General features: G+C 36.4%; 2 protein-coding genes across 9 annotated transcripts in view; both read left to right on the top strand.

Moving 5' to 3' along the window:
• Positions 1-2,721, top strand: part of LOC308191757 (uncharacterized protein) — a 109,773-nt gene extending 107,052 nt beyond the window's left edge. The window contains exon 6 of the mRNA XM_080584568.1: positions 2,666-2,721. Within this exon, the coding sequence (XP_080440694.1) occupies positions 2,666-2,682 (17 nt within the window). The 3' untranslated portion in view covers positions 2,683-2,721. The remainder of the gene's footprint in view (positions 1-2,665) is intronic.
• A 43,468-nt stretch (positions 2,722-46,189) lies between these two features.
• Positions 46,190-96,567, top strand: LOC308191758 (uncharacterized protein). 8 transcript variants are annotated; one of them, XR_013948255.1, is made up of 4 exons: positions 46,190-46,675; positions 47,803-47,824; positions 91,213-91,324; positions 91,411-96,567. XR_013948255.1 is itself a non-coding variant. In XM_080584569.1 (3 exons), the coding sequence occupies exons 1-3, from the start codon at positions 46,418-46,420 to the stop codon at positions 91,443-91,445; spliced, it is 411 nt and encodes a 136-aa protein (XP_080440695.1). In that variant the 5' UTR covers positions 46,190-46,417; the 3' UTR covers positions 91,446-96,567. The 8 variants fall into 8 exon arrangements, 4 of the variants coding, with proteins under 4 accessions (XP_080440695.1, XP_080440696.1, XP_080440697.1 ...); XR_013948256.1 differs by lacking the exon at positions 91,213-91,324 and adding an exon at positions 62,499-62,589; XR_013948254.1 differs by lacking the exon at positions 47,803-47,824.
• The last annotated feature ends 47,612 nt before the right edge of the window (positions 96,568-144,179 follow it).

Raw genomic sequence — 144,179 nt, 5'->3', positions numbered from 1 at the left:
TTCATTTCCTAAATTTTCACTGGTGTAGAATTACAGCTTAATCGTTTAATAAGACACAAATATATTAATTTTTCAAATAATGAAATAGGTCTGATGAAGGAAATTAGCACTCTTCTATAGATAAGAGAGAAAGATCTGCAGAGTGCAAGTTATAAGCAAGCTCTAGAAGGTTTTACAATGTCAGAGTGTAAGTTTTATTTATCAATTGTTTTCATTTAAATTATTGTCTTGTCTCAGCTTAATTTTGATTACAGTTGAATAATAAAATTACGAGCAAGAGATCATTAAAGCTAAAATCTGAAACTGATATGTTTGGCTTCAACAAATCTTTAACAAAAGAAGCAGCAGAGCCTCATTAATCTAATATTTGCATATTCTTTATGCTAAAACAATAGGGGGGCCATAAGCATCAATTCAAACTTCTTGCTTTAATTCATTACTTATTGGCCTTTTGCTCAAATCAAACATGGAATGCAAAATATCTCGGAGAAAAATGTGGGTCAGAACTTACCAACTCTATGTAATTTGTCTTGCTTCAGATTTGTGGGCTGACCTGTGATGAAAATAAATAAATAAATAAAAATTTGTAGGCAATTTCAGTCTTAAAATTTAAGTTTAATTTTTATTTTAAGCGAGTCTTATTAGAGAGAGAAAAATGTCTTTCTATCAGTTGATAAGGTTCATTTTAGTTATGAACACCTAGGTAATTTTCCATTTACTTTAGCATTAGAAACTGAAACCAGAGGAATTTTTCATTTGCAAAGTCATGAAAGTATTTATAACATCGCTTTTCAACATTTCAAAATTGAAACACAATTTAAAGAAAATTCTCTTGGCAAAAACTGCTAACATTTTCTACAATTCTAATCTGTAACTTTCATGGGGAAAAAAAAAAACAAAAAAAAAAGGTTTGCAATATCTGTAAACTTCTCTTGACAGTGTATTAGTAACTGTGGAAGAACCAGCAGTAACAGTCACAACACAGTTGCTATTTCATTTAAACGTACTCCTTGGAAAACAAATGTTTCTACAGCTCTACCAGTAGTTTGTTCCATCCAGTTGTAGCTAAGCAACAAGCATTTTGTCAAGATTCTGCTGCCACCATTAATGTCCCCAAACATATGGTTTTCCAAAGCTATAATTACAATTTAACAGTAGTAAAACAAGATGGCAACTATCATGGGACACAGCCTTACAGATCTTCATGCTACAAATTAAGCCAGCGGTAATTACATTAACATTGCCAGAAGCAGCAAATCCATTTTCTTACATAAAATCAAATGTTGAACTATTTAGTCTTAGGGTAACAATTTTAACAGTTATTTGCATACTGTATAACGAATTATATCGTTTTCATAGCACTCCTAATAAAGCATTGTAGAAATAATAACATAAAAGTGAAAATTAAGTATCATTTGAACACAGCAATCCTAATGTCTGTCAGTTGTTTTTGTTTGTTTGTTTGTCTGCTTTTTTGTTTTGATCTTTTTTTTTTTTTTCAAATCAGTACCAAACATGGGTTGGTCCTGTTCTATGTTCAAAGCAGGGATCTGTGAGATGTACTTCACAGCACCTACTATGTTTGCAAGAAGTCCCAAGTAGGCCCATTGATCTTTCTTACCAGCAGGCCTATCCTAACACTTAATATAGTCATATTGTAAAACACCTGATCTGTGATTATGATTACTCCTTCTATATGAAAAGTCTTTTGCCTACAACCATAGTTATGTTATTGTTGTAGTCAGATTTGCTAGACAACAGGTGATGAACTACTCCATTCTGAAAAACAGCACTTGAACTTCATCCAGATATATGTTCAATGGAATTGAGTGGAGCTGAGCATATTCATATACAGTTCACATATATTTTCATTACAAGATTTTTATTTTAAAAGGACATTATCATAGAGCTGCAGGTTTTCAAGAACTTATATTGAAGCATATAATAAATTCCAGTGACTTCAAAACATGCAACAGCAACAAAAAAGAATCACTATCATGTTCAACTTCTAATACACTTTCTAAAGAAAAAATAGTCTTGTAAGTTTCCATATTGATGATAAAAAGTACATTTGTTTTTCATTTGTTTTTATCAAGAATGTGATATCTACTTCAAGTAGTTTAGTTTTATAATTTCACAAAAAGTATTCTGCAGTTCTGCCTCTTCGAATATCATTTAAAAATGAATTTAAAAAACAAAAATTGTGTCAAATCTTTATGTATTAGTTTTGCCATAACATCAAATAATATGCTAACTTTATGGATGCTAAAGAGTTTGTACCTAGGTTCCAGGCCTTATGTCTGTTTCTAAATTCCTAGTGAATGTTTTGCACTTATTAATCACATTTACGTTACATGGAACAATATTACATTTCCATTTTTCCAAATTCCTATGAAAATATTATCTGATAACAGATTTTCATTATTTTTATTATATTTTGATCTGTACCCTTGTTCTACCTTCAATGTGAAAAACTGGTTTTATATTCTCTCGCACTATGCCATGTTTTGCAACTGTTTACTAAGGTTTGTTATTTAGAATGTAGTAGCATAATATGGGAAATGGAGAAACCATAACTTCCATTGACTTACGTAGATGTTTAAGAACAGTGTACTTATCTAACTCTCCCCTCTCACACTTTTTTTTCTTCTCTTCTTGTTCACAGGGAAAGGCAAAAAATAAAGAAGGGAAAAACCTTAACATTTATGTTAAGTCTTTTAGGCTAAAAAGACATTTAAATTTACATTAAAATAAAGTTGATATTTGAAATTGAAAAGGGTGTTTTTTTGTTTCTTTTTCAAAATGTAATTTCTGTTTGAAAGGTGAATAAATCAAATTATATTAAGTATTATATCCAGAGAATAAAAACTTACAAAACCATGTATGGGAGAAAACTGTCCCTATGGCAGAGAGTTAAGTAGAGCATTTTACAAGCATTAATATAGAACATTGTCCAATTCTCTGTTATTGTTCCAATAAAGGGCAAATCTCATATCAGACTGGAGTATGAATTGGATTAAACATGTATTATCATTAACAATTATGATTCTATCATGATGAACTCCATTTGGCCTCAGTTATTGCTGAATGCATCAAGTGGTACCTTGCAGCTATCTTAAAAATCAGGCAGACAGAGGAGAGCAAAAGGAAAAGCAGTAGGAGAGAGCTGCCCAAATAAGAAACTACCACTGTATGTTTCTTTGCACCTCTGTGCAACTTCCTTGATACTCTTATTACTTGAACAAATAAAAAAGTGTTTCCAAAGAGATGGGAAAGATTTAGGAAAAAGAAACTGCTAATGGAAGAAGTGGAGTAACTGAGACATCTGTATCACTTAACACATTCACAGCTGTGGGAGAGTTCTGTAATACTCCTATACTCTGTAGTATGTACTACAGTTCAGGGAGATAATCATCTTACATTATTTAGCTAACAGTTTGGTCTCAAGACAGATACCTTCTGTTAAGGAAGATAAATAGTGGCAGTGGAAAATGCAAACAATCCAAAAATAGCTATCTAAGATGGGTGCTACGAAAGACCCCGGTAGAGACCATCAGCATTGTCTACAGAAGAATTTAGTACCTAGTTTATAACAGATGTTTAACATTTCAGAGACTGAAGACAAGTGAGATGTATCCTACTCATACTATACTTACTGCATCAACATATTATTCATGGTTAAAATGCTGAAAAAAATATACAGTTGATTGTTATAAATTCTAGGTGTATATTTGACTCAAATCAACAAAAGACTGACCTCTGTGTGCCTGTTGACACCTGTGAGATTCAGCATATTCACACATAATGAAAAAAAAACATGCTGAATCAGGAACTTCACCTTGTTTTCTCTTTCTTTTAGGAAGTCAGAAAACACAAAAAAAGTGTATACAGTTCTGAAAAAGTCATAGTTCTTAGGAACGTTAAGAAAAATGTAGGAAGAGACGTGGTTTCAACGTATCTAGGCCATATCATAAGATCATTTTGCAATTGCAGACTAGGAGCTACACTTTAAACTTATTTTAAACCTCTATATTTTAGACCTATAACCAAAGTGTGGAGCTACTTACACACAAAAAAAAAAAATAACTTGCATATATTTTCTATGTGTTGGATTAAAAGAATACTTACTCCTGTTTCCTAAGCCCATCTCACCACTGCTCAGTGTGTAGGTACCACACTGTGATCTAAGTGTTTATTTAAACAGCTACAACTGAGGCTTAATTCACCACAGACACAGCTGTTAAAAACAAACATTTAGATGTGAAAACAGCTCAGTGGACTGCACGGTGCTAGTGCGATGAACAGGAGGAGGTAGCTGCAGAACGCCTGTGTCTCTTTGAAGTGCAGCCATTAGCAAATATTATTGTGAAAACATTGGCTGAACTTGTAAAAAGAAAATAACTCATGCTCCTGCTCTGGTCTGGCAGTGACCACTGAAGTTTTACTTTCCCTTACGCATTACAGGAAAAATGCTGAGGAACACCAAATCTTTACTTGGGATTTAGCCAAAGTACTAACTGCTCAAAAGAGAATGGTTGAAAATAGGTAATAATCACTATTCACACATCTGTTGCATCTGTTACTGCGTTTCCGAGCTTAGTGTGTAGTTCAGGAGCTCTTGGCTCTGTTTATTTTTTAACTGGCCACATCTAGAGTAAATTAGACATATAGTTTAGACTTCTGTCCTTCTTATGTCTAGATTTCAGTGGAATTATTCTGTGTTGCCAGTCTAGATAGACAAATGCTGCAGATTTACCAGTTGTAAATGCTCATAACTCATTCTAAGGTTAGTGTTTATTTTGAATCATTACTATTACTTTGTAATACGATTTTTTTCAAGACCTAAGTATAAATTGTTATTAGATATTAGAGTTTTATGGCACACTGACATCAATTAGTTCATTTTGACGGAAGAGAATAAACATAAAATTGCAAACAGGTATATTTTACTGTATTTTTATCTCTCTGAGAAAAAAAAAAAAAGAAAAAAGAAAAAAAAAGTATAGCTTAATTATCTTATAAACACATACCTAAAATAAATAAATAAATGAATGAAAAATGAAAATCTGAAGCCTGTAAATTGTGTATGTGACAAAACAATGTCCTAGGGACCTTGATGATTATCTTGGAGATAAAAACTACATATATTTATGGGATTTTAAAAATCTAAGAATTTTCTAGTTAAAGATTGTGATTAAATTTATATGCTGATGAAAATCCTGGCAGTTTGTGGAAAAATCTTTTAGTTATGAAGAGAGAAAAATTGCTGATGTGAGAAAGGAAAATAATGGTATATTCTTTTAAAGTTGAACATATAGGTTAGTGCTGAAAGATAAAACTTTAAAATATTGAAAATGAAATAATCTGAACCAAAATTCGGGAGATATTTTTGCTCAAAAAAAAATAGCTATGAACCTCATTTTGTAAAAAGATATTGAATGAAAATATCTTTGATATTTAAACATATAATTTGTCTATAAATTTATATCTACTATTCAGCTGACAAAATCCTCTAGTGTCCAGAGAAGAACGATAGACTATTTCTTAGAGCAACTAAGCCTGAAATCAGTTTTCTCTATAGTTTCATCTGAGATGAAGTAAACTTTATGAAGACCTCAATATGAAACATTAAAGTTTCCTAGGCTACTTATTTTTTTTTCCTACACATGTGCAAGCCCCCGTTTTATTTTATTTATTTATTTATATATTTATTGACAGTGATCCTCAGCAGAGTGATTAAAACCAATAAAGATTTCCAATACAGAATTCACTCACCTGTGTCTCCCCAGAGGGCTTTTCTGCAAGGGTTTTCTGGAACATGTCTTGCCAATTTGTCACCACAGTACTTGCTGGTGATCACAGACACTTCCTGTGACACAAGCCTCGTGAAGGCTTGTGCCACAATTTGTCATTCATTTAATAGCTCAGTAATTAAAGCACTCATCCAAGAGAAAGAAAAAACACATTCAATTATTCTCCTGGCATGATGAGACTGAAATGTAGCCCACACTTCCTTTTACCTTGAGAACAGCACTGCATGATAACCTCCATGCCTTCTTTAGCAGCTGTTTGTGTGTTCCTGAAAGAAATGCAGAATAAGGATTGATTGGGTAAGCAGGCAGAATTCTTTATTAGAATTTGTGTGCCTTGGGAGTATGAATCCCTGAGAGAAAAGGCAAATATTTTCCAACTCACAGACCAGAGCCTCTGCCCTGCCACCTCAGGAAAGTGTATTGCTGCACCATCCCATGAATGGTGTCATTTAGACTGGGGTTGCATCTGCTCACAGTGAGGATGGGCACCCTAGGGCAGATATGTTGTATGTCCCCATTGTCATAACCCTTCAATTCTAGAGGGGATTTTGGATACTGAGTAGAATGTATTTCTCCATACTTCTGTATAACATCTCAGATGAAGAGAGAGATGTAATTTATTGGGTAATCTTGTCTTTAGTGCTCCCCCAGGGTTTTTAAACAATTCCCTTTTCAATGAGCTACTCTTTCTGGATACTTATGGGAAGACTAAAACAAGATTATAATAAACCACTGTACAAAGAGTACAGGTACTTAATTTTGAATTCTTTTACATAACTAGATCTTAAAAATGAGGCATATCACACTATTGGGATACAACTTTCTTTTTAGATCTGTCTCTTCAAGCTTGTTTAGTTGTTTCAACTGAGAACCCAATAGAAGGATAAGATATTCAGAGGAGTACCTAAAATGAAAAAGTGCTAAGAAGTAGCAAGGTGATTATTTAAAGATAATTCAGCAAAGGCTGAAAGAAAATTTATAGTAATTAAAGCAACTACTACAGCAGACTTAAAAAAAAACAAACAAACAACAACAACAACAACAAAAAAACACTCCTCCAAAAAAACAGTCATTTTTTTCTAAGTAAAAGCACCCTGTGGTTTCAGTAAACAGCAGTAAACAGCAAAGTAAAGGAAGCTATTAAACGTACAAAGACATCCTTTAAAATATTGAAGTCATATCACATTGAAAAAAATACAAAAAGGGATGCAAACACTGATGAGTTAAATCTAAAAACACAATACAATGGGTCAAAATAGGTTTTGTCAAAAAGATTTACGGAAGGCATAAAAACTGATATTAAACCATTTTCAAACAGATCAGAAAGAGGAAGTTTGCTAGACAATATGTAGGGTCAACAGGTGATCAAAGTGTAAAAGGATGGTAAAGAAGATAAGAATTTAGCAGAAAAGCTAAGTAACTTCTTTGCATCTACATTCACAATAGAGGAGGTACCCAGGCCAGAAGCCTTCATCGTGAGAAACTTACTGAAGGATCAGTCTCAAACTTTATTCTATCTAGTTGTGCCAGGAGAGGTTTAGATCAAACATTAGGAAGAATTTCTTCATGGAGAGGGTGGTTAAGGAGTGGAATGGGCTGTTCAGGGCAGTGGTGGAATCCCCATTCCCAGAGGTATTTAAGAAATGGCACCAAGAAATGTGGTTCAGTGATGGGACTCGGTAGGTTAGGTTGATGGTTGGAGTTGATAATCTTGAAGTTCTTTTCCAATACAGTTGATTCTATGATTCTAAACTGAAGTGTCATTAGGAAAGATTCTAGAATAAACTAGAGAAATGAATGGTAATGACTTGACAGACCCAAATGGCATTCCTCAAAGTATAAAATAGGTGACCCATTTAGCTGTGATGTGTCTGCTGTCTGTTAAAATTGCTTCAGCAGAGGGGGAATGGAGGGTGACAAATATAAAGAAGAAAAAAAAAATAAAAATTAAGAAATCCCCCAAACCTGAAAAGTAAGAAATCTGATTTCTATACTGAAACAAAAGAAAATGAAGAGAAGAAAAAACAAAACCGGTGGAAAGTTTAATAGAGAATAGATAGTGCACAGATACATATACATAATCACAGCAACATGTGACATGCTGGGAAAGAAAGAACCACTGGCTTTTGAAGAAATGAGCTATGCTTCAGAAATTTGTTAGCATTCTTTAAAGGAGTCATTGTGTGCAAGAACAAGAGTCATCAAGTCGCTATAGGCTATTCCAGTCTCCAAAAAACTTTTGACAAATCTTTTGGCAAAAACTCTCAAGAAAACTGGGTTGGCACTGAATAAAAGGTAAGTTCATAAAAAAAATAAACTGTTTAAAGGAGTAAAATTAAAAAGTAAGAATAACTGTTTGGTAAGAATAGATGACTAAAGCCACTATTAGAATCCTATAGCAATTAAAGCTAGAATCTGCCATATCAATCAGTGATTGATAAAATTATGTGAATGAGAACACATGGGTTGTTAAATTATTTGGGGTAGTGAAGCTGAATATTGAACAACAACATGTCACAAATGAATCATGATACTATGTGGCTGAGATAGAAAATGGCAGCTGAAATTCAAAGTGTATTAAAATAAAATGGTTTGTATGGGGGAAACACATCTTAATTTCAAATACACAATGATAGGATAGTGAAAGAAGTTTCACAAGTGAAATCAATAATTTTTATACAAACATCAGCTCAGTACCCAGTAGTTATAAAAGAAACAAGTAAAATATTAAAAATTAATTGGAAATGAATACCTGGAAGAACAAGAATCTTCATTACACCATTATACAATCCACAGTATGATCACATCTTGATAATTGTTCTGGCCAGACCATTTCAAAAAGGATATGGTTGAACTGCCGAAGATGAAGAAAAGAGTGAATTAACTTCTATATGAGGGACAAGTAAGTAAGTGAGGAATTTTATGCTGAAAAAAAAAAGATGTTAAAGAGGTCTTTAAGACTGTGCAACAGTAAAGTTAATAGAAATTAAATATTCCTTAACCCCCATGTTATGAGAATATTTTATGATACCCTACTGTTAATAAAAATTTAATGAAATTATGAAGTAACAGGTTTAAAACTAGCAAAAGGTGATTACATTATGTCCTTTCTTATATTCTCCTTAGACATCTGTATGGGTCCCAGTTCTGACTGGTTTCTTATTTAATGTAGCAGAGCTGTTTCTATTTTGTTGCATTCTTATGTCGTTTGATAATCAGAAGCTGTTTCTTTCTTAAATATTACATGAACATAATAAAAAGATTAAAGGGTTAAAAAAAAAGAGAAAATAAAAAAAAGTCAGGTAGTGCAACAAATTATACACCATTACATCGATTTATAAATACTTTCAAAATTGACTACTTCGATGATTCATTCTGAGTTAGCTTCTAGTTTCTAAGAGCTGAAAACAAACAATGCAATCCCTTCAATATTTCAAAGTGGTCCTTCTCAAGTAGGATACTTTTAAAAACATATTTCATCCCATATCTATTTTTCCCCTCTGTAGATTTCTTTTCATGTTCAGGAGCTTCATGGGCAATGTTCAAATAGTTATTGAAGTTCTTTTGATTTTGCTGCTCCTTTTTTTTTTTTTATTCTTTTGCCATTCCCAATATTACCTTTACAATTGCCAAATAAATTTTCAATCAATATTTAAGTATAGATTCCACACAGCTCTAGGAAACAACAGATTAAGAATGTTCTTTTCTAGCAGGTAAACAAAATACATTGTTTCTCTACATGCATTGAATTTATAACATCCTTTTTTATATTAACATTATTTATAACATAATAAAAGCCTGATTTTTAAGCTTGTGGGTTGTTTTCTAATAACACATTTCTGTATCGAGAAAGTAATCAAGGTCTTGTGAGTGTCTGAACTGGGTCTTCTGAAGCTCAAGTCATATCAATATCTCTGTCTGCATCTGATTCACGAAAATGCAGCTTCAGTTCATAGCTCATTCCTTTTACACCGTCTGCATCAGATTTCACTTGTACCTGGATATGACATTGGCTGAACTAACATCCTCTCTTCAGCTTACTTCTTGTTACTTAATGTCAAATACTATTATTGCAAAAGTAACAGCTGGAAACTGGGGGAAGGGATGAAGTGGTTTCCAAATGAAGATTTCAGATCACAACAGAGACAAACGAAGTTTTCATATTCAGGATGTTTTGACATAAAAGCCAGGCATTACAGGCAATCAACTCAGGGCAAGAGTTAATTAATTTAATTCTCCATTTCATGGAGTTCATGTGTTTGAAATTTCCTAAGCATTCTGAGTTATGTTGGTAGAGAAATAAAACTCATACTGTCTAACATGACAGATTCCACCCTTCCTTTGGCAATTTTGAGCTCTTATCTGGAATTTATTGCACTACAAAGATGGAGTTCTATTTTTAAGATGTGTTATGCTGACACAATAATTAGTAATAGCACTATATTCTCAAGTGTCCAGGCATGAATGGATAGAAGTTGTCCATTTCTTTTCTATTCAGCTTCCACATATAGCAGGATAATGTCATTTATTTACTGTGTATAGCCACATGTCTTTTAACTACTTTTCAGTGAAAGATTATCAGCTCTCTGCCACTTGGGTTTTCAATTATAATGTGGAAGGTGCCTGACTTAGTTCGTGTTTGCAGGGAGCTTTGAAAATAAAGAATGCTTTAGATATGCTACTTTGATCAATAATATCTGTTTTTGACTAGAATCTTCAAATCTAACCCACTGAGGGCCTCCAGCATAGGCATGAATATAAATCAGGCACTGAGGAAATCTGCATAGGCAAAAATGGCACCTTCATTAGATGCATACTCTGGCAGGATTTCAGTACCTGGTTTAGTGACTAAACTTTATGATGGAGATCACTTCACCTAATTTAAGTATTACTTTGCCTAAGGGCGAGCCCTGTAGTACTTTCCTCCTAACATAAGAAACTAAATTTAGTCCCTGGGGCAACAGAAAGGGCTTTAAAGATCCAGTCTTCTACAAAGTACAGATCCTTAACTGGAAAATTAAAGGCTATAAGGATGAGTGGATTCCACTGCAAGTGAGCTGGTCTGAAGACAGTCATACAATAATGCTGTAATGTTTTTTAATTTATTTATTTTTAATTACATTGATTAAATTATTATTGGCTCATAAGAAGAAAGTGTCACTAATTCCTTCCCTGGCATGTTTAGGAGACAGTTTAGCTTACAGTCTGACTCCTCCTTACTCTTAAGGCTGATCAGGCTTTTTCAGAGAACTTCATTTTAGTTACAGGCTATACACTTAAACCTGCATTAATAGGAAGCTCAAGACCTGTAATAGGCACTTCTGAACAAGCATGTGTAACTAAGTTTAGTTTCATACAATGCTGTCAGCTAATTAAGGAAGAACCTAATTATTTTTGTACTAAAATGGTGATAATGAAATAGGCAGACTGGATTGCCATGTAGTTATCAGATGCCTAAATTACAATTTAGGGGAATTTGGGGTAGATTACATTCTTCTTTCATATGTGTGTGAACCATTAATCAAGTGAGCAGATTTGTGTATTTCTCAAGTGGACTTAGGTGCTTAAAATTAATTTGAAGCATCCAAGACTAATTTCATGGTTATCATAATGTGATCAGAAGAGCAATAAAAACGTTAGGGAACCTGGTAGGAATTCAGAAAGTGTCTGTTGTACTGAAACCCCAGTATCCTGTTATGTTCAGGCAGTTGCACTCTGAGAAATACTGGGAGCGAGATATAAAGTAACCTGGGCAAGAATAATCAGTGACACAAACACAGAAATGTGAGCAAGAAGGTGTTTGGTAGATAGAAAGAGCACTGCATGTTATGAAGCTGAACATTAGCATTTCAATTTTTGCCTTGTTGTGAAACATTTTGCACTATTGCAAAGAAGACACACACCATGTGTGATTATATAAAAAGAACTGCAACTTGTCAGACCTGTGAAGTCTGCTCAACCAAAAATGGAAAAGCTCTAGCTGGCATAGTGCTTCCAGTTTTGCAAAAGGCATTTCCAGAATGAGTTGGACCTTCTGAAAAGTCTTGAGTAGAGTTATGAGTATGACCAGCAGTCCAGAAAATAAAATCTATAAGGAAATATTGAACAAATTAGAATTATTTAGCCCAGAGAATAAAAGCTTTTGGGAGATAATAGTCCTCAAGGCTAGGATACCAAGGAAGAAACTATTCTGCTTTGTTCATTGATTATGAATGACAGAAAGAGCAGGGGTCTTAATTTGCAGCAAGAAAGATTAAATTTTAGGAGAAACTTTTAATAACAATATTGAAGCACAGGAAAAGTGAAGAAAGTGAAATGTTTCCAGTACTGGAAGTCTTCATGTAGAGACTTGAAGAAACAAGAAAACAAGAAACAAGAAAATCCTTCATAGAGTAAAAGTTCAGTTAGAACAGCATTTAAGGCCATTATTCCCATTATCCCTAAACAAATTGAATTCGATTATCTAATTTATTATTTTTATTTATTTCCAGTAAATTTATAGACACCCTATTGCTCTTAACTGCATATATTGAATAGCTGTTTTTGATGGTTTGATTCACAGATTTTTAAAAGACTTTAGAAAGTCTAACAGAAATTTTTATTAACTGTGGGTGTGTCAGTCTGTAAAAAAAGAGTTATATGAGGAGATACTGTGTGGATAGTAAATAAAGCTGAGTTATACGGTTAATAAAGAAGTATGCTGGCAGCCTAACTACCTCTAGCAAACAAAATGCTGTCTTTTGTCACCAGAGTGTCCAACACAGGCCATTGCAGTTTTCATATTTTCCAATACTTTATTCACCAGGTTTCCCCTTATCTATCTTATTGTTTACAGTTGTTCATCATTTCAGTGTATTTGGCTATGTTTTTGAACACCAAACCAAGGCAGAAAATATCTGTGCAGGATGGTTACTTCACCTGAACTTTTTTTTAAGTAACCACATCCAAGAATGTGATAGAGAAAAAACATTGCTTTAGGTTAAAACATTCAGACAGAATCTTCTTCAAGAAACCATAGAGTGGGGAAAGGAGTTTTTCTTTTTTTTTTTCTTTTCTTTTTTTTTTTTTTTTTTTTTTTCCTGTTCTTCTAATATCCAGCAAGGTCTGATCTAGCTGTAAGTCTCTGAATAGCAATGTTGCACACATGCTCAGATTTGCTAAAAAATTGGTAGCTAAATTCTCCATATAGTCCTGTGCCTTGGCCTTCCTCTTACATCTCTAAGGACTTTTTCTGAAATTGTCACTCTGGGCTGCTATAGATCATGTATAGGTGGGTACCTAAAATGAGCAGATACTGAATGTTCTCAGCAATTCCTCCAGGATTTGTGAAAGAAGAATCTGTCTGACAAAAATTCAGATAGACTAATATAAATTCAGACAGCCTCATTAAAGCGTATGTGTTGAAGGAAGTGTTCTGGTTCCAGGAAACTTGGAATAGGACTATAGGAACTGATGGTTAATTTTGGGGAGGGAAACATGTATGGAATTGGTATTTGTTAACAGTCTTGAAAGATGACTAGGAATTGTGATTTGAGGAGAGAAATTGGAGACCTGAGATTCAGTGGAATTACTCGTCATCTGTTGCTACATTTTAGTCCTTCCTGCTGGTTTTACAATGGGTACATGTAGATACTCTTCAGGTTATTTCACCATCTGTCTGAAATGTCATTGGAGGAATCATACAAAAGATAACTTTGTAAATATCTCTTCTTGCCTCAGAAATTACTCCCTTTCTGATGGGACCCAGCAAATACCCCTCTGTATATTTAGTCATTTCATCTCTGCCTGAGAAGCAGAGCATGCTGGTGGCTGTCAAAGTGGATATAGAAAAGAAGCCCCAAAAGTCATCCTATGTTTTTGGTAAGAAATTTTGACTTTAAAATAGTTTTGTTTTTATCATTTCAGAGAATGAGGTACTCTCAAAACTCAACATACATGAGCTTTAAAATAAACTGAAGGAGAAGAGCAGATCTAAATTAAGACACAACCATTTGGATCTCTGCTTGCATTTTTTTTTTCTCTAAGTCTTCTGGACTTGGCTGAATTTTCCTTTTTTTTTTTTTTTTTTTTAGTTAACATTATACTATTATTTATACATATTTAAAGCAGTACAACATAAAGTACAGAGTACATATTCTCTCTATTCTGTATTCAGTGGCCAGAGATTTTCCATTTCATCTGCCTTTTACAACTATACCAATGTCTGTGCAGCATATGCATCAACCCTTACTCCAGCAATCTCTAAAGGTTTGTGTGTGTGTGTGTGTGTGTGTGTGTGTATTTGAGATATGCTAGGAACAAAACTCTATATCACAAACAATTTTTTTTACTTCAAATAGTTTTACTGTTTAAAGCAAGCTTTGGTAAAAAGACATAGAATTTACAGCTCTATTAGAGATTTTTTTTCTTTCCTGATGAATGCAGGGGAAATGGGAAATGGAATTTTAATGATCTGCAGCACCTGCATGTTTTGTATACAATAAGGCTATCACTCCTTAGCATTGTGGAATCTGATTTTGTAGATTTTGTAGGCATGGGAATATTAGATAGAAACATATTTTGAATGGTAAAGATAAGTTTATATTATTTTAGAGAAAAATCTGCAAATATTATGAAGAAAACTTTTACCATGAGAATATCCCAAGCCAAATCCAAACCAAAACCATAAAATACTCCCTATTTTAAGAAGACCCTCAGGTTTTTAATCCAATGCCAGGATTCTGACTCACTATTTTAGTTATCAATGCTGAAAACAACAGAATTTCATCTCATAATAATAAAAAAAATACTTCAAGCATAATTTAATAGCTGTGTAATGGGATCATTTTTATACTGTTTATGCTAGTCTGCAAAGTTAAAGCCTGGACACTTAGATAATACAGTCTAATCTCTTGTATTCCATCTGGAAGACTCTTAGTTCTGTTCCCTGTTATAGGTAAAGTGACCTTCATTCACAACTTTCTTTCACAATGGTTTTTATCCCCTGTCATTATAGGAGAAGGTAATCTTTGCTCTTGTTTATGGATTTTTTTTTTCCTGGTATTTATCTGATAAAACATTAGGAAAGTCCCTGCTTACCTAATATGAAAGTAATGTTAACTTTAATCTGAAGGAAAGCTACTAGTAATTCTCCTATTGGCCTCACAAATAATAAAATACATTAGCAGAATAAAGGCAAAGCCTGTAGGACAAAAACTGTAGACAAAATAATATTTTTTAAAGTTTTAAAGGAAAGTATAATTCAGCTTCATACTTCTAATTTCCATAGTACTCCACTGACTTTCACCCACAAAAGAACTCCTCTAACTTTGGCATGAACATAATAGCATATCCTTTGAAGCAAAATCATAAGGTTATAAGCCTCCATTTAAGGTAATATAATTTCTAGTACAACTGCTTTTAGAAAGGTGTTGAAATGCACTAAGGAGGGGATTAACCACTAAAGTTTGAAAGTTTTTTTTTAAAAAGTCACTACTTGAACTAATATGGTAACCTGTTCTTTCTGTTTAAAATGAATAAATAAATAAATGTTTTTAGGATCAAATTTTAAAATCACAATTAAAATCATTAATTGTGTAATCACACACAAAGGAATAACTAGGCCTGTTCTTACCTCATTTTATGCCCCAAATGAAATTTTAATGTTTTTTTTTTCAAGCAAACAAAAATAATCCACAGTTGCTTCATGGAAGGTGATTGATGATTTGGTCCTAACAGAGAGATGCATTGTTTAGATCAAAATAGTTTTAGAGCCTCATAGTAAGATGGTTACACGCCTGTGACACAAAACAGTGATCCTGACCCATGGCTGTGTCTCTCTCACCAAGATAAGCAGGTGCCATGAGTAAAAACCTGCAGGTATTATTGTAGGTAGGTATATATTTCTCTGTGTGCAGTCCCAAATCAAATTTAAGTTTGTCTTCCTTGCAAAATGCTTGTAATCAGACCAAAGAAGTGCCATTGATTTACATGCATTTTTGTAAAAAGATACCACCTTTCTTTGGGCCAGTAGATGCATGCCAGGTTAGATCAGTATAGCTCTGCTTGTGTTAACTAGAAAATCAGCAGAAGTAGAAAACTGCATTGTTTTCCTCTGATTGACTATGGAAGCATAGTATGACAAATCAGCACTTCTGATGGAAATTATTAGATAAATAGCTAAAATGAAAAGGAACTTCAGTTTTTCCCACAAGTTTCACTGTGCAGACAGCTTTATTTTCTGAGGACAGCAATGTTTTATAAGTTTTGTCACATGATACTACGGCATAGGGACTAAGTCTAATCTTTCTGCGTATTTATCAAATATTAAAGGTTACTGTGTTCTGCTTGTGCAGTTTTAGAGTGAACTTGTGCAAGCTGCAGTGACTTTCAGAATTACACACTTAAAAAAAGAATTTCAACTGGTTTCAGAGTTTACTGGACTGTATTCATATAATCAAGCAGTTAACCATATGTTTGCAGTGGTGGACAAGATACAGGAACCTGCTGGTCATTGCCTATGTTCTACTTTGAGCAGGTGTGGAAGAGTGGCAGCTTCCTGTTACTTGCCCATACCAAACCTCTTCTCAACATTCCTCACACTCTGTCTTCAGTCATTAACCTTTTCTTCCACTTCAGAGAATTTATTGGAGTCATCACTCTGGTCACAACCAAACTCTGCTCTGTGATTCACATCATCCCTCCCTCCATGAAACGCTTGTATCCCTTCCATTTACATGGTTTGCTACCTGGGCATGATAGTCCCTGAGCACCACCAATCAGAGCCAACATATTACTTCTGACCCTGCTGACCCTGCTGCTTGTCCCTTCTTGTTCTAATGGGCCAGCAGGAAAGACCAGAGATGGATGGCGGAACTGGCTTTCTGACTGACTTACTTGCCAAAGGCAGAAGAAATTTTGCTCATGGAGTTGGAGAACACTTATTTCTACCTCCAGTGAGTAATGCTGCAGGAGGAGAGCCTTTTCAGGGCTCCTATGAATAAGTGTAACAGGCATTATATATTTTTTATTGTCAGAACATTCAGACAATAGACTAGACTGGTCCTTATTGAAACATCAACCAGATATTTTTTTTTTTCAGTTATTTTTAATCTGGCATTTCAGTATATATTTAATTGAATACATAGACTGAAATATTATGTTTGCTGGAATTGTAAATTCTGGTGTTAACATCTTTATGACTTCAACTGACAGTCATTACAACTGGCCTTCCTGGACCTTAACAAGACTTGCATTTTTTTTCTTTTGTCAGAGACATCCTGATATCACAAAATATTAAGCTGAATAATATTATTGTGATAAGAGCTAAGAACTGTTTTCTTGTTTGGAGATTATACAGTCACGAAATTTTTATAGAGTACTCATAATTGTTGCAGATGAAAGACCATCATCCAATGCATGACATACACATTGATAACACACACTTTTAGTTTACAGAAACACAGTCTCACTAACTTGTACTTCAAGACCAGACAGACATGTACCAACAGAAGTAAGAACATTCTGTTCTTAAAATCTAGATATTGCCTTGCCCTTTATAGGACATCACAGGGACTGAGCTAAATTTGGTTCTCATAAAAAGTGTCGGGGTTCTCTATAAATAGAACTTGCCTTTCCCCTCTTCATTGATTTTCAACTAGATGGCAAAATGGGCTAGAATGTAGCAAAATTTTAATGTTCACAGCAGGAAACGAAATAAGCATTATGTATTATGTCAGTAACTCAGGCCGTCTGTTTTTGTTGGTATAGAGTACAGTGTATTTCTTTCATGCTGTAGTAATGTTAAAACACATCAATAACATCCTTGTCTTTTGGAAGAATATGTGCAAAATAATAAAAATATTATAAAGCAAATAAATAATATAAAGAAAATAATATAAAATAATATAAAGCAAATAATTCAGATAAACTAACATCAAATAGCTCAAAAGAAAAAAAAAATCAGTATTGGATGTCTCTGGAGCTGGAAAGCACTAGTAAAGTGAAACAAAATTCGCAATGGAGAAAACAGGTTATTAATGGAGACATTGTCAAATTGATAAGGATTGTTTTCCTTGTCTTGATTTCTGTGAAAGATGAAAGCTAATTTGTCATTGCTTTACTGTATTCTCTGTGAAACAGAAATTAAAAGAAATTGTTAAGATAATGCACTTTGTCTCTATGAAAAGAGACACTGAGTTCAGATGATAATTGTAATGCTATCTCTTGAAGGCAGATTTTCAGGTCAGTCACCACAAAACAGTTATTGCCCCACCCTGATTAACTGCTGTTGTCTTGTGTCAATCACAACTCACTAAAACGTATTTTGAACTAATCTAATTTATATGAATCATGAATCTTTGTCATTTCATGGGTTATTATAACATAAAATGTTAAGAAGATGAGAAGACATCTTATATTGTAATATCATCATTAAAGCTGTAGTCTCATGACAAACCTGTCTCAAGGCAAGGCTCTCACTCTGTCACTCTTTGCTCTGCCTTCATGATGAGCCAGATGTGCTCCAGAAGCTAACGTAATGACCATTATCAGTCATGCTAAACAAAAGCTAACATGGTTACTCCTGGGGAAGGCTTAGCCTGGGCTCACAGCAGGCAGAGCTAACTCACTTACTAGCTGTCAGATAAGTTTGCTTATCATTGGGTATCTTGGGAAACGGGTGGAGTGAAGAACTATTTACACTCTTAATTGTATGTGAGCCCCATGTTAATAAGCTGTCCAAATGGCAAAAGTGTACGCAACATTTCACTGTTCTCTGCAAATGACTAAAATTTTCTGACACATTTTAATCTTTATTTTAAATAAATCTATGTTTAAATTAGAAATGACATACTTGATTTTTAATATAAAAATAATAATAATAATAATAAAAAAATAATAATAAAAATTCCCATGTCATGAATATAGTATGGATTTTTCAAGGGACACAAGGAATTTATGCAGTTTTCCTCTTCAACAGCTTTAGATTTTCCAGGAAGCTATGTGGTTACATGCCAACAATTTTCAACAAGTTTGTTATTTACACTAGAGTTAGATCAAAGAAAGCACTTTGGTATTTCTAAGTAAGAAACCAAAATACTGGAACGTCGGTGCAAATCAGGAATCAGGCAAACAACAACTCCATATAACACTTTTCCTTCTTTTCATATCATTCCTTTGAAAGAATTGGTTCATTGTTTTGTCTTTTTGTCTGTCTCTGTCTGTCTGTCTGTCTCTGTCTCTCTGTCTCTCTCGCTCTCTTTTTTTTTTTTCCTTAGGACATGTCTGGGAATGACTGTTTGTTTTTAAGAGCAGCAACATGGGTTCATCTCAGCCTAAATCTAAATGGAAAACTTCTCTGATCCGAAAAGCACTTTAATTACTAGGGTCTAGAATAAGTTGAAAGGATGAAACCTCATTTCTTCTGCTGCAACAGTATGGCAGTCCAGAAATGAATCACAAGGTTCATAAGGAGGAGATGGTGTAAAAGAGAAAAATCCAGAAATAAGTCTTCTTGAGTCTTTTCTGGGACGTCTCTATAGAATCCAGCCTTTAGTGCTTCAGCCTGCCTCACTAAGTTCATCCCAGTTTTGATGTGACTGAGATTTTACTGAGAGTAGGATAAATCCTAAGTGCAACTGGAATGTGGTGTTTTTAAAATGTAAAGCCCCAATGCCTTCACTACAAAAACATTATGTTATGTATTTGCCTGAGCAGTCTTTCTAACCACAAATGCCAGGGGAAAAGGATTGCTGATTTGCAACTGTTAGCATTGGTCACTACAAATCGTCATACCTGGATTTCCTCATAACTTCAAAAATAAATGTTGCCTTCTTACTTTTTCATGTGTGTTAATCTAAACATGGATAAAACGAGCATGGTATATCCTGTATATTGGTACAGACATTATGTAAAACTTCTGATTAGATGTATGTATGAATTACCTTTTGATATTAAAAGTTTGCCTTAGGTAACTTTAATGTTTATATAGTTACTTTTCATTTGTACTTCTTTTTGCAGATGTATCAAATCAATCTTAACAGAAGGTGGGCTGCCAAATGCATCTATCATAAATCAGATTCACCGTGCATGTGTCATATCTTTCTCTATGTATGAGGCAATAGTTTCTTGAATCTATCATAATTTCAATTAGATTTTTGCTTTTATTTTGCATTCAACATTTCTCTCTAAATCTAAATGGTAATAAAAATAATTGGTGAAGGTTAACATCAAAACCAGAAAAAATTATTATCTCTTGTATGAGCAGCTAATGAAAAATTCATGCATAAATTTCTAACATGCTATGAATGAGGTTATAATGAAAGATTCCATATAACAGACTGTTGTACCAGTTATACTAATGTAAAAGTGTAAGTTCGGTTTGACTGGACTACTGAGTACACACAAAAAATGCTTTGGCTGTTTTTAAAATTAGAGATTTTACCTATCATATTTCAGAATTTTTGATATTCTTGAAATAACAAATTTATAATGGAAATTTGTTGTACTCCTACATGCTGTATGTTGACATACTTTCTGTGTGGTGCTGCTATGCATACTACAGAAATATTTGGCTCTTTTTGATTCAAGGTTCTATGAAACATTCTTAGAATCTAGAGAATACAGAAGCACCATGGTATTGACCAAAAATAGCAACTGAGTTCCTGAAATCTGACTATATTGGGTTCCAAGTTCTGAAATCCATAAAACCTATCCACAGCACGTCTGTTCTGATGCTTCATGGAGAAGCAGCTCATAGTGCAACATGAATCCTTGTCTCTCGCAGCTCACAACATAGTGAAACATGAAGAAGCTGCCTCTACACAGTTTGTTTTCCTTCCTAAGTTAGATCCTGGCCAGATATGCAACTATAGACAAGAACCATGGAACTTCATACAAAATGCATGTCCCGTTCACTAATTCACTGACACCACTGATACAATTCCTTGGTCTGGTGAAAAAATAATAGTGCTATCCACATATAAAGGTACCATCAAGACCTTTCAAGATGCAAAAAACAGGTTGCCTGTTCTCAAAATTGAAATGCCTCTCCTCAAGATACAATCTACTAGGTGTGTTCCAAGCATATGTAACAAACAGCAACAGACCTGAGCTGCTTGAAGCACAATGCACAGTATTCATTGTAATTTTCATTCAGAAAGGTTCTCATTGCCTTGGTGGCCACATTCTTTTATTCTTACTAAATTAGAAGTTCATGTAATTTCCTACAAAGTAAGATACCAGGGTTCTGTTGCTTTATGACTGACTCTGTGACCTACTAATTATCCCATCAGCCCACAGCAGTTAAAAAAGGGGCAACAGTGGATTTCTGCATTTAAAATTACATAGTCATTTTATAAAAGCAGTCGTGTTTCTACATACAGATTATGGGGTTGTGAATCCTATTCTCTTCATTGTACATGTAGGGACTCTAAGTGACTAATAGAGCATTGTAAATCTGCTTTTCAGTCATGCATGCCTGAGCTATACTATACCTTTTCACAATTTGTTTGTTGACTGTCATAGTAAGAGATAATTCCTGTTGTGTTGAGCATTCTAATTCCAAACGCAAAGTATTCATTATAGAACGAAGTATATAAAGTTCTTGCCATTTTGTCATGTTAACCCCCCATCACTTGATTTGCAGAACTAACTATGAAATAAGAACCTACACAAGGACATTATACAAAATTTCTTGGAATCATAGAATCACAGAATGGTTTGTGTCGGAAGAAACTTTAAAGATCACCCAGTTCCAACCCCCCTGCCCTGGTCAGGGACACCTTCCACTAGACCAGTGGAAGCCCCACCCAACCTGGCCTTGAACAATTCCAGGGATGCAGCATCCACAGCTTCTCTGGGCAATTTATTAGCTTCCTATACTCAAGACCATGGTAACTTCTGTTTTGTGTTTATTTATTTTTTTTATTTATTTACTGGGTGGGGGGGGTTAAGAACCCCCAAAATGAACCAGCCTGCCACACTGTTAAGTATGGCAGAAACCCAAGGAAAAAAACGTCTTCTGTCCCAAAGACTTTATAATCCAAGTGCAAGAGAAAAGGTGACATGCTGGCAGATGGAACTGATGAGACACATAAGCTGTCTTCTTACAACATCAGTTTAATCAGTGAGAATCATAGCTGGAGAAATAGTCTCCAGCTATTGAACAAGATTAGAAATATGGGCATATTACATGAAATCTCAACTAACAGATTTTACTATTTGATTGACTTCTGGACAACTACCTACCTGGACCAGTTCCAACACAACTGGGCAGAGCCGAGGAAACATTTAACCACAACAGCTTTATATACTTCATGTTGCCACACCAAACTGAGAGGAATAAATGAGAGAAAAGAAGAGAGAAGAATCTAAAATCTCTGGAGTCCTTTCAGTAAATCTATATCCCAGTCAAGCAAATATTTCCTTTTTATTGTCTGCAATTAGTATACAACAAATCCAACAGAGACCAGGATCAATAAGTAATTGGTAAAGTAATGACTGAAAGTGAAGCTTTGCAACCTTCTTTGTGTTTCAAATATTTAATTCTTGTCAGTTCCCAAATTCACTAGGTTTAAGGATGTGCTTCCCAAACTCCAAATACCGTAGTCAGTTTTGTAATAATGCATTGACTCAGATTCACTGAGGAGGCAGGTGAATATATTGTTTCATGATATTATGGTGCAGATGCACACAATAAAAATTAAAAGAACTCTTAATGGTGGCTTTAAAGAAAGTCAAGATTGATTTCATCCTAAGTAATTAAAACACAGAAAGCAGAAATTAAAAAGAAGCACACATACAAACATAGAGACTGAAAAGACTTGCCGAAGTAGCTTTCATCAGGGACAACAAAAAATGTTTCACTTCTAGGGAAAATGAAGAGAAACTTACAGAGAGATATGGTTCAACAGAACAGGTGAAAATGAACCACCCATTTATGCTTAAGACTTTGTAGGTAATCATTACATCTTCTAAGGGTAGGTTAACTTATGCAAGAGGTCACCCATGTGCATATAAAGCACAAAAAAGTGTGATATCACATTTTGACATGTATTCAGATATTATATATAGAAAATGTTGAATAGGAATGACAGTTCCCAGGAATTGTTCCTTCCCTTGCCACTAAAATGTAATGTGAATTGGGGCAAGTCCTTTACCTTAAACAATGCTATTTTTCCATTTCTAACATACAATTCTTAGCAGGATTATTCTGTCTGAAATTTTAGTTAGTGCTTCTAAAGCTTTCTGGTATTCTTTAATGAAAAACAAGGCATTAAAAAATTCAGATATCAGTAAACCCAACAAATAGATGACATCTAACATGAAAAAAATATATATTGTAGGCACATTTAAATATTTATTTAAGTGCTTGCCTGAATTGGTTCACATTTATTTTAACATTCTGCATTTTAAGATACTGTTATTTGGAAGTTGTGGGAGATATGTAATATTTAGGAAAACACATTAGCATATTTTTCTAGATTTATTTTCCTGGAAAAGACACTGGAAAAGCCTTTTGGCAGGTAGGTAGATAGTCTATGAAATACTTGTACATAGAACAAAATAGACCTTAGCAAAGATTTTTTTTCTGGCTAAAATTTTCATTTTTTTTCTTTCTTTTTTATCTTTCTAATCATTCAAAGCTTATGAGAAAGCATCCACAATTTTGGTTATCTTTAACACAAAGGCTTTAAATAAAAGCTAAAATCCCAAATAAGCCCAAATCACCCCATATTCTTCCTGCCCAAAATACCAGACAAATTGCTATGCATTTTTGTGCATATTGCACAAGAGTATTACAACCTGTATGGATAACTTCATGGTATCTACAGAATAAAGAATTAATAAGAACAGAAAAATTGCCTTTGTTGTTTTTTTGTTTTATTTTAAAGTTCTCTCATCTGCTACAGCCCACAGACATAGACTCTGTGCCCTAACGTTCTTTGAAAACTCATTCTGTATTTGAGACTAAGAAAAATGAATATTTTAAAAATAGTAAAAATAACAGAAAAAAATAATGTATTGCATAGTCCATAATCTTTGTCACCAAGATCCTAACAGTGAACTAACTGTTCGAGTTGGCTAGCATGAAATCCGATTTGCACTAATCAGCCAGAAGCAAAGGGAGCATGAAATAAATTAGTTGTAGTAATTTCATGTTTTATAACATATATTTACCCACAATACAACAACAACAACAACAAAAAAAGATCTCACAAGATCCATTTAGAGGTTGTAGTAATAAATTTTTGATGATTCCTACTCAGTTGAAACACTTTCATTTTCTGCAGAATATGTTAAAATGTATTGCAATCTGGAGTATTTGAATAGCCTATTTATTTCTAGGCAGCCTAGCACAGACTTTACAGAAATATTTAGAGAAACTTGACATGGACCCTTCTTGTGCATTTCATTTTTCCCACTTGTACCCATGATTGACATATATGAAGTACAGCAGTGAATTTTCATGGGCAGAGCTGTAGGCTGAAAGAGTCTATTTAATAAAACGGACTATACATTTTAGGAGAATTTCACATCACATTATTTACTGGTTGCACAGTTCACTAGAAAATGTAGTTATCTGAGAAATATTTATGTAAATTAAAGAAAATGTTGATAATCAACTCTAATAATGTCTAGATGTTTGAGACAGAAACCTAATTGTTTCTTTGTTATTAAATATCTCAGGATTATGTTTCTAGAAGTTAGATTGTCAGGACATGAAAATTAATTAGGAAACTAAATACAAATTATTCCTTTTAAATAACACCAGATTGAATACCTACATCATTTCTCTTTAAGAATAAATAATGTAAGATAAACAGATTGGTGTTATTTTTATGTGCTTTTATTTGTGCTAAGAATATTTATGATTCTGTACCATTAAATATGAAAACCTAACCCAAACCAATCACCTCCCCAGATGAGTCCTTTTAGTTTTGATTTCTGTTGAAATTCATCTACCTGACCCACAGCCATACGCTGGAGGTCAGCTTCAGTGTTAAATTGTATGAAAATTGGAAATCTGCCAAAGAAAAAGCTGGACAGAGCTATCACTTACATTTTTAAAAGTATAGATTTTAGAGATTTTCCTGTTCATTAACCTAAACTGAGGTAGAAGTCTATAGTACCACTTCATCAACTAGAGCTCTCTCCAGTGTTAGGCTGATGCCATTTATCAAAAGAACATTTATTTTAAATAACAGATGAGTGTCACTTGCTGACTGCCAAGTTCAGAAAACAGTTACCAAAATACCAAATAACACCAAAGCTCAGTCTCCTTTCTCTTCTTTTCCACAACAACTAAGGAAAAAGAATGCCATTTAAAGTTCAAGAGCTCTTATAAAGATTGAGGAAGCGAATAGTCTGCAAATTAGCCTTAGAGAACAGTTTCAATACCTGCATCTGTCTAATTCTACTTTAAGCAAAGAACCTCAGACTACCTGCAGTTTAAGGAAGTTCAGTTTAAGAAAACAGAAGAGGGTAAATGTTGAATCTGTCTAGGTGGGTTTTTTTTGTTTGTTTGTTTGTTTTTATTGTGAACTCAAAAATTTCACATAGTAAGGAGAAGAAAAAAACTAATTAGATACCAGTGGCCAAAATACAAAACTTGGCATTTAATTTTTAATTAAAAACTGTATTGAAACCAGACTTTTCCAAGCTTATCCCAAACTTGTCTTTTAAAACCCAAATCCCACGCTTTGCTAGACAACACTGAAATAGAATACTTTTCAAATGAAGCAAACACCCAAAGCTTATCAGCTACCAAATAAAATGTGCATCTTACTTATTTCATGGTAGTTATCATCTGTCAGGAGATTGAGAAGTATGAAATTTTAATCAGTGATTGTTGTGTGCCTGCCACTCTGAGTGTTTGCAGATCTAGACCAGTTCCTATGTGGACTGCACCAGGTATGGGAAGGCCAGCCCAGATCTCTGGTGCCAGGGTAGAGAGCTTCAGGCTTCAACTGGCAGAGCAGGGAGTCACACCTGGATCCAAGACAAGGTATTGATGTTTTTGATGGTATTGATCTGTCAGCAAGGTCTCTGGTTTTGCACCGCTTACTGTCCTAGAGCTGCAAGTCATGGAAGCATGAAGCTCCCTAACCTCCTACAGTCCCTAACCTCCCTCATTATTACAGGTAGAGAAACTGTGATAGGAATGAAGTGACTTACTTTGAGGCTACAGGAAAGTTCAGAGTCAAAACATTAATCCAATCATCTCTCTGAGGCGTCTCTGAGGCCCCATGACTGTTTGTCAGTGCAAGCTATTCCATGACTGATTCTTAGCAGGTTTACACATTTCTAAACAGGATTGTCAGGCCCAAGCAAAGGAACTCTCTACTCTGGATCTGGCTGCCCATGATCTGTTCTGCTCTGGTTGGTCTGTTCAAGATCTGTCGTCAGTTCAACACATTCAGTAAAGAGACTAATAGTGAAGTGCATACAATTATGCCAAAAGAATAAAGAACAGAGCAAGCCAGATTGCATATCCATCTTTGAAAGCTACGGACACCCACGAATTCAGATCCCTTTCTAAGCAGTCAGTGATGCCACATGGCACTGCACCAGGGAATTCAGCAGTCTGGTCATTTTTTTCAATGACCCAGCAAGAATTTTATGAGCTGTTTGAATCATCTGCTTATCAAGTCCAGCCAAGGGCAAGAGGTTAGACATCAGAGACATCAGAGACATCTGAGACATCAATTACGAACTGATATTTAAAGAGAAAATATTGCATCAAGAGGAAAGGATCCACACAGCATAAGAAATTTAATGCAGCCAGTCCCATTCACAGACCTGCACCATTCAGACGTTGTCTCCCAAGACTCTGACAAGGTATTTTCAAATGGGTCGACATATGAGCAGAGCACTGTAAAGTTTTCAAAGTAACAACATTATCTTCAAAGTTTTAAGGGTTTTAAAGGAAAGTAAGCCAACCACTGGTAAACTACAAAGAGCCTTCTATTCAAAACATTTTTTAAGGCTTGCTATGTGGTTTTGTATTCACAACTGTATGCATGTATATGCCTCTAAGCTGAAATAGATAAAAGTCACAGCACAAGAGTATTTTTTCAGTGGTAATAAATGTCAGGTGATCTTTAACTTTGAATGTGGCAGAATTTTAAAAACAGAGTAAAATAAACATATATAGGCATGTATGTAAACAGATTAAATTAAATAGTTGTTACATTATTTGTCTGAAGCAAAGTTTATTTGTGTTTTCATTGTGGTGAACAATAAACCCAATTCAGGTGGCTATGGGTTTGAGAGAGCACATTAATGCTATTTAAAAGTACTTGCCATAATATTCACCTCAAGTAAGCTATCATTACTAATATGCAAATATCTTTCCCACAATTATTCTACAAACAGCATCAGAAATGTTAGGATTTTAATGACCTCTGGATCTTTTACAGACATGTTTTAGTAAACTTAGCTCCCATGCCTATTTTTTAAATGTGTTTGAAACACCACAGAAAGAAAATATGACAGAAGTTTTTAAGTTAATATCTGAACTTCTCATGCTATAATCTGGAACTTCAACTTATTTCAGCTCTCTCTGATTTTTGAAACGATCACTTTTGACAGTGTCATTTTCCATTTTATAACCAGCTTCTGTTGCAGGCAACTGAAATAGATATTATTTCTTCCTTACTTTCTGCTAAATTCAGTTAGCTTATAAGCTTGAATTGCCTTTAAGTTTCTCTTCTCTGCTTCTTGTTCTCATATTAAAACAATATTTTTTCCCTTGAGTGTTTCCTTTGCCTGCTTTCAGACAATGTTTCTGCTCTGTAAAACCTAACACTAATATTATCGTGTATCTGTTCATTTTCTCTTATCATTAACCTTTTCTGGTCTTTTCAATACACTTTTATGCACTAGACTTAGTATATTTTTAAGAATTACTGTTTTCTCTCTATGATCCTCCCAGTAATTAACTGTTAAATTAACTGTTTAGGCTATCATTAAGCTAGCAGGAATACTGTAATGTACGCAACGTTTAATAAGAGCATCTGCAGCTTGGCTGTGCCTTTGTCTTTATACCAGAAGATGCACTTTGCAATGTGCAATGTATAAAAACAATAAGCTAATGTTAGCAGATAAAACTAATGCAGTACACAGTGGTTTCCAAGTAAAGTGGTATTGTTGGACTTTTTTGATTCTGGTAAGTTAGCCAGATTCAGGTGTTTTTGGTTTTTTTTTTTTTTTCCCTGGGCTTTTCCTATGAGGAAGAAAAACTAGTGATGGAAGCAAGTATCTTCTTTGTGCTTATTTCCCATTAAGGTATAAAACCCATGTTCCTGGCATACAGCAGAAAACAGATGAAGAGGCCTTGGCTTTACATCCAGCCTCTAAGGCAGCATTCAGCACTCACCTCTTAGGAAGATATCTTACCTGAGAGGAAAAGGAACCATTGTCTCTTCATGTCTCTCACCCCCTCTGGCCTAACTACTGCCAGTAAGAGTGTACTTGAATGTGAGGTTCAGTTCTCACAACTAGAAGACAGATGCCTCTGCCTGGAGAGTGTGAACTTACAGTATGAACTTACAAAAACTAACAATCGATGGGGCAGCACTGAGCAGAGGCAGGAGCAGGCAGACAGAGGAATGACACTAGGGGACAAATTAAACTGGATTTGCCATTCAAGCCAGTTTGAAATCGAACAGCCTGAAGTTAACATTCTGACTGAGATTGTTCACATTGTTTAATGTCCTTTAACTAATGCACAGTAGTCTATATTGTTAGCTACTTGTCTTAATTTTCCTAAGCGTCCCCATACAAACAAGTTTTCATTATACCAACCTAAGCAGCAAGATGAGAAAGCTTTGATCATTTGATCATAAGCACAATTCTAGGATGTTGTATCATGATTTTGAAAAAAGGGAAATATTACTATACATATTACTATTATTATATCAGGGAAATATTACTTCCCGAGAAAGAATATGAGGTAAATGAGAGTGACAGAAAACCAGACCAAAACAAAACAAAACAAAACCCACCAATGTAGCTGAAAAGAAACAACCTAAGTTCCTTTCAAATCAGTAATAATACGTGGACATTAACTGGAATGGTAAGAAGAACTACAGTCAGAAATTTCACAGGAAAATATATTTTGCACAGCTAGGTCAAAATCTTTAGGAAAATGCATGGTATGGTATGGCATGGTTTGGTACGGTATGGTATAATTTTCATTTTCATCAGTAATATAAAAGTAAATTGATGCTGAGTTGTTCACTTTCACAGTTATGATACTGTATTACTCAGAGATATGAAGTATGAATTGTGTCATTTTTGAACATGTAGTTTATTTCTAGGTGACAATATCAAGTTTGTATTGGGTATCAAAAATACATCTGGACTATGGATACCTGTGTGGGATTTATTGTTTCCTGTTCCGGTCTATCCAAAAGATCACCAGCATAAGAAAGAGACCTTTGAAGGACGCATAGACTCAGAACTCCTATGTGCAAATACTGCATGGTTCCACGTCTTAATTAGGAACATGCTTTTCCCTATTAGTTAAGGTTTGAGGGAATATTTTTTTTTAAAGGAATGCTCCCATAGAGCTGAGAATATATCAGAAAGCTAAACACTAAATGATAGTGCAGGTATGATATGCTAGGGAATATCACTATATTACCATATTCTTCTCTTCCATAAACATCCACCATGTGCCATTGTCAGATACAGATTTAAAAAAAGATTAAATAGATATTTGATTTGGTCTTGCACTGCCCTTCTTGCTCTTGACTTAGTTAATGGCAATTAATGAGACAATTTTTTATTGATCTTTACTTAGAGTTATTAAGAAAGCCTGTGGTAGACTAATGATTCCAAGATGAGGCAAAACGTTATTGGTGAACAAGCACTATATACTAATATATTTCAGCAGCAATACTTTAAATTTTAAACAAAAAATAAATAAATAACATTCAAGATAGATGTCACTCCCTGATTGATATCAATTGACATCTGAACAGATAATTGACCAATGCATTATTTAATTTGCTTTTTTTGGTAAACTATTTACTAAATGATAACAAATTATCAATGGGCAACCTAAATATGCTTACATAAATAGCTCTAATAAACATAGAAATTTAGGGTTGGGATCTAACATGGTCATCTAATCCATTTAATTTCTTCAGAGTGCTGCAACATTTTAATATGAAGGGAAGAAATTTTTAAAAATGTACACAGCATTTGTTCTTGCCAAACTGTCCTACTGGGACAGCTCTTGTGATGCATTAGTAATGTATTCTGTTCAATAAATCTTGAGCTAAAGACTTGAAAGTTATATCTTGAATATGGCTAAGCAAAAACGGGTAATGTGAGGAAGAATCTCAGTTTCATGGAATTACTTGATGTAAGTCAGTTTTAACTCTCTGAAAAGTACGTGCTTTTAGGACTCTTCCTTTAGCTGAGGAAGCCTCCCTCGACCCACCCGCTATCTTCCCATCCTAACATGCTTAAATATTCTACATTAATATAGTGTAAGAATTCATTAGCACCTGAGTTCTGACTGCTGTTGTTACAAATACCAAAGGAGCTGGGAGTGGGTTGTATTGTGCTTTAAACTGTCAACATGTTTGTACAGTCATAAGAGCAATCAATAATGACCTATAAATTTTTTTTTCAGCAAACCTGAAACTACAGCAAGAGCAAGTTCTTTGTTTACAATTTAAAAAAATTAAATTACATGTGGCAGAAGAGACAACTTAGGAGGCAATTAATACTTTATTACGAATCTTTTTTACCTAAGCAGAAGAAAAGGGATATTTGTATGTACTTTAGTGCAGTGGAGTATGAATTGCATAATAACAGAGATTTTCAAGCATATTTTCAGTATGATTGCTTATGACTGTAATATAATAGGGGAAATGAAACTTTGGCATAAGCAATCACACTTTAAAATTTCAAGTTTGATGACACTACTGTAAGATATTTGGAGTGGCCAAAGTATTAGATAGATCAATACAATCTTCTAGGCCCAATGGTAATATCTTCTGTATTCTACTTTCTCCTTTTAAGAGAGCTAATTGTACCCCAGTGTCTCATGGATTTAAGACTTATGTTTTATTGAGGAGTGATCTATGAAAAATTATAGAAGGGAAAAACTTAATGAAGCATAATGAAATTTAGTTAAACCCACATTTGCTACTTGATTTTTATTTCAAACCTGATTTCAGACTCCAGTTTATAGGGTTCAACTTCAGTTACCAGAAATCTTTGATTCTTGCTATCAGCACCTGGCAGATAGCTGAAATGTGCAAAGACAGAGATTTCAAAGTGTACAGCAATTTCTTCTGGCAGAGTTAAAAATACATATAGTACAAGGTGAACTGTTTACTCTGTACTTTATTTCATGCATTTGAGCAATAATTCCAAAAGTCTAACACCAGCCCTCTGTTTCCTGTAAGACAACAGCTTTAGCAGAGAAGAGAAGATTGTTCTCTCTCTGGATAGCTTTATATTACTGAGAAATTAAAGAGCACTTTAGTGAAATGTAAGAACAAAATTCCAGGTTAATGTCTAAATTAGCATAAAGTACCTCCCAAAGCTGTAACTCCCAACCTCTTTTTGACCTGTTTTTACTGAAGATGTTCCTTTTTTTTTTTTTTCTTTTTCCTTCAAGAAAAAAGGCAGCTAAATATACTCTATTCTTTTCAGCAGCATACAGATTTCAGGAAGATTAATTCCCAGTATAGGGAAGGACATGATTTTCAAAGCATAGAACAGGGTCAGTCTAACTAAATACTTTCTTCTGACCAATTTTTGCAGCTGCACAAAGTTTTACAAGATCTTATAGAAAATTAGGTGGAACTTTTAATAAACTATTATTTTAAAGGTATAATTCCATTGGTATAAGATTACTTGTCAAGAAAAATCTTATAGTCTTTTCAGTACAGTAGAACTAATAAGGTCCCTTTTGAATCTCTTCAGAGCAAGAGGCCTATTGAAGAGAAAGCCCTCATGACTATTTTTAAAGTACTGTGTAGAGTGCAAGAAAATGCATATCAGTCCAAACAGAGTCAATAAATCAGTGCTTTGAAGGAGAGAAAATGGGATTTATTTTGCAGACAGCTGTCTAGAAAAAAAATAAATAAATTTACAAAAATTAAGAAAAAAATCTGAGTCCTACACAGTACTTTCTCATTATAACTCTTACTGCCTTGGGAAAGGATTTATATCAAGGCAATTAGGGTCCATACTGGCTCACACTGGCATGCGTTACTCAGCTAATAGCCCAGCACTGTCATATTCTTTTTTCTATTTCTGTAGTTGGTGTCTTTTTGCATCCTAAACATCAGTTTCCCTATAGAGACCAATTAAGCTTTTGGGGTTTGTCTCAGTTCTGAAAAGCTAGAGTAGTCCTTCTTCCAAGAAAAGCCTCAGAGAAAATCAAATGTATACTTTTTTTTTTTTTTTTTTTTAAGTGATCCAGCTGTGGCAGTGAAGACTTCCTATTAAGGCAACACTGAGGTCTGAACTTTGAGTGGCATTAAATCTCTCAATCTAATTGATTAATAAGGAAAAATAATGAAAATGGAATGCAAGAAGTCCCTTGGGAACAGTGGAATTTTAAATAGATATTTTGCCTGTGAAATCTACCTTTTTGCTGAGGGAAAAATTAAAAGTGATTTCATTTCTTTCCTATTTATTAGGGTTCCTTTTACTCCACTGCCATATACTCCAAGCTTCAGACACGAATACACACTCCAATATATTCATAGGTTAGTGGCTCTTTGTTATAATTAATCTCATACCCTTAATCAGTTCACTATTCAGCTCTCTCCACACAAGAATTAGCCCACAGGACTTTTTCAAATCATCAGTTAATTTTTCACCCCACTACAGCTGTGTGTCACCAGCTGCACTCTGTGTGGACTGCTGGAAAGTTAAAGCTCAAGGCAGAAAAATGGGAATCTGTGAAATTATGACTGTGAAAACATGACTTCTGAAAGGAGGAAAACTCTGCTTATGCTCTTTCTTCCTTTCCTTGTAGTCTTCCTGCCTCCTGTGGGGTTATGTTCTTCTGAGGAGATGTGCATCTCTGCATGAAAGTGTTTCACAAACAAAGCTTTCAAGCTCTGTCAAGAAGTACTTGAGGAAGAAGATTCATTGTCTCAGGATGAATCCTAGCACGATGTCTCATTCCTACTGTCTACCTAACCTGTTCTTCCTATACAAAAACCATTCCCAATAAGTTTTCTGTTGGCCAGGTTTAACTTTCCTACTGAGGCAGGTCAAATTCCTCTAGCATTTTACCAGAACAGGCACATGCATGCGTGTACACTAAAACCTGAGAGTCACATGGGATTTGGAAACAGGTGAAAAGAGACTCAGATTTATGAGAGGAGAGCCAGGGATTGGATTTAGGATTCTTGCAGTTGGGTCTCTGAGGCAGGAAAAGGAAGAGGAAGAGGAAGAGGAAAAAAAGGAAAGGAGCTCGATGGGCCATGAGTGTTGAAGGGCACACAAACAGACTGGCTGTGCTGAAAGGCACAGTACTTAGCCCAGAACACAGTGGTCTAGGAAATGTAGTCTTGTGAGCCAATGTGCAGCGGTAAATAAACTGTCTGACCTTGTATTAGTACAAAAGCTGTAAGAGATTTAAGATCTTACAAACAAAGCTGCAGTGTAATACCTCATCTTAAAATGATAGAATTTTCAGAAAAATTTAATAGAATACTCGTGATTCCCACATCCACAACATTACAGTATCATTACTTTTAATTACCAAATGTCACTCCAGCAGCTAAATAGTGTCTTAATTGCCTGATTGCTTAATAAGGAAATAAGTAAAGATTTATTTTTTTATTTTTGTACTTAAGATTTCAAGGGGAAAAAAACAATTATTCTACATTCAATAGTTATTTACTTGGTAATCATCTACCAGTTTTGGAAATATTAGGCTTCAGAGTCAGCTTTGTTTGGGTTAATTGAGTATTCTTAATTAAAATAGCTGAACCCAATCCTTATAACTTTAAATGCAGCCCCAAAGGCAGCACTTGGTTAAAAAAAGTTCAAAGAAAATTAATATTTGAAGTACAGCATATACTCTGTTGGTTTGCCAGTTGAATTAGTACAGAGGTTAATAATCACACTTTAGAAAACATTGACATAAGTTTAATTCCCTTTTTTGGAAGAGGTTACTAGTCAAATTAATTGGTGCCAGTCCCTAAGAAGGGCAAAAATAGTAACTTCATTATTTATAATAGCATTTCACAGAGATAACTCTAAATGCATGAAAAGATTATACTCTCAGAAAGCGCATGTTTTGCTACTGCAGCATGATAAAATTATGTTACACTTCTTCAGAAGACATGTAAATATTATCTGTTTACAAACAAAAATGCTGTTTCCTACTGAAAAAAATTCAAGATGTGCCAAACAAGTAAAAGTTCAAATGTTTCCCAAGGATATTGAATCAGTTACTTTATCTTTTGCCCCTTATTTGATATCTACAAGTACAAATAAAATTTTGTTTTCAAAAATGTGCAGGGAAACAAACGCCACAATGATTCATGAGAAAATGCTCATGAATGCATGTTAAAACATTGTGTGATTTTGAGTCTGGAAGAGAGTATTTGGAAGAGGAGCACAGGAGGTGTAACATGATAAAAAGTTATGAAAATGCGGCTGTCTGGATAGGTTTGTTTATGACAGTCCCTAAGGTGTTTATATTTGGCCCACCAGTACGGAATGTGTTTTTTAGCATGTTTCAAAGCAGCAGGCTTTGAAATGCACTTTGAGATCCCAAGAACACAGTGAAACAGGCTCTACCTATTAGAGAAAAACAAGTCTGTTTTGTAAATAAAGTTTTTGTTTCCTCTGTGCAGAGAGGATCTTCTTTTTTTCTTTTTTTTCCTGGTGTTACAGTAAAAGATCCCAACAATAGCATGCCATATGCTAATTGTTGGGTTCCAAACTACTGTAATCTTTATTCATTGATTCACACTGTTCAAAAAAAAATATTTGCTTCTGCAAACTCTGAATACAGAAGAGACCCTTAGGTCACCTAACCTGACCTGCTGATTTGAGATAATATAATTTAAGCAATTGCATTCAGGTATCCCTTTTTGAAGCCTAATAACTGGTATTTGATTGAGGCATACATAGAATTCAAGAAAATTCACTTCTATTGAAGTGAACATGAAGATACTTGAGATCCAGTATTTTCCTTGATGCTTTTTGCAACTATTGATCACCTTTACAATTTAAAAAGTCTCACTTATCACTCATTTGAATTCCTTTTATCTTTGTATATCAGATTAAAGACACACTTTGTAAACAGGATTTCTCTAGCCTGTGAAGATAAATAACAATCAGATCACCTCTCAGCCTTTTATTTATAATAGATAAAGAATGAGTATATATGAGTATATATGAGTACATAACCCCAAATTATATTATAATTTAGTTTGAAAGACTGTCTATATGTTATCTAATCCAACCACCTGCCCAAAACAGGGCTATCTTCAACAATGATGATCAGGTTCATCAGGGCTTGTCCAGCCAAGTTTTGACTTGAAGATCTTGAGACGAAGGACTGAGATTTCACAGCCTCTCCTGACAGCCTGTTCCAATATTTGCTATCTCTTACAGTGAAAATATTTTTATACCTATTTTTGAATTTCACCAGAATGCTAGTGTTCTGTTACTAGGATGATCAATACTGCTAAATCATGGAACTGACCATGTCCTTCCTGTCTGCTTCTTTCTTTTTGCCATTATGTCACACCAGGTGCATTTGTTGTCCTCCATGGCCACTATGGCTGTCGTATCCTATTTCAGTTATTGTTGTTCAGGATACATAACACATAACGCACAACAGTCTGCAGTCACTGGACTTAGATGTATAGTTTTCACTGTTTGAAAACGCATTTGGTTTGAAGGCTTGCAATTACTGAAAAAGAAAAAAAAACTGAGATAGTTGATTATGGACACAGATTCATCACTATTTGTCATTTTACTAATTTTATTTTATCAACACTATTTTAAAATACATTGAATTTGCAATGGCAACAAATATATATTTAGCTTTGCCTTACTCACAAAAGCATTTGATAACATTTTGCCTAGCACTGACTCCTGAAAAACCTCAATATTATTTGGTGGAAATTGTCAAAGGACCTGCTTTAATCCATTTAATGTATGTTCTGTTATTACTGTTCAGTCTTACTTTAATATTGTAATGCCATGGGTTATTAAGTCTTTACAAAACCCCTTCACATTTATGTAAACCATAACCAATACCTTATTGGCAAAATACAGTATTCAGGTTTTATCTCATACCCTTTTTTCAGTAAAACCATGTTTATTGACATTAATGATATTCTTGTACTTTAATTCTTTATTGACTAAATCATAAATCAGCATTTTCAATGTTTTCCTTTGGTCTGACGCTAGACAAAGTAATCTGCAATAATCATTACAAGTGTTCTGTTTAAGTAGTCACAGTTTGTGCTTTTGCAGCCTTCTGAAATTTACCTATTCATCTGTGACCTAACAGTAAAAATGATTTTGTAAATATCAAAACTTATTGCCTTTCATATTACCATAATCTGTGGGTGCCTACTTTATGTAATTGTAATTGAAAACTAAAATCACTTTTCCCAATATTAGAATGAAAAATAGAATAACAGAATCATAGAATATCCTGAGTTGGAAGGGATCCACCAGAATCATTGAATCCAACTCCTGGCTCCACACAGGGCCATTCAGAAATCAGACCCTATGTCTGAGAGTTTTGCTTCTTGAGCTTGGTGCCATGACCACTGCCCCTGGGAGCTTGTTCCAGTGCTTGACCACCCTGTCAGTGAAGAAACTTTTCCTAACATCAGGCCTGAACATCCCCTGTCACAGCTTCATGTCATTCTCTCAAGTCCTGTCACTGGTCACCAGAGAGAAAAGATCAGTGCCAGTCCCTGCCCCTCTGCTCCCCTTTTGAGGTATTAAAGTACATGAGGTATTAAAGAAGTCTATGGATATTCAGACTGCTACTTTTGAAAAATACTTCGCTATGATAATATGATGTTGAATATAAATATTTTAACCACATTCTTTTAAGGTAAATGGTACATAATTTAGGTTATCTCCATATGACATGATTGTATTGTATGTATTACACTAGTAAGAATTTGGGTATCATTAAACACTTTATAAACTGGATAGTGATACAAGGCAGAACGTCCTTTAGTTTAGTTTATTATTTGATATACATAGTCCACGTTGAGGTCTATAACTTGAAACTATATTAGTAAGAATTAAGTAGACGGAAACATTAGCTAAGCTAATCTGCAGTGAAATTAAAAAAAAAAAAAAGGCTATTTTTTATCTTAGTTGTTTTATATATATATTCATTAATCATTTTAATTATGCCTCTTCTATTAAGGAATTTGATATAAAGACACGAAAGCTCAAAAGGTTTACCTCTGAGTGCCAGCTAGATATTAGTACTTCAAGACAGAAAATCTTTGAACCATTTGAGGATTTCCCTGTGGTAGCTATTTCTTAAATAGCCTTCTGGTTCTTGTTATCATTGGTGAAATCAAACCAGAGATGCATGAAAATTAGAAAATGATCTTTGCAGTGTCAATGCTTAGAGTTCTATCCTTATAGGTGGATAAAAAATGCCAGTTTGGGCATTTTAGGGTCCCAAGTCTTATTAGAAGTTAATATTCTTTAATCATTCAGAAACAACAGAAGACTTGGTGCTCTGATTTCCTGCTTTTTGTTGACATATTTGGCATCGTGGGTAGATCTGACAAAGGCTTGTGGAATGAAGACAAAAATGGAAGACAAAAAGAGTGAGTAAAGGGAAACGGGAAAATCAGATATTTGCAGAGCTTAGAAAGACTTCTTCCTTTCTGCTCTTACTAAAATACATTGAGGACCAAACACATGAGTCACCATGCAAGTTTGGAAACCTGAGTGGTTTTCAATGAAATTTGTTTCATTCAAAGAATGAGGATTTTAGCTTTTCATTATGACAGTCAGATTGAATAACAGGAACTGAGGATGTGATATATTTGTGCTAAATTCCAGTGATTTCCAGGAACATTTTTTTTTTGTGGCTGATAGCTGTTGCATATTACTGCTTCATTCACTGTTATTTGACTGTTGCTTGATTATCTGAAAGCATGAAACTGCAGAGAAATTATCAAGAGAAGAGAAAAAATACGTTATCCAGTCATTCTTCCATGAGTACAGGATTGTTCCTAGTTTTTCATTCTGTAGTTCAGAAAGAGAAAGAAAAAGATTTTTTGGCTAATTGGAAAGACTGAAGGAGTAGTTTGATATTCTGTAAATTGTAAATCTAAATCATTTACTCTGTACAAAAAGAAAGTAAGATAATACTGCTGGATAAAGACCAAAGGATAGTCATATGTTAAAAACTTCTGGAAAATAACGGCTGTGTAAACACCTTGAACATTCCAAGTCATTAGACTGTTCAGCCTCAATTATTTAATTGTTCAGCAGGGACAAATACTCAAAAAGAGTTAATACATGTCTATTTAAAGACATTTTATAATTTGACAAAATATGAACTTGCATTAGTTAGAATGTAGCAAACTACTGTTCACCTCCAATTCTAATCAGTAATTATGTAGTTTATGCAATAAGAGTATTTTTTAAGAATCAAGATGCTGGAATGAAATAAAACATTACTATGAAAATACTGCCAGAGTTGTGGCAAGGAGCGAGCTTAGAAACTAGTTCCCAAGAATATTGGAAGAGAAATGTGCAATTAATCACCCTTAATTGGCAAATGTATCATTAACATAAATTCATTACCCAAGGTAAGTTCTCACTACCTGGAAGTACTGACATTTACTGAAAAACAAATTTTGTCTTTCATTTAGTCTACAAATACAGTAGCTAATGGTTTGTGGTAGAATATATAGTATAGTATGAGAGTATTTTAGGAACAGGATATTTCAATATAAATTGGTAGATGTCCTTTATTAAAAATATTCTCATAGGTAGATGATATGTTACAAAAATGCACTTAACACAGAATGTATTGGTAACTATATATAGAGATATATTTCTAATTTAATTAAAAAGAAATCTTCAACTGGGATACTAGTTTCACATTTGTTTAATGTCTGAGGAACACCTGGCTTTTGAGGTTGATATATAGATACTCATGGCTTTACATACTCAGTAGAAATCATCAGCACATGATCTTGCATCTGAATGCTGAACAAAATCAGTATTCAGTCAACCAATAATGAAGGGATATTGCCAGATGGATCCTGCCAGGTGTTAGCAATTAATTAATTATTGATATATTTGGGGAATATTTAAAGGGATATTGAAATATAGAGTAGTCTTCTTGCATGAGATTGCTGCATTATATTGATGGCTGCTGATTATATGAGTTTTCCTTTTCTGCCTTACACAAAATGTTCAAAACAGATCCTTCTGAAGAAATCAAAGACATGCCTTCTGGCAGGCTATTATGTGTCCTGTCAAAATCAGGGTTTGAAGATGATTTCAGATTGTGTTTTAAATAGGAACAATGATCACACAGAAATGCATTTTCCATTCTCAGCTTATTTGCAAGGTTTTCTCTTCTCTCTTCTTTAAATGCATATTTCAATATGAAGCATAAGGCACTAATATAAAATAAAAATAAAATTTAAAAGTGCAACTTCTTGTTAACGATCTGATTATGTTTTTAAAGTGCTGAAGGACAAATAGAAATGCAATCTAACCAACCTATGATTTACAATATATGATATAATAGTTCAGCTGACACCACTAAAGATTGATGCTGTCTGTTTCACGGAGTAGGGACAACAGTAGAAAAGCCACCATAGAGGCTTTTTCATACTTTACCGGTAATGCAATGTTTGTCAAGCTTGTCCTTGGTACTGTAGTTCATTCTTTGCCAGCTCAATTTCAGAGTCTCACCTGGATGGCAAACAGCAGTGACAGTGGTTTTTGTGATATGAATATTTGTCTATAACATCTAACCTGTGGAAGCTGGGCATAGACCACTTCATAGGTTTCCAATCAAATTTAGAACTGATATAGTGATGTGACCGAATGAACTTAAACACCACATTTCATTTTTGTTACTAGCTGGTAAAACCAATGAATTTTATTTTATTTATTTATTGCAACACCTGAAAGTGCTCTTTGAGCCCATCTCTGCTTCAATGTACCTTTGAAAGAACATTAAAATAGTTAGGGCGAGACACAAATTCCACTTCTGTAAGAAACAATCTTCACAGATTTTCCTTTCATTGTATCTTCTTTGTGCGGAAGAAGAAAAGGTGGGATTAATTTCCCCTAATCTTGGCATCTAGAATTTAAGAAGGCTAAGCCTAACCTAGTAAAATTTGTGTTCTTTTTCAATCAATAGAGAAAAATAGGCACATCCTATAGATGTGAATAATTAATTTGACCTATCTTACAATCCTCTTTAACACTGAAATGATTCTCCTTCTGGATCTTTACATTGTCTATGTAAGGAGTCCTGGAGATCTTACTTAGTCTTAGTATATTCTTTGTACTTTCATGTGGTGAATTATTTTATCCCTAGATAACTTGAAAATATTTCTGTATTACTTCAAAAAGAGCTCACAAAACTTTTTGTCTAATGTTATGCTGCCCATGAGGGAAGGATTTTCTGTCACTTCATCATTTTAAACCAGTTCATACCTTTCTATAATAAACACAACAGTGTGGAGAGAAATTCTGAGGCTCATACTCAAGTCATGTTCAAATTTGGTGGCTCACATTTCAGGGAGGGTCAGGCAAGAGGAAAGATTCAGTTCAAATTCATCTGTCTACACATAAGTATCTGCACAGATGTCTCCCAGTAGAGAGATCTGGGCATCAATTTCTTTGTCCAGTGAGATTTTACATGCCCTAGGGTCTCCTGTGCAGGATCTCTCTACGGTTCTTCAAGGGCATGAGTCTAACATACATCTTATGTCACATCTACAGATATACCTCAGGGTATCTCAAATGACCATAGATGTTTCTGCAGTTAAAATTAATTCTCTAGGTAAAATAATCAGTGGAACCTAAGGAATAATTCAGCTAAACCTAATTATACTGACTGTGTGATTTTGTTGCCCTAATGTAGGCATCCACTAGGATGCCCAGTATTATCCAAGACATCTGCAGGCGGCCAACAGATAGAATAGAGGGCTTATGGGAGGGCTGTTACCTTCTGGCGCACAATTCCGCTGCGAGGCTGGATATGATCAGCTGAACTGCTTTCAAGGATCTTCTGAATTTATTGAGTTAGCTTCCATTGGCTTTAATGAGGTGTTGAGATTCCCAGCATGGGAGTGAATAATGACATATAGACTCCTAATGCTAAGTGTTTTAACCTTTAGCCAAATTCTACTCCTGAAAGTCTATAATGGTGCCCATTAGTTTCCAGACTTCAGAGCTCATGTTCCACACTTCCCAAATCACATCAAAACTTAAAAGGAAATGGACAGAATCAGAATTAGTATTGTCCCCTATCTACTTGTTCAAGCTAGGAAGACAATCATGGGGTTTCATGTTGGTGCATCACAGCAAAGGCGCTAGAAAGCCACCGGGCATCTGGAAACTCCCCAGGAATAAGAATTTCTATAGCAGGCATAGAGTCAACATAACTAGCTTTCTCATCATCTTCCCCCTTTTAAAAATAAATAAATAAATAAATAAATAAATAAATAAATAAATAAATAAATAGATAGATACCCTTGTCTGTGATAAAGTGGACATGGACAGCACACTGCTCTGCTCCAGTGACTTCTTGGCAAGATTTTAGTCCTCCGGGGCTCTACCTAACTGTAGCAGCTTGACCAGTCCTGGAGTTCTCTTTTGTAATTCTGAAAGTTTAATTATATATAGAATGCATAATGATGTCTGTGTTTAAAGCTGCCTGAATATTTGCATCCTAGAGGGCCATTCTGAGTGCCTTTGAAGACTCAGTGAACATATTTAGAGAGAAGAAAATAACTCTTCCTATAAGAAACAACCACAGTGCTCTCTTTTTGAGCCTCAAGACTTAGAAGGAGAAGGTGTGATATTTGGAGCTATTCAGACTAAACTAACTTCCATATGGCAACATCTTGAAAATTAAGGATGTGGCATCAACAGGGTGATTCAGAGAGTAGAAACGGAGAATTTAGTCTGGCTGTACCATCAATGGGGAGATTTAGGAGTCCCTGAAAGATAAAAATTCCACACACATACATCAAGACCTTAAATAACTGAGTTTGAGATATGTCACTCCTTGAAGCCTATGTGACTGAATCAGAAATGGACATTAGATGCCTGTGTCTATTCCATTGTTTTAATGAATAAAGCTAATTGGATGTTTCCCTTTTTACAGCTAAAGGGGAAAATGAACTTCTGAATAAGTGCTTCATGTCTAGGTTGTATGCCAACGGCACCTGAGCTGAGATCCTGTGTTGCTGCCAGCAGATGCAGTGGTCTCACGCAGCTACTGGGTTCCTCTTCCCTTCCTGCTCCTGCCTCCCATTTTTCAGCTTGCCTTCTCCTTTACCTGAGCTCTGGCGCTCAAAATAGGACAGGAACTTTCTTTTCACAACAGCAGATCAAGTCTCTCAATTTTACCTATCGTAAAATACACACAACTGTGACTGTTCCTTCATACTGAGACTAATGGGATGGAAGAGCAAGCTCCATATTATTAAACTCTCTTACTCTCCAAAAGGGTCACATCAAAACAGCTTGCTGGGAATGGCCTTTAGTCTGTGCTAAACTCCTAACTAAGCCAGGCTATAGATAGTCCTTCAATAGTACCCCCCCTCCTGCTGTGTTCATCCATTGTGCTACCACGTGCAATGAAATCGCAGAAGCAGAGGAGAACAAACAGCAGAGTACAATTCTTCAGCTCATTGACTCACTCTTTCTGCTTGACTTACTCGCTTCTTACAGGCCCTGGGTTTTTTATTTCCACCCTGGAAGTGGTTAAACAAATTCTCAAAGGAGAATCTGTGTTACAATTTCTGGTTGCAGGTACATTTCTGAATGACTTACTGAAGCTCAGTCTGCATTTGGCAGATTGCTAACATTGTAAAAATATATAGCTTTATTAAAAATTCCACTATTTAGTTGTTGTAATTCTTTTTTATTTCTCAATGTCCATGTTTTTATTTCTGTGCCCATGTCTGATTTAATTCTGTATGTATGCAATGACAAAGCAATTTATCATTATCTGTAATATTGTATGAAATGACATCTCACACTCTTAAAGGTAGCTGGCAACTGGTCCTGAGAGTGTGGTCATGCCATCACACAGTGAATGTCATTTGCACTGATTACACAACCTTTTCCTACCTTTGCATACTTGCCTTGATGCAGAGAATTGTGTTTTTACTTTAATGCTCCATTGATTATCCTACTGGCCTGAACAGAGTCAGGAACTGAACCTGTGTGATAGTGTGTAGGGTGGTATAGAGTCTCTCCTGTTTAAAATCAGGCATGTCTGTTATCAGCAGTATTAAGAATTAATGGAAAATACTTGAAAATGCCAAATGTGCACTCCAATGCATTCTTATCTGACACTGAAATGGGATATAGTCTAAGTGAAACGATCTAAGTCACAAGAAGAGTACTGACGGACATGACTGTAAACAGCCAATTTTGTCTTCCACCTTTTTTACCAAATGAAAAAATGAGAACAACAAAATAAACCAAATCAAAACCAAAACCAAAACCCCAAGAGTAAAACTGCCTTACTGTGTGTCACACTGTGGACAAAATCTAAAGGCAGCTCCATATTATGTCACACAAGGCACCTCTTTTCTGCAGTCATCGTACTCAGGGTGCATTTTCAACAGACTTCTTGAAGTAGAATATGCTCCATGACAGAATTTCTTCTTTTGATACTTTTCCTGTAAATTTCCCCCAAATTTTTAAAGCTTTCATGCTTTTGCACTTGTGCACAAGTTATTCCAAAGGTAAGGAGCTTTCTCAAAGTACAGCTGTCCTATTGCACCAGTGTTTTGTGAGACAAGTTAATTGCATAACATTCCGTGGTTTTGTGTTGTTGTTTTTTATCCCTGAATCACCTAATCTCATGTAGAATTTAAACAGTAAGCAACAAATATCTGAAGCAGTAAATAACAAATTAAATCATATAAAATTAATTCTTCTCACATTTATAATTTGTTCAATGTATGTACGTATTGAGAATAATGCCAGTGACATGTAAATGCAGCAGAAGTTTATTTAATGAATGATTAGTAAACAATTCACCACTGTCTCTCTCATTACCTGAGCTAAGATTCAACAGAAATGTACCATAGGTAGAAATACAGATGCAGAGCAGTGAAAGAATATTAAATCAATATGTACAAGACTCATATTGAAAAGGCAATTTTAACTTAGGCATTCATTTATTTTTGAGTGCTTTGCTCAGCAGCCAGACAGGTTTGTTGCTATTGCTTTTCCTATCAAATCGACAAGAAAAAAAATCCTACCTCTTATAATTTAATTTATATACATCCAGTGTATGCATTTTGTGGTAGGATTAAAAGATATTTTTAAAATCTTAAAATCCACCTTGAATTATCCATATTGTCATGGAAAAAAAATGTATTTAGAAAGTCATGTTTTAACCATATTTGATATTAGGTTGTTTGACATTTTTTAGCTGAAAATGCTTTGACTTGTAAGATTCAGAAAGTGACCAATTTTTAAAATTAAGACAAAAAAAAATAGTTTTATCTATCTCTGATATATACAAGTAGAATAAACCATTTTCCCCCTGTTTTGCTTTGTGTTTTTTTTTTCCTGCTAGAATTTTAAGTTCCACCTGCAAACATATCTTGATATACAGTGTATATCTTGCTATATTGCATATGCATTAATGTAGCTTTTTTTCTTTCTTTTTTTTTTTTTTTACTTTAAGGCAACTGCATTGAATTATACCTGATGAGAATCAAAACTATTGCATGTAATTGTTTTGAAATGGAAATTTAGGGGGATGGTTGGACCAGATGATCTTGGAGGTCTTTTCCAACCTTAATGATTCTATGATTCTGTGTAGTTTTATGAAACAGGATATATGCCAATATGTCACCCTGAATAGAGGTCTTAAAGTAGAATAGAATGAAAGAAATTACATGAATTTTGCTTTAAATATTAGGACAAATGACTACACTTCCACAAAGCATTATTAACAAAATGACCAGATAACAAGAAAATTTAGACTCAGGTAGAATAGACAATACGACAGTAAAACAAACATGTTATTAAGAGAACTTGATTTGGACATCCAAAGTTTCCAAAGAAAAGATACCTGAAACTATAGCAACAGTAATTGGGAACCTTTGTGTCATCTTCTGATTGAAATTAATGGAGATACCCGTCTCGTAGATAAAGCTGATTAACTTTCACATTAACTAATGTGAGAGGTTTATCAAGCTATATTTGTAAAGGTTTGCCAAAATAGCATGAAATCAATCAATGCATAAAAACACTCATCAAATGCCCACTAAAGCCAATGGGAAGCTTTACAGTGATTTCAGGGAGCTTTACTTCCAGTGTGGAAACATAAAGGTCCTCACAGAGAATAAACGCTGGTACCAGAATCCTATATTTATTTATTTATTTGTTTGTTTGTTTGTTTGTTTGTTTTGTAAGCAACAGTACACAATTACACAGTAGGTTGACTCTGACACTAACTGCTCATCTGTTGACTGGCACTCCAGATTTTCAAGAAAAGGTTCTAATTATGCCAGTACAGTCATTTGTACTCTTACCACTGACTCACCTGCTCCTGGTGCGACACTAACATTCCTGAAGCAGAGGAGTGCATGGTGGCAATGACTTCGATAACTCCCTGTTTTTCTATACAGAATGAATTGTTTAGCATTGCTTGAGTTTGGAATATCAGCTAATAACAGAAGGGATAGTTAAAAGAACTCATGGTTGGCTTGCAGGGATGTTTGCATTTGGTAACATGATTAGTGAAGCATATATATAGGAATTATTGAAAGTGAATATAAAATACAAAAGACGTAAAAGTTATCAGATATATATTGATAAGTGCATATAAGTTTCTTGGGTTTATGTGGCAAGGGCTTGGTAGCAGGGGACTGCAAGGGTGGCCTCTGTGAGCAGAGCCCAGCAGCTGCCCCATGTCAGATCAGAGCCAGCTCCAGACGACTCCAAAGGGGACCTGCTGCTGGCTAGAGCCGAGCCACGGAGTGATGCTGGGTGGGCCTCTGGGAGAGCTGGTTGAAGGAAGGGAAAAAATGGTGTGCTACAGAAGCTGGGAGACAGGAGTTAGAAAATATGGAGGGAACCAGCCCTACAGCCCCCAAGGTCAGTGCAGCAGGAGGGCAGGAGGTGCTCCAGGCACACAGCAGCATTTCCCCTGTGGCCTGTGGAGAGACCCCTGGTGGAGCAGGCTGTCCCCCTGCAGCCCATGGGTCCCACATGGAGCAGATCTCCACGCTGCAGCCCGTGGAGGAGCCCCAGGTGGAGCAGGTGGATGTAGCCTGGAGGAGGCTGCGGCCCATGGAGAGCCCCCGCAGGAGCAGGCCCCGGGCCGGAGCTGCAGCCCGTGGAGAGGAGCCCACGCAGGAGCGTGGGGTCTGGGGGGAGCTGCCGCCCACATGTGGGGGACCCGTGCTGGAGCAGTTTGCTCCTGGGGGATGGACCCCGTGGTACGGAGCCGTGTGGGAGCAGTTCTTGCAGAGCTGCTGCCTGTGGGCAGCCCCCCAGGCTCAGTTCGGGAAGGACGGCATCCCGTGGGAGGGACCCCATGTGGAGCAGGGGCAGAGAGTGACCATGAAGGAGCGGTGGAGATGAAGCGTCAAGGACTGACCACAGCCCCCATGACCCATTCCCCTGCACTGCTCGCGAGAGAGGAGGTAGGAGAGGGTGGATGGGGAGGGGTCAGTGGGTAGAAGCGTGTTTAGTTTTCTTTTAGTTTCTCACTGCTGTAGTCCACAAATGATAGGCAGTAAATTACATTAATCTCCCTATTCTGAGCCTATTTTGCCCATGACAATAATTGTTGAGTGATCTCCCTGTCGTTATTTCAGCCCCTGAGCCCTTTTCATCATATTTTCTCCCCTTTTTTACTTTGAGGAGGGGGAGCAAGAGAGAGGTTGTGGTGGAGTTCAGCTGTATAGCAGGGTAAAACCAGCGTAATAAGATAAATATGCTGCACTAGAAAGAGCAAATCCACTGATACTTAAATAAATAATTAATCGTTACTGAAATCTTGAATTTTTTGCTTTATCTGATTTAATAAATTATGCAGTGAGGTCCAAAAAGTCACTTAAGGCAGTATAACTGATATGTGGAGCTTAGCCTGGGAAACTAAAGAAAATTATAATACATTGTTTGATTAGTTTCTGTCCTGATTTCAGCTGAGATAGAGTTAATTTTCCTCCTAATAGCTGGTATGGTGATGTGTTTTGGATTTAGGATGAGAATAATGCTGATAACACATCGATATTTTAGTTGCTGCAGAGCAGTGCTCACACAGCGCCAAGGACTTTTCAACTTCTCATGCTGCCCTGCCCGCGAAGGGAGTAGGGATGCTCAAGGAGCTGGGAGGGGACAGCCAGAACAGCTGGCCCAGGCTGGCCAAAGGGATGTCCCATAGCATGTAGCATCTTGCTGAACAATAAAACTGGGGAGGGGGAGCACTGCTCGGGAGCGGTGCTGGGCATTTGTCAGAGGGTGGCAAGCAATTGCATTGTGTATTCCTTGTTTTGTATATTCTTTTATCATTATTATTATTTCTCTCCTTTTCTGTCCCATTTAACTGTCTTTATCTCAGCCCATGATTTTTTACCTGTTTTTGTTTGTTTGTTTTTGTTTTGTTTTGTTTTGATTTGATTTTCCCCTCCATCCTATGGGAGGTGGGGAGGAGTAAACAAACAGCTGTGTGGTGCTCAGCTGCCTGCCGGGTTAAAGCACAACATTTCCAACCTTAATGATTCTATGATTCTGTGATTCTAAATAAACTTTTTTCCTTTGGTAATAGCAAACCTGCTGCTGCTTTATAGGTAAGTAAAAAATCATCCTAAAGTTACAATTGCTTACATCTCTATCAACTCCTCCTTGTTTTTCCCTAAGAATAACCAAGACATTTCAATTTTGCTTTTATTTGACCTTAACAGAATTGTTCTCTTAGCTCTGCAAACTCTTTCATTTATGTTTCTTAGGCAACATAATTTGCTTCAGTTCACTTCTTACACACATTTTGACATTTGTCAACTGGTAAATAAGACCATCTAGTAAAGGTAAATGAACAATCATCACTGAAAAACTTTCTTTCCTCTTGTTGATTAATCCTTGATTAATACGCTCTGTATTGTAACTCAGGTATCACCATTTTGCCTGTGGTGTCATGCTTCTGAAAACAATACAGATCTGAAGATTGTTTTGCTCTTTCTTGCCATTTTCAAGTCTGCTTTTCTGATTTTCTCATTACAGACCTGTTTGCATTAGTCTGCACCAATGAAAGCAGAATTGTTTACTATTTACAGCAGAGTCATCTCTAGGCTTATCTAAAATTCATTCAGACTAACACTTTGTGGCACTTTACAGAAGTTAAGCTGTTTTCTTAAATAGCTTCTCAGGGTAAAAGTGGCCTGTCTTAATCCCAGAGTTATTCTCAGTAGCAAGACAGACATTGTGAGAAACTAAATGGAAGCCTTCTAAACTGTGGATTGTGATGCTTTTGAATACCATCATCACAATATTGAGACCTAATATTAGCCAAACAAACATTAGAGATTTCTTTTATTGTCAAGTTCAATTAAAACCTTCCTGGAAGAGTTAACATTTCCTGTGGAGTCTTGTGTCTAATACCTGCCAATTTTCTCAGAAGAAAAAAAAAAGGGAAAAAAAAAAAAAAAAAAGAAAGCATAAGCAACAAAATTAGGCCAAATGGTGGTATAAACTTCAAATATCAACATCTCTACATCTCTAAAGTATTCTCTGTGGAAATATAATATTCTTAGCAAAATTTCATTGTTTTGAGGAGAGGGATAAATGCTCCCTATACATATGTCTTTCTCTCTCTCCTTAGTCTTGTCATTAAGAGACAGTACTGAGACGCTGAAGAACATTTGCAGCAATGGAAATTACAGTTTATAAATATTTCACACAACCCAATTTTTATAGTTGATTAATTAGTTTTCAAGAGGCAAGTTAAAAGCCATGAAAAAAACAAAACCTCACTGAATAATTTCTTAAAGAGAATATCAGTAAGCAGATATCCCTTTCAAAACATCACTATTATCAATTGCATGGGCCACTTACCTCAAATACATGTGTTAAAATTAAAAGAAAATTTCAGTATTACTTTACTGGCTATTTTACATAATATAAGCTTTGTACTTACCCCAAGAGAAAAACACATGAACACATACACACATGAACAATGAACACTTTTCGGGCTGAACCAAAATTTTGGTTTTAAATTATTTTTAAAATACCATCTGCCAAATAATGGGACCTTTCTTCTTAAAATTGCATCTGAAATCTCTTAAGCTCACTAAATATGTATGATAGATATCATTATTAATATTTTACCACATCCATCAGGATCATTCAATATCCAATGAACAATTCACATGACAGTCCAGTAGTAGATAAAAGGGACGTTAGAACCCATGCGGCTACTGTAAAGGTGTATAGGACCTTTCTCGCATGTTTAAAATAGAAATTTCAAGAAAACATTAGACATTTGTTTTTTCCTGTTAGAAATTTAGTTCTAATTAGGCTTAGCATATAATCATGTTGAACACACTTCAATCTCCAAATTTTGCTTTCTTATAGGAAAGGCTAAAGAGTCCACAAGTCTGCAGTGAGAATCCAATTCAAAGACAGGCTTTTTCAATTCCAATTGAGCCAGAAGCAGCAACATAGGAGGCAGAACTTTCAGTTGCACTAGCTAAAAGATTCAGTTTCCTAACTGAAACACACAGTAAAAGAGTGCAAATCTCATTTTATCCTAATGCAGAGTAAGAGCTGCACTCTTTTCTAATTAATGCATAAAATTAATTTTAAATCTGGTAACACTGAAATGAATTTCTCTGATAGGGAAAGAAATGAAAACGGAACGCTGTGCAGTATGTGCATACATGTAGAATGATTATTTTGAGAAGGAAAAATTCCAGTATGGAAGCAAGATAATTGCTGGTGTATGTAAAAGTTCAAGCTTAGGGGCAAGCTTCTCTATGGGCACAGTCCTACGGCTCTGATGGAACTGAATTCTTGGGAATACAGTTACTTCTAGGGAATACAGTTACATCTATTTTAATAACACTTTTTTCTTACCTAGATAATTACAAGCCATGAAACAGAAGTAGATGGTGGTCTTCAAAACTGGAGGAAATGATCCTAACAGAAAGAAAAGAATAAAAGACAATAGTTAAAAGCCACAGACAATCTCCATCTTATATATTTTCATTTCCATAAGAAGCAAGGCTCAACAGATATAAGCTGGATTTAGCTAAAAGCAGTTTGATTTATTTATTTATGTTTCAATAAATTCTCTCAGATAACAATACCATTGTGTCTACTACTAAAAATAGTAACCTTTGCCCAAGCTGCAGAACACTAATCTGAAATATTCCAGCAAGACACAATACAATCTTATACTCTTCAAGGCTTTAGAGTCTGTAGTTATCCCTGCAGAGCTGTTGCCTACTGCATATTCTATGCACATGCAATGTAAATGATGTTTTGATTTTCCATTGCTCTCAGAAATCTGCTTCTTACTCGAGGCCTGCATTTCATCCTTTTTTTATCTAAATGGCTTCTGTCTCAGCATGGCTTCTACGCAATTCCTTCAGAAGACTTTGAAAGGTGCCAGTCTTGGCAATACTACTACTGATCTGAAACACTTAAGTAAGACAGACTGCTTCACTAAGCACTGAAAACATACACAAGCCTAAGTAAGGTAGACTGATCCAGACTTTACCTTTCTCAGACTGGAAGCAAGAAGAGAAATAAGAAATGAAAAGATAAGAACATACATCAGCTTAATACGATTGGTATGTTTTTGGTCTTCGTCCCTGACAGTTTCAGAAACTGAGCTCTGATCCTGCCTATTGACAAGTGCCCTATTGCTGTAGGCTAGGTCTCTAATGGTTATTGAACACATATAATCCATCAGTTTTTGTCTGGTCTCCCCTGTAAACTTTAGTAGTCACATTTCAAGCTCAAATGTCCCGCATTTATCTATTCTAAATCGTTTCTAATGCCACAAAGCAAAGGTTCAACATTGTGTTAACAAGATAAAGTGGTAAAGAAGTGACCTAGAGAAGCATCCAGAGGATGACTTTCATTGGACTCAGACATCCACTCGGGAGGGTGACATCTTAAGAGCACACACCAGAGGGAAAGTGTATCTTAGCAGCAGCAAAAAAGAAGTGTTTGAGGTGTCAGAACTGTTAAAAAGTATTCAGGACAAAGAGCAAGGAAGAGCTGACTGGAAAATGCGAAAGGTGTTCCAAGTATCAAAACTTCTAGTTACAGTTCTGGTTCATTATTCCTTCATTACAAAGGCTTTTTCATTCTCTGGATCATAGTGTGGGCAGGAGGAAAATCAGCAAACAAAGCCTAAAACATAAGCAGAACAGTCAGCAAGGTAGTGGTTGAAAATAACTTTCTCATCAACGACCAATGTAAAACTCTTCAAGTGAACAAAAACAAATTATTTAAGAGAGCCATCAAATCCACTATCTTCCCTCAAACGATGTACAAAAATATTTCAGTGTTTTTGTATGAAGGCATTTAATGGTTAGACATGCCTTGAAAAATCAAAGTATCTGCCTCCATTACAATGTATTTTAGAGTTTAATAAAATCTGTTCCATAAATTAATATCATATTAAAATCAAGATGAAGCTTTTCTCTTACTGAGTTTCTTCTATTGCATTTTTCCTGGTGCTGAAACCGTTTTCTGGTATTATGGGAATGTAAACTGGGACAACCTACAATCCCAGTATTTTTGGTCCCTGCCCAGAGGGAAACCTTTCCATGTCTCTGTTTTAATTCATGCTTGGACTCTCCACATGACAATTCGATCCACTCTAAGTAGGTTACCATGCCAACCTCCTTAACGTTAACCTTTACAAGAAACCACAGAAAAATTGCCAAATAATTCAGGATAGCTGTTCTAAAATAACAGCAATGCTTTAAAATGCTACCACCTGGTGGTAACCGAGTAGCAAAACCTTGACACATGCTAAAAACGGATGACCAAATTCTGCCTCTGACTAAATAAATTGCCAACTTTAGAGGCGTTGCAAACCAGTTAAGGGAAGCTAGTGGGATTGTATAACGTTCACCTACAATGAACTGTGGCTGAGTTCAGGAGAGAGAATATGACACATCAAATTTTGCATGGTCTAGTATCATGCATTATACACGTTTCATGCATCACAGTTCACATACGTATCTGTGAATAAAAAGCCAAAATTAAAGTTCACTAAACAAGATGGTTAAGGAGATGGTTCACTACTTGGTATTGAATGTGCAGGCTATTTGTCCTGGTACAGAATAAAAGATAGAGATACACAAATAAGGAAAAAGGATGAATTTTCTACAAGGGTAAATCCACTGACTTCAGCAGAGCTACAGCCACAGGAAAACATTTGGAGATCCCCTTGTCAATTGCCTTATGTAACATGATGTGTATTAATCAGTAGCTAGGATAAGGTAGAAGAGACAAATGTGCATTTCTACAAATATCCAATGATTGCTATTAAAATCTTTACATTTGCCACTTTCAAGTAATGAAATCCCTGTTCTCCGGGCAGAGAAGCCAAGAACACCAAACACTTCAGAGAAACCAGTTAGGGAATACTGCAGACTTTTATAACAGACACCATGGGCCTGGGTCTGATCTCACTTACACTGAGTCAGTACAAGGCTGCCTCTGCTGGCTTCAGCTGAATTATTTCTGATTCATATTGGACGGAGATCAAAACAAAGTCCTCCTCCTCCAAGTCTAATTAATTTTGTTTTTAGTCTCGCTTGCATTTGAATTAACAGTGGACAGTCAATACATATGCATTAAAATTTCCCTGTTAACTCTGATGATAGAAGCATATGTGTGTTTCACAGAGTGCTGTGTGTCAGCGTACCTGGAGAATATGGTTTTGGTTGGTACAGACAGATCATAAAGGAAGATACCCATAAGTATGAGAAAATGCCTGATAATTTGCATAAGCATCTGGCAGTGTGCTAGGAGGGCCAAAAGCTCACACCGCATCTGCAGATCATCATCAGATTGCTTTGCCACTGCTTCTGAATGGCCTTATATATCATAGCCCATGCTTCTGAATGACCTTATATATTTCAATTCTGAAATTACAGCTTCCTTTTCTGCCTTTCAAATTACCATTGAGCTTACAGGCTTAGAGGTAAATGTGCTAGCTCTTCACCCTTCTTCAGAAACAGAAAATCCTTCCCTGTATGTGAAAGCGTCATTTTTTTAAAAGATGTGGAGTTTTGTTGTTGGTTTGGGTTTTTTCTCCCCTGCTAAATTCAGTTTCCTAATCCAGAATCATTACATTGATTGACAGATGCATAATAGCCAGAAATGCATGGTAAAGTTGAAAAGGAAAATAACCTTTGCTACAGTATAATATTTCATGTAAAAAGCTATACAGTAGCAGTTGTGATACCTTAAATTTCCTATATTATTTCCTATACTTATGATAGCATATAACTGTAACATCTATTTAGACTTATATTTTATGATGGTCATTGCAGAAACTGACCACTGTGAAGTAGAATAGCTTGTACAAAGAAATAAGGAAAAATATCAGATGAGAAGACGCTTTCTTTTTTTTTCTGGGAAAAAAAATAAAAGATTATTTTAGCCACCTTTCTACGTGTATCCAATTGGTTCTGTTTTATATCACTTCAGATGACATTAGAATGCTAGTATCATGTACAAAAGCAAGAGATCCTTTCAATTACTTACGCATGTGTTCAGACTGAGTTTTTCACTGGGACTCAAATGGAAGCTGATTTGCACATTCCATTTGTTCTTTGTACACTGTAAGTACCTGCTACTAAATTTATGTTGATAATCAAAGATATCTTTTCTGACTTTTTTTCATATTTTTGCTCATATTTCTGAGGAATGGTCAAGAAATAAGAATTAGATTTTTTTGACAATGCCAGTTCTGTCTGAATCCCTAATTATTACTGGTGATTATTTGCACATGCAGGCTAATGGGCATTTCTTTCTAACACATTTTCCTCTGGAAAATCACAAAATATTGAATATACTTAATATGCTCAGGTTGCACACATCTTGTAAACCTAAATATTGACCTGGCTTTCCCTAAGGTGGCAATATGGTAGTGCTTTAAGAGCCTTGCTGAGTAACTAGGGGAGTGATAGATTAGAAAACAAAGTCATTTCAGTCACCACCTACACACACACTTCAACCATTAAAAGTAGATTACATATTTGCAGTTTGTAGTCCAGCTGGTAAAAGGTCTGATTGCCCAGAGTTTTGTCAATGCCAATAAGCAGAAGGAAGTATGTATCTGGACAGATGAACAAAATCACTGATGGGAGTCTCTGACTGAGCTAGAAATCAGGAACTATGAGGTAAGTGCAGTGTGATTAAAGTCAAGATAGCTGGCACTAATAAACAAGAGCCTCAGGCTGGACAATCTAAAGGAGCAAGAAAACTAAGGGAGACAAAAAGAATGGAGGAGCTAAGAATGCCACGATTTCAGAAAAGAAAAAAAAAAAAAGACATGATGTTACATCGACATTTGAATTTCATGAACAAATGAAAATACTTCACAGACACCAATATACACATGTTTCTAGAGAATTCTATGACAGTCGTGATAAGAAAAAAAATCTGCAAACAACTCAGTTTTCTCAGGCAGGAGAGGACTTAAACACAGTTTAGGTCAGGGCCCCATACATGAGTGGAAGGAAGAATCAAGGGCTAAAGCAGATGAAAAACAGAAAGAACGTTTGGGATACAAAGTGAAAGTCTGAAATTAAAGGAGCCAGAAACACTGAACACAGCTCCGATCCTTAACATAAGCAAAACCAGAAATCAACTAGATCATTACAAAAATAGAGAATAATAAGAAATGTAGTAAAAAAAAAATATTAGCAGTGTGACTCTTGAAGATAAAGGAAGCTATTCTAGTAATAGAAATGTGTACTATTTTTAATAGTTTAGAGATAGTAGGTCACACAATTACAGCTCCATCGTGTACATACTGAAACATCAGAATGTTTAAAAGTTTTATAGGAAACTTTATAGCATAATGAAAAAGAGGAACTAAAGAGTTAAAACAGTATAGAATTTGGCATTGCAAACAAGCTGGAGAAATTTAATAAGGAAAAAGCAGAAATAAAGCTACTTAGAGTGGCTTCAGTCTCAAGTACCAGGAACACTAGTGCTTCAAAGAACTAAATGCTAAAGCCCATATCTCCACTAGCCCTTACCACATGCCACGTTTCGTTTTACAGAATGTTCATAGAATGGTGTCTTTTTTAATGGTATTTTCTAGCAAAGGATATATTTGTCTTGATTTGTCAACCTATTGCTTTGCACCTGATCTAGTAAAAGTAAACAGATCCTAAGTGAAACGAGACCCTTTATAATGCTGGCCTATTCCTCAAAGGATTTGACTCCAGGGTTTTATATAAAAGAGAACACAGGAGGTCCTGCAGATGAAAAATCTGTAACTAGGCACAAAAAGAGTGAGGTCCTATGCAGAGTGCAGTGTATGACTTGTAGCGATCATCACACAAACAACTAGGCAAGTAACCTGCAATGCTAAGCAACATGGCCAGACTGATCCTTGGTATAACTCCATATATTAGGAGGAATTTGTATCCCAGACGACTGTCGTGTTGAGTCTCATTTGAACCTGATGTAAGCAGGTTCAACTCCCTTGATATCAATGCAATACGACCAGCTTAGAGTAGGAGGCATGGATTTGGCATAACATGTCTCTTGTAGTGAATTGATTTTGTGAAACACCACAGTTTGTCAGCCCTTTTGATATCTCCAGTCTCTGGAGATCTGCCCCCTTCTAGTACTGCATTGATTCATTGCTGAGTTGACCTTTACGAATGGACCAGAATAGAATAGAATTTAGTTTGTATAACGCCTTTCATTCTGAAGATGTCTCCAATCACTGATAAACCAATAATAATATGAAGCTAATGTATAGGCAAATAGAAAAACAGTTGTAAATTAGGCAGCAGTACATATACTGCCTTGAATACAAGACTATTAAAATGAAACAAAAATAAAAACAAAAACAAACACATGGTTTGCTTGTATTTGGGAGTTTTCTCCCTTTACTTTTAAATCATAACACTACAGAAAACATTTTGTGTGTTTGGAATACACTGAACTATAGTATAAATCAATATGTAACACTTTTCACTGATCCATTCTTTTGGATTTAAAAACATTTTGTTTCTTCCAGATGAAAAATTTTCCTTTTTTTTCAGACTTAGTTTAAGGCAAATCTATGCAGTTGTTTTTGAGATGTGTGAGACTGTGCTTTGCAGGTCTTGAAAACCTATTTCTACAAAGTTTCCTGTTGACCATATGAAAACATTTTTTTTTTCAGCTCCATTACTTCCTCTCAATTTCTTGATACTTCTGTGGTAGCATAGAGGTAAAGAATTATCATCATGCTCTTCATCTGAAAGACTAAAAATGCTTTAAATGCTACAGAAGTTATGGAGCAATATGCTGATACATTCAAACTGTTTGTGAGCCTGCAAAGCCAATATCTGCCTTACATGTCTTTATATTCACACAGAATTGTATTATGCTTAATAAGACTTCTAGTAGCTGAATTGCTTGGTATGCTTATGATCACAGGGAGCTATAGCATGGTAACAAAGAGTGCATGAAGCACTTGCTTTGCTAGAAAAGCAAAGGACATGCATAAGGAAAAGCAGTCTGTGAGCCTGAAAAGCAATAAAACCGTGGAATAAGGGAATGCAAGAAATTCAATGTCAGGAAAGCTAATTTGAAAAGGTTTAGGAGTGCAGACCAGCTTCTTCTTTACTCCATATTAGCTACAGTTGCCTGACGTCAGATGCTGCCATTCTGATGCATGTTTTATATTTTCTTGCTACTAGTGTAAGATAACCCCAGATGATTAATGTGTTGTAAAAACATATCTTTGTGGGAGAATGTTGAAAGTCCTCAGAGATACTTGCATTGCTCCTAAATGCAGTTTTGAAAATCTATTCTGTCTGTTTGTCTGACTGGTAAAGGATTTCCTACTCTGCACCAGCTAATATATGGTTATGAAATGCCAAGACAGACATCTGAAATGTGCATACATCTCAGAGTTTAGGGAACTTTTCAAATATAGACTTTTTTTTCCTTTTTTTTTTTTTTTTTTCCTGAAAGTGGATACAGTAGATTGTAGCAGATGGCTTGTTCTGTCTGGTAAATCCTTCTTAGTTCGTGGCTCATTGAACTAGTCGTGTCATTACAGTCTAGCATGTTAATTTGGAATCCATGTGCTAAACTTCAATGCAAATTTTTATGATGAAAAGATCTGATCCGTTTGCACAATAGCTACTCTTTCTTACTCAGTACAACAAAGTAGTTAAAGCTCCCTCTGGATATTTTTTCAAGCTAGATTTTCAACTGTCCTCTACAATTTGATTGGAAAAGCAGATTGTGTCTAGTTGCTAGGAGGTTAATGCAAGCATATATTTTTCCTAGTGACTTGGAAACCTGGAGACTAAAAAGAAAAATCCATTTAATATAATAATCTAAAATTAACTATAGTCTACATTTACATCTGTATCTTTCACTTCCTTAACCATTTTCTTGGCACAGAAGTTGCTGAAGAACTTCAAATTTCACATGCTGTAGTCTGTTGGTCTCTACAACATAAGGCAATTTTCACTAGAAGCACATGTTAAAGAAACTTAGAAACTAATCTTCAGCATTATGTAGTGGATTTCCACAAGCCTTTTAGTGATTAAAATTTTAATCACCTGATGATTAAAGGTTTCATTACTAGGCAATTAGCACCTAAAGTTAAGTGCCAGGCGTTTAACACTGTATTGGAAGTGGAACTGCCACCGGTGGGGGATTGCAATGTTGAATGGATCATAATGGAGCCATGAAGTAGAAGCAAAGGGGGCAGACAAGGTCAGAGGGAAGGGGAAGCTTCAGGTGCAAGTGTATGAGCAGTGAGGATCTTTTTCAGAAGGTTTCAGAAGGAGATTTGGTCTGATGATGGACATGTCAGGGCTGGAAGTTCCATGGGGGTCCAGGAGCAGTGGGAGCTCTCTGCAGCAGCAAGGCAGGGCTTGGCACCAGAGCCCATCCCACCACCTGCCAGGAGCAGGGCAGCTGGGGCATTGGGGCAGCTCCAGCCCCAGGCATCGTGCTCCTCTCGGGGGATAAAGCCAAGACAAGGCTGGACCAGCCCCAGTGGAGACCATGGCCAGGCAGGACCAAGCAGGACAGGGCTGTGGGGAGAGGGAGATGGGCCTTGCCACAGCCTTGCTGGGGCAGGGGCTGATGGCCCTGGGGGCCTGCACGGTACTTCAGGCCTTGCATGGTAACGTGGATCTTGAGTCAGAGTGAAGCCTGTGTGGAAACTGGTCACAAGGAGTATTTGTTCAATTTTCTGTGTCTTTTGAGATAGAAACCACTACAGAAAACCTTACTAGTTCTTGTAGAACATTATAATGTGGATTGTTATTGCTTTTGTTTTCCATGAAAGGATATATTTAGCTGGAAACCTTCTCTCTGTTACCGTAAGAAAACTGAACTGCAATTTAAACAAGATTCATTATTTTGTGTTTATTTCAGAATTGAAGATCTTGCATATTGGCAGTGAGTGTTGAAATGCTGAGCTGGAAGCTGATTAGTTCTTTTCTTAGCTCTTGCTAGTTTTAGCTGCCTCTTAATCATTTTTTCTTTTTTCTTTTTTTTTTTTTTCTTCTCACCAGCAGGAACATTTTAGTCCTAGAAGGGTTGCACAGACTTTTTTCCAGTAAATATATCTAGTATTGATTTATCTGTGAACAAACTGCATTTGTTGTTTCAGTATAAAATATGTACAGTACACATTGGAGCTGGAAGATGTTAGAATTCTCTGATCTTCCAGAATAATAAATAATAATAATAATAAAAAAGACCTGATTTTAAAAAAGACCTTGTTCTGACTCAGTTCCATAGCTCACTTTAATATTAGAGGAAGATGCATTCATGTATCAGAGTCTAGACTGTGGAGCTTAATATATTCCTTCAGTGTTATCGTGCTGTTTCAAGATAGCATAGGGGTCTGAAACTACAACCAGTCATTCAGAGGGATAGAAAGGTCACTTTCTTTTTCTTTCTTTCTCTTTCTTTCTTTCTTTCTTTCTTTCTTTCTTTTTCTTTCTTTCTCTTTCTTTTTCTTTCTCTCTTTCTTTCTTTCTTTCTTTCTTTCTTTCTTTCTTTCTTTCTTTCTTTCTTTCTTTCTTTCTTTCTTTCTTTCTTTCTTTCTTTCTTTCTTTCTTTCTTTCTTTCTTTTTTTTCAAAATTCACCATTTGAGTACCCTTCCAGTGACTACAGTCATTGAGAAGCTGGGCAAACCAGTCCACAATATAAAGTCCAAGGTACTTGTATTAGATTTAGTAAGTATGTTTGGAAAAAGAATACAGTTAAAACCCAAACCCTCCCCCATGTATTACCTAATTGTTTTTATTTGGTAGAAGAGAAATGTAGTAAGTACTGGACTAAATTCTGTCCTTGCTTCTGCTGAAAAGCTGGATAGCAAGATAGCAACTAAAAAAAGAAGCGTCGGAATGAATCAAGCACTAACGGAGCTATATATGAGTAGGAATTAGATGGTGTGAGCTGAAATAGGTTTTTGCAGAAATGGAGTTAAAAAAAGCACAAAGCAATGTAAAAATAGCTTAAGAATGAAGGCTTGATTTCAATCTGATGTTTTGGGAATAGCAAATAGTACACTAAACTGTTCCATCACCTGAAGAAGTAATGTAAAGTAACAAACAAAATCCTTTTTGCAAAGCAACTATTAAAGAGATATTTTAACCTGGATTATATCTTTTTTCTTTCTTTTATTCTTTTTTTTTTTTTTGTGAATGACAAAAGCCATGAAGACTGCACGTTTCCTTTTATACTTTTTATTTAAAAGGTGGTGTTACAATGGTCTCTGCTTGCATGAATAATTTGCATTGAGACAGACTGAATTTCAGCATGGAAGTGAAGTCTGAATGCTGGTTTTGTTCATTTTTATAAATTTATGATAAAGTCCTGCAAATTTACAGCAGAAAATGCTACAGATGTTACAGGCACAGCTGCAGCATTTCAAAGATCTATAGGGTCTATAGAGTGGGTAGGGTGGGATTTGTCTCATCTTTCTTTTTAACTGTTGGCAGAAATTCATCTGACTAGTTTTACATAGCTACCTTGGAAGAAAAGGGCTTACGTCCTTGAGGTACTTATTTCTGTCCACTAACTGCAAAATGGACTGACTCAGACATGTTTGCATTGTGGATATTTATGCCTGATGCAATGAATTATATCCTTAGGAGTATGAAGTTCTTCCTCAGGTGCTCGTGCTCAGCTTTCATTTTTATAAACCCTAAATAAATCTGGATCATCAGCAACTTGTCATATTTCTACTTGGATGAGATGAATCATGCCCTGGCAGTGTTTATCTTTTTTATTTTTTTTTTCTTTTTAGCCCAAGTGCATGACTATGCAGATTGAAAATCTGTAGACAAATGTGGTTGTAAACAAATTAGATGGGATGAATTCAGCCTTGAGTATTTTATCCTCTTTAACAGGCAGCCATTATGTTCCTGAGCTGGTAACAAACCATCTCAAAATGAAATGTACTGTACAGCACTAACTGCAGATACCAACAAGCCATTAGGTGGCAATTTAAGAAAAATAAATTAACATAATAATTACAGCAAATTCTGATGTTTATACTGGCAACAGTGACCTCAGTACCTTAAGGGGAGATGAGTTTTGTTGGTGGTGGTGGTTGGTTGGTTGGTTTTACCCTTTTTTGTTTTTAATATAAGACTACCATGCAGCAGGAAACAGATTTATTTATTTGTAATTCCATTATTGTTTTTGTACTTGTTATAAAATGAAGTTACAAATTCTGATGGATTTTGAGTAATGATAGTTATTGAAAGCCCATACTCATGAGTAACTGATGTTGAATGGCAAGAGAAAATCTTGAGACGCTTTAGCTAGCATTATCAAGTTAATATTTTTCTGGCTGGCTTTTAAAGAAAAGACTTTTTGAGGAAATTATTTGGAGGCAAGCAAGACAATTTCTGAAGGAAAATACAAAAACACAGCCATAGAAAAGGTCACAGCCAGCTAATTAGATTTAAGGAGGTAGTAGCTGGTCAATTGGATGTAACCCTATGGTAAACTAAATTAACAGGGGATCAGACTTCTATATGGCTACAGTATGTCTTTATTAAAAAAGACCTGGTTGAAAATAATAAAAAGGAGATTGTCAAAAGCACTTTGAAAACAGAATTATTACTTTTGTAAGCACAAGCATATGTACTGGAAAATACATGAAAAAGATTTAGAGCCTGAAATACATACATACACAGACACATTTATTTAATCTATGAGAGTGCAATGAATAGGTCAAAGAGGAAATGTAAAATTATCTGTATACTTCTCACATTCATCATAAGATGCAGAATAATTTATTTCTTCTTAGTGTGTTAGTCTATGAGGTCACCTACTTACAGAAAACATGTTCTAGGAGGTTTCACTTCTGGTTGCAATCAAGCTAAATTCAGGTGGTTAACTGATTACAACAGGGTTGCAAGTAACTTCCCATATAACTGGGTGTGATCTCTCAATGAATTAGAAATAAATCAGTGATCCCAGTTACGGAAACATAAAGACAACTTATTTAAACGTTTAAATGCAGGGAAGATATTTAATAACATTAGAGATAGCGTGCAGGTACCATATAAGAGCCAACTGTCGACATTAGAACCTCCTTTGGTCCTTTCTTATCATCAGCAGTCCATGATCAATTCTGATTGGAAGGCACAACATGGTGAAAAGGCAGAACTGTAAAAAGCTCTTTTGAAACATAAATGCTATAAGATAGTTATTTCCCCAACTTTGTTCATTTTTTCTGCTCATATATAATGACTTAATTATATGAAACAAGTCATGCTATCATACTTAATCTTATTTTCATTTACTGTATATGCAGATATCTAAATTGTTTAACAAAATACTTAATGGAATATTCCAGATGCTATGTTTTCTTATCAAAAATTATCATGCAGTGCAAGGATGAAAAGTTTTAATAAGGTAAATTCAAATGCACAATACTGGGAATCTGGGAAGCAATGTTGGCTTTTGGCTTTTACAGAACTATTGAACTGGTGAGAGGGAAGGCATTAGGACTGTAATGTGGGAAGACCCTCTGAAAATGTTTAAATATTGAGTTAATCCTCTACCGAACCAAATAAACTGGTTTTGAATGAATGATTCCATTTTGGACCAATGGACACTTAGTATATATCTGTATGCACCTTTATTATGAAAGGCAATTAGAAATATTATTGCTTAACTTCACACCATGCACCAGCTGCAAAACAATTACAATGACTGTAGCAACCACCGCTGAACAATAAACCACAACATCAGTTTTGTTTTTGGTTCATCAGGAGACCAGTTGGCAGAGTCCCTTGGGAGGCAGTGCTGAAGGGCAAAGGAGTCCAGGAAGGCTGGACACTCTTCAAGAAGGAAATCCTAAAGGTACAGAAGCAGGCTGTCCCCATGTGCTGAAAGATGACCTGGTGGGGAAGAAGACCAGCCTAGCTGAACACAGAGCTGTGGCTTGAGATCAGTAAGAAAAAGAGGGTTTATGACCTTTGGAAGAAGGAGCAGACCTCTCAGAGGGACTACAAAGATGTCATGAGGCTGTTCAGGGAGAAAATTAGGAGAGCCAAAGCCTACCTTGAGCTCAACCTGGCTATTGCCATTAAGGACAATAAAAATGTTTTTATAAATACATAAACAAGAAAAGAAGGACTAAGGAGGATCTCCATCCTTTATTGGATGTGGGGGGAAACATAGTAGCAAAAGATGAGGAAAAGGCTGAGGTAATTAATGCCTTCTTTGCCTCAGTCTTTAGTAGTAAGACCAGTTGTTCTCTGGGTACTCAGCACCCTGCGCTGGTAGATAGGGACATAGAGCAGAATGAAGCCCTCATAATCTAAGAGGAAATGGTTAGAGACCTGCTACGCCACTTACATGTACGTAAGTCTATGAGGCCAGATGGGATCCACCAGAGGGTAATGAAGGAGTTGGTGGAAGGGCTCACCAAACTGCTTTCCATCATTTATCAGCTGTCCTGGCCTGCAGGGGAGGTCCCATTAGACTGGTGACTAGCAAATGGGATGCTCATCTACAAGAAGGGCTGGAAGGAGGATCTGTGAAAATACAGACCTGTCGGTCTGTCCTCAGTGCTGGGGAAGCTCATGGAGCAGATTATCTTGAGAACCGTCACACAGCACTTACAGGACAACCAGGAGATCAGGCCCAGTCAGCATGGGCTTATCAAAGGCAGGCCCTGCTTGACGAACCTGGTCTCCTAGGACAAGATGATGTGCTCAGTGGATGAGGGAAAGGCTGTGGATGCAGTCTACATAGACTTCAGTAAGACTTTAGACAGCGTTTCCCACAGCATTCTCCTGAAGAAGCTGGCTGCTCAAGGTTTGGATGGGTGTACGCTTCATTGGATTAAAAACTGTCTGGGTGGCTGGGCCCAAATAGTTGTGGTGAATGGAGTTAAATCCAGTTGGAGGCCAGTCACTAGTGGTGTCCCCCAGGGCTCGGTACTGGGGCCACTTCTCTTCAATATCTTCATCAGTGATCTGGAAGATGGGATAGAGTGTACCCTACATAAGTTTGCAGATGACACCAAGTTAGATTTATATATTTTTTTTCTGGTGGCTAACAACAGTCACTGAAGGACTGTAGATGGCCAACCAATCTCCGCTACACCCCTCTCTCATTCCACGTCCTCAAAGGAAGAGTGGGGGGAGAAAATATGACGAAAAAAAAAGAAAAAAGGCTCTCAGGTTGAGATAAGGATAAATTAATTAAAGAAAAAAAGAAAGAGAACAAAACAAAACAAAACAAAACACACAAAGGCTGTGTGGAAGAGGAAGAAAAAAACAATTATTCTCTAATTCTCATCAGCAAGCAATGCTCAGCCATGTCATAGGAAGCGGGGCCTCAATACATATAGCAGTTGTTTGGGAGGACATATGCTTCCACGAGAGCCCCCTCCCTCCATCCCTTTTCCCACCTTTTATTGCTGAGTGTGACACCCTATGGTATGGAATATCCCTTTGGACGGTTTAGGTCAGCTGCTCTGGTCATGTCCCCTCCCCACCTCTTGCCCACCCCCAGCCTGCTGGCTTACAGAGGGTTTGAAGGGAGTCCTGATGCTGTGCCAGTATTGCACAGCAATAGCCAAAACACGGGGGTGATACCACCACTGCTCTAGCTACAGGTGCAGAACACAGCACTGCATGAGCTGCTGTGAGGAAAGTTAACGCCATCTCAGCCAGATCCAGTACAAGGACACACCTATTATTATTTTTTTAATTTTTATTACTATTATTAATTTTAGTTCTTTAGTTTTCTCAAAATCTTCAGGTTTTTACGTGCTTTTATTCACTAATTTAGAACTAATCACTTCTCTTTTCTTCTCTTCTTCTCTTTTCTTCTCTTTTCTTCTCTTTCAGCAGCCTTCTAAAAATGTAGCTACTGGCTACATTAATTTACATTAATTAATTAATTAATACAGTATTAGTCTCCCAACTAACACAGCATCTATATTGCTACTTCCTGCCCCCCTTTTAATGTATCCCTAAAGGCTTCCCTGTTCTTCCAATCAGCAACTTCACCTATCTTGCACATTGCTGTATTTTCACTTGACAGCATTCAAATGAATTTGTTTGAATGGACCATTTCATCATACTACCTAGATTACACTGTGTTACTGGCCTTATTTAATCATCATTCATCTTTCTTCAAGTCTTTAAATCACTCAGATGTTTTTCTGTATTTAATTCTAGCTCATTTAGATCAATATTAAATGATACCAATATTAAATGATACCAGCATTATTTCTGGTCAACCCAGAGCCCTGCTAGAAATGTACTATTTCATCAAGATCTCAATTACCTTTTGAGATCTGCCAGTCAGGTGTAATCCAAATGACCTGACAATTGTTGATACTGCATTTTGCTGCTTTTTAAAGCATGTGACAGGACATTAAAAAAGGTGCATTTGCATGTTTACCTTCCTCATCCAAGTTTTTAATCACATCCAGGTATACAATAGCAATACAGAACTGTGCATCTGAATTTCATCAGAATATTTGACCTACTACCACCTGATGCTTGATTAAAAATTTGCCTTATAGGAAAATAAGAAAGAGATTTTTTTAGTCATGAAGCAGACAAGAGGCTGAGATTTCAAAATGTAGTTGTTAATAGAGATTTTTCAATTTGTGGGGCAATATCCCAAGGGACTAGTACTTTGCCAAGTGCTATTCAATAATTTTTTCAGGAATGTAGACAACAACATAAAATGTTGTCTGAGTTTGCAGATGACATACTGATGAATAGGATAGTAAACAACAGGAGAGGTTGCCACTACAGAATGATATGAATTGTTCAGTTAAATGGTTGCTCTCCAAACAAGCATGTTTTCAAAGAGCTGAAGATAATGTAATTCATCCAGGGACAAGGAATGTTCTAGGTAAAGGACAGGAACACTGTTCTGGAAAACAGTAATTCAGAAGGTACACTAGAGTCATAGTATACGAGTGTCCTAATGTGTTGATCCAGTTTTGGATGTATAAAGAGGAGCTTATAGAGTAAGAATATGCCACTGCAAATACAGTTGTTCAGATTATTACTGTACTACTGTTTGTCATCTCTTAACTGCATTTAAAGAGGATGTTAGAAAAATAACGTGATAACTGTAAAACAAACCTTCTAAACTGAGCCTTTAGGGACTCGATTTATTCTGTGAATCAAAGTGGGGGTTAAAAGGCAATTTGATTCCCATATAGAGATACTTACTTTTACTTTGAAATGCAATCTGATCATGAAGGAAAGGAAATATTTCAGTCCTGCAGACAAAAACATTATGAGATATGCACATTCAACCTTGAAACGGTGACAATAAATGTAATTAACAACATATCAGGGAAGGTAATAGATGTGCTGTTGCTTTGAGTCTGTGAAATGAGATTAGATATCTTTCTGAAAAACATGCTTTGACTCAGCATCTGAGAAAATTATATACATTATAGACCAAGTGATCATAATGGTCTGCACACAAACACCATGAATCTATTTGTCAGCTGAGAAGCATTGGCAAAGAAAAACAAGGGGTAATCTGCCAGAATTTAATCCTCTCATGGCATTTGGAAATGGCAACATTTTGCTGTATTATGCTGGTTGAGAGTATCTGGAGCAATGTGGCAGATCTCCTCTCCACACAGAGGGACCTGTGTTTGGTATGACAGAAAATAACCAGCTTGCTTCTGCAGAGAACAGAGGAATGTGATGAGTACTCAGAGCATCCTAAGGTGGGTGATATGTTGAAAGAAAACTAGTTGTGGGTGATCAAAAAGGTTTCGTGATGTGATAACTCCAGAGGTGTACACTTCTGCCTGACAGTGTGTTTGAAAACCTATTAAACCAAATTACAACCAAGAAACAGTTAAGGCATATTACCTTGACCTTGTGGCTTTGGGTGTTTTTTTTGTTGTTGTTGTTTTGTTTGTTTGTTTTGTTTGTTTGTTCTTGGATTAATTAGCATGAATCTTTTTTAAAAATGAACAGGAACACTTACAAAAAAGTAGCTTGCAAATGTGGTTAGCGGCTTTTAGTAGTCATTTGGTAAAAGCCTGAACAACAGTGTGAGAACTTCAGCAACAGAACAGCTTGTCAAAATGAAACTTTAGGCAGATGGTTCTAAATCACTGGAACTCTACTGCATATGCTGAATGCTCGAACAGTTCTATGAATAACAGAAAGCTGTCCACAAACATGGAGAAAAATAGCAGATGTGTGAGGCTGATGTTACCTGATCTCCATCACACGAAATCCTATCACTGTCAAAAGTGCTGTCTCTTGCTTGCTTGAGAAAGTGACTTTTCTAAGTCACAGTTGATGAAGCTGTTCCTAAGAAATGCATCCATTTTTAAATACTGTACCTCAGCCTGTTGCTGTGAAAACTGGGAACTTACTTGGACAGACCAACAGCAGCTACAACAATAGTTCCAAAGGACATTTCAAAACCTCTTAACCTCCGATTTAAATGTCAACATTAAATGTATGTCTACTTTCAGTTATCTTACCAAATACATTTCACTTCCACGCAACAGATCAAGTCTTATTCACAGAAATTCTATTTCATGAATCTCTGTTTTCCATGTCCCTGTAGGGTTCTACTCCAATGTAATGGTCTGAAGTAGCAATTGTTTTCTTGTTCAGCCTTTGTTTAGCATCTCATTCTCTAGAGTTCTGGTCACCTCAGAGAAGGAGACATAAGTTTGGTCCTATTCCAAGTACTGTTCCTTCATTTCACAGCAAACTCTTAAGTACAAAAAATACTGGCTTACAGCAGAACTCCTTCTTTCTGTGATAAGTAGTAGAAACTTTGGCCTACAGGGCTCTAGTTTTGAGGATTTTTTTTTCTCAGAGAAGTGAGGGCCCCACAGAAATAAGACTATTCATTTCTGATGAGTACAATAGTGTGATAAACTAAAGCAGAAAATGCAGTCTTTGGCTACTGATCTTTCATTCAGTACATATGTAGGGATCGGTCACACCTGAAGACCTTCAGGCATGAATGCACTTTTTCTGTAGTCTTAACTAATTTTATCTATATTGCTTAGTATTTGGTATTGGTGGAAACTTTAGGCATCCTTCTATTACATTACTGACTTCAGTGTAGTATGGTGGAAATACTGGTATTCCACAAAACTGTTGTGTTTTGAATTATAACCCTAAAACTGCTTACAGTGCTTTTCTAAAAAATATATAGCAGAATGCAGATGAGGAAAACATGGTACTATTTGTAAAGTGTAAGAATATGACAAATAGTGTACTTTCACCATATTCCAAGAATACATATAAAATGAGATACTTTGATATTCTTAGTTTATATAATCATACCTTCAGTTTGAGGCATAATGGGAGCCTATGCAAAGTGAGAAGAAAAAAGAAATACAAAACATTTATTTTGGCTGTGCTTGCCTGAGACTTTTAATGTGTTACCCTTCCAAGTCATTTTGATATGTGTACTCTGATCCTAGAAACTGGCAGATTGACTAATACCTTCAGAGTCCAAAGGTGTCTTTTATTTGGAGCTCAGAAGTCCAAGCCAAAGACTAAGAACAAAGTGCATTTTTAGCATACCAGGTGATTTAACATTACTAGTTAGGATGTCATCCTAGAACTGCAAATTAGGATCTTTTGATAAGTAGCATTTTTGGTTTGGGGTATTTTTTTTGGAGTTAATAGAATGTGTTGTGATGCTGAACCCTCTGTTTAGGTCATTAGGGGCTTTCAAACGTTAGGGGTCTCCAGGTAAAGCATGAAGATCATATTTTCTCCATAAGAATTTTTTAAAATGCAATCTGTGAAAAGTCTACTGGAACTAACAGAGTTCTCTCAAGTTCTAGTGATGACAGTTGCTGGATTTATTCATTCTTTCAGATTGTATCAATAAGAAGCCTTTTTTCCTTTTCTTTTTTCTTTTTTTCTTCTTTTTTTTTTTTACCTAAAAAGGGAGCTATTATATTTTTTGGTGCTTGAGAATTTGGATAAATGTTGTGAACATAACTGAAATATTATTTTATTATTAAGAGTTCAACAGCCTCAGAACACAAGAAATGATATAGTGTAGGCTTCTCTTGGAAGGTAAAAGCTTCAAACAATATCATTAGGTTTCCAGAAGCTTTAGTCCATGATTTGGATAATGTTATGGTACCACGAATAAGGCACAGGAAAGATTGTCAGTTATTTGGATACTGGTAAGCTAGGTTGTGCCATTTCTTTCCTCCTCTCTTATTTTGTAGAGGAAAATCTAAAGAAAGGGACAATTACCTTTTCGTCTTGAAGACAGTTAAATATAGGTGCCTTTGTATAGTTATCTAAAGAACTACATAGCTAAGCCCCCATTATAATCAGTGGAGATTTGATCTCCATTTAATCAGTAGCCAACAAGGCTGACCTCAGTTAACACCCCAGGGCATACAAAGAGGTTCATGATGCCTGTGTGTGTGGGCAGCTGAACTAAACTCCACGATTGTCTATCTGACTCATTCTCCAGATTTCACAGATTTTATATTTCTCTGACCATGCCCAACGTTTCTCTTGTGGGCTAGCTTAACTCCCTCCTCAGCAGATTTCAGATCATCTTTACCTCTGGCCTTTCTCACAATTTATGTATAGTAGTATATATAGTAGTATATTATATATATAGTAGTATATATAGTAATATATTAACCTCTGCTGGTTTAAATGACAGCAGCTTCATTGGTACTGCTCAGGATCTTTGATGAGAATCTTGGCCATATAATTTTGTACCTCACTTTAGATCATGAAAGAAAATTCCTGTCTGATAGTTCTAAATCCAACAAGGTGTGATCTTATATTACATTTTATATACATATTCCTATACAGATTTCATCACCAAACTCTCTGAATGACTTCTAATGTGTATTAAGCAAAGTAACTAACATCTCAGTCATGACTTCTCTCTCATCTTCTATGCCCTGTGTGCAGTGTGTGTTTTTTGTTTCAGTGAACATTGTTTTTTGTGTTTTTTTTAAATTAAATTACTTTTATGAATTTCTATTAATAATGACTGTCAAAGAAATATACCCGGCAACTGCAGCACAAAATAATCAGGTATGAGACTGTTATTGATCCCCGAAAAAATTTTATCCTGTAGTCCCACAAAAAGCCCCTCTCCAGAACAGATGAGCATTTCCTAACTGTAGGAAGTTTACTATGCCAGTGAAATAAAACTGTTGGCCACCATTTCCAGCCCTCAGCTTAATCATTTTTATAGATATACTTGGTCCACAAGAAAAATATAATTCTAAGCTTGACTTATTATTCTTAAAAACAGGAACAGCTGTGACAAGTGAGTTTGCAGTACCTGAGTGTGTCAAGGGAATTAATATGGGAACTGATCTATAACTCCACAGTCAGAGAGCTTGAGGACAGATGTGGCTGCAGGTACTCTAGTCTAACTTCATTTGTAGTAGAGACCATATAATGCTTTTGTTGCCCTCTAGTGACTTCTGTAACTATTGGTTAATTAAAATAGGAGGAGGTTGAGGCACTACCCTGTCTTTCAGAGAATCAGATTCTATTTTCTTTACTGAGGCCCATTTTTGTTCTGCTTATCCTCTAATAACTATTGAGCTAACTGCCTGTTTGAAGCTGAATTTGTCTGGAGGCTGAAACTCCCAAAAAATATTAATGTAAGAATTGGCCTCTGTGTACTGGAGGAAGGCACTGTTAATGCTTCTACTGGAGGAAAGGCCGCAGTGTAAATTTGTCCCTTAGCAGGCAGCAAGGAGGGTGAGGAGGGGTAGGTCACATACACCAAACTGCTGTGGCCTAGCTTGAATTGTAGTGCTTTACAACTAACTTTATCCACCTCTGCAATTGCTTCAGAAGATACCTATAGTATATGAGAACCAGATGTAGATGCTTAAAGTTTCTTGTAAAGTCCATAAAGAAATAACTACCTTGTCTTGTCCTGCACAAGCCCGGACTGTTAAAGGAAGACAGAGGCACCTAAGTGAACCTTTGAAGGTCTCTTGGGTGACTTGCTTCTTTCTGCTAGAAGTCTCATTGAATTCTCCTCCCTCCCTGGTTCATGATCTTGTATTTTCAGTGAAGTAAGGCCTAAACTGGGCACATGAAATGGTGCATTAAATTTCACCCTGAAGAATCCAGAAAGGAGAGGAATGTTATGAAAGCTGCAGAACAGAAGTTCCAATCATGCCTTATGTTCTTTAGACACCAAATACGTCAGCCTTGAGGAAACAGGAAATCTGGTTCCTGACCAGTAACTTCAGTATAAATGTTTCTAATTATCTTCTCTTTAGAGCATGATAATGACAAAGACCTTGGGAGTGATGTTTAAGAAATGTTGCATAAAAGCATTTCTTTTGTTTCTATATCCTTCCTGATTTAATTACAATGCTAATTCATTAGTCAATATTTGTTCAGTGTTTTGAAAATGTGGCTGGATATATTGGAAAAAGCAGCAACCGTTTGCACTTGTCTTCGATTCTATGTGAATTAAGACTATTCTCCTGAAAATGTATGGTAAATTTTCCACTTACTTTGGAATTTTGTTATCCAGAATGCTAGGGCTATAAAATACCTATGTCTGGATATTGTGAAGATTATACCAGAGAGTCAGATAAGACTGAATTCACTTATGCTGAGGAGAAATCTCCATTTATTTTACGGTTATGATCATTCAAATCTGGACAGCTACCTTCATGGCAGCAGAGTTGTCCTTAGGGGTTACATCCAGTCTTCTCCAATTAAATTTCAGCTGGTACTACCTGGTGAAGTCTGGGAGCTTTAGGGATATGTTTTCTCAGTCATTTATGTGCTTGATTTGTCTGCTAATGAATAAGAAGTAGATGATAGACTATCCTAATATCTAATGGTCAGTTTTTCTTGAAGTAGGGTGGTAGGAGGGATTTGCTAAAGAAACTTCTTAAATTTGACAGTTTTTCAAACTATTTTTTCATTGTGTACCAATAGCAGAGGGAATTAATTGTGGTAAAATGATTCCAGTACTGTTTGAAGTTTACTGGTCTGTTTGACTTAAAATTGCTTAGCAAGGTATTTGGTATACCATGCCTGAACTTGGTAATGATAAGATATGTGTCAATTCATAAAACACTGGAAAACTCTAATGGGAATAAAGTCAATTTGAACAATTTAGTTTATTTGCTTCTTAACAACCTCATCAAGATCCCTAAGATTGCTCTTCTACCAGAGCTTTCAGATGTAGAACTCAAGGTATATGTGGCACCAACAAGATTCATGAACAGGTGCAGCTGCACAGTTGTGACTTCAGCATGTCAGCGACGTTCAGATTTTGGCATTATTCATTCTTCCCAGTGTCTTGGAGTAACTAACTTTGTACCTAGAAGAAAGTATTGATAGCAGGAGTATTGATAATAGCTAACTTTTTTTGAGAACAGCCTAAAAACCATAAAAGGAACCCCTGTGTCTTAAAAATTATGCTAACACCCGCTAATGAAGAGTCATTGTCTCCAACTGTGATTACAAGACAACACCTAGAAGTTTTCTTATGCTCTGCATAGCAGCATTTGTAACTACCTTCCAGCTTTAGCCCACTCTCCTGCCTCCAGCAATAAACAGAAATACCAGATAAAAGAAGGAACATTAGAAATGGCAAATAGGCAGAGCTATTTATCCTCCTGTCTTCAGAAATGCATTCATGGTTGCTAAGCATAGTTTTTACCATGTGTAGCATGAAGATAATTTTTTGTTTTTTTTTTTTGATGTTGTTAGTTTTACAGCCTCAGAATAAATCCATGCTATCTGTAGGAACCACTTTATTCCTTTTGGAAGCTAAAGATGATGATTCCACAACAATCATATTAAAAATCAATAGTTTCCATCTATATGACTTTAGCAATGGAACTAAGCTCAGACACAAGCTAAAGAGAAAAGGCTTATATGAAGTGAAGATGAAAGGACTTCAAAAGTCTTGACTTCTAATGAGAAATCATCAACTCTGTAATACATTTGTTTTGTTTGGACCACTCGAGTCCACATTTGGGAACTTTTAGTTTCTTCCTAGATTTGCTTGATTTGGGTCACTGAGCATGGAAGAGCATGTTCAAAAGAAACCTGTGAGCTCGAGAAGGGAATTCTGTGTGACAGTAATACAGCCTTGAATTTTGTTTAGGTAAGCAAAAATAAATATGCAATAACAAATAAATATGCGTCAATCTATCCTTCCTAGGAAGACAAATGATGGTACACTAGATTGAAAACATATACAAGAATAAATATTTTGAGTATACAATAATAAGTATTGAGTGCTGCTGTTTTTCAATGTATGTTCCAAAATTCCATTGAAGTAGAATTTTGAAGTGAAATATGTTGCTTCTGGAGAGGTTATTTCTGAGGCCACCAAGTTTAAGAAAGAACATATAGTATTCAAATAAAGCTGAAGTGTGAAATCAGTAGTCAGATGTTCAGGAAAACATCTTTAATATTTTTCAAATGGATATTCCCATCATTTTGGAAAACAAATCTTTCATCCTTGTACTGTGTGAGGCCACAGCCATGTTTATGTACATACTCTGAGTCCCGTCTTTAAAAGGTGACCAACAAGCTCTGAGTTATAAGAACTCAGTAGCAGGGAATGGTTCTTTGTGATCATCTCAACTTCCATTCAGTCTCATAACAAACAAAACATAAGTACTTATAAACAATGCTATTTGGGGGTGAAAGCTTTTTGAGAGTTTACATTATTGGATTGGATTTGTTGTTTTCAGAAGCTTGTTGGCATATAACTCTATGGGTTGAGTTCCAGCAGGTCACGAGCTGTTTTCATTGACAAAATCTTCACTCTGGCAATAACATATCTAAGTGTGCTTACCCTGTCTCGGTGCTGGCCTGCCAGGAAAACCAGTAAATGAAGAAAATGCAAGCATTCCTGTGCAGTATTTTTTTAGTTTGTTCTCTGACTACCAATGCAATTCCATTTTTTTAAATTATTATTCTTATTATTATTTATTAATGTGACTATATGAGCCTAGATCTCTAAGAGAATCCACTAGATCTTCCAGTCTCTGCAGGAGTACATTAGGGTTGCAGACATTTAGACAAAGACTCTTAAGTTATCTTCATGGTGTAGTGCAGTACTTACTCTCAATTTTTTTTGTTGCTCCCTTTTCAAAACAATGGACTCCCCTGTTAGCTTAGAGTCTTAATCAACCTTAGCTTTTTGGCTTGATAGGTCTTTATATGCCATGCGATACCTGGATCAAAGTGAACAAATGGAGTTGCAATTGTTTGTGCCAGAAGAGGTATAGTCTGGAGAGTACAGGACCTTCTTAAATTCAAACTTGATTCCTTTCAAGAAAGAAAATTCTAGTCACCCATACTTTGGGTGGGAGTCTTAGTCATTGAAGGTATGGAAGTGGTGAGGGTCCTGCTCTGCCTCCCTCTGACAGAAAGCAGCAGGAACAGCTATATTTGTTTGCCAGGCATTCGTTTGGGCCTTCTCATAAAGCTTTAAGAAGGACTCTTAAATCTTTAGGAAGACAGAGGGAAGGATGAGGTGTCTAGAGTTTTTGAAAAATCTTACATATGAGGTGTTCCATATGCACTTTGTGCTCCATGTGAGAAAAGTTCCACTTTTCCCAGAATAGAATTAAAAACACTCAGTTAAAATTAATACATAATCTGGGGTACCAGTGGTGTTTAGCTAATTCCAGGGTAGACAACAGCTGAGCAGGGATTTGGAAATTGTAATTTTTTTGACTTAGTATCCCGAAGTGGTATCTAAGTGGGACTTTGAAGCACAGGCAATACATAAATCTTTTTTGTTGTTGTTCTGGATTTAGTCTTTCTTCCTAGGAGATTGGACTGATATTATGATACCATATCCAACATTAATCAAGTGGTAATAGCTTTCAGTTGTTAATTATCTGTGAGGGATGAAAGGCTGTTTGATGTTTCCTATTATTTATTTTTGCCTTTTTCCAAAGATCGGTCCTGTGTATTTCAATGTGGCATTAGAGCATCAACTTCAAGTGTTTTGAACCATCTACTCCCATCAGATATTTGTTTTGAAATTGTTCTGCACATTGATTTACATGTTGTTCACGGATGAAAGCATGGCTCTTTAGATGACAAATGAACACTCTGATTTCTTATGATCCAAAATGGATTGAAGCTCCCAGCCCTCTAATCTGGATTTTGCCAGCTAGCACAGTGCATGGCACAGTGCTGAAAATGCTGTCTTGACTATGCAAACTATAAAAGAAATACTTAAGAACTGAGCAAATTATTTCCCTGGTTATCTCAAAGAATATGAGTTCTGAGTAACAGATCTGTTTCAAGATGAAATTCTACCTTTGAAATGAGAATTTGATAGATCAAGCAAGTGGGGTTTTGCCTGAGTTTGTTCATGTCCTTATTCTTGCTTCTGAGCTGGTATATGGTAGGGCAAATATTCACTAAAGTTAACATTCAATAAAATGCTGCTTTGACTACTAGAATTGCAGACCACTCAGTCTCTCCCCTGAGAATGCCATGGCCTTTTCTGAAACTGGGTGGAAAAGCTGACCAGTACCTTTGAAGGCATTTGGTTGTTATTTCCTGCAAAGCACAAATGGAGCAGTAATGGCAAAAGTGAATCACTACTTGCAAAGAGTTACTCACTCTTGTGGATTGCTCAGAAAGTGTGGGTGTTTAGATCTTAAACTTAGGATGAAGAAGTCAGGCAAGCAGGAACACAGGAGCCATGGGAACAGCTGGGAGTAAATCTAAACATATATTTTAAAAAGCTGCAGGTGGGCTTCATGAGCAGGTGTAAAAATTATTACTGTGGGGCCGAAATGTCTGTTCTGGGAAAGCAGTGTATGTTTTGATATTAGTCTGTGTGTGTGAAGGGGAAATAGCAATTTAGAGATAACAGACTATATTTAAGCAGGTGGAAAAATCTATTCCTAAAATTAAAAAAGGAGAAAGATCCAAACATATACAGATCGTAGGCCTGAAATCTAACCAAGGTTTAGGATATAAAATGACTTAGGTAGGGAAACATATATATGAAGTTTCCAAATAATAAATGGGCTTGTTTTTAACTGTGAAAGCTCCTTTATATTAATGTTTTTGCAGTACTATGCATTTGACCTATTCTATCTTGGAGTTCTCAGTTCTTTTCATTTTTATTTTGTTGTTTCTGCTTTTTTTTTTTGTTTGCTTGTTTGTTTTGTTACTCATTTCTAGAGTAAAAGGTGTCCATCATTGTATCAGCTATACATATGTAGCAGTTGTTGAAATGAGTGGGACTTGCAACAGGTATGGGCAGTGCTCCCAAATGTTCAAGTGTTCTTTTTCCCTTCTGGGAAATGTAATATTTAATATGCACACAAATATGAACTTTCAGGAACTAATAAAAGGAAAATGCCTCAGATTAGTAAATTTACAAAAATATATTTCTCTAACTGTTTTCTTCATATATGATGCACTTTTGGGTAACTTGAATTTCTCCATCATAGTACACAATTCCTTAGAATGCCTTCTTATAGGGGCTCATTGGTCTATGAAACAAATTTGGCTGTCTCAGCAGGTGACAGATGTCTATACCACACAAAAAAACACCTCTGCACTGCTGGCACCAGCATCCTACCTTTGGCCACACTCCTAAAGCACAGGCCAATCACTGAATCAGATATGGGCAATGAACTATCCTGGTGGCTTACATAGGTCAGGTTTGAGGCTCATTACCAGGAAAACTTTCACTGACACTGTTTGCACTTTTAGCATTTTCTTTAACAGAAAGACCACTCCAGAAAACAGAGAATGTTCTTCAAGGCCATGCAGCATAATTGTCAAGAGGCAGCCTCATTGGAAAATGGAAATTAAGTGGAATTTCAATAGCTGAGTATTTCCTTAAAAAATAAGGAATCTTAAGGAAGAGCAACATAAGAACAGTGGACTTTGGTTTCATACAGTGCAGAATTTATATCAGCTTGTGAAGTAAATCCTCTTTTTCTGAAAAAAAAAAAAGTTGCAATTTAGAAAGATTGTTTTTCTGTGCTGAGAGAATACGTATTCCAAGACCTGGAGCTATTTTTTCTCTGTGTGCAAGGCAAACAATTTTGAACCTTACCAACAAATATTATTAAAACATCAAGTTCTCATACACCTAGGATCCTTTAAATGACTTTTATGATCTCTCCTCTCCACTAGAATCAATGAACATAACAAATCTGATGTTTGCTTTAGATGTTAAGAAACTTAATACTTTTCTGAACTCCACAGCTACAAAAACAAACTGACATCTCTATTTTTGTGGTCCATTGTGGAGCCTTAGGATTAGTCTGTGCAAATTTTATCTAATCTCTCTAGGGTAGTAAAACTGAAGGTTTAATTGTCATTCTAATAGCAAACAACAGGTAAGTCATCAGCTGCAGATGAAGAATCCCAGATATTTATTTATTTATTTATTTATTTATTTATTTATTTATTTATTTATTTATTAGGATTCCCAAGACTAAGGAATGCAAATAAAATGATTTAGAGGGAGAACACCCTAACAGTATCCCAATTTGCAAATTTAGTCATTAAAAGAGGAAACTAAATGGGGAAAAATTGCAAGCCATCAGACACTTAAATGTATAAACTGATATGTCTTTACCAGAGATCCACGATGAATAAGACTAATTATTCACTGTAACAGTAGCTTTTGATGCAAGTATTTTATGTCTCTCTGATTGTGCTTGGTTTACCATCTGAAAGGACTCCCCTTTTTCAATTCCACTTCTTCCCCTATTACGCATTTTTGTCTCTTTTGGAAGATGTGTAACACCTCTTATAAAAGAAAGAAACAAACAAACAAAAAAACACTCAAGCATAAAAATATAAGCAACAACAGTAAAAGATATCCATCAGCTGCTGGCCAGCAGATTATTCATCTTGGTTGTGTATATCCAAGGTTCAAATCCCTCTTCTACCTACTTGCAGTAACAGATTTGGATCTCATAGGGCAAGAGAATGACTAAGCTGTAAGTATATTATCTATTCAATGTATATTATCTATTAATGTATATTATCTATCAATGTATATTATCTATTATCTATCTATCAATGTATATTATCTATTCAATTCAATTATTCTATTCAATGTATATTATCTATTCAATTATCTATTCAAACATTATTAAATATGAATTTGACTATAATATTAGATTTATTCTGTCTCTACTCTGTCTCTGAATCCACATGTATCTGAGCAAACTAAACTGAAGAAAACTGAATTTTGGCACCATCTGCTTAATAACAGCTTTTTTTTTTTTTTCTTTTCTATTCCTGAAAGAAATATTGTTAGACAACAGTGACTAGTAATACTGTATACGTTCCTGAAAAGTATATGGCTCAACAGTGTAGATGCTTTCTCCATTACTTTTTGGTTTTGTACCAAGTTTGTCTATTTTTCCAACAGGTGTGTATTTTGTTAGGCAAAAAGTATATACAAAAATTAATTAAAGATTTTCTATTGCCCGTGTTTGAGGGCCAGAAATATGTCCTTATAGTGTCCCCTACCATACAAGTCTACATAAAATAAAATACAGTTTTCTAATGATGACCGATTATTTTAAACAGTAATATCTTGCTCATGCAAGCTCCATGCACACTCTCTGAATGCATAGGAACCCATTAAAGTCCACAAGACTTTACATTAACATTAAGGGTGTCCTTAACACTGAGGGTGTCCATCCATACAGAAAAGCCTGCAGAATCCAAGCCCTGTGTGTACACACATTTTCTTGTTTCTTTGTTGCTGTGATAGCTGTTGCACATCCAGTCAGAGGTGAAATGTGGGCTGGGATAGGTGAAGGCCTTCAGGATTTTACAAGTCCTATCAATAGATAGACAGATGGTAGGTAAAAGCAGACTATATTAGACAGTGTTTAAATGTCAAGTAAACAGATCCTCCTAACACAACCATGCAAGGCTTTAATCATTCATTAAATAATTAACCATATTGTTTTCCACTTTATTTTTCAAAATACATATTATATTAGTGTCTATATTTTCTTTTCAGATATTCTGTAAACTGAAAAGCTTGGCTAATAAGGTTGTGATGACAACATTGACAAGGATATCAACTTTGTTTTTCATGTTCTTTGAATTAAGAGATTTTCAAATTCCATAAATATATGGCTGCATTATATCAAGATTATCTTGAAGCAAAAACCTATGCCTTGAAAAGGCAGAAATCACTTAAAGCATTTATGAAAGGGTGTTTCCACTCTTGAGGCAGATATCCTGTACCTATGCAAAAAGCTTAGCCATATAAACAGGCTAGGGGTGTGCTGATCCCCTCTTTTGCTGAAACTAGCCCTACTTTTGCTAAAACTGGTGTTGGTAATTATATGCTTCCCACAATACACTTGCTGTAATACAGTGTTAGACTATTTGGTTAATTAGTGAGAGTATGTATGACACAGGTTTAGGATTTAGTAGAGACAATCTGTGCAGAAATCTGAAATTTTACATTTTTTAGTCTCTGTTCCAAAAATGTTAGTTGAAGCAAGAAAATTTAATTTAGAACAATGCATGTCAGTCCAATAGTTGCATTCAAATCTTGGTATCTTTGACATTTTATGAATAAAATACCTACAGGTGTATTCAATTAACAATTAAACAACAATGCTTTCTACTTGGGAAACTCAAGCATGTTGAAATATTTGAAGTTGATCTTCGGTAAAAAATGGATTTGGTGTGTGAGGGTGTTCAGATTCATAATATTTGTCTCTGCTGCTTGACAGGTCAAAAAAAAGAACGATATATTGAAAAGTCTCCAAAACTGCTTGTTTATAGATGCATGGTTTACATAATATTCCTAGGAATCATACTGATAATGACTTCAGGGGAACAGAAATCTAAAGAAAATCACTCCATTCAATATATTTAAAAACATATTTAAATGACTTAATTTTCATATATTGATTGACTTAATTTCCTAATGGTCTGCTAAGACCTCTGGATATGCATATAAAATAAAAACCAGCAGGCTTGGAAACTGTGTGCAGTTTAGGCTGTCTGACATATCGTTTATAAGCTATTATTGAACTTCATAACTCACATGAATCTTTAATAAAATAATATATAATCCAAGATACAGTAGCAGACAGCTTGAGAGAAGAGATGAGAAAATGAGAAGACTGCTGTCTTAGACTGGAAGCCACATTTTTGCAATCTAGCTAAATCTGATGAGCATGCCATAGTGCTGCCAAGCCTCAAAAAAAAACTCTTAAGGCTTACCCTCAAACTTTCCCATTTGTATCTTTGAACACTATTGTGAGGTGATAACAACCTCCCTGAATTGCAACCAAATCATCTCAAGTACATTACCTGTTTTCCTAAAGATAAATATTGAGCAGTACAGTGACAGTATATTCAACAGTTAATTTGATCCTTAGTGTATAGTGGAGCACTTTAGGTAGAAGGAATGTTATAGTAATTACATCAAGATTTTCTACGTGCAAAGTATTTCTTTCCAAACATCAACCCCCTACTCTCCAGTCTTTCTTAAGTGGTAATATCTTATGGAGAGCTTGTAGTCTCAGTGATCAATAAATGTGTTTTCCCACATAGCTAGATTGTGCCTTGTCCAGCACAGTGTATATTATAAATAATTAAGAGGTGACAATACGAGAAACATTGTCAAAAAGAATGATTTTTAATACTTTTAGCTGTCTGACTGTAGCACCCAGAATCCTTGGGCAAGATCCAATGAGAGTTGTATACAGATCTTTTGGGAAGGTAAACTATGTTGTTGAAAACATCTTGGAGGATATTTTTACCTTTTCTTCTTTTTGTTGACAAGCTGTTAAACCATCCCACCAAATTTTTGATATTTGAAATTGTCTTTCCCCCTTTCTCCAAACTTTAGGTTTCACTTGTACATTTTCTAGGTAGCTCTGTTGCCAAAAACAAATACTTATTTCTCCCAGAGGTTTGTGATTTAGCTTAAGAGAAGCTAAAATGGTTGTGCCAGCAACTGGAGGAGACAAAGCAGAAATATTAATATATATAGCTAATTAGAACCTCATTTAGATCAATTATAGGCCTGAACTATGACCTTAAGTCAATTCAACGATTTCCGTTAATTTCAAAGAACACTAGATGAAGCCCTATGTGACGGGTTCAAGTAGCTCTTAAAACTATATCAATAAAAAGTAACATAAATGGTATGACATATTTTTTTCTGACCTCCTGCCTAGCCATATCTTTTTAAAAGAAGGATAATTTCTAGTACGATCATCCTCTGTTGTTAATTATTTAACAACTAAACCATTGCATGTTTTTCATAGCAGTTCATGCCAGAGTTGTTCTGTTTAAGTTTAAGGCCTATCACATTTCTCTTTTGTACTGAGCAGTCTGAATAGCATGGCTTAATGTGACTGGAATGATATCGTGAAAATTGCTTTTCTTGGTCACGTCCTACAGATGATGCTCAGTTTTTCATATGCATAAAAAGGGGCATTTCGGAAGAAAAAAAGTCGTACCCAGTATTAGAGTTCACAAAATATATATATATATAAACCAGTAAATAAGTACCCTGTGTCTGATGCAGAGTTCCACAGAGCTGGATGCAGATTCCAGGGAAGATGAGGAGTATTATGAGCAATAGTAAACTTAGTGGATGGAACTGATGCAGACTACAACGTGTTTCTCTCTCTCTCTCTCTCTCTCTCTCTCTCTCTCTTTCTTTTTTTTTTGTTTGCAGCTGCTGTTCTCTCACTGGCCCTGTGTATTATGTGCAGCTGCCCACCTAGTTGGCCACCAGTTTTACAGTGAGAGGAAGGTGGCTGCTGTTGCTGCTACTAAATAGACTCTAATGCTAGTCTGTGTCAAAGCAGCACATCTGAGTCCTTCAAAATTAACTTCTGTTGTTGGATGCAACCATACTGTAGACAGCCTAATGACAAAGATGCCCTCCTCCTTCTGCAAAACAGCAAAACAAGGCAGAAAACAAACAACCTGTGATTTGTTTATGGGCTTACAGAGCTAAACACAGGCAATATTTTCTAGACTACTGTACCCACACACATACTTCTAAACATGTGTGTCCATACTCAATTGCACACACACACACACAGGGCAAAACTATTAAATGGAATTTTTAGAAATGCTGTCACTCTCTCAGGGTTTCTGTTCACCAAATGGAATTATTTCTCTTAGTGGGATCTGCCCGTTTAACGATGTTATGCAGCAGAGGTCTGTTTTGATGATGACATGAGGAATGTAAGGATCAACTTTACTGTTAGGAAGGAGTGAGAATCAGAATGTATATGCCTTTTCATAAAAGTAAATTCTGTAATTTTAAAATATTTGATTAATTGAACAGCATATTTTTTGTTGAGGAAATTACCTTTCAGCAATGAACTTTCTGACTGCTAATGCTTTCCATAGCTAAGACAGTCCTTTCCAACTTAACTGTATGAAGTTCAACAAGGCCAAGTGCTGGGTCCTGCACCTGGGGCGCAACAACCCCAAGCAGAGCTACAGGCTGGGAGATGAGTGGCTGGAAAGCTGCCTGGCAGAGAAGGACCTGGGAGTACTGGTTGATAGTCGGCTGAATATGAGCCAGCAGTGTGCTCAGGTGGCCAAGAAGGCCAACAGCATCCTGGCCTGCATAAGAAGCAGTGTGGCCAGCAGGGCTAGGGAGGTGATTGTCCCCCTGTACTCGGCTCTGGTGAGGCCGCACCTCGAGTACTGTGTTCAGTTTTGGGCCCCTCGCTACAAGAAGGACATGGAGGTGCTCGAGCGAGTCCAGAGAAGGGCAACGAAGCTGGTGAGGGGTCTGGAGAACAAGTCTTACGAGGAGCGGCTGAGGGAGCTGGGGTTGTTCAGCCTGGAGAAGAGGAGGCTCAGGGGCTGTAGCGAGGTGGGGGTTGGTCTATTCTCCCACGTGCCTGGTGACAGGACGAGGGGGAATGGGCTAAAGTTGTGCCAGGGGAGGTTTAGGTTGGATATTAGGAAGAACTTCTTTACTGAAAGGGTTGTTAGGCATTGGAATGGGCTGCCCAGGGAAGTGGTTGAGTCACCGTCCCTGGAGGTCTTTAAAAGACATTTAGATGTTGCGCTTAGTGATATGGTTTAGTGGAGGACTTGTTAGTGTTAGGTCAGAGGTTGGACTAGGTGATCTTAGGGGTCTTTTCCAATCTAGACTGTTCTGTGATTCTGTGAACTTACTTTAATTAGCTTTTACTTTCTTCATTTTTAAAGGAATAATATCCTTATCATATCCTTTTTTTTTTTTTTTTCCTGGTTTAATCCCTTACCTACAATATCGCTTAACCTAGTGGGTTTGCACAGTATCTCTGCTGATGCTGTAAATGCTCTTTCTTTCTCTGCTGGCACTTGCAAAGGGCATCTTTTCAGAACTGTCTCACTTTCTGGGTTATGCATCACTTGGTGCAGCCATGTGCAGGAGTGCAGAAATGACACCTCCCTGAAGGCCTCCAGCAAGTAGTAAGATGCCTTCCTTCTTCTGTGAAACAACAAAACGAAGTGGAGACAGCACACCATGTTGTGGGATTCCCAGGCTCAGAGTCACGTACTTGGACACAAGATGCAGTCGCTCAGGAAATATAGTTCAGTTTGCCTTTCCTAGTTTACTGTGCTACTTTTAAGCATGATGGAAATGTACTTCACCATTCTATTAATTTTGAAGACCGTGTTGATTCGAGTCTTCAGCTACTGCAAATTGATTTTAAAATAGCACGTCAGTTGCTTTGGAAATCTCTGCAAACGTTATGTGTGAGACTATTCTACTTTGACACTTGAATCCATTGGATATGCTCAGTCATGAGAACCAGTCTGCTGGAATAATGAATTCATGCATAACAAACTGCCTAACTGAGCTTGCAAAGAACAATCTCTTCCTTAAGACTGTACTAAAAATTATATTCAACCTTTGTTTTGTGCCATTACAGAGCAAGACTACATGCATGATTTATGTACTTTGATATCCAGCTTTTTACAAATTTAGTAGCACTGAGGAATACATTTCAACATCTACCTAGAGTTTCACTTAATTTTAATTGTCTGATCAGAGACTGTAGGCCAGACTTCTTCATCTTTTGAGTAGTATTATTCCATGACATGAAAAATCCCTGCAAGATTCTTTGTTTGTTTGTTTCTTTGTTTTTAGCCTTTTCCTTTCCCCTTGACACTCCACTGAAGAAGCAAGTGGTTTGGTTCATAAGTTTCTGGGGCTACCAGAGGCATACCAGAGCCCGTACAGGGGTGCTGAGCCTTTTCCCTCTGGGACTCTTTTATTGTAAGCACAGCTCTGCAGTACTGCTGTAAACCTCATGATATGCATAGATTCCATTCCTTCTACTGCTCTTTAAGAGCAGCTGTATGGTAATACACTTCATCAACATAGATGAATGTTGTGCTTTATTGTCGTCTGCCTGATGCACCATGCACAATTCTACCCAGCTCCAGAAACCTAGTAGGTGAGTAAGCACTGTTCATTTTTCCAAGCTCTCTTGTTAAAGATCTATAGAAGACTGCATGCTCTTGTGGAGTGACATTTATTTTGATTAACAACTTTTTTTTAAATGTTGTGCTGTTGGATCAATATAAGCAAATTTCACTAAATCTTCTGTCTCTGTAAGTTTAAAAGCAAGGGTTACTTGGCATTCACACACTTGTTTAACGTAGTTTGAAACATCTGCTGTGTTGCCAAACTCTGAACCTGGTCCCAGTAGCCTGGGAGCATCAGGGCAAGTTTTCCTTCCAAAGAGAAGAGAACTAGGTGTTTTGCTGTTTAAAACAAAACAAAACAAACAAAACAAAAACTGTCCTTGAGTTTCTTATCTTCCTATGAATGTGAATACTATGTAAAAAGAACTCAGCAATGAAAACAAAGTACTCATGGCAATAGTGAAATAGCAAACTTTTGTTTTAATGCACATCACATAAGTGAATGGAATGTGAAATAATGAAATAGCCTCCCAGTGTGAACAGCAGAAGCACCTTTGGTATGAATTATTTAAATGTAGATTGGTCAAAGCAATTGAAAATGCAGTAGGGAAATGTTTCTTCATTGCAGTGGGGAAACAATTCTTCATTAACCATGAGATGGACAAGATGTCCTAATAGATTCTAACTGTATCATAAAAACTTTGTTATTGCAGTAGCAATAATAACTTCACAGTGCAAACTAGAGGCCCCATGAGATACTGATGGACAAAGCTGTGCATATACAAAATTAGTAATAGTCTCTATCTCCAAGGTGCATGAAAACTGAAGCAGATTTACAGATGATTGAGTGAGGACTTCACAGCAGCTCAGTGGCAATATGCCAAAGATCAAACAAATCTCTGTGTATTTCTGATTTAGTCAATGTGAAAAGTATTAACTAGTATTATTATCCTTAATTTAGAAATAAAGTGTCACCTCAGAAAAGAACGAGGATCAATTTTCCAACATTAATGATTGGACATACAGCAGATACTTCACATTTTAAGTGGGACTACTAATTTTTTATTTTATTTTATTATTTTTATTTTTTTTTCTGATTAGCCTTATGATTGGCATGACCTTCAATTAAATAGATCAGACATCATACATTCCTTACAAGCAATTTACAAACTGAAATGGCAGATGATCCTCTCAAAGAAAGTCCATTCCAGATTATGAAAAATGAGCTCAACTAAGGGTGTCTCTGCAATGATGTAGCTCATACTTTCCCTCATTTGAAGAACACTGTTATAACAGTCTGTCTTTAATACTCTGTGAGGGTACTTGGTCCCTAACTGTGATAAATCTTACTATAATCACTCCTTTTTAACAAGATCAAACAGCTTAGAACATCCAAAATGCTTAATTCCTTCAGGTTGATTGCATTTATCATCAAAGAATGCAAAGTATATTGCATGACATTTGGAAAATAGCTTTAATTGCCCTGTTATGTGTTATTGGAATCACAGCACATAGAGTGAAAAGGAATATCATAAATCCTACTGTTTTCAATGAACAAAATCAGTATTTGAATTTGAACCAGATGTCCCCCAGATATTTATTCTATTATTCTAATTTATTCTATGATTCTATAATTAGCAAATCCATATATAAGAACTGCATGCCAGAGAAGGTGTCAGCCAAATCCTCTGTTATATAAGCTAATGTGTTTGAAAATTTAAGCATCTTTTTCTCGTGAAGAAGCAACAGGGTTAGTCAAACAAAGGGTCATATCTGACAGTTTTAATGAAGTGTAATTGGACAGGAAAGAGAAGAGTGAGAGGAAAAGCACCTGCTGAAAGTGTAGAAGAAGGCCTTACAAATGGGAAAGAAAACTAGGAAGAGAATGGAAATCTTAAGTTTGATGGGTTAGGGGCAAAGTTATATAAGATATCATTATGAAAATTTCATAGTAAATATAAGGGGAGAATTTGGAGATACTGAGAATTCTGTGAAAGAAGTTCAACAAACTGAGGAGGAGCAGCACAGACTAGTAATGGCTGAGATGGAGACTAATGCAATTGGGTTACTTTCAGAAAGACTGTTCTGCCAAGGAAAAGACAACTCAGGCTACCTCATGTTGAGCTAATGCTAAGGTGGTAGATAAGACTATATGAAAGAAGAAAGTGTGGCTGTTTAAGCAGAACCATTGCCTTCAAGTAAGGTGAATAAACAGAAAGATTAGCATTGTCGTGCGAAATATTCTTGCATCTCAGTTAAGTGCCAGAGTTATATCCTGCAAAGTAGAGGGCACTGAATCAGCTGAACACCTAACTATATATTGCACACGTGTTGCAGAAGTCAGTGGGTTCCTGCGGATTCTTAAGTGTTCTGCTGAACTGAGGTACAGCAGAATTTTATCCTTTTTTCATGTTTCTTTTCTGAGTGAGCCTTGTTCTCCTCAGTTTGATTACAGCTGGCCAGAGGGGTTGTTTGAGGAGGAAGGGGAATGGTATGTAGTAATTATTCATGAAGTTAGGTCAAATATGGCAAGTAAGTTCAGCAAAAGAAAAATGAAAAAATTAGAAAAGCTCACTTTTTCACCAAAAAAAAAAAAATCATTTTTTTCCACATGACAAAATTTTACAGACTATCAGAATTATTGTAAGAAAAGTCTTGACATAATTTAAAGAAATTGTTCACTGTAGATTAAATATTTTAAATGTTTGTTTTGTTTGTTCCCTTAAGAAAAAGTAATTACTTTTACACCGTGTTAACCAGAAGGTTAACATTCTCAACCTCTCCAATCACATTCCAGTCAAACACCCATTTTCTACTAGGATCTTTTAACAACCATTTGCATTCTCAGAGTTGCTGTTTTATGCAGAGACCTTGTAGCTTCTACAAGGCCACCATGGGGGCTAGAGGAGCAGAAGATGACAGAAGCATCTCTTTGCCACTTCACTACGACCAACCTGCCAAATGCTCATCATATCAGAGTCAGTCTGAATAACAGCCCTGCGTGCCAGCGGACAGTGTATGAGGCTGACTCGCTAGCTGTAAACACATGCCAACTGGCAGTGAGTGGAAATTGTGAGCAAACTAATGTTGACAGAAAACATTGATTTGTCAAAACTAAAATATCGCAGTGGTAATGTACATATCAATTTCAGCATCCAGATGCTCATCTGCTGAGGGATAATCAGTATCACTATAGCAGCATTCTCCCCTGAAACACCAAGTTCCTGCTTTGAATAAAATTGCAAAGATGAAACTATGTTCTTCTGCATTGAATGTATAGGGAGCCTAGGCAAACTGGTCAGCTAGGTGATGTGTCTAACCTTGGGGTATGTGAATACCTACTTAGTGATCAATATTTTCAACCCATTTACTTCTCACTCAAAGGGAAAACTGTTCATAATCTTCTCAATACAAATGAAATGTCAATTGTTCATCAACAATACTGCAGCTCACATGGTGTCTTACAAGCTCAACAACAAAAGTTTTAATGTGAAAGATCCATGAGAAATTAAGGAGTGAGATTTTTATTTGGTTTTATAACTCATCAGTTGAGCTCTTTACTGGATCTTCCATGAGAAATGAGCAGAAAACACATTCTTCACAGCATTAAAATTTTGAGAATCAAAATGTTTTCCTGTGCTCTTTCAGGTTATGAGATAAAATATGAGAACAAGACCACACAGATTGAATTCAGGCCAAATTTTGGATTTGGGCAATTCCAGTCCGAGTCTGCATGCTTGGAATTGTTTAGATAAACTGAAACATATCTCCAAAATATATTCAGAGGTCCATAATCTTGCAACAGTCAATAGCCTATTCAATAGATTGGAGAATTCACCTCAGCAGCAGTAAGCTTAACCTCTGGGATGAATTGAATAGAACAACGAATATACATATTCTAATTGTTCCCAGAGTAATCCAGTTCTCTCTCTACTTGTATTTCCCTAATGGGTTTCTTCCCTTTTCCCCTATTTGACTTTCTTTTTTTTTTTTTTTTTTTAATCACCAGCTGAGTTCAGGAAATTCATTTCCTACAAACATTAATTTGAACAATCATCTTCGATGAGCAACAAAATACATAGAATTGAAAAATTCCCTAATATCAGGGATTCTCTTGACTGTTACAGAATCTTCTTGAATTCCTTCTTACTCGTATGTATAAACTGAATCCCCAGACAGCTCTTTGCACAAAGTTTATATCCCAACTCAACCTTTAGATTACCTGAGTTTGCTGTAAATATAATCTCACACCAAAAATAGGTTATTTGCTTCACTCAGAGCAGAAAGGATGTCCTATCCATTTTCCTACTCCCTTGTGCTTATATATTGTTAGAGCAGATGGTAGAAATTTGCTTTAGCAGTTAATCTCTCCAGTTTGGGTCTCTGTAGGCAGACAAACACCTTAAATTTTACTTTGAGCTTTAGTGGAAAGTAAATTAAAAATATGAAAATAATTCTCATTGAAATTCACAGATTTTATCTGAAACTTCTTCTGATGATTCTCATTCTTCATGTGACTGTAATCTTTCCCCTGAATACCTGGGATAAATTTAGACATAGCCAGATTACAGCCATCTGTTCTCATCTTAGCCCTTACTTTAATCAGATCCTTTTCTTTTTTTTTGTCATTTGTCCAACCACTACTACCTTTGATCTATTCATAAGAAAGATGTAGAGACTTCATTATGCCAGAGCCACTTCATGATTTTTTCTTCTGTCAACCTGATTTCAGTACTGTTCTATAAAACCCTACTTGCATCTTTCCTAAACATGGGGCATCAGTCGTATCCTGGGCTACATTAAAACACTTGGCCAGCAAGTGGAGGGAGATGCTTGTCCCCTTCTGCTCTCTCTCATTAGACCCCACTTGGAGTATGGCATTCAGCTCTGGGGCCCACAGCACAAGAAAAGCATGGATACATTAGAACAAGTCCAGAGGACAGCCACAAGGCTTATCAAAGGGCTGGAACACCTCTCCTATGAAGACAGGCTGGGGGAGTTGGGGTATATAGAAGCCTTCCAGTACTACAAGCCTACAAAAAAGCAGGAGAGGGACTCTTTATCAGAGTGTAGTGATAGGAAAAGGAATAATGGTTTTAAACTAAAAAAAAAAGGTAGATTTAGATTAGATAGTAGGAATAAAACGTTTACGATGAGGGTAGTGAAGCACTGGAAATGGTTTCCCAGAGAAGCTGTGGATGGGGAGGGGAGGGGAGGGGAGGGGAGGGGAGGGGAGGGGAGGGGAGGGGAGGGGAGGGGAGGGGAGGGGAGGGGAGGGGAGGGGAGGGGAGGGGAGGGGAGGGGAGGGGAGGGGAGGGGAGGGGAGGGGAGGGGAAAGGAGGGGAGGGGAAAGGAGGGGAGGGGAAGGGAGGGGAGAGAAGAGAGAAGAGGAGGAGAGGAGAGAGGAGAGGAGAGGAGAGGAGAGGAGAGGAGAGGAGAGGAGAGGAGAGGAGAGGAGAGGAGAGGAGAGGAGAGGAGAGGAGAGGAGAGGAGAGGAGAGGAGAGGAGAGGAGAGGAGAGGAGAGGAGAGGAGAGGAGAGGAGAGGAGAGGAGAGGGGAGGAGAGGGGAGGGGAGGGGAGGGGAGGGGAGGGGAGGGGAGGGGAGGGGAGGGGAGGGGAGGGGAGGGGAGGGGAGGGGAGGGGAGGGGAGGGGAGGGGAGGGGAGGGGAGGGGAGAGGAGAGGAGAGGGAGAGGAGAGGAGAGGAGAGGAGAGGAGAGGAGAGGGAGAGGAGAGGAGAGGAGAGGAGAGTTTGGTTGGAAGGAACCTACAAAGATCTTCTAGTCTAACTGCCTGACCACTTCAGGGCTAACCAAAAGTTTAAGCATATTATTGAGGGCATTACCCAAATGCCTCTTGAACACTGGCAGTCATGGAACATCAACCACCTCTCTAGGAAGCCTGTTCCAGTGTTTTACCACCCTCACAGTGAAGAAATTTTTCATAATGTGCAGCTTGGACCTCCGCTGGTGAAGCTTTGTGCCGTTCCTTTGCATCCTGTCATTGGTGACCAGGGAGCAGAGACCGGCACCTCCCTCTCCACTTCCCCTCCTCAGGAGGCTGCAGACAGTGGTGAGGTCACCTCTCAGCCAAACTTCTCTTCTCCAAACTAAACAACCCAAGTGTCCTCAGCCTCTCCTCATAGGACATGCCTTCCAGCCCTTTTACCAGCTTTGGTACCCTCCTCTGGGTGCTTTCAAGTACCATGTGTGTTTTTTTTGTTTGTTTGTTTGTTTGTTTTTTGTCTTGTGGAGCCCTGAACTGCACACAAGATTTCAGAGAATCACCTCTTCTGTCCAGCTGTCTATGCTGTGCTTAATGCATCGCAAAATGGGGTTTGCCCTCTTGGCTGCCAGGTCACACCACTGACTCATGTTGAGCCTTCTGTTGACCAGCACCCCCAGCTCCCTTTCTGCTGAGCTGCTCTCCAGTCACTCATCTCCTAACGTGTACCTGTGTCCAGCCTTACTCTCTCTCAAGTGCAGAACCCAGCATTTTGCTTTATTGAACTTAATGCTGTTGCGAATATCCCTGTGCACCAGTGTACCTAGATCCCTTTGCAAGGACTCCTGTCTTTCCAGAGAGTCAACAGCACCTCCCAGTTTAGTGTCATCAGCAAAGCTGCTGAGGATTCATTCTGGTCCTGCATCCAGACCATTAATAAAAATGTTGAACAGGGCTGGCCTTAGAATTGAGCCCTGGGGAACAGTGCTAGTGACCATCCACCAGCTAGGTATAGCTCCATTCACTAAAACACTTTGAAGTCTACCATTCAGCTGGTTCGTCACCCATCCAACTTTGCTGCAAAAGGGGATTAGTAAGAATCAGTTGAGATAAATTTAAATTCAAAACTTTAAGTAAGAATGAGAAATCCTTGGACATCATTTCTGTGTAAATATAAGCAGTATCTCATTCCTAACAGGACTGTAAAATATTTGCAGCTTCTAACTTTAAAATAGAGAATGAAAATAAAATGTATCTAATTCTGATTAGATTAAATTTAGCATACTAAAGCAGCTTCTGAAAGCAAACTCTCTCAATGCAGCTTTGTATAATAGTACTGTATTCTTTTAATCCCTGCAGCTTTTAAAGCCACTAAAATTGAACGGCATATATGAGTGATCCAGCTGAATAAACTAACTGCACTGATGAGACCTGACTGAAGGAGATTTTTCAAGCTGCAGTGATGCATAAAGTATAAAATTCACTAAAACACAATTTTTGCAAGAGGGACTGCCCCTATTTATATGTATTTAATAATAAAATATATTTCTTTTTAAGGTCTACATCTTGTAGAAACTTCAGTGGATGAATAAAAAGAGATATGGATGATCTGACTGAATACTCTTCTGAGAATAATGCAACTTGATTGAAAACCAGTGAAACAGAGAAGGGCTACATTGAACTCTAGATAACAAGAAGACAAGGCTTCTGTGAGTGAAGGTGACAAAACGCCTTGAACTGCATGCTGAATCTGCACTGCCTAATGACAGATCAACTCTCATTTTCAAAACCTGAAATAAAAGTGTTTTTTTTTTTTTTTTATAGGCTGAGCTAGTTCTAGCTATAAGCTAGGCATTTAGAGAATAACATTTCCATCACAGCATCACAGAGACAAGCACTCATCCATATTTTGGAACATGGAAATTGGAAATTGAGCCTCAGTTATGAATGTGAAATAAAGATCACTTCAGATGTTCAACATGGATGTATAAAACCAATGTCAGGATTGCTAAATAGGCTTGCAGAGGTAAAGAAGATAGAAAACAAGGCAAAAGCAACTCCAGTTGAGTACATCTAGGTAGTGTGTTGTAGTTAAGCCACCTGGCTTCCCAGCTGACACATTGTTTTGAGGCTACTGTTAAATATAATCACTATTTTCATTTTGAATATAAGTTGAATCTTTTTGTCTGTTCACTCCTCTCATTGCCTATCTTTTTTTGTTCCTGAGAGTTGTATCATATGATCACTGAGATCTGCACTGCTGGAGAAAGTAGGTCTTTCAGTTCCCTGATTGGAATAAACTTTCTACCATAGCTTCTTCATTTATTTATAAGAAAAAACAGAAATATAAAATAAATATTTCTAGCTCTAATGAAAAAAAAAAAATGAATCCTCAATACAGACAAAGGGACAATGTAAGTGTTTGAATGCTTTTATATGGTCCAGATACACTTGTGGCAGAGTTCTCTCTTTTTCTTCCTCTCTTTTGGATCTTTCCAGTCATTATTTACTCTCTCCTGCTAAATCCATTCTGCAACCACTTTTTCTGGTGACACCTTCAACCTGCAAACATCAGGCACATTTATCTGCTTTCTATATTTATCCATAGTCTTTGTTGCATTTTAAAAATAATATCCCTTTCTTTCCCCCTTTGATTCTTTTAGATTTACACATTTTCATTATAATTTGAGCCAATTTCATCCTCTCTCTTTCTCTAAATTTTAACAAAAAATGCATTTGTTCTGTGGAGAAAACTGTACACTGTAATAAAGGTAGAAGTGTATTCTTTCAGACTAGATTTTCACAAGTCAACATATCACTTTTCTTCATAAGATTTTTCTCTTTCTCTTTCCAAACTTTTAATTTCATTCCTTTCTTTATGCATGGATTTTCATTCTGGGTTCCATTTCTGTTCTTACAGGATTGTATTTACTTTTTTTTTTTTTCTCTCTCTCTCCTCTATTTTGTCTTATATTGCCTTGTAAGCCAAGTATTCTTTTTAAGCATCAGTTACTGTAATTATACTGTAATTGAACCCAAAACAAATAAGGAGAAATGTAGCTGCCACTGTGTGATATAAGACCCCCTAAATCAGATTGGAAGAGGTAAGGAGGGAAGATAGCAACAGTGGAAGGAAAAGTAACCACTGGAGTAAGAGGTGGAATTGACAGGATGAAACACAAAACTGGTGACATTTTGTAGGGGATAGGAACAGATAATCTGTGAATAATTGGAACAGAGACATTAAACCACATCGAGGTTCCTAAGACTGCTGAGACATCTGATGAACAGGTTGATTAGGGCTTCTTAATGAAACTCTGCTTAATTTTACATAGCTATGCAGATTTCCAATAAAAATGGTCTTAGTGCACAGACTGTCTTTACTTTGACTGCAGGCTGCTCCACTGCCCACAGCCCAAACTACTCACTGTGACAATGACCTGCCTCAGCAAGAATGAATTTGAAGTTGTGAAAGGATAAGGTTACAATTTACTAGGTTACTCCAATTCCCTCAGCCCTTTCATCAATTCTAGAAGGAGACGCATGGATCATATTCTTGTTTCACACTAACAGACCTCCAAATATATTTCCAGTTCTATGATGAGCAGCGTGAGAAAAGATGAATCTCTATGTCTTCAAATAAATTTGATATCTTAAAATTCTATACAAAAGAAGTCCCTCATAATGAAAGAAGACAACACATTTTACAGAGGCCTAGTTACTCTGAAGCAACTCTTCCACCATAGCAGGTGTTTACCAATATATGTGTTCGTTATTTGTATCTGCAGTCATTGAAATCATACAATGTGAGAGTTAGGAATCCACAAGAAGAGGAACTGGAATATGACTTCATTCAAATGAGAATTGGATCTTGATATTTTTCTGCACTGTAGGAAACCTGTATGTAAAAACATACAGTGAAATCTGTACATGTTTTCTCTTTGGAACACCTTAAAGAAGCAAAGGAGCTTCAACCATGGCCCATTTATTTGTGCTTATAGTGTTAATTCTAGACATTTCAATCATAAAGGGAAAAGTAGTAAATTATAGGCTGAACCCATCTGCATAATCCATACACAGTTATGGCATGCCCTTACAGGGTTATTCCTTTCTAAACAAGGAGGCTGTATACCTGCAAAATAAATACTCTCAGCGCTTAGGCAAGGGCCCTGAAGCTGATTTTCTTACACTTTATATTGTTTGCATACTCCCTGAGGTGCTCATAGCATGTACCAACTAGCACGCTGGCAGCAACCATACCCAGGGAGCAGGCTGGATCACGCCACCCTGGAGGATGGGAGAGTTTGATTGCTGTGATATGGGTAAAGTTTGATAGGCAATTGCCACTGTTTAGTTTACCCATATAAATATTGCTTCAGTGTCCTACATACATCTCAGAAAAGATGCTCAGCTTTTCATTAAAAAAGAAAAAAAAAGTGATTTGGGAGAGGAGACAGACAGCAAATGTGTGGTAAGTCCACAGTAGATACTTATTTTGCATTTTTTAGGGGAAAATTGAGTAACAAAAAGAGTTACAGTGCACTTAACTGCTTTCAGTACTATGACAGGTTGTGTGGGGGTGTTGGTTGTGTAAAATAATAAAGCATGAACATGGAATTTTATGAAATTTGGGGGTTTAAATGAAAACAATGTTCTGTGTCAAGCTCTATGGAATGAAAACAACACTGAAAAGTCCACGTTTCATAACGTTATTTCTTTGAGTTTTGACAATTTGTAGCTAGGAATCACTATGCTAAGTACAGAAATGGTACTCTGCAAGCTCACAGGAGGGAAGGTGCTTCCAGGCTCACATGTGATGGGCATTTTCCCACCATGCAGAAGTGTTCCCAGCCAACCTGCTCTGTACATCTCCCTAGCCTTACCTCTAGCTGTTCCACCACCCTTTGCTTTCAGCAGTCCAACAGTGCTCACAGAAAAAGCCTGACATTTATCAGGTCTCTCACAAAGCCAGTTGAGTTTGAACAGTGTAAAAATGATCTTACAGTCTGATGTCTGAGCTCAACTGTTGACCATGTAAGCAGACCACAGAAGTTCTGGCTTGCAAATAGATGATGAGAAGGTCTCTTTCTTGTAAAGCTGTCAGCAACAGTGGCAAGTTTTCGGCCATCTGTTTAAGGAGTGGGAAGGCTCTGGGCAGAGTGTCTCTTCGAACCTTCTAGACCACATAGAAAAGGAACAATGTGGCACTGCAAATTTTCTTGAAAAACACAAGGATTTGTGTTAATAAAATTGTATCTATTTTCCACAGAGATCATGGAAACAACGAAAGGAACTAAACTGGGGGAAGAGTTGTTTTGGTTCTTCCAGAGCAAACCACTGCAAATGGCAGTTAGTGGTAAACTACAGTTGTTAGCCTGGCATTCAAGTGTCACTTAGCTGGGCTTCTGTATATCACCAGTAATATAATGTCTAGACACCAATAACTAAAGTGGATTTAGTATGGGACAATATAATGATTTCTTTACTGGAGTCTTTGTGAAAGCACTTGAATCTCAAATACTCAGCACCTGCAGAGACCTCCCACATGCAATATTTCAAATTGCTCATTCCTTTCTCTAAAACAACATCACAAATTAAATTTATATATATTATTTTCTACCATTTTTTAAATAATATTTCTTCCCACACCACATCAACTACCATATTTTTTAACTTCTTATATGATTAGGCAGAGCCCCCCTTTCTGGAGGTGCTCTACTTTTTTGTTGTTGTCGTGCAACAGTTACACTTAATCAGCTACTGGAGAGCTCCATATAGCATCTGTTCTGTGTGCTTCCTTTGGGATGGAGGTGAATATTTTTTATTCTTTCAAAACTATGGTGTATGATTCCTATGAAATCACTTAATAACTGCAGCAATCTGTTTCTGAAGGGGAACAGAGGAGAGGTGAGGAGAGGCTAGGAGAGGACAGGAGAGAAAAAGAAAAGAAAAAGAAAAAGAAAAAGAAAAAGAAAAAGAAAAAGAAAAAGAAAAAGAAAAAGAAAAAGAAAAAGAAAAAGAAAAAGAAAAAGAAAAAGAAAAAGAAAAAGAAAAAGAAAAAGAAAAAGAAAAAGAAAAAGAAAAAGAAAAAGAAAAAGAAAAAGAAAAAGAAAAAGAAAAAGAAAAAGAAAAAGAAAAAGAAAAAGAAAAAGAAAAAGAAAAAGAAAAAGAAAAAAAGAAAAAGAAAAAGAAAAAGAAAAAGAAAAAGAAAAAGAAAAAGAAAAAGAAAAAGAAAAAGAAAAAGAAAAAGAAAAAGAAAAAGAAAAAGAAAAAGAAAAAGAAAAAGAAAAAGAAAAAGAAAAAGAAAAAGAAAAAGAAAAAGAAAAAGAAAAAGAAAAAGAAAAAGAAAAAGAAAAAGAAAAAGAAAAAGAAAAAAAGAAAAAGAAGAAAAAGGAAAAGGAAAAGGAAAAGGAAAAGGAAAAGGAAAAGGAAAAGGAAAAGGAAAAGGAAAAGGAAAAGGAAAAGGAAAAGGAAAAGGAAAAGGAAAAGGAAAAGGAAAAGGAAAAGGAAAAGGAAAAGGAAAAGGAAAAGGAAAAGGGAAAGGCAAAGGAAAAGGCAAAGGAAAAGGCAAAGGAAAAGGCAAAGGCAAAGGAAAAGGAAAAGAAAAAAAAAGAAAAAGAAAAAGAAAAAGAAAAAGAAAAAGAAAAAGAAAAAGAAAAAGAAAAAGAAAAAGAAAAAGAAAAAGAAAAAGAAAAAAAGGAAAAAGAAAGGGAAGGAAGGAAGGAAGGAAGGAAGAAAAGAAAGAAAAGAAAGAAAGAAAAAAAAAGAGAAAGAAAGAAAGAAAGAAAGAAAGAAAGAAAGAAAGAATGAAAGAAAGAAAGAAAGAAAGAAAGAAAGAAAGAATGAAAGAAAGAAAGAAAGAAAGAAAGAGAACGAAAGAAAGAGAAAGAGAGAAAGAAAAAGAAAGAAAGAAAGAAAGAAAGAAAGAAAGAAAGAAAGAAAGAAAGAAAGAAAGAAAGAAAGAAAGAAAGAAAAAGAAAGAAGGCAAATGCAAGAAATGAAAAGGGAGGCAAAGGGAGCCAGAATTTGCTTATTTTGATCAAGAGACCAGAACTCTACATGATCGACTGCCTTTTGTGAAATTTATATGCATCTAGTAGAAAAGGGTAATTGGCAGACAGAATGAGCAAACGACAGCCACGGTCTCATCCATTAATCCATCCAAATATCTGTCATAACAAAGTGGAGAGTGAGATAAAAAAGTAAGAGTATGACAAAACTAAATTTAGACTTACTTACTGTAATTTTAATCTGAAGATGGCTACTGCCTGAAGGAAAGACCCAATTACTAAGTGCCAGATGTTGTAACTCAGAAAAAGAAAAAAAACACATCTGTAGCATGGGAAAATAAGTAGGAAATCCTCTCAAAGATAAAAATGCCAGATGATAAGGCATTTCAAAATTGAATTAATTTTATAGCATATGGTTATGCTTTCAGAAAAGTTGAATGTGTTTTGAACAACCTAAGTAGAGGGTATTCACTATAAATAAATTTGGTTTTAGAGGTAACTGTTTACCATATAAATTAAAAGTAAAAAGTATTTGTTTATTTGAAATAAAAAGATGAAGAAAATATTTTTAATTAAATAAAACATGAGCAGGATTCATCTACTCACTGTGCTTTGACAAAACCTAGGAGTATTAATTAAAACAAGTAAAAACTAGATCTATCTAATGTGCAGTGGAGACTTAACTGATGACATCTCTGCTAGTAAAGGAAATCCACAAGCTTCAATTTCCTTCTGTCGCACCTGGAATTCTCACTAGAAAACAACAGATTTTGTGCCATTTTCAAATATCTGAAATGGAGGGGAATTATCCTTTGAGGGTCCCAGTCTTAATAACTAAATTGAATGTATCATGAAGATAGATGAATACATTCAAAACCATGGGACTCTTAATCATAGTTCACAGGCAGTGTTTTGCCCCTATATATTACTGTTTGCATTTAGCTGAAGTGACTGCACATTCTAGTTGTACTCTAGAAGTAGAGAATTATTTCTTATTATTTCATTATGCTCCACTAATTTCATTTTTATAAGCTATGTATTGTATGAGACTAAGCTGCTGATGTTCTTAAAGGCTCTTTTCCCTCTAACAGTCTAACATTTTCATTAGTCATCTGATTTCATGCATAGTGGCCATTTATATTATTTGGTAGAGCTAGGAATGGGATTCACCTTATCCATTCTAATTAATTTTGAGAGACTCTGAATGTCATGTTTTCTTTAAAGAAGACAAAACAAGAAGAGGGTGAAAGAGAGATGATCTGTAGAAATTATTTAGTTTTTGAAACAGGTGCATTGGATATGACTAATAAACACAAACCCTAGCATTGCCTGTCCCCAGCTTTTGTCATTTTTGTGATCTTCAGGAACACAAGTGCCTTATTTGTTCCTAACTCCACTTTAAATAACCAAATACAGGGTGAATGTGGCAGAAACCAAACAGAACACTAGTTCTTTGGAAATACTCTGCCGATTGGTCAAGACTGTGTCTCAGGGTTCTATCTAACTCTAGTGCTGGGTAGTAATGGCAGCCTGAAACACCTTTAGATTCTTTTTTTCAAATCCATTTTTTCTGAGCTAATGCTGATCCCTGAGTACATACATACTTATCACCTATTAAACAGAATTTCATAATGCCTAAATATGTCCCATAATCTTTTTATTGTTATTGCTGTTAAATCTTTGCATATTGATTAAAAAAACATCATAACACTTTCTTTCTCCCAAGGTGTACCCAAGTTTGCAATACAGTGTGCTGGGCATTAGCTGGCTATTCAGTTTTAGTTTAGTAAAGTTAATGTTGCATACTTTTATCAAATATAGAAAATAAAACTAATTCAGATCATAAGCATTAAGAAAATTCTGTCTTCTGGAAAATTAGAAATATTCCTCCTGTGGCTTCAAGAAAAGAAATTATACCATACCTTTCTCCTGCTCTCACTTTCAGTTCATGCATCCTTCAAAGGTTTTCTGGTTAAAAGAAAAATGAGCTCCCTTGGATTCCAGTGTGTGCATTTCCTTTCAAGAGGGTCCAGGTACTGCTGCTTTAAAATTATCTCTCACATTGTGGCAAATGGAAACCGATGAAGCAATCAGACTCCAGTAATAGCAGTGGAATATGTTTCAACAACTTTCTATTAGGAACAGGAAAACAGTAACGAAACTGCTGAAAATTTACTTATGGAAAACACAGAAAACATGGGATCTTTGACTGACATAAGAAAATCTCAAAGTCCTTCTGTTTTTCCTTTGCCTAAAAGAAGTAATCAGTGGGATTTAACATAAGTCTCTTAGCTATTTCTGGGAATCTCAACCTTGAAAAAGATCTATTGTTAAACATATATATATATTTCCATTGTGTATAGCAGAGACATACATTTTCATAATTAATTCGGGGTTCACTCCCTACATCCCACATTCACATGAGAATGTCCTTGGGGTTTGAAATAAGTATGTAAAAGAACGTCTTGTTTCCAGTTCAAGAGTTACTGTGGAAATGACTTTTCAGACAAAATATATTACTTGCTACCAACATCTGTTACAATTCTGTACCTTGCAATAACATAACAAAAATAAAAACAAATGAACTAACATAGTCTGTAAAATGATAAATAGATACCAAGCTTGACTATTTGCTGGCAGTTGATGCCAAAGAAATACAGCTTTGCCATTTGGATTTTCTCAAAAATGTGAAATTAATTTATAGCAGTTGCTTTTTATATTGGAATAATGCTCCCTAAGCCTTATAAAAAGTCTTTAAAGTTTAAGGGTGTCTTTGAGTAGGAAATATAACTGACTGCAAATTATCTGGCTGTCACAGGGGGAAGGGAAAAAATCTGGTCATTGTGTCCTGCGAGTAGACTCATCATTATGGAATCCAAATAGATGGTCTGAGCGGAGAGAATAGGTGTCGTGTTATGTGTAGCTCTTTGAGTGACAATATTTGTATGGATAAGGGTGAGTGAAGGCACTGAAATTTTTCTGACTTTAGCTGTCTCCCTTATATCTAATTTATCATCACTGTTTTTCATCCTTTTCTACCTCCCACTCTCTCTAATAATCTCTTTTCCCCTGTTTTTTTTTTTTTGGTTTGGTTTGGTTTGTTTGTTTGTTTTGGGGAAATCGTTCCACTGGGCTGGTTTCTAGTACAAGAGCCCTTCCAGTAAGCAGAAATATTCAGATGGAAGTACACTGAGAGATCCTTCTAATGGAAACACGGCTGCTACCAGCAAAAGGATTTTTTTTTTTTCTTGGTACAGTTAAGTCATCCCCTGGAGTGCCAGATGCTCTATCCAAAAAGCGGCCCCCTTGCTCTCCCAGACTTCACCTAAACAGCACCATATTGGAGCTGAGCAACTCCCGGCTGAGGTAGGCCTTTCATGTAATAGTTATGGAAGACAGAGTATGTGTTTGTTAAGTTGTTATTTCTTGGTACTTCCTGAATCCGGTGACTCTCCTGACCACTCAGAGTATAATCTCTTCAAGGAAAAGACCCCTTTATAGTACGGGTAAGTACATGGGGCAGTGGGGTGCTAATCTCAAGTGATGTGTTTATACCTCCACACAAATAAATTTTTAATGCAGAAGAAATATTTTGAGGAAATACAGATGTAATCCCAGCAAAGTCTGCTTGTGCAAAGCATTGTAGATTTTTTTTGTAGTTCATAAAGTCAGACCTCAAAGTATTTAATGTTTCTGCACAAAAATTATTATTTTCCTTGTGTTTATTATTATGTTATTATTGTTATTATTATTATTATTATTAAGCTGTTTTATAATATTTATATGTATATTTCAGCACCAGGTTCAGTATCTGATACCTAGAGTTGCTATGAGTCAGAAAAAATAAGGATCTAGGGAAGCGGAGGGTGGGGATGGGAAGGAGAAAAAGAATGCCCCAGAGAAGGATAAGAGAACAAAATTAAGAAAAACAAGAGAAAAGAGAGAAAAACAAAAATACAGGTAAGGTATGCAGGCCTACAGACTTCTAATGTTCCCTGGTTGCAGATTTTGTCATTGCCTGAAGCACCAGGCTGGTATGTGAATTGCACCTTTTCAAGGTGAGAACACTTAGGGCAAAAAATGGGGGTGGAACAAGACTGAGCAGAATTCACACCAGCCAGATGTGTGAACTCACCTAGGGAGCAGTAGAGACAAAGGTTCCTCTCAGAAACATTACAGCCAAGACATAATAAAACTATTAAGGACACAAAAACTGGAGCATAGTTTAAGTTCAGTGCACAATAAATATTAAGAGCTCATACTGCACTAACTTTTGATGAGCCTTTCACAATATCTGTAGAGTACCAGCAGCCCTACATGTTTTTGACATTTTTTTAATATGAGTTTGAAGCTGTGGTGTAGAAAGAAAAATGTATGAATAACATTAAAACTATGAAATAGGGGGATCAATGCATTTTAGCATAGGTTTTCTTCTTTAATTTCAGACAAACATCTCTGTTCTCGTTGCTGACAGCTTCATTTATTCTGGCTTGACTGAAAGACGAGCACCCAAAATTGCTGCAGCTCTGTACTGTACCTTGCAGCATGAATGTAAAGCAGAAGTGGCAGCTTGGGCCAGGAGACATTGTGGAGATGGGAAAAGGGGGACATTTCTCAGAAACGTTTGTCTTTCACCAACCTATTTTCGGGTTGAAATTATTTCTTGAAGTTTTAAAGCTTATTCTCTACTGAAAAAAAAAATAAATAAGAAAAATAAAAAAAAACACATCTTGTGTTAAAAAAGTAAATGATCACCTGCCCCCCCCCCCATCTATCTGAATCCTTCTGCTTCATTCACCATTGTGATTCAATATGTTCTCTGAGACGAATGCAGCAATTTTAAACTCCCTTTTTCCCAGCCACAGACATTGGGAATTGAATTGTCAGTAATGAAAATGAGGGTGCCTTCTATATTAAAATATTTGCTAAGATGAAACGAGCCCTACTTTTCAGTGATGTACTGTGTTCCATAAGGAATCTGAGTGTTGCTCATCCCTATGCACAGAAGCAGAGCTTTTAGGATTAAGCTGCTGGTGGCGTTTGGATTATTTTGTATCTGGAACCTGATAAAAAAGTTCAGTCTACAATTTTTTACAGTTTCTGTTATGCTGATTTATCAATATTGTATAAAGCCATGGGGCTATTGCATGTGATCCAGCATGGTTTCTGCTACCACATTTTATTTATACAAAACATATCTATGCAGAACACTGAGTTGAATTCTTGGTAGCAAGCCATGTTGCTCTCTCAGTAACACCTCATGTTTACCAATATTTTGCTGATGAATCAGATCTTGGGGTTAATAGATAGGTAAAGACTTCAGGGTTCACTAATAGCTTAGAGACACCTAGGTCAAACATAATGAGTTTTTGAAATCAGCAGTTTTAAAGCATCTGAAATCCTGAATAGCAGATAGTACCTGTGAGAGAGACTACAGGTGAGAGGGAAAGGGAGAAAAAGCTTGCCTTAAGGTTGACTGCGGTGGTTTGGAGTTTTTCCCATGGAAACAGTGGGGTTGAGTCAGGCTGAAATAACTTGAAGTCTCTCTCCCTTCCAGAAGGCACACATTCCCAATGTTCCCCTGCCTGTAGAGGCACTTCAAGGATAGCACTTGCATTAACTTCATCTACTTCCATCATGGGCTGGAAAAGCAAATCTACTCATGTAGACATGGCAAAGGCAAATCCATTCTGTTGGATTCAAGCACGTAACTCTCTAGGTAGATTAGTCCTACTGAAAAGAATACCATATTTCCCAGCTAGTCCATGGAAAAGAAGATCCAGACTGCTTGATTTAGGCGCATAAATGCTGACAGCCAGGATCTCCTCCTTGAGATCATCAAAGACACTCATTTGCCTTAATGCTCTGTGTTGGGTGCATGGGCACCCATCTGATGAGGACTGGCTCAGCCAGTCTGGAGCTTAGGCCCCATCCTCAGTCCCAAACACAATTTGATGGGGAACAGTCATCACAGAAAAAAATATGAGTCATCCTGCAGCTGAGAGTGTGCTTACTCTAAAACCCCGTCATAAACTGGCTGGCAGAGAGTATCTTGGAGGGCTTTTGCATTTACAGGATGCAGAGATAAATGAGGTCTCTCCCTTTAAAGGGTTATTGTCCTTCACCCTCTCCCTGCAGGCAGACCTTTGTGTTCTGGAGAGCTTAACTGAAATCAGCATCATTCAACAGAGGCACAGGGCTTCACAGCTCATATAGAATTGGAGGATGATTAAGGACAAGACACAACAAGTGCATTGCAGACACTGGGAGGCAATAAGAGAGAAGAGATAAGATTACAAGCAATCCTGCCATTATGTAGGCTAACAGTGTGCACAGCTTGACAGTTCAATATATAGCTTGTAAATTGTATATAATTTTATAGTTCCAAAATATTATACTGATTCAGTACTTCTACAAATCCCACTAATCCTTTCCCTGGATCTAACAGCACATCCACAAAAGCATCAAACTGCCTTGCTCTTATTAAAGTGCCTGGCATTTTCTGAGTTCTAGGGCAGGCAAATTCTCTCACAGCAATAACTCTTTAAGATCTCAGTCCTTATCCTTGATTCACAAGAAATAGGTCCACACAGCTCCAAAACGCAGTGGAGATTCTCTGAGAGCTTCAGGATCACTGTAAAACTGTAAAGCTCACTTTGAACATTGTATTTCTTGGTTACCACTTGTACCAAAGCAGAGATGAATGTGTGAAGAGGTGGGGAAGTAAGCTTTCCATTGGGGAATAGCAGCCGCTTGTGTATAAAAAGATAACAAATTATAAGAATAACTTGGAAAAGGCATTCAAGTACTTGTATTGAAACTACCTATCACTGTCAAATATGTCAAGCAAAATTACTTAGCATTTGCATTTAGTAAAAAATATCGTTGTAGAAGAATGGCGTGTTGCTATAGATTATTAGTTCTGTCTGGTGTGCTACAAAAAAAAAAAAAAAAAAAAGTATCTAGAGACTATGAGGGGCAGGAATGAGACCAGAAAGGGGAAAAAAAAAAAAAAAAAAGCAGGTAGATGGTGAGTTAGAGATGCCATCAAACAACAGGGTACATGGTTATATTCCATGCTTTTCTAATGTGGTAGCCCCTTCCAGAATCCATCTTTTCTTCCCATTCCTGACAGCTCTCTGGAACAATCCCAGGCTCTGACAGTGTTGACAGCAGGACATTAAACTGGGTAGATGCACTCCTTTAGCCAAGGACTTTAGCTGTGGAATGTTCTACACCTTGGAAAGTAAAAGGCCTTGGCCTGCATGACACATCTCAGCACATAGGTGTCCTCCTTTTTTTTGCCCCACTTTATAAGTGAGTAAGGAGAAACTGGAAGGACCTCCTACAGTCTACATAGCCTACAACAGATTTAAACAAAGACGGAATGCGTATGTTTTACTTTGGCTTACACAGATCTGTGGTCCATGAGAAATGGAAGCCCAAAGAGAAATCCGTATATTATGGAGTATATATCAGGTGTTGCAGAAGCTGCCTACAAGTACCAGGATTGGTGATTGACCTAAGAACATGTCCTTGTTGCTGAGAACTTAATATCTGGATGGAATTGAAGGAGGTTCTTATGAAAGATGCTATAAAGTTTCAAATTATATAATTTGTGATAACAGCAATTGTATTTCATTCAAGATTTCTATGTATCTTTTTATATTCCTGTTTTGTTTCAGTAAGCACAATTATGTCAGATATCTCAGTCACAATTTAATTTAAAATGTAAATAAATTACCTTAAGACTTCAGAGGACATCTCATTATTCAAATAAAATCATTACTAGATAGTCAGTGTAATTTTTTAGAGACAATGTGCAAAATAAAAATGTGCATTTTAAAATCTGCGAATGAAACCCTTGCCCTAGTGAATAATTAGGAATTTGGGAGCTGATTTAGAGGGGAGCAAGATTCCACTAAGTATTATTTCAATAAAACACGAGTTCAAGTCATAATAACAAACATGAAATCATTTAAAATCTATTTTCAAAATCTGGTAATTCTTATTCCAGCAATTAAAAATCCAATTGCTAAATGCTCACATTTTGAATGAACAATTATTCTTTTATTTTAACAATATAAAAAAGGGTAAGGATAAAGGACTCTCTTCTTCCTGTAACTTACTAAAATATAGGTGCTCTCTACCTTAAAATGAAGTTCTAGAAACTCAGAATGCATTCTTTGCCACCACCAAGCTACCTGTTACCACCTGTTATGTGAGTTTTCTCTTCACTTTCTCAATTAGAGGTGGTACCTTGGTTGTGTTATATCAACTTCCATGATACAAAAAATGAAAGAGAATAAATGGATTTTCCAAGGTGTCCAAATCATTTATACTATTTTTCCTACATAGTAATCTATTCATTCTCTGCAATAATGTCACAGTAGCTTGGTACACACTTGTACTCAGACAGCAGTGGGGTGAATGTGGTGTAACAGTTTGCTGATAAATGCTGCCATTCAGATCCGGACACTCACCTTCTCTACCACAAGCACAGGATCAAAGATAAAGATAAATACGTTAATATTTCTTCAAGAATACATATATATATATATATACACATTATATCCGGTAGTTGTTACAACTTTTCTAATGTCACCCAATGATTTACAACATCACACAGAAGACAGCATTTTAACTTGCTCTCCCAGAGTTTGCAGTGTTGTTGACTGTAGAAACACCAGTAAGACAAATGTCTCATTCTGGATGGCTCATGGTGCTGCTGCTGGATAGATTGGCTGTAGGACTGTGCATTGATTAATATGTTAGATATTTCTAAATTCATCTTCTCACCCAACTGATATATTTCAATCTCTATCAGACCTTATTAGAAGAATGTGCTCTTAAGAGGTGTGGAACATTTATGGTTGAAGTGTTTGCCAAACCAGTAAGTTTGATAACAGCTCAAAGAAGGACTCCAGATCATTTTTCTTCAGTTTCTTAGTCACTTACATTAATTAGACAAAAATATATAGTCACATTTTAATCTGAGGTACAATGACTTCAAGTTCTCCTTAATGACCATTAAGAAACACTGTAGCTGGCACACAACATCCACATTCTTTCACAAATGCCAGCAGGATTGCTTATATGAGTGTCTCTTTGTATCCTGTCTCCCACAGAGCAGCGGTCTGCACAGAGGAGTCATTCAGAGCGCATGAATACTAGCAGAGTGCCTGATGCCAAAGGGAAGATGCACCCCCATTTTTCTCCCCAGGGCTCCAGGTGGGACAGAGCAAAAGGGAAGCACTTATCTGTTGGTTTCTAGTGGAGAGAAAGTAAAACAAAATGAGTCAATGGACAGACCTGAGATATATTCAGTTTGTACATGTTATTTTAGGATAAGTGGGTTGTCTCTTAAGAGAAAGAAAAGTTAAAACGTCAAGGAAAAAAGATTTAATAATTTTATAAAGGTGTAGAAATGTGGCACAGATAATTATGTCTAGCTGTGAATTGACTATGCCCTTCATTAAGTCAATCACTTGCCACTTCAGCTTGCAAATGCTTCAAATTTAAAAGCAACAACTATGTAAGAGAGTCTGCATAGAGGTTTTCTTATAGGTGAAAGCCCCTGTGTACTAGTTGCACTCCTGTTTACAGAGCAGAACTTGTTAGCAAAGTTGTGGTGGGCACTGGAAGGGCCCATAAACACCAGCTGGCAGGGTAGTTTACACCGTGGGGCAGCTCTGCCTTCAGTAAAGTCTCTCTGGCCTGCAGGGTAAACACAAAACCCATGGGACTTCACAGTCTCAAATTAGAGAGAAAGTAGTAATGCAGAAACTGGTAAGTAGCCAGTTGCCCTAACAATTGTCTCACCAAGTAGCTAGAGAAGAGAACCATGAATAGTAACCGATATTATGGAGAAGAGGCAACCATGTACTCAGTCCCTCTCATTTCTCCTTTCAGTAAAGGGTTGTTCTTCAAGACAACATTATGTTTGTGAGTAAGGGAATAAAATTAGCTCACTGAGCACAGACATCTTAGGCTTATCCTCACAGACCTGCTGATGAGGGATGGAGATGGTCCTTTTTAATGAACCCCCAAAAAATTAAATCCAGATTTTCACGGTGGCCATCTGAATTTTTGCTAGGTCAAGTAGAAACTTAGGGATGAGGATCCAGGTTTGCATTTTTGCATGTCCAACTCCACTAACTTAACCAGTTAACCATTAAAATAAAATCTCTCTAATCACAGCTGGCTTCTCACAAGCCCTGGCACCTCCACTGTGGATCTGGAAGGGATTTGCCTAAACTTGTCATCGTGGCTGTTTAACATGGTCGGCTTCAATAGAGACAAATACATCCATTTTCCAGCTGTTTTTTTGTCCCCTAACAGAAAGGCTAAGATGTTGGCACATCATTTTCTGGCACATATAATCTGAAAAAAATAGAATCACAGATTAAAAAGAGTTTTTTACCACTACATATTGCAAGACTGTAATGCACAGGTACACCACAATTCAAAGCATAGTTTTACTTTTAGGTACTGTACTCTGTCATGAATGCTCACAGACTTTATAACGTCATCTCTCAAGAGACAAGGGCTCACAGCATCAGGTTGCGCTAAGGTTCTTCCAAAAATAAATAATCAATAGAGAGCTACCCTACTGAGTGAGAATATTGCAAGGAAACAGCACGTTATGGAAAAATACATCATCATTTTATACCTAACAACAAAAAGAAAGGAACGGTTGTTAAAACTGAAGATGTACAGCAAGACTGTGATCAGAGCAGGAACTGGTAAGTGAAACTGAAAATGTTAAATTGCCTTTCTTCAGATAGAGTTATGGGGCCTGCACCGCTTCCCTTGCACACCCACTGAAAGCATTAGGAGTGACACAAAGAATGCAAGATCAGAAGCCTGCAGCAAAAACAGGGCTCAGCTCAGGTGCTCAGGGAATTTATGTTCTTTCTGCTAAGATAAATTAGAATAACAAATATTGGGAGAGACTAGACAGGGAGTTCACCTTGTTAAGTGGTTACCGTTTGTGCCCCAAGTAGAAACATAAACTAACAAGATTATGTCTGATTTACAAACAGGCAATTCTTTACTCAGCTTGGAAGAAATAATGATGCATTTCTGTCATCATGTGCACCTTTAAGTCTGTATTCATTTAGAAGTTAGACTTTTTAAGCCAAAGCTTTCATTGTTTAATTCATTATTTATATTAGAGTTAGCATTAATATTTCATAGCCATCCGCCATCTGTGAGATAAAACAGAAACACAAGTTTTAAAGTCAGAGAAGCAACTATATAAAACTGTATTTGCAAATATGAAATTACTACATAGAAAAATGAATGTGAGCAAAGTTCATGCTCTCTGTATAGAAACTTCAGTAGTAATTCAAATGCTAAGATAGCAAATCCCAAAGGCCAAGTCTTCCAAGTGGTCTGGCTGACCCTGGAATCATTCTGTGGGCCTCTCTCCATGCTCTTAAGCTGAGTCTCCTGGGCCTTAGGGATATTAGATCTTTTAAGCCTAGCAGCTCTCATCCTTCTCATTTTTCTCATGAGTCATAGAGGAACTCTGCCAAGATACACTGGATATATCCACAGCTTCCTTTGCCCATTATGTAAAATTGTAAAGCATCTCATGCAGCTGCCATTATGCAGCAGGTATTAATTCAAATTAATAATCTTTAGTTCTTTGTCAGAACAAGAGGTAGACCATGGTAAATAAAACTGCTGTAATGCAGCTTTCTTATCTGAGCGTCAAGATATCTTCACAATAAACAGCACAGCCACAGACCAATAGACAAGAGCACAATAAAAAAGCAAATACCTGAGGTGCTTTGGTCACTGATGCTGTAGCTCCTCTGTCTGGAGCAGACACAGAGGACATGGTTGCAGCAGCTGTTGGGATGCAGAGGGCCAGCTCAGGCAGCATCCCAGATACCAAAATAACTCATTATGGTCCTGTACAGACACTTTTTGTTTAGCCCGTATTAAGTATCACAACAGTTAATTTTCTCTTTGCTCTAAATTTTATTATTTTTATAGGACTCCAAATTCCCTCTTATTGTCTTATTGACAGAATCTTTCAACTTTGCACCTTCTGAATCTAGCTAATAAATCAGATGAGATGATAAAGCAGAATTTTTATTTTTTATCAGGTGGAACTGTGGATATTTTTTATTTGGATACAACAATCTCTCAAAAATGAATCCTAGCTTTCCATTAAATCTCCACTAATCTCTTCTTAGAACAGTACGTAACAACAGCTACTGAGAAAACTAGAAACTGTTATCTTTAAATACAGATGACATACCACTAGTCATACAGACCACTAACCATGACTTAACATGGTGATATTTACGAGTTGTCTTTAAGTATGAAAATCCAAAGGCAAAGCTTTCAGAACCATGAATATGTGCATTGATAGTTTTTTGTTTTTTTTTTTCCCCTAATGCAGAAATTCCTAATCTATGAAAAGGAGGTTTTCCATGAATATTGTACACTGTTTTGAAGGCTTGAGCCCAGCTTCTCAGAACAATGCTTCATCTTATTTTCACTTGTAAAAGGTTCTGATTTTCATTGGGCTTCTTTGGGCTGTACAGAGTTGTTTGGTTATGTTTTTATTTATTTATTTATTTACTTTAACTTCTACTGTACAGAGGTTTTCTTAAAAGAAGCTGACTTTGAAATAGGACTAACAACTCTATGGTTGCTTCACTGACCCAATTTATTTCTTTGGACAGATCTACGTTGACCTGCCACTCCCAATTAACCTCTTTTTTCTTCAGGTTAATTAACTATAACTTAAGATTTTTTACCAAAAGACAGAACAATGTTTAGGATTCACCTGACAAGGTGTAGATATCTGCCTTTTATTTAACAAATTTCTTAGTGCTCTAATTTCAGTCTCAGAGGAAAAACAAACAAACAAACAAAACCATAACAACAAGCAATTCTAGAACATAAATTTCATTCAAATGTAGATGCTCAAACTAATGGAGTTAACTGCATTCCCCAAAGTACCTTTTTCTTTTATGACTAACAACAAAGGAAGTGGGAGATGGCTGGTTCAGGGGGAGAGATCTACATTCTAGACCACTAATTCAGATGTGTAGATTTCCACCAAGAAAAAAATAAAAATAAAAATCTTTAAGTTGAAGTAATTTCAATTACATTCCGAGGCCTGTTTTGTTAAATCACCTGTGTATGGCCTCTTTTTCATGACAAACCAAAAGCTAAATGGATATGATCATTGATAAGGTGTTTCTTTGACCAGCTTTGCAGTATTGCACTCCCTTTAAGTGATGGAAAGTTCCCAGTGGAAGCTAGGTACCATTAACCTGGCTTTCTAAATTCATCAATTTAGGTGCAGATGTACAGTTACTAGGCACAAGTGTACACTGAAAAGATGCCTTTTAAGTTATGTAACACAACATACTGGAGGCTTAAAACTTTATCCATCCCAGAGGATAAATCATAAAGTGCATCACTGTATAAAATTAGAAAATGTAAATAGAATTTTAAAGCTCAAGACTTAGTTGATCAATATATTCAAGAACAGCAATTAATAGGTACTAAATTGTTCTCAGCAAAAGTTATTTAGAATTAGAAGAGAAAATAAGGCAAAGTTGCCTCAACAGTGAGATTATTTTTTCACCTCCAGAATAATGCTATTATTTATTTTATTTTTCATCTTGCCTTTTCTTTCACCAGTTCTGAACTAAAAAGTAACCTGAAAAAAAATGATATCTGCCTCTCTGCAAAGAAATAGCTAATTGTGAATTCTACATAAATACACATAGGTAAACCTAGGCGTAATGTTTTTACTAAGAACATGACAAATAAATCTTATTCAGAATCATGAATTCCTCATGGTATATTGTTTCCAAGGCTTCTCTAATAAGGACATATTTATATTGATTTGAGATATATAATCATTATTTTTCTTTCCTCTTATCCTATAGTTTTAAAAACATGATTTTCACCTATTTTTAAAGTTAGCAAATTAGTCAGTTGATCTTTTAACAAAATCACTGATAGGCTAGAAACAACTTTGGGTTTGTTTTTTGTTATTAAATCATTCAACATCTTCAGATATGTTTAGTTAATACATTTCTGTGACATAAATAGATGGCAGCAGTTTTATTTGTTTGATGTTATGTCAGCTGTCTCATCCACTGAGTTGGTGAGAGTAGACCTAATTTCTTTATACTCTCTGATAATGTTTGGAAAAAGAATCATCCTCATGCTTTAGATATGAATATACTTCAGAAAGCAGTGAAGCACTGATTTACCTTGATAGTTAATTGACTAGCAGCAAAGCTAAATGAATGAGTTTAAAGAATGAAATATACGCCTAAGAAATAGACTTGCCTAAGACCAACATTCTCCTTAGATCCTAGGTAGGCCTTATTTTGCAGGCTTATGTGAGATTTAATTATGTATGGCAAACCTCTCAAATATGAAAAAAAGTCATGAGATACTTTAAAAGTGAAATCTGCAAAGTTTAAGCTGAAAATGTGACTCTTAGAAATGAGGGTCATAAACCACTAAGATAGCTTAATGGTGAAGGTGATAAATCTTCTATTACATGGACTACTGATGGTCTTGTTTTAGCAAAGCACTTAAACTTCCATATCCATAAATTCCATTGTCTACGTATAGTCACAAACATTTGTGTCCAGGAAGATGGGTTTTGTGGACTATTCAGGCTAGAAAGTAAAACTGTCTTTGTAATATACTCGAGGGAGAGCTGCAGAATACAAGCATGATGTTAACCAAATTGCCTAATGGAGCGCTACTCATTTCAGCAGTGCCTGGTATGGAAAAAGTGCCAATGTGACTCCTGAAATGTATTTAACAACAGTGAAAGGGCATCCCTTACATTCAAATCGGACTATGCACACAGCAGCTGTAGACAAGCAACTCTATAGAGTTACAAGGTACAGATAAAGACATAGGATCAAGGTAGAGTAATGTGGGGCTGAATTTCCTTGATTACTTAATTGGAATAATAAAAAGCAAAGCAGATTTTCGCATGACAGTATAATAGTCCACTTCTCCCCATACTTCTACTTAACCTTTAGTAAAGCAGAAATCAGAACTTAACTTTTTTTTTTTTAAATATTTTTTTCATTTAAACCACTAGAGAGACACAGATCTCTAATATGAGCATGAGAGTTTATGAGCATGAGTATACCTTGTACTGTAAGTCACTCTGCAGAAAAATAGCATCTTAGCATTCTCCAGATAATTCAGTCTCCTGCCAGAAAGCAGCCATGGGAGCCACAAATGTTCTAGCTTTTGTGTTAATAATTAATTGATGAAAGTAGAAATCCTCTTTCCAAAATGGTACAGTTTCAAGTATCAACACATAACACGTGTATTTCCTGGATCGCTGTAGAGTCCAGTTAAATTAGGTAAGAAAATGTCAAATCAACATGTCACATCAATATGCAACCTCTCTTCTCCTTTGAGAAAGACAGAATTTCAATTTAAAGCAGGCAGCTATACTATCTGCAAGTTTTACTGGTAGGTTTTTCTGGAGACAACAACTGTTCCTTTCTTATTTATCCTCCTGAGTGCCTGTCTAAAGCCTTCTCTCTGGGTCTTTCAAAAGTGTCATGTCATAATAAGCTGCTCCTTTAGATAAATAAGCATTGACAGCACAAACGCTGATTGAGAGATTAATTTGTCCATAACACCAGGAAGTCTATGGGTAAAATTTTACCCCTGTTTACATGGTTTACAGACTCCAAAATCAGAAAAATTGTGTTCATCAATGCCTACAATCAATTGTAAATCAGGAGTCATTATGTTTCAAACTATTAATTTTCCATAAACTGAGAAATGCCATCAACTGATTGTAGGACCTTAGTTCTCACCACCTGTAGCACAGCTCTATGACAAAAGCATTTTCAGCTTTGTCATTCTACAACCACTAACATGAAAAAAAAAGCCACCAGTGTATTTGCTTTCATAACCAAATACACCTACCAGAAATCTACACCATACTGCTAATCTGAGCTAGGAAGATCTTTGGTAAATGCTCAGGGTGTTTCAAATAGTTCAAACTACTAGTGTGTGAAATATGTAGTTGGTTCACTGATATGACACAGATCTCCTTCCTGGCTTTAGAAAAGCCACCCAAGCTGTCATTATAGATTACTAGTTCTGTCAGTAGAAGACCTAGTTTAAACTCATGTGTCCAGACCCCCGTCCCTTCCACCTCTTTTCTATCAGAGCTTACTTCCCTCTCTGTCCTGCCAATTCAGCTGTTTGCATAACCTCATTTCACCCAGCTTTTGTGAAAACAGGTTTTGCTTTTCCCGTGCTGGAGCTTGCAGTTGCATAAACCTGATTTAGAGATAGGTTACCTAAGGAACTAAAGAGGTACGATCGACAGATGTCTCATTATCTGGTGAGAGATTGTAACAATGTGCAACGAAGAGTACAAGGGGGAAGGAGGAGCTGATCTTCTGCCTACAGAATATTAGGCACATATACAGAATACAGTCTTCTTATTTAAACTTTATGACAGTATTGTCAGTAAACAAGGTATTTTAATCCCAAGATTCCAAGATATTTTGGACAATACCCCAATTTTCTTTAGAACCACATGCACATTTGTAAATAACTTAGGAAAAAAAATGTTCTGTGGACTAGATATTGCTTATTTTACAGTAGTCTCACAAGGCACAGTTTGGAAACGTGTTGTAAGGTACTTGCTTGCTTCCCCTGATGTACTGATCTCTATTAAACCAGAAAGATTGTCTAGGTGGGAAGGGGGCTCAAGAAACTATCCCATGTACAAGAGTCATTACAAATTATTTTAATACATTTATTTTTACAAAATTGCAGTGTTGGTTAAAGGATCCCACAATGGGAAGGCTCTGAAGAGTACGTTTAGCATAACTGCTATTACTATATTCACCATTAAATTATTATGATATTTTATTCTAAATTAGAGTAATGAGACCATCAGAACTGGCTTCAAAGCAGAGTTCTGTGAAATGCAGATTTAATGCCCCATGGAATTCCATGCATTTGCATTACAGTCTTACATGGTTTCACATATTCCAAATATTGCTTTAAGGAACATCTTCACAAAATCACTATTTTTCCATCGAATGCAAGACAAATAGCATAGGCACACAAAGAGCACAAAAGAGATGTATTTGAATTCCACTGTCCTTCTGTCTTGTGTTTTTCTATAAAAAACACCTTGGTGACACAGCTCTGTCAGGTAACTGCTGTACCCTCACTCAGCTTTCTGTAAGCCAGGAGAGAGAACACAGCTTGTTTCGCTCTGCTACAAGCAGTTGAAAGGCTATTGCTGGAGTCAGTTTGGACACAACTTTACCAACTTTTCTAGAAACAGCACTTTGAGAGAAATTGTCATGTATGGTTTACCCTTCTTTCCATGGTCATTCCCACATACTCTGATACCATCTGAAAGGTGGTGGCCATTAGTTTGAGAAAGAAGTTTCTGTTTTGAAGAAGCTTGCTTCTTCAGTCCAGCTGATGTCAGAAGTGAGATCTTCCTCAGCTCCCTCTTACCATCTAAAAGGCAGGGGTTAGGGACCCACCACACCCTTTGTTGCTACTGACAAGAAAACAGTCCAAAACTTCCAGTCTGCAATTGCTAGCAGTGCCTCTCGTGGCATGTGATTAGCATGGCCGGTCTGATCTAATCTAATACCCTAGATTCATGAATAAAGAAGTCCCCTACCTGAAATATCCCAGCAGTGTTGTGCAACAGCTTAGCAGCCAGGTGTTTATCACACCGGGAGATTTTCTGCTGTTCTCAGTGCGAGTGCATACCTCTTTCCTCCTCTCAGCATCCCCACGGAGAACTCACATGCATATGGAAGAGCTATAGCGCATCGCACTTGACCCAAGGGGCACCCCTGCAGCTGCAGGCTTCACCGCCTCTCTGAAGCAGCCTGCTGGATTGACACTCCTGGAGGCTGAGGCCCTCTTTATACGCAGAACAGGTACGCCACTGGCAGCAGCCATGCACGTCTTTCAGTTAGTGGCTTAGATCTGAACTGGACTTGAACCAATGATCAAAGTCGCTGAACCTCTGCAAGGAAGTATTGTATTTGCTATTCCTGACAATAGATCATGTATAAAATATTGTGTTAGTCTCTACCTGCCAGCTGTTGAACTTTACAATTTGGTGGTTAGTCTGTCTTTGAAAAAAGACCCAGTATTTCTTGTCAAAAGCACCATTATTAACAAAAGGACAAAGAGAACTCATTGAGAAAGACATATTATTGATTTTGATCTTTTGTGGCTATGGTACCCCCACAAACAGTCTCCCAAACTCTTTCAGTGAAACTGGTGTAATCTGTCACTTCGAGTAGCAGCAGTGCTTCAGAGTCAGGCACAGAGAGGCACACAGTCAGGACTTATATAAGTTTCCCGTGGTCTGAACAAAATCTATGTATCTGTGATCTGTATACTGGCCCTTCCCTCCAAGGAGCAGCTGGGAAAGCACTGTTCCTAATGGCTACATTCTCATTTGCCAAAGGGAAAATGAGCATTGTATTTCCACCTTGGGAAGCATTATATTTTTCATTATTTTACCATTAGAAACAAAGTACAAAATAGTTGATTTGCAATGGAGTACCAGGGAAAAATGCCGATCAGCTCAAAAACTGAGATATCACATTAAACGAGTTGATCAATGCATACACGTTTTTATGAAATTTTCCACAAGCTACCAGGCAAAATCACCTCAACTACATAAAAATGCACAGTTTTGCAATGTCTGGCTCACTGAACAAAATGATACCACTGCAAAGGCTCTTCAAATTATCAAACCTCATAAGCATAAAGAAATAAAATACCAATTAAAGGCAAAGCTATTATAAACTGTAGCTACAAGAAGGGAGGGAGGGGGTATTCAAACAGTGATTTCCCCTCCTTTTTATTTTTGCAAATCACTGGAATACTGGAATATATTATCATGTAATCAGCCTTTTTTATTGTTGTTTTGTTTGTTTGTTTGTAAGCAGTAGATAAATGGCTGGTTTAAGTGCTATTTCTTGTATCAGCAAGAATATTTCTCCCTACGAACTTTATTACTATTATTTATCACACTTTAAAATACACAGTTATTTATATTGGGAAGGGACTAACCAGGCAATCACCTGACAGGCAAATTCAGATAATACCCTCTAGCAAATAAAAGTGGTGACCGCCTGCCAACCTCCAATATTATTTTCTCAGCAGAGTAGCAATTCACAAGTAATTCAATCAGGTATTCAATAGAAAATTATTCCAGTTTTACAGACTGCCACCACTAACAGTGGGGCCTGATTTTGCTGCTTTACCACTTTGGCATGCAACCAAGGAACGTGAAGTATTGAATTTTCTACCATGCCATTTCAGTAACAGTGATATGAGCAGAGCAAGATAGTATCTTGAAATGTGGATAGAGGCCTTTACATGTTACTATAACACAATCTGCTCAACCGTAATAATATCCAAAGGGTTCTTAAGTGGGGAAGCATTCATAAAAATTAATAGCAAGTCTGTAGTGTATGAGAAGCATGGTGGTAATGCATTTTAGCTGTGATAAGTTAATGAGTGCTCTTACTCTGCTCCTCATAGAGGTATCCAGGAACAGGCCCCAGCACATTGCAGACATATTGCCTTTCATAGCAGCACTGACAGACTGAGCCTTTCCAAAAACAACCCTGATGGGAAACATAGCCAAGCTCCTCAGAAGGTAAAGTTCAAGATCTTCCTTGCTAAATGAGTGGATGGCATAGCAAAGGGTTGCTCCCATTGCAGGGTGGTGCTCTGCCATCCTTCCTCCTGAGCAGCCATGGTTATGCTGTGGCTGCTCCCGTGACATTGGCATCTCACTAGCTCCATTCCTGCCGTGGGTGCTTCTCCCTCCAACCACTTCTGCTTTGGTCTCCTGCATCTCTGACTCCTTTTATCTGCAGCACACATCATAGTCAGAACTAAACTCTTACTGTCAGCTTCTTAAGCAGCCTCTTCTGTCTTCCTTCTTATATCAAACACTCTATCATGCCGTTCATGATTAGTCTCCTTTTTTCCTGGAAATGCCCCCACCCAAATATAAGTAACTGCAACAGATTCTTCTCCCCTGATTCCTCTCATCATCTCATCTTCTCCCATCTGTGGTCAACAGAAGGCTCTTCCCCTTTGGTTCCTCTGTGAAACGAAACTCTCTCTCTTACACAGTGGAAGAAGAGCAGTGTCCCAGCATGTGTCCCCTGTGATATATGGTGCATCACAGAGTCTCATTCAGTCTCAGAGGACTGCAAAGTAGGACATTTCAGCTGTAACTGAAAGCCTTGAAAGGTCCTCTGAACATCTGCTCTGTTTAGCACAGGCTATAAAGCAGTTCCATCTCCTCAGTTAAAAAAAAAAATAGAAACAGGATATCAAGCTTCACTAGTTTAAATTGTTCACAACAAACTCACCAAAGTATATTTTTAAATATGTAAGAAGTTTTAAGCCCTGTCCAGGTCAAAGTATCGTCCACCTAGCCTAATAGATTTGCCTCAGCTTTGGAAAGTACCCAGAATACTTCAGGTATTTATGAACAGGATCTGAATTCTTTCCTATTATTGCACCAAGAATTATAACAAAATTGATTCTTTTGATTCTCTTTTTTCATCCCTGCTTTTGCTTGTCTGAATTCTATTTTAACTACCTCATAAAGGGCTAGTATCTTATTCTCAGCAATGTTATGCTATAGTATCAATGTTTTGGTCCTCTAAGGTGCTCTTCGCTATAAGGAGCAACAGCAAAGCTGTGTTCCAAATGATCCTATCTGTTTTGAAATTCTAGAAAATTTTAAGATATTAGAAGTTATTTTGATCTGAAATGTCCTAGCACGATTTCACTGTCAGGGGAATGCACTGTCAGATAGAATCACCCACTGGAAACAATCAGAGAGGAGCCCTTGTCTAATCACAGTCTGTCATTTTTTAAAGTGCAAAGCCTCCAGATGAATGATACTGACCTCAAGACAATAGCTGGGAAAGCAGGAGTTCAAGAAAGCCACCCCAAAGAGATTAGGCTTTCACGGTAACAGACAGCAAGATTTTTACTTAAGACTTTGTCGTGCAGAGTAGACATGACATGACAAATGCATGTGCTACAGTAGCACATAGGAGATAGAACTTTAATGCCAAATAGGAATAAAAATAATAAAAGGAATTAGATCTGGAAAATCAAGGGTAAAATTTCTAAGAAGTAATAGTAGCAAAATTGAGAGAGGTATCTCATCTAACATTTTTAAATTTCAAGAAAGGTTTGGACATCTGCAGACAGAAAAATGTGCATAGTTCAGGGCAAATGAGTTCAATTGGCAAGCCAGTAATATTAACTGTCTTGATATACCTAAAGATAATCAGACACAATCTAGCCCGTCTATCTCAAATTAATAATGGAAAAATATGCTTATTGGCTGCTCATTCCTTGAGTTATTTTTCTAAAGTATTTACAAAACAAAACAAAACAAAACAAACAAAAAAAAGCAACCGGCTCACCCCCCCCCCAACAGTATGATATGTTTTACATCGATTTGAAAAAAAAAAAAAGGCAACAACAACAACTAAACAAAAACCTACTAAGGGAAAGAAAGAAAGAAAGAAAGAAAGAAAGAAAGAAAGAAAGAAAGAAAGAAAGAAAGAAAGAAAGAAAGAAAGAAAGAAAGAAAGAAAGAAAGAAAGAAAGAAAGAAAGAAAGAAAGAAAGAAAGAAAGAAAGAAAGAAAGAAAGAAAGAGAAAGAAAGAAGGAAGGAAGGAAGGAAGGAAGGAAGGAAGGAAGGAAGGAAGGAAGGAAGGAAGGAAGGAAGGAAGGAAGGAAGGAAGGAAGGAAGAAAAAGAAAACACACACACACAAAAAGCACTGCATGAGCTAACCCAATAGTTTTACATATGTGCTGACTACCTAGAAGAATCAGAATTTGGGATTATATAATAGGTCTGAAAAGATAACTCTTGAAAAGACACTCTGAGGTAAGAGCCAACCAAAAAAAAAAAAGTACAGTTAATAAAGAACTGTATTCTTTCTTGGGATTCTTTTCAGAGATGAAGGATTTTAATTTGCAAATAGCGAATCTATATCAAGCCACCTTAAGCTAGTTCCATGCTGGTCTCTAAGGCCAACAGAGTGTGAGGCTATCTCACCTGCAGTTCAGGAAATGTGAGGACAGATTTCAATTCAAACCTCTGCAGGAGCAGAGAAGACTTGTTTGGAAGTTTCTGTCTTGGTGGTCCATACATAAAAGAAAACTCCCTAAAAGAGAATAGATTTTGATTTCTCATTGCAGAAGGGGTCCTTTTAGGCAGTTTTACATTGCAGAATGAATGCTCCATGCAAGCTAACATCTACCAATAAAAAGTAAAGACTCTTCTTTCCATAAAACATGCTTTTCATTAAAATTTACAGTTTGAATATATATATATATTTTTTTTTTCCGTTGCCACTGTTAACTGACACTGTCTGCTTTGCTCCTGCAGCAAACACTCCTTTTCCCTTCTATCTATGATGGAGCTTTTACATTAAAAGTCTTTATTTTATCAGGCAGCAAAGAGGGTTATTAAAGATTCACAGGGGAGGTTGAAGAAAGTCATGGTAAATGTATAAAAGGTGATCATCATGCACATATAGAGATAGCATAATTACTCAAAAAATGATGGTTTCCTGCCAGAAACAGAAACCAGTCAGTAATAGGAGCATAAGAAAAATGCAGAATGCAGAACAAAACCCAGAGAAGATTTTCAGAAGCAGGAATAAACTCCTACAGATTTTACATCACATCAGGGTAACTTTTAAAGCTTCAGCATTGTAAAGACAGGCTTGCAGGAGAAGAAATAAAAAAAACATTCAAATTGCTTTGTGCATGTAGACATCTGCTTCCGATGAAAAGCACACTCTCTAATAGACTGTGGAGGGAGATGTGGTAACAGGTCCCTGCGTATTTCTGGAGGAAAAAGAGCTCTCATTTTGTATTTGCAGAATGTTGCTGTGGTGATGTTCTGTCAGGTGCCTGGTCCTATGTAATTCTGAGTACTTCCAAACTTCGCAATGTTTTGACATTCTAAGATGGTTGAAAAATGAAAAACTGGTTTGGAAAAAATGCAGTAGAAAAGATATTTTCATTTCAAGAGTTGAAATGAATAATTTTGTGATATTTCAAGATTTTATTAAAACCATTATCAAATATGTTTCCAAAATGCCTAACAAAAGTGTTTTTTTAACAGTTAATCAAATTCATTTGAGGAAGGGGAAATAACTGAACAGTTCACATTTTTGGTGTTAAATAGTTATATTTTTTTTCACAAATTTAAAATCAAGAACTTCAAAAAAAATTAAAAATCAACCATAATAACAATAATAATAATTAAAAAAAAAACCTTTTGATTGAGTCAAATTTATAGGACTCTTTGCCCATAAGTGATTCCTATTAAAGAGAAGTTCATGCATTCAAACTAGTGTGATTAATTCTAAATAAAATCTACAGTGAATAACCTACAATTTTTTCCATTGTTATGAAGTGGTAGGGGGCTCAATCCTTTAAGAAAGCACTCACAGTCTTAGGAAAGCAAATTTTTGGTCCAGATAACCCAGTTTGTTCCAGCTACTACATTCACCCAACCGAATCTCAGGCCCATTTCTGGAAAGGGAAAAAAAATGATGCTGTGGTGATACTCTGTCAGGTGCCTGATACCATGTTGTTCAGAGGTGCTGGTGTGTTCAGATTGGGATTCTTATTGTCATGATCCTTCCTAGTCAATGGAGTCAAATCTGGCCATTTAGGATCTGTAATACCTGAAGAGGTATTGCTGTTTTTCTGTTGTCTGTAAATAAAAACACAAGCAAACTGAGTTCTTAATCTACAGACTCTGTTGACTGACAGAAGTTAGGAGGGATAAATCTTGACCTCAATTCATAATGTTTCAAATTTTAAAAAGGAGTAAGGCACTTGAAAAACTGTGCATTTGATTCAGTTTTTAGCAAATCTGAATCTAAATGACTAGACTTTAAGTGGAACCTTACAGACACTGAAAATTAAAGAAAAACTACTGTTGATTTTAAGGTTATCTGAATTTCTCTCTGTCCTTCCTTATTAACAGTTTTATTTCCTGTTTTTAGCAATGTGTTTTATTTTTCAGGGTTTTTGCTTGTTTGTTTGTTTTGTTTTTTTTTGTGTAAAGTTTGTCAGAGCTAAATTGGTACGCCAGTCGACATTTATGACATGCAGTACAGAGCCAGTGCAGCAAGTCTGGTTTTATGCTAAGTAATGCAAAGAGTAAAATGGAATGATGGGATATCTAAGATCTTAGTTTTAAATGTACCAACACACTTTAGGAGACAGAGCAGCTAGAATTTAATTTGCTATTTGTTTGTTGCTGGCTGGGAAAAGCTGGTTTCTATCAGTTCCCTGATGAGTCTGATGAATCTTATCACATACAGTATCTGTAATTTACCAGAGACGTTATTTTTCTTTATGCTGCAAATAATCCTTCTGGCTTTTTTTTTTTTTTTTCATGCCATTGGGTAACATCCTCTCCCTGAGCAACCAAGAATCAAGAATACTGAAATTGTACTTTCCAACCTTATGTATCTCTCAATGGAACTTGGATAACCACCTTTTGTTCCACACTCTTCTCCATAGTATACTTATCCTAGGAGAAAAAGCATTAGTGAACGTTCTAAAAGTAAGTCTCTTATAAATCTTATGACTGGAAAAATGTCATAGGATTTATATTAGACGATGTCCTTTACTCTTTTCTTTTTTTTTTTTTTTTTTTTTGTGTGTGTGTGTGTAGCAACATTCAATTAAAGAAATATGACAAGTAGCCCCCAAACCACTGGACTAGCTAGTGACTCATAGTAACCAAGGGTCTATAAATAAATCATATAGCTCAGTGTTTGTACTATACTATGCTACAGGGTCTATCCAGAGCAATCATTACTCAATGAAAGAATTGCTATTTCAGTTTTTTTACTATCCACTGAAGGGTACTTTTGAGAGTATTCATAGACAACACACTGCCAAAACCACTATTTGGCAGCTAGTAACAAAGCGATTGTGATTCTAAAAAAGTAGAGTAACTTTCCAAGGGAGTTCATCATACTATATTAGTGAATTCTTCATTGCAGTAATTTCCACCTGATAATACTACTAATTATTGTCTGTGGTACAGAGTGAATAGCTATTGAACATTGTGCTCAACATTTCCTCTGTATCAAGTGAATTTTGGCTAGCGCTAGTATATTTAAATAATGTATTTCAGAAAGATGATCATTTTACTGTAAGAAAAAGGCTTCTAACATGATGAGACTGTATTCTTGCTACAGAATTATATACATGGAGCCTGTCCAACAACTAAATTTCAAATTATAGATGTTAGTAGTACTTTGTATTTGTATAACATTACATAAAACTGGTCTGAAAGTGACTTACAGATACTACAGGATAATCTTCATTCATAATAGCAGACCCATTCCACAGGTAGAGAAAATGAGATACAGTACTGATTACACCAGCACTGTCAAATCACTATGCCTAATTTTATCAGACTAAGTATTCATATTTATCCTCCTAAATCAGTGGACTTGATTCCCAAGGAGGCTGAGGGAATTCACTCCTCATTGAATTCCCTGCTTAATACATTGGTTATATTTAAACATCCAGACTTTAAAAAGTTGGCCTAATTGGCTTGAGACTCAGAAAAATGTAGTGACAGAGCTATAACTAGCCATATTATGGCTCCTGCAATTTTTTTGAACACTAGAAAAAAGTTATCTGAGCTACTTCTCAGTTTTAAAGTATTACTTCTTTCCCCCCCAGTTTATAAAAGTCTGTGTTGAAAATCAAGTTTTCCATGCATATGACACTGCTTTTCCAATCTATTTATTAGAATTAATTGCACAGCATTAAAAAAATAAATAATCATATGTGACACCAGCAAAGAATAGATATTGAGACACTTTTTGATGTGATCATGTATACATGTTTATAATTCCTATTGTTTACCTCCTAAAGGGGCAACTGTTTAGGAAAATCATTGTCCTTTTAAATCTTAAGATCCTAAATACCAGTTTTTCAAAAACATATCACTGTACATACATGTACATATCTTGTATATCGTGTACAAAATTGTCTTTTGTAATCAATAGTAATGTATTTACCTCCAGTTTCTATCAGTGACCTTGACGGAAACTTTCTGAGCATGCAGTACCTTCATTTGTTGGGCATGCTTATACTGAGGAATGAGCAATGCCAAGATGATGACACGTGGTTTGTCTGTGTACACTCGGGTATTATAATACTGCTGAACAATGCAGTGCTGTGGGCTTGGCTCTGCATTGAGCTTGTGAGGCAGTCCTGTCACAAGGCTGGCTAGCAACCAAGCTTGGGCTTCTCTGTACCTCACTCTACAGTGCAGTTGTGTCTTTATTCTCCTGGGTTTAAAGAGGCTGAATGGCTCCCAACTCTAGAGTATGTTTGGGCAGGGGCCTTTCTTTCTGCAGCTGTGCTGGCAAGCTTTGGTCAATGGTAATTTCTGTCAGTCAACAAAAACCTTCCAGAAAGGCATCCAGACAGCCAAAAATTCCTTTCTGTCTCACTCACTGCTTGAAAGCTTCAGGTCATGAAATCCCTTCAACCTTTCCTCAGAATTTCTATATTTTTTTTTAATTTCCATCCCCATCTGGGAAACAAGCAAACTTTAACAATGTAGCTTTTTTTTTTTCCTTTTTTTTTTTTTCCAGAAGAATCACCTACTATTTTCTATCCAGCTCTGCTAATGAATGCATGAATTTTTGATTTCTCTGGTGACTTTATATGAGTGAAGGAGGAAATTCAAAACATTTCAGCTGGCCTGGAAGGTCTTGGGAATCCACATAACTTGTTCATGCCCTGAGCACCAATGGTACATTGAGATGGATGCAAAATTCAATTAGATTTGAAGGGCTCAGCTGGCCATCATTTTAGAACAGTATCAAAGGCATTGGGATAAGCATATCCCATTCCTTTTGACGGCTTCTGGAAAAGCAACCAATGAGAGAGTATAAAATGTCATCCTGGCACTTCTCATATGTCAGTGTGAGACAAGAACATCAGGAAACCTATTCTATGGAGTTGTTGAAGAAGAACAAAGAACTTTGCAGAAACATTGCAATCCAAAATTGAAAACTCATGTTCTTTTGTCAGAGGAAAGTTGAGAGCAACTACCATTAAAATGATATAAGGTTATGTGGGAAATGTTTAAATGTTTCACAATCCTAGAAATAAATCAGAATCTTGAGCTGGAAGAAAATTTCAGAGAGTCTTTGTGTGGTAATGATGCAAAAAAACACTGATATGTGGTATGTAGACACAGCTAGGTACAATATTAAGCCAAATTCCTAAAGAATATTGAAGGAAATAGCAGGAAGAGGAGAGATTAGGGATTTAGCAGTTGACAGCTGAGAATGGAATGGCTGCAGCAGTAAAAAGTTCTCCAGCTGAACAAAACCAACAGTTTGTCTAACTCAGTAGATTTCTGAGAAACAAAAAACATTACCCAGGGTAAAAGGAGAGAAAGAAAATCAAACACAAGGAAAGCAAGAAAGCAAGAAAGCAAGCAAGCAAACAAACAAACAAAATCCAAAGGAATTAGGAATTAGGGTGTTCGTTGTATCTATTTTTATTTGAAGAAAAGAAAAATAAAAGGTTTTTATACATGAAAATTTAATTTGTAACATTTGTAATCTGTAAATTACTTTTCTTGCATTCTGTTCTAGATGGCCTATAATAGCAATCATTGTATGGGACTTTGCTGAGAAGATGGGTCAAGCTGAAATGGAGGTGCCATCATTCTTGGGACTGGTGGCTGCCATTCATTTCAAACATTAATGTTCAGAGCTTTTAAACAAATTGAGCTATTCCCCCAAATACTAGCTGCATATATGGTTTCTGCTGATCAGAAGCCATGCTGATTGAAGAGGCTTGACTGCCTGTTTTCTTGGTGGAGCTTTCAGAGCTTGTTTGTAAATAGAAACAGCCCAGGAACCTTCAGACAAGACTGTGAATTCAGTCTGGAGCCAGAGAAGCACCTGCTGTGTGATACTTAAATGGAGAAAAAGCTTTGCAGATAAACTTCTAGCTGGGAAAGTACCTTGGAGACATGGGAAAGAAGCCATATCTTGCTGGTTGATTTCTACTGTGTATAGGAAAATGAGAGCTTGCATATATTTTCTAAGCATAAGTTTTACCCAAACCACCCAATTCCATATAGGTGTTTTTGTTGTTGGTGGTGGTGGTGGTGTTTTTACATTTTTTTTCTTTTTTTCTTTTTTTTTTTCTTTCTAGTTGGTGAAACCTTTAGCACATATGTACTGGCAAATGCTGAATGCAGAAGGAACATCAATAACCATAACTAGTAACAAAACGTACTGTTATAGGCAACTGATGTATAATGCAAGGAGCATTTGGAGATGGAAGGTCAAATAAAGAATTTGTCTAGTTAAGTAATCCACTGTTAAAACTCACCCATGGAGTGTTATATTGGTCTTTGAGAATGCCTGCTTGACCTGTCATTCTCTCTAACTAACCTAAAATATTTCAGATCTAAATTTATTCACAGTCTAATCTAAAGAAAAAGAAAAAAAATAATAATAATAAAAAAACTTTGTTCATGTAGAGGTTTAAGGAAGCATTTAAATCACATTATTTCTAGTAATATATATATATATATTATTATTTTTTGCCTTAACCGCCTTACGTAATTACATACTGCAAGTAAAGGTCACTGTTAGAAATTCACCAGTCTGTTTACTTAGGATATGATTACATTAAATTCATATAGCTTTGTATTTCTTTGGTTATTATCAAACCTTAGTTGAATTAATATGAGCAGCAGTCCACTGTCATGCTTCCTTAGGAAAGTTTTTCTGCCTTGTGCCTCCTGCACAAACAGGATCTCACAGCCAAAATAACCTAAGCCCTCAGGACCAATTCAAACATAGCACAAACTCTAACACTTAGGGGATGTGCAATGCCTAGCTTTCTGAAAGAAAGTGAGATGCAGTTCAGCTTTTAAATAATGTGTTCAGATCAGAAGGCTGAGTAAAATTGTCACAGTTACTGGCAGTGAATCAACCCTTTTTACATTCTGAGGTGGTTTCCTACAGAGTAAGGTTATACTGAGGCATGACAGAAAAGCACAATCTTTGTCCCACTCCTCCATTTAATGCTGGGGTTGGAATTGTTTGGAATTGGAATAATTTCATTCTCTAAGAAGAAAAAGTGAAACTCAGTCATTTTAACTTACTTCTGTCCAAGTTATGTTTTTCTACAGTGAATGTAACTCAAGTATTCTATGAATATTTATATCATCACTTAAATATTCTATTTCCTTTGTTAGTATTTATTCATTTCAGACTACATGAGAGATGCATTTTAAGAAAAATGTGAAGAAAAAAAAAAGTTAAATTAATAGCATTAACAGAGTAAAACATCCCAGTGTGACACAAAATTGAAATTCTATTTCCAATACTCGAGCTTTACATGCTTAATATGTCAACTCCACACCATAGGGTACAACAGGTGCCATAAGGAAATTCTTCCACAGAAACCAATCCTAAAATATAATAGTTTGAAAGTTTATAGGCCAGACTGTTTGGACTTGCTGCCTGTGTGACAAGACTGTATCATTCTGCCATCTAGTTTCTGAACCTGTTGCTGTTTCTAGACAGCAACTTCTGGTAGTATCAGGCAGAACATCTTTTGAAAGGGAGCCAGGCTCAATTCAAACTCTTTCAGCAATGAATAAGCTACCATATCTTATCTGTTTTAAATCAAGTTATTCTAGTGCTTAATAACTTTCATTCATGGACACAAGGGTCCTTTTGGTTTCCAGCCACTGAGTCTTATAACGTATTTTCTAATTAAGAGTGTAATACTAATTAACAGTCTCTACTGTCTGATATCTTCAGTCCATTTAAGTACAGAAAAATCAAGTTATCTCATAAAGCTTTCTTGAGTAAATTCTGAAGTCTGACTTTCTCCTCCTTCAGACTACAGACTTATGAGCACTTAAAGATAGTATGTATGAGAAATGTTGCTTTCCCACACCTCCTGTCCCTCACCTACTGCTCAATTTTGTGCCACCTCCTCCTACCTATTGGCACCATTTTTATCTGTTTTACAGGAAACCACAATCACAAATTTGGTGGAAAAAAACAATTTTTGGTCAGATTTTTGTCTAATCAACTAGTAGGAAAGCCTTAGAAAACACTATCTTCAGGTTATACAGGCTAGATGATTTTTGTGTTTTAACCAAAGCCTGCATAATGTATAATTATGCAGATGTTAGGAATGGGAATCCTATGTCTCTCACTTCAGGATACTACCTGAAGATAATAAATACGTTTTCCTTGTCTGTTTTTCTTCTGCCCCACTGAGCTCCAGCTGTAGCCCTGATGCAATACATATGTTGGCTTCTGCTAAGTTTTATGCATTTTACATGAACTTGACACTGCTTAAAACCAGAATTGAATCTGTGAGCAGTGATGAGTGCTCAGGATACTCCTCTCTCAATGAAGCATGCTCATCACTGGCTATTGAGTGAATATTTTGCTTTTTCTCCATTTTCCCTTAACTCTTTCACAACATGCATCAAGTTAGACAGGAATAGCGGAGGACATACTCCCTAGACTGGCACAGAAACAATATAATACATGAACACAAGAGCTACTTTAGACAATCTCATTTTCACTTATTCAAAATCCAGAATAAAAGAAGTCAGGTGTCCCTTCCACAAGTCTTTTTGCCTGGTTCAGGTATGCCTGACCACTGTATGTGCTAGCTTTTGTGATTGCCACTAGTAAGGATCTCACCCTTTCCATTCCATTTCCAGGGAATTCATATACCTTCCAGAAATCTGTGAATTTCATTGTGGTTGCCTAAAAGTTTATTGCTGAATGTCATTGTATGTATACAGCTTGTGAAAGACAGGCCACCTTCAATGTTAACTATTCCATTTGTTGCTTGAGTAAGGACACAATTTATCTTTTTGAGTGCAATGACATGTGAGGGTTTTATTGAGGTTAAGTGCACTGTACAACTTACTGTGACATCTTGACTTGTAGAAGGTCAAGAGGATATAAAAGAGGACGTAAAAGTTTGGTGAAACTTTATACACAGCATAGGAATTAGAGTCACTGAAAAGAAAGCTGAGATGTTCCTTCCAGCTACAACTCTTAGACTTCATTATATTTCTTTCAATTACTGCGAAGTTGGGGTACACAGTGTTCTCTGTCTTAAAAGATCTTAATTTTCTGTTTAATGAGAATTAGGGAGTAATAATGGAAACAGAAATGCTTTGTGGCTTTCATCAGAATAACTTTTTTTTTTTTTAGCAGAGTTGTCTCCATTAATCCTGTCTTAAATCTAATCGCATAAGCAGACAAAGAGAAACATCAGGTTTAGATTGAAGCAAGAGAAGTCTAAGTAAAGAAAACAATAAAATGGTCAGCCTATACCTCTTCAAACCATCTACTGAGGTTTTCATTTAGATATTACCCTTAAAAAGCAAACATTACATGAATATTTTATATAATTTGAGAACCATAACTACAGAAAAATCTCGATGTTAAGTGAAAAGCCTTTTTAATGCAGATTCAAGAATGATATAGCATGCAATTACTGAAGTCACCAATAGCAACTGCATAGTTCGATATGCTAAAGGTATCATACTGTTATGCTGTATTCCCTCCTTTTATTTTTCTGAAAGAAATTCTCCTGTATTTGAATTTGTCAGTCTCAGTGTCAGCTACAATCGAATTTATTTTTGAAAACATGACTAACCTCCCATATCCAATAATTATAGCTTTCATTAATTTTAATGTTATTTCACTGAAATAAAAATAGACCCCTCTGTACCTTGTTTAGGCTGCAATGTCCCTTCGTGCATTTCACTAATGAACTTCTATGTCAGAGTCATAGCTAAATTATTTTGTGTGATTAAAAGAAAATTAATTCCTTGATGCCCACAGTCACCATTTCTCAGCCCTTCATCTTCCTGCCAGTAATAGGCTGTAACTGCTAGGAGAAAGGATGTTTTTTTTCTGGTAAAATCACTGGATCAGGACTCAGGAGACCTAGCCCTGCTGCAAACTTATCCGTATGACCTTAGGCAAGTCACTTGATAGATTTATGCCTTAGGGCTATATCTGTTATCTGGAAATAATACCTGCCAGGTGTGGTTGGGATGCATTTCCTTTATATCTAGGGGTCTGGAATATCTCAGAACGCTCCATGAAAAAATTAATTTGAGAGTATGTCTAGAATAAGAAAGAAAGAAAAGAGTTGTGAATTAGAGAAATGCTATTAACCTACTGAAAAATATATATATATATAGTAAAAATCCTATTTAAAACTGAATCAATTACATAATACTGTATAATATCAAGGAAAGAAACTAATAACTCCCAGCAATTTTGGGGAGAAAAACAAACAAACAAACAAAAAAACTCCTCTCCAGGATCAATTAGGATCAATTAAAGACACAAATGTTGTTCACAACTCTTTCTTTCTCTCCTGGCCTCACTTTTAATTACTGGCACTGCTTTGTAAGTCTCCTAGGAAAAATATTCTTAGTGCTTCACTGTGACTGTGAAGGGATACCTGGAGAGGAAGGGCAGAAAAGGAGGAAGCAAACTATTAGAGCGGTACCCCCTAGAGAAATTTTGGCTTTTAGCATGCAAAACAATTCTAGAGCAGTGATGATCATAAGGAAAGCATTAAATACCTGAATTTGATTTTGCTGCCATGGATCTAGGGGATTCAGCTAGCATCAAAAAGCAGTATGCAAAGATGCTGTTCTCCTATATGTAGGTACCATCATCATTCTTAACATGGGAGAAAAGGAATAGGAAAATGATATTTATCCACTATATAATGTAACTGCAGCTAAGTTAGCAAGATTCTGGCAACCATACCTTTTACAGAGCTCAGACAAGTTTAGGATTCCTGCTGAAAAGAGCTTACACTCTGTGAACGAACAGCTTGCACTACACAGCCAAAGGGCAGGAACAGGGAGAAAAGGCACTAATGAAAGAAAAAGTCAGAAGAATCATCTGGGATGGATCATCTGGCAACAAGAGGCTGTTTTAAGTACAGTTGTGCCACAGAAATTAAAGCTTGAGAGAAGGTACTCTATGCAAGGAGAAAAGGACAGAGAAAATATAGACTGGTGATCTACAGCCACAAACCAGACCTATGTCATGTTGCAAACAGTGAAAACGCATTATTAACCTCAATAATAATTTCAATTCTTGCCTTTCTCACCTTTTCTCACCTAAGTTCTCTTCTTTTTTTCCCTATCCCTGCTACTGGGCACATTGCCTGCCTGGCAGCCCTCTCTTTTCTAATCCCATACCCTCCAACACACCAGTCCCCACAACCCACAGGAAACAGCTCAGCCACTAAAGACACTGTGTAAACAAAAACCACTAACATACCCCTAAATAAACTATAAACAATTCCAAGGACACAAAAGAAATCCCAAAATTCAGCAACCACTTACACCCAACAGAAGATGCCAGCACTAAACTCACCACCCCATAACAAGGAGAAGGGTTCTATGCTACCCCAGTACAAAACAAAGACCTAGAAAAAAATACAAAATAATTGTTAATTAACTCCTGCTTGGTTATTCTCCAAGGACTATGGCTTGAAAAGACATCTCTGTTCTCAACTACAGGAACAATCTATTTTTATTTTAGCTCATTTTCCCTAGCATATAATGATAACTAACCCCATTCCCCCCTCCCCAGGCATATTATCCATGCATAATTGTACATTGATTTATATACCCCTTATATGATCTATGGTGCTCTGGTAATATACATTATATATACCTATAATCTATATATGTGCTATACCCATCACTATGTAGATGGACAAGTCTCTCTTGTGTTACATTCATCCCCGTGTGCCAAACAGTCAATGCTCAGTGGACCAGGCCCCTATAAATAACACTATGCCACCTACCAGGATTACAGCAAGACACCTATACGTGAATGGATGCAGAACAATTATACTAGACTTCCTCCACAACATGGATGTGCTCTACATAATAGGTGGATTTATTAATCATACTTCTCACATGAAATCAGCAAACTGTTTCATATAAGATCTGGTATGTCTAGCTTCAGGACAGGTTTCTAGTCAGGGGGTGGAAAAAGGCAGGCAAAGGAAAATCAAATACAGTGCAAGTGTACTTGGCAGACAGTGGTGGGAAGACTGAATTCATTGATCACAGAGAGGAGGTAAGAAAAATGTGAAAACACAGAGGAAAGTGTTGTTCTGAGGCAGTGAATGCATGGGACAACAGCCTTGTCTGTCTGATAAGTCAAGGCTAGAAACCATGCACTGCTTACCCACAAAACTCACTTGTGTATATGTACTTATGAAAAAAAGTTTAAAAATCTAAAGTTCTCAGTAATGCATGGAAATTTATTAAATATACAGCTAACAGAAACTATTTGAATAATTACAGTATTTTTGTTGTTGAATGGGATTAAAACCATATACTTGGCTAATCTGTGTTTTTCTCACAGTAATAATGTTCAAATCACCTCCCTGAGCCCCTTGTCTGCTGACACAAACTGCAGTCAGGTATAGTAGTATTAATGCCATTAATATTGGTGAGACTTGCTATGAAATCTTGTATGTAGTCACTAAAGCTCAGTAAAGTTGATTCAAATGGGATGTGAAAAGGTCCATTAAAATGACCAGGATGATGTAGAACTTATTAAACATGGAAAAAAAAAAAAAGAAGAAGAAAAAAAAAAAAAAAAAGCTTCTTCTGCCTAGGAGAAGAAAAGGCAGCAAAACCAAGACTGACTGAGAATATTATTGTTCTCTATAAATACATCAGGGGAATAAGCAGCAGAGAGTCCAGACAAAAGAAACAATTGCTTAAAATTTGCAAAATAACATTTTATGGTAAAGAGCAATGCTTGCACAAGTACCAGTGGGTAAAACCTAGTTGTGATTCAGTTTAGCCTACAGCTTAGGATATTTTGAAACACAGAAGAATAAGATTCTGAAACCATGTTCTAACAGGAGTATTGGACAAAAAAACATAAATAATAATAATAAAAATATTTTTTCTCTTAATCAGAGCTTCTTATGATTAGTGAGACATGATTACATGACACAAATTGTAATATTTGAGTAGGCATTATAATCCTCTTGTTTCTATCTGAGATCTTTCAGATATGTAGCCAAAGGCGGCTGCTAAAATTACAGAATAAGCATTTATTTTAGTAACATTCACAACATTCTTCTCAGATATATTCCAAAATTAAAGGTACTACTATTACTTCTCTAACTTTTGTTTTGGAGAACTAAATTTGTTACAACAAGAACACAGCAGTATACATCAACACCTGTATACATACGGGAGATACAGAGTTCTCGCACTTTTACCTTTCTCATCTCTTCCCTATCCCACATGGGGAGAGTGAGAGAGAGGTTGTGTGGTAGTTAGCTGCCAGCTGTGTTAAACCACAAAATCACGATGGATGTTAATCTCTCTTCATTGCATGGCAGTGGCATAAACCCTTCAGTTATGCCCAAAGTGACCAGGTTTAAATAAAACTTAGAGATGACTCCTCTGATTGAAACCATTAGCAACATCCTGTGAATCGCTGCTAGTCCAGATGGAGCTTGCTGTGATCCCACTGTTGCAGTCAATTTTTTTTTTCTATTACTGAAAATACATCAATATCGGGTAGTATCTGGAACAGAGAACACAAAGAAGAATGACAATGGCTGAGGGTCTGGCTGCTCTTTGCAGTCCTGCAAGTCGTAACCCACACTTTCTTTTCCTGTTGGTCCTCCTCTTTACAAGATTTCCATCTTGGAAACAAGTCCAATTAGGATAGACTACCACGAGTCTGTTTATTTGTATATTATATACATATATATATATATATAATCCCACAACACACTATCCTTACTGTGCAAGTAAATTCTTATTACCTTATAACTGTGAAAAACTGTTTTGTTGTTTGTTTTGTTTTTGTTTTTGTTTTGTAAAATGTTTTATATATATTTATTGAATCTGTTATTTATTTATTTATTTTAATTTATAGAGTGTTTTCTTCTTTTCCTTTGGTAAAGGATAAACAAGAAAGTCTGACTGACCTCTATCCACAGCAGAAATTATTATACATGCCAGTTTCCTTGTATCTTCTCTTGTGCTTATTTTTTCCATATTAATTAGCCCTCATGTCTTTAATCTCTCTTTATATGGAAACTCCCATCAAAGGGTTCCACAGAGAACTGGATTTGGTTTTAGAAAAGAAAACTTCTGTTAAACTAATAGAGAATCTCTTTGAGGAAAATGGAACAAACCTATCAAGATAAAGGGGGACAGCATAAAAAATTAAAAGTAAGCTTTCTTTTATTTGCATACTGAAAATACCTGAGGCTAAGAGCTTATTGAACAGGGCACATATATTATTATCTCCTTCTCAAGGGACTTGCTACCACAGGCTTTTTATCCTCACTATTAGTTATGTTGGCAGGTGTTCCTCGCAGCTCAGAGCCTGGCCATTTGGAAATCATGATTTAAGTTATATCTGAATCTCAGTATCCTGACAGGTGCAATTTAATGTCATTCTGTGCTATACAAAAATGTATTTCTTAAATTCAACACATTGGGCTACTTTTCCTGGCATAGAGCAGAACTTTACCGAACACTGCCATTTGATCTCAGTACATCACTCGTAGCTCAGCTGACTGATTGTTGCTAATGTTCATTTTCTTCTTGTGAACCTGTCTCTGCTATTATATGACTATGGTTTAATATCAATAATAAATTAAATCTACACTTTTAATTTTTGCAAGCTCACCACTGATCTCCCAGAGTCAGCTTTTTCATTCCCCAGAATCTGAATGCTTGGATGTAAAGAAAATGGTGTCCTGCATATTGAAATTCATCAGACCACATTGTGCTAGATTGTGTCATACAGAATGTTGGTAAACGTTAACAAAGCTTTTTTTTTTCACACGATATCTTTCCCATAAGAATTTCAAATTACTTGTGTACTGTATGACCTTTTTGTCAAGCATGGAAAAGGACAAGGATCAACAAACTCCTGCTCCTGCTAAAAAGTAATTAAGTGACACCAATTGGAACCTCCCACAGGAGCCTGGGAAAATGCATCATGTCACCTGAGCATTCCAAAATGAACATGACTTCTCCACATGGGGCCATGTCTTTAGTTAAAGGAGCTGAAGCAACCACAGTTTTGTAGAGGACAAGGGAAACATATTAAGGCAATTTGGAAAACCAAAATAACTGAGAGAAAGGAACATTTTCACTCCTGGGCTTTGTTCGTTGTCAGCCTGTCCTCTTCCTACAGCTGTCAGTATGTTGGCAGAATGCCCTTCTCCTTCCTGGGCTATTCACCACTCACAGTTTGTTGCCCAGCCTCAGAGAAATCCAACTGTTCGGCACAGTCATCTGCTGTTGTTCCTAAGTGATGTACAGTTTCTTGGGACTCTATTAGCAGCATGATCTGAAGCACTAGTGAGTAAGGAGCACCAGACTTCCTGTCTGAGGCTGCTGTTCTGGTGAACTTCAGCCTCAGCAGCTGTTGGATTTGCCCCTTATTCTTGATTGCTGTTCTGAGCCATACGGAGGCATGATCCTTGTCCTCTTTCAACTTTTCTGGCTACTTTTCTCAATAAGCTCTGCAGTGAGTCAGCTTTTGCTTAGGACTCCCACATCAGAGAATTGGCAGACCTCCTGTCCTAAGAATACTGTACATAAATTTCTTGTCGATCCATTGCCAATCAGGAATACAAATGAGGTGTTGAACCCAACTTTACAGTGTAGGCTTCTTTTCTAAGTCATATTGGTCCAAAGTGTTAGCTCATATGCATGCAAATAATGTATGATGCTGCAGGGATCGTCTCTCTTTGTGTGTCAATGCATGCTGGCAGCACACCCCTTCCCTCAGAAGGATGTCTGTCTATCTGAAGTTCTCGGGTCCTGTAATATTGCCCCTCTCTCTGTTCCCCAACAGATGTCACAATTGGATCTTGCCTTCAGGCTTACACCTGGGGTTGAGACATTTCCAAATTACATGAACAGGCCACTAGTACATCACAAAATAATACAAAAATTTAACATAGCCATCTTCTGTGTTTATGTGTATATAAAGTGGAATATGGAAGGTCAATATGGAAGGTCTATATGTATAATAGATGATCAAATACACTTCTAGATTATCTTCTTTTAGATACAATTTTAGAATATATTCCCTAAGGACAATCAAGCTAATTTCAAAACAGTCACAGTATGTTATAAAAACAAGCATCTCAGTGGTATTTTGATGGAAACATTTCAGTTTTTGAAGTTAGAGATTTTGGGACACAACACTACAAAGTGTTGACTGGCTGGTAAATGAGATTTGCCAAATCAATTATGTCATTGATCTACCTACATGTGTAACTCACCTCCTGGCGTAGCCAGGAAAAGTACTTCCTCAAAGGGATATGCACCAATCTAATAAACTTGTAGCTATTTATGTTAGTTTTTTTTGGTATGTTGTCAGTCAGAGCGAAATATACACATTTCTTACCCAACCTGATCAGATGTTAATTATTTTCCCATGGAAAAAAGATGGATGTTTTATTCTCCTGTGGAAAGAACATTTTTAGAGGTCTACCTTGACGAAGTCTGCAAACAGTTTGGAATGGATCTGGGAAATAAACCTGTCCAAAATTGCACTCTTTTTCCAAAAATTGCATTGACTTGTACACTATATCAGACTTGTGCCTACATGTCTTATGTCCCTGTATAAGCTTAACATGACCTAAGTAGGATTTGGGTGCAACTTCATTACACTCTTTCTTGAGAGAAGTGCAAGGATTTAAGAAGTAAGTAAACCCACGGGCATAACCTCTCTTACAGTAGTAATCATAGGTGAATCTTCTGGGAAGCTTTTGAAGATTATTCCCATGCAGTGGAGAAATGAAAAATGTCAGAGAATGTGTTTATCAGAGGAATGTCTTTGGGGGCTGCTTGTTACTTCTCCTGGGATGATGCACCACTCATGACTCAGCTCTCACAGCTAAGGGTTTGGTTTACTCTAGATGTATATTAGAAATGAAAAGAAATGAAAAAAGTACTCTAGATCATACAACCAGGGGAATGGGGGGATGGGGAGGGAGAAGAAAGAAAAAAAAAATGAGAGAGAGAGAGAAAGAGAGAGAAGGAAGGAAGGAAGGAAGGAAGGAAGGAAGGAAGGAAGGAAGGAAGGAAGGAAGGAAGGAAGGAAGGAAGGAAGGAAGGAAGGAAGGAAGGAAAGGAAAGAAAGAAAGAAAGAAAGAAAGAAAGAAAGAAAGAAAGAAAGAAAAAAAGAAAGAAAGAAAGAAAGAAAGAAAGAGAAAGAAAGAAAGAAAGAAAGAAAGAAAGAAAGAAAGAAAGAAAGAAAGAAGAAAGAAGAAAGAGAAAGAAAAGAAAGAAAGAGAAAGAATCACACAACAGTATAGCAACTAAAGTATGAAATGAAATGAAATGAAATGAAATGAAATGAAATGAAATGAAATGAAATGAAATGAAATGAAATGAAATGAAATGAAGGAACCATTTAGTAAAAACAATGGAGGATAAAAACTGTAGATATGGAGACCTGAAAAGGGCAAAGTTGGGAGAGATATTTTCTCTTTGTAAGGTTACTCCTGCCTAATATAGCCTGTCTCAAGGCCACAGCAAGTTATCCAGAAATCTGCTGTTCATACTTTTTCCAAGAATTGTAAATTCAACAGTCTACCATAGAATAATTCAACATCTACCAGAGAAGCATGCTTTCCATCATCAGAGTTTTGAGTACATTATAACTGGACTATAGACACAGTTTTTTTTGTTTTTTTGTTTTGTTTTTGAACTTCTTTATCTCTTTATTTCTACAATAGTCCATCTCCACAAAGTACTGTACTCAAACTATGATCCTTTACTATGATTGAGATATGCAAGTTATACACCATAAAAAAGCGTAGAATTGAAGAATCATAGATTTATAAAGTAATTTAGGTTGGAAAAGACCTTCAAAGGTCATCTAGTTTAACCCTAGTCTCAAAGCAGATCTAATTAGACCAGGTGTCTCAGGACTGTGTCCTGTTCAGTCCTAAGACACCTCTAAGGATGGAGGACCACAACCCTTCTGGACAACTTTTTTTACAGTATTTGATCACCCTTACAATTAAAAAATAAACAAATAAGTCTGAATATAGTATAAGAATTTTACACGTTCCAACTTGTGCCCACTGCCTCTGGGCCTCTCGCTGCAAGAAGGACATGGAGGTGCTCGAGAGAGTCCAGAGAAGGGCAACGAAGCTGGTGAGGGGTCTGGAGAACAAGTCTTATGAGGAGCGGCTGAGGGAGCTGGGATTGTTCAGCCTGGAGAAGAGGAGGCTCAGGGGCAACCTTATCACACTCCACAGATACCTTAAAGAAGGCTGTAGTGAGGTGGGGGTTGGTCTATTCTCCCATGTGCCTGGATAGGACGAGGGGGAATGGGCTAAAGTTGCGCCAGGGGAGGTTTAGGTTGGATATTAGGAAGAACTTCTTTACTGAAAGGGTTGTTTGGCATTGGAATGGGCTGCCCAGGGAAGTGGTTGAGTCACCATCCCTGGAGGTCTTTAAAAGACGTTTAGATGTAGCCCTTAGTGATATGGTTTAGTGGAGGACTTGTTAGTGTTAAGTCAGAGGTTGGACTAGATGATCTTGGAGGTCTCTTCCAACTTAGATGATTCTGTGATTCTGTGATTGTCATATTGCTGTGCACCTCCAAGAGCCGGACTCTGGCTCCTCTGTAAACCAGTACTCCAGTTGTAGACCAATAAGTTGTTCCCTTCTTCTCATCTGCAGGCTGAATAAACCCAGGTGTCTCAGCCTGTCCTTGTATGTTGCATATTTCAACCTCTTGACCATTTTGGGCATCCTCCAATGGAAAGGACTCCAGAAAGTCATTGTCTCTTTGGACAAAAATCATGGTGAATGATAGCCTTTTTTCAAATAGAATGGAATTTCTACTTTGACCTGGAGGTGCGAGAGAAGGAACATCAGAGAGAAAGACAACAGTGTTCACAGTCATGTTAGAAGTCTTCTTGACAGGGCACCACATTACAGACAAATTTGGTCCAGTCTGCAAGATCCATGTGTTTTATTTGTGTAAAGTACACAAAATTGTCGCTTTTTCTTAATCCAGTCTGTCCTATTTCCTTTGTCAGAGTTCCATGAGTTGAGTCTACTCACCTATCTCCAGAGATACTAGCCTCTAAAAAGAACAAAAGAACATTTACACAACACTCAATTTTTTCATAACCTTGTGGAAATCAAATCCTATGGATGCTGGGAATTAATAGGTAATTATTATGGACTGATAGCTGAAGCACATACCACACAAAGGTCTTTAATAGTACTTAAAACCATATCGAATTAAAAAAAAAAAAAAAAAGGCCAAAAGACCCTTTATTTGTGAGATAATGTGAGAAATAAAGAAAAACAATCAAAATAATACATCCTGTTTTCCACATTTCTCTAAACATTATCTGGGTTATTCTGGTTTAAGATCTGTGTGAATCCCCTGGAGCATTTATCATCCACTGATAACCCTCGTGGACATCCTCTGAATTAGCTCTAATAGGTCCATGTCCTTAAAGACATAAGACACTTTTAAGTTTAGTTATGTTTCACTGAACCTCTCTTTCTTTGCTGCTCTGTTAGTCTCACAGCTAACCTAAGCCTTCTATACACACAGAATCACAGAATCACAGAATCACATAATTGTAGGGGTTGGAAGGGACCTCCAGAGATCATCAGGTCCAACCCCCCTGCCAAAGCAGGTTCCCTAGAGCAGGTAAAAGTTTTTCTTTCCTCCTCCTCTATTGAGTATTTCTAGAATTCTTTTCACATTTTCCTCAACATCTTAACTTCTTCAAACTCATAAAATTTCTAATCCACAAACTCTTGTCTTTCATATGGGATTTTCTAAGATCAGTTTCAGGAAGTCAAAGAGAATTTTCAATACATATGATATTCTACAACCTAGGCACAGAAAGACCTCCCCATCCCATCATAAAGCTCTCACCCTAAGTGCTATTAGTTCAATTTCTTTCTTTTACCCTCACCCTTTTCTCTTTTTCTTTCCCTTTTAGCAGAGTTTAATATATATATATATACACATTTTATTTTATGAAAAAAGGAGAAAAGTTTTCATTTCCTTTTTTTTTTTTTTTTCCTAAATAGGATGTTCATTTTCTGAGCAGACTGGAAGCCACATGTCTGTGCCTCCTCACTTGAGATGCAGGCAAAGCTCTTCTCCCAAGAGAGGGAAGAGAGCAGGATAATCTAAATGTGGCAGAAAGAAAAGGGACAAGAAACAGAATTTACTACTGTTTAAAAGAAGCAGCAGCAGAACTGGGTATTTTACGGTAAAGGAAAATCTTGTGCCCTAGGCTGTTTATAGGGAAGTATGACTACATCCTGCCTGTAATGGAAAGTTTATTGTAAACTGTCATGAAGTTTTACTTGAACTTTATCTGAGCCACTCTTGATTTTCACCACCATTACCTTATCCTTAGAGAAACTTGTCCATAGATTTTTCTTGATACGCAAAGATTTTATTGATGCAGAATTTCCATGAACTTGTATATACATGCACGTACTAGCAGAAGACGAAGTGGATGAGACAGGTCAAGTTGATATAACTGACGATTACCAGCCATTGCTATTCGTAGAACCACGAGAGTCTAGGATATTTTCAAGCTGGATGTGTTACTGTGAGCAAGGGTTGATCCATGTCATAGTTATAACTCATTGTACTTGAGATAATGGTCTCTGGCGTGAAAAGAGAGAAATATTCTCCTTCTACATGGTCACAATATCCTCCATTTAACAGCTACTTAAAACCTACCAGTGCTACAATACTAGTGAATCAGTTAACAGTAGACAGACAGGCTGTATGCTGTGAGTTCTGCTTATTACACTAATCAGAACTGCCTCATTGTCATTTTGGGATTGCTCATATTTGTTGTTGTGTACACTGGTTATCCCATTTTTATTTTAATCACGGATCACAACCTGCTTAAAGCATGTTTTCTTTATGATGCTTGTATACAGCACCCATCAGAATGAGTCCCCGACTCCTGGCTGGGAAGTACAAGACACTACAACAAAGCACTTAATAAAGACATTGATAGCAATGAAAACAAACACAACAAAATCAGCAAGAACAACCAGTTATTATTTCACAACAAAAATGAACAGTGCCAATGGTCATGTTATTGTCATTACTACCACTCCTGTCTGTACTTTCTACAGTTTTTCTCAGTCTGATTTCTGGAAACAAATGGAGACTTGGAGACTCAGAGCTGTGCTTTGCTTGAATGCACTCCTTTGTACATAAAAATGTAAAAAGTGAGAGGTTGAGATAGACAATACACCAGATCTATTACTGTTGAAAATTGTCAATGCTCACTTCCATGTCAGCAAAGTGACTGAAAGTCTTACAAAGTGCTTTGTTAGTTCCCTCCCTGCTATATTTTTTCCAGAACTGATGATTTGCTGTTGTGTCTAAGATTAGCTTTATAAGGGAATAAATAGAAATATGGCTAAGCCTAAGGGTGAGATGCCTTGCAAGTTACTAGATACACACCCACAAATTAGGAAATCAAACTGCCCCATAAAAGGGGTGAACTAAAAAAGGAACCAACTTTGCAGAAAGGAGCTGCTTAAACCCATCTGAAGGAAATGTCAAGGAGTGGATGAGTTAATGCTTACTTCCAGAAGAGAAGGATGTGCTTCCCTCTGCTTGGGATCTGCAGCTGGAAACCCTTTCCTAGAGCTGATTATCCTATATACTCATTTTATTATTGATAAATAATACATACTCATACTACATACTCATATTATTATTATTATTCTAAAGAAATTGTGGCACTGCTTCTCCCTTCAGTAAGTGTTCAACTGTTGGAATACTGACACGTAAGCAGATCAGTTTTAACTGCATAATCTAACCTAATTTTAATCTTGACCTGTCTTCATTCACCGCTGATGAGGTGTTTTTAATATGCAAAAGAACTAAATTCTGGTGGAAACATAGTGAAGCTGAGAACAACCTTGTAGCCTGTATTTCAGCACTACTTTGGGAGACTCAAGTTTGAAGCAACACTGTAACCTCCACTTAAAATTTGGAAAAAAACAGAACACTTCTAAGTCAAAGGTATTTAAATTTGTCCTTTCTGCATTGCTGCACTGAGGGCATCACTATTTTCTCCTTCCTGCTTTGGTATGACTAGGGCACTTGCTGGGAGTTTCAAATGAAATACACTAAAAAATGTCCTACTTGTGCATTTGACTTATACATTGGACTGAGAGACCCTGAGATACTAACCAGTGTCCCCATTTCCCAGTTTATTTAGTGATGTATGGATATAGCCAATGAAATCTAAGCATTTGGACTGAGGCTCACAAAGGTTTCTAAGGTCCTGAATCTGAAGCACTCACCATTCCTATTACTCTCAGTTAGGGAATGACAATTAATTAAAAGCTGGCAGGCTAAATCCCTTTGGGGATCAGCTTTCTAGCAGCTACAGACTTTTACAGGCTTAGGCGCTGGCTGAGTAAGGTCTTATAAATGCTACTGGCACCTAAATTTTAGAAAGCCTTCGGTGTTTGAAGTAAAGAGCTTAATTCAGTCTTGTCAATCTAGCTCCTTCTGTCTATCTTTAATCTCATTTCATCCTGTCAGAGCTGAAGTTTCCTCAAGGATAGATTTACCTTTGTGCTTGGTCTACATTTGCTGGTAATAGCTATCTGGCGTTTGAGAACATACAACTGATACCGAGAGTTGTGATGTTTGTTGTAACTAAGATTCTTCGGGCGATTTTCCTTTGAAAAATATTACTGTTTTACTGACTATTGTGTTGTTGTTAATTATAGTCAATGTGGCTTTATTACCAGACAAACATGACAGGTGATTACAAGGTATATACTGAACTAGGAATGCTGGCCATCTCTACAGAGTAAAACATTGTCACCTGGAAGATAAGGCTTCTAAAATAGTTTGAGTAACTACAAATTAGTACTAGAGCATGAACCTGCATGCAACATTGGCAGAAAAAGCTAATGTTCAGACTGGGATTTGAGGAATGATTTCATCTCTGTGTGATGCACTGCTGGGACTCACTCGAGAAATCTATACATACAGTTCTGTTGTAACTGCTGAGATTGACTTCAAAAATATGTACATGGCTTCATTGCATTTTTTCTTTAAAAAGAAAAACGATACTGAAACTTCTGAAAGCATACAGGAAAGAGCTTTTAGAATTATTCAAGAACTGAAGAAAATGCCTTACCACGATACATAAAGGAATCGTTTTTGCTTATATATATATATATATAAAGATTGAAAAGTAACTTAATTATGGTTTGTTAGTATCTCTACAGGGAGAAAATACTGTGTTTAATGGAATCTTTAATCTATTGAACAAAGATATAATATCCCTTAATATATATGGCAATCATTTCACCCACCAGTGAAACACATTTACTTCTGAATGAAAGTAGGGAAGTTAGCAGTGTTCATGAGCAATAGAGAATAATCAAGAGTAGTAATAAAGCAGAATGTTACGGGCAATTGAAACTACAGGAGTAGTTTTGCTAGGGAGAATACAATTTTTCCAAATGGATTTTCTCAGAACACAAGGCGTCAAATTCCTATTCTTTGTAAGTCACTTTATAAAATGTCACAGCTTCTTTAATGACCAAAGTGGTCAGGACTTCCATTTTCTGCTCCATCCTAAACATATTCTTGCAAGTGATGTGTCACAATGAGAAAACAGAACTGTATCTTTTTTCTCACTTGGGTTTATCTCAAGCTGTGCTCAGCTCCCAAGGCACCCATATTCTGTTCATACAACTGTGTAGCCACATCAGTAATGACTTCTCATGGCTGTGACAGGTTTTTCACAGAGGAAACTATTCCCAGTGGTACATTGCATCTCACTATGTATGAACACCATGTCATCACGTGCTCTTGGGGTGTGAAAAAAAAATATGAGTAGCTGCTCATAACTGTCATTTGTTGGAACAAAGACTAAGCTGACAACTGATATAGTGGCCTGTGTTAATTTGACAGTGTTCAATTGAAACTGAGACCAGAGCATTTATCTGTTATCTAAGCCAAACTCCCGATACAGATGAACAAGTAGGGCATTCATTGTTTTTGTGCCACTTTGTCTCCTAAGCATTGCAAGGACATAAGAGCAGGTACTATTTTACATCCACTTTCTGTCTCAAGCAATGTTCTGAGTTTGACTCCAGCTATTTGGAAAGCAGAGACTTTGCTTTTCTAATAGAAAATAATTTTGTGATGAAGTTTAGAAAGTGACAAAAAGTCTTGATGCCTACATACACTGCTTGCTATCACTGAATTAAAGTGCAGTCCCTGGGGAGAGGAGAATGTGGAACAAATGGCTATACAGTCTAAATCGTGACAGGCAGGGAAGACAAGCTAAAGTTTATCGAGATATAGAATAAAAAAGGAAGACGAACACTGCCAAACAAGGTCTTTATCCTTCTGTCTTTCTATCTCAGACTGATGTGGAAGTGATGCCCTTCCCATTCTCAGCTCCTGTTTCTAGCAAAAGTACTAGTATGAAAATTGGTACTATAAACCAATTAACTTCTACTCTCCTTACAGGCAAAAAAAAAATCTGAAGAGAAATTAAAAAATTTCTCTGCCCTGAAGCTCCATAGTTAATGTGTACACAGAGAACTTATGCTAAGCTTTCTCTAAATCACATGAACTCTTAGTATCTCTCCATCTTCACTCTCAATAAAGCAAATCTTTGATAACTCCAATACTGCCTTTTCATAGTCTTAGTCTTAGATAAATTCATGAAATAAAATTACAAGCACTTTGAGATCATTCCATTTACCATTTAGTTTTTTTCAATGTTGAAAGATTTTAATTTTTTTGTTCTTTTTCGGTTATGATGACTAGAAGTTGTAAAAATATACTTCAAGAAAAGCTGAGGATTTGCAGACAGCATGACTCTCAAGGTTGGGGCTTTTGAAAACTCACAACAGTTATGAAACAGAGAATTAAGTCATAAGCTTGCCAGCACAGAATGAGTAAAGTAAGAAAACAATCTTCATATTTGTGTCCCAGATACCTAGGATATCTGCTAGCTTTTGCTTGTAGACTCCATTAACAATCAGAAATTTTACTTATATATTTGAAACAACAGATTTCTGATTTGTTTATCTGAAGGTT

This window comes from Anser brachyrhynchus, assembly GCF_964034855.1.
Source record: "Anser brachyrhynchus genome assembly, chromosome: 3".
NCBI lineage: Eukaryota > Metazoa > Chordata > Aves > Anseriformes > Anatidae > Anser > Anser brachyrhynchus.
Note: the sequence above shows the minus strand (reverse complement) of the source record. Positions and strands in the feature narration are given on the sequence as shown.

What these genes read in the sequence shown, in the direction of transcription:
- LOC308191758 (XM_080584569.1), top strand. Translation starts at nt 46,418, where the DNA reads ATGTGGGGGACCCGTGCTGGAGCAGTTTGCTCCTGGGGGATGGACCCC. An exon ending in CACTGCTCGCGAGAGAGGAG is followed by an intron (nt 46,676 to 90,083) that starts GTAGGAGAGGGT and finishes CATAATGTGCAG; the next exon opens with CTTGGACCTCCGCTGGTGAA. An exon ending in TCAGGAGGCTGCAGACAGTG is followed by an intron (nt 90,202 to 91,410) that starts GTGAGGTCACCT and finishes TTTCTTTTTAAG; the next exon opens with GTCTACATCTTGTAGAAACT.